Source organism: Catharus ustulatus, chromosome 6 (genome assembly GCF_009819885.2).
Source record: "Catharus ustulatus isolate bCatUst1 chromosome 6, bCatUst1.pri.v2, whole genome shotgun sequence".
NCBI classification, from domain to species: Eukaryota; Metazoa; Chordata; class Aves; order Passeriformes; family Turdidae; genus Catharus; species Catharus ustulatus.
In genome coordinates, this window is record NC_046226.1 from 55,140,379 (window position 1) to 55,262,274 (window position 121,896).

Consider the following 121,896-nt stretch of genomic DNA (forward strand, 5'->3'; position numbering starts at 1 on the left):
GATGGTTATGGGAATGTCCAGCCCGAAGAAGGGAAGGCTTCAGGGAAACCTTAGAGACCCTTCCAGTGACAAAAAGGGCTCAGGGAGAGCTGGAGAAGGACTTTGGGCATGGGCCTGGAGTGCCAGGACAAGTGAGAACGGCTTCAAACTGACAGAAACTGCGTTTTGATGGAATATTGGAGGAAAAAAGTCTTCCCTGTGAGGGTGGTGTGGCACTGGAATGGATTTCCATGGGAAGCTGTGGCTGCCCCATCCCTGGGAGTGTCCAAGACCAGGCTGGATGGGACTTGGAGCAACCTGGGATAGTGGTGTTATAAATGCATGACATATTGTTGGCTTTTTGGAAATATTAAGATAAATGTTATATGTATAATGTTAAATAACTTTTCTGTATGAATACAGGGGTTTTTTCTTGTCTTCTAATAGCAGAAGTTAGACATAAGTTGGTTTTTTTTAAATAGTGTGCTTAAACTACCCACTTAGTTAAAATAACAGCCCATAAACGTGTAATAAAAACTCTACAGCTGACACGACAATTATCAACTACAAAAGGCCAGGAGCACCACCCAAATTAAAAGGTAATAACAAAAAAAAAAATCAAAACCACAAGCTAAAAAAGATGCATGCTCTAAAAAGGCAGTTTAACTATACATAAAAAACTATGAATATGCCACATGCATTATAAAACATATTTTAAAAAGCCTTCCCAAAACAGCCACGTGCTCTTGGCAACTTGCCAAGCACCCGGCCGTTTTAACCCTTTACTTTATGTTTGTCTCCTATTGTCTTTTTATTAAACCTTTTAAAATTCTACCAACACTAAAACGTGCTTTTCACAGTGGGAAGTGTCTCTGCCCGTGGGATGTGATGTTTTTCAGGTCCCTTCCAACCCAAACCAGTCTGTGAATCTGTGATAATCAGGACTTTTATAAACACTGGAAACGCTGATTTCTCAGAACCAAATGCTGTGGGGACGCCAGTTCCGTACAAAACTTAAGATGCAATGTGACTCTTCTGTTGCAACATCTTGTGTTTAGCACAATTCCCCTGGGATTATCTCATTGTGTGCTCCCCTTTACACGCCCCGGGTACCGCCGTCCCTCATTCCCCCGCCTGAGGGGGTTTGTAAGGAAGCGACTCCGCCACGGCCATGACACTCGCCCGCGCTTCCCGTGACGTCATCACCACGCGACACCGATGCCGCATGCCCGCGGCGCTGCATCCCGGCAGGGCTGCGGAACGGCGGAAACCACCCTGCAGGTCCCCGAGTGTCCCTGAGGAGACAGCAGTGATGGAGCGGCCTCCGCCGAACCGCGCAGGAGCCGCTGGTAGGCACCGCTCCGCCGTCGCGCCGCGCCGCGGGGACTACAACTCCCGGCGTGCCCCGGGGCAGCGGCGCACGGAGCGCGCTGATTGGGCCGCGGGGGGTGCAGCGCAGCGCGAGCGCCCCCACGTGGCTGCTCGGCCGGGCCGAGATCAGCCCCCCCGCCCCCGGGACAAACCGGAATAATCCGGGATAATCCAGCTGCTCCACACTCCCGTGCCACGGGCCTCGCCAGGGCTACCTGGAGGGACCCCGTGCAGAGTCTGGTGGCTGGGAACGGGGCCAGGTGCTGCGGTCCCTTCCCTTCCCTTCCCTTCCCTTCCCTTCCCTTCCCTTCCCTTCCCTTCCCTTCCCTTCCCTCCCCTGAAACTTCCCTGAAGTTTCCCTGAAACTTCCCTTCCCTGAAACTTTCCCTGAAACTTACTTGAAACTTCCCTGAAACTTCCTTTCCCTTCCCTGAAACTTCCCTGAAACTTCCCTTCCCAGTTCTGATGTTCCCTGCCTGGAAAGGCAAATGGCTCCAGATGCTTTTCCTTTCTCCCTCCACGCCTCTTCCAGCTCTCTGCCTGTCTCCTGACACCCAGGGCCCAGGATTTTCCCTCGTATCCCTATTCCTCTTGGTCGCTTCCCTCCCCTCTCCCCTTCCTTTTCCTCCCCCTTCCCAGATCACAGGAGGAGCTCTGGGACACAGCAGGGAGATTCCCCCCTTCCCAGGCAGCCTCTGGCAGGCAGGTGAGGTGGAAGTGTCACTTGGAATGGTGCTGGGAGTTGTGACCAGCCTCTCAGTGCCCCGTTTGTTGACTGTAATCTTAGTGCTGGAACACGATGGGAATGTTAACAAAGTTCCTGGAATCTTCATGGAGAGAGCTGTAAAGGACAGCATCCCTCACAAACCAACTGAACTGAAATTACAGCTAATTAACCTTTATTATTCCATTTATTTATGGTATAGCACAAGTTTTTGCAGGTAAAATAAAGATGCTTTTAAAATTAATCACGATGCTCTTCATTCGGTTCTTGTGGATACCAGACAAAGCGCTTTTGTCTGAAAATGGAATGTTACTTCATTCCCGAGGAGGATGAATCAAAGTCATGTGATGGTTGGGAAGAAATCCCACCCACTTCCCAATTCCTCACCCTCGAGCTTTGGTTGTTTTTGGAGGTGCTGTTGCTCAACCCTGATCCTCCCACTTGACAGGAAAGCAGGAACTGCTTGGAACAGAGAGATCTGCCTGGTTTTGGCAGAGGGTGACATGGGAAAAGGGGTAGAACTGTCTTCTCCCGGTTACTTCTCAAAAAAGCCAATTCTGAAGGACCTGGAACAAGAAGAGAAAATTTCCAGCTGATGTAAAGTAATGGTGGAGCCACTTTCTCTTCCTGTTCCTCAGCCTCTCTGTGCACTGGTGCTTCCCATGCTGGATGTGGCTGTAAAAATAGAGATTCTCAGTCCCCCTCCTCCTTCTTTTCCAATCCCTGCAATTCCCAGCTGTGTTCCCATCCTTGTCACTGTAGGCCTGTGAAGCGGCTGTGTGACAGTTTAGGTTGAAATAAGTTTGGGAAGTGCTCCTTTCTCTGGACTGAGCTGCTTTCCTGGCCTCTGGAATACACCAAGAAGGGATTGAACCCTTCCCACCTGAGGAATTTTGTGGTGACAAAATTTTTCACCACAGCAAGGCTGGTGATTCAAAGGAAATGATTTCCAGCAGAAAACTCTGGAAGTTTTCTCCTGTCCAAGGCTGACAACCTCCCTGTTCCTCTTGAAATGCTTATATTTATATGGAGAGGAGTAGGGAGGGCCTGGTGACTTCAGCATAAATCAGAGTAAACACAGACAGGGAATAAAGTGGGAGTTGCCTTTTCCAACCAGAGTCCACTGCTGGCTAAACCCAGCTGAGGCAGGGATACAGGCACTCAGGAATTCCAGTAAAAGCCTCGCAGCTTTTTTTGTGTGGTCATGCTGAGCCTGCTGCTCTTGATTGAACAAAGTTCCCTGGATTAAGTAACAATGCTGCAATTCTGGCTCCTTTTTTTCTTCAGAGACTCTGTTTTCCTTGGTGACCTCAGAGATATCCTCGTGGTTTTGCATCCCTCTGTTTCCTCCCAGGCTGTTGTTTCAGCTGGTGTCAGCCCGTTGCTCAACCTGCACCTCCTGACTGGAGAAATGCTTTGTCAGAGAACTCTTTCTTCCCTTCTGGGCCTGACTGAACATCCTCCCTGCTCCTCGGGGTCTTGGCATCTTGGTGAGATCCTCTGTGATCACCCTTTGCCCTCGAGTCGCTGAGCTCCTCCGTGTGTCTCCGAACTCTGGAGCTTTCCAACCCATCCACTGGCAAGGCCAGCCCTCAAAACTGGTCAAAAATGCTATTTTCTGCTAAGTTCACTGCCTGCAGAGACACTCTGAGGGGTCAGCAGGGTGACTGGGGACAGGGAAAAGAGACAAACAAGGCATAGGGGTGTTTGTGTTGGCTGTAGGGGTGTTTCATCTTCTTTCCTCTCAAAGGCTTTCAGAAGGAACCAAGAGTGCCAGACACCAGGCAAGGAAGGGCCTGGCCCATGCTGAGTACGTGTGGAACGGAAATACTTTTATTTTTTTTTTACTTGTCAGACTGGAAAGTTCCTGATTTGAGTTTCAGCCTTGGTCATCACTGCCTATTTAGACAGGTTTGTGACCATGCATGACTGAGCAAGCTACTCACAGAGCAACTGGGTGGAAGATTCCTCAGGCCAGGCAGAGCATTGCTCAGGCTGCTGTCTGAGAGGAGTCTGAGGGCTTTTCCTCCACAGCTTTTAGCGAGGGCATCCTCCCAGGACACTGATCACCAGCCCAGAATGCCAAGGTCTGCCTGGGGCTTAGGGCTCTGCCCAGTCCAGCAGAGCATCTGAACCAGCCACATGGGATGGCTGAGGGGCTCCTGTGGCTGTCCTTGCCTCTTATCTCCCTGTCCCACCGAGTGGGTGGCCTCTCTGTCACTGCTTTATTGCCTGCTGGAATGCTGATATCCGAGGGCATGGCCCCACATCTGCTGAGCTGAACAAAACGACTGCAATGCGGTCCCGAAGTCCAACCCGATTTAAAGTGTCACAGCCATTTCTCACCTCAACAGAGATGATTTTCCCTGTTTTATTTCTCTCTCTGTGCAATTTCCTTGCTTTTTTTTGCCCCCCACTTTGATCAGTGTGCAGGGAAAGCACCACTGGATCGCTTCCCCACCTTGAGGAGGGGCTGTGTCCAGCTCTTCCAGAGGTGACTTTGCAGGCAGCTCTTCACACCTCAGCACAACGAGGATTAGACCCAACTTGACCCTTGAGCTGCTTTTCAGTATTTTTACTTGGATGCCAAGGGCCTGAACGTGGCTTAGGAGGAAGTTACACCCAGCAGGAAAGGTGGATGTGGGTGTGGAACCTGTGGAGTTGTGGCTGCACCTCTGCATGAACCACAGGAGTGATTTCAGTGTCCCAGCAGAGAACCAGCTTTTCCCAGAGAAAACTCTCCCTGTGCCTCACCTCTGCTGAGAACATCCCTCTACATTGATTTAATCCCTTCACTTCTTCTGAATAAGCCTTGGAACGGGTTCCTGGAGAGATCTGCTCAGCAGTTTGGGGGTGCTCCCCACCCATCCTGCCCAACAGAGATCAGCCATGGGCCACTGCTTGTTTTTGTGGTGTTTTATCAGGCTGCTGCATGTCCTTTAACTGCCAACTCCTTGTAAAAGCTTGTTTCTTCTCCTCATGCTTGAAAGCATTTGCTGCTCGTCCCTTTTTGGGTGGCTGAGTATAAAAGCAGCCTCCTCTGAGAAATTTAGTGTCTGCTCAAACTCAGTGCTGCAGTAAATCCAAGGAACACCTTTGTGCATCCCCACAAAATTACCTGATGGCCTTAGAGGGGAAAAACCTGTTTATCTCTTTGATTCCCAAGTAAAACTTCTTTAAAAAAAAAATGTCACCAGTGTATCTAGAATCAAAGCTGCCTGGTGATCCATGAGGGCTTGAACACTCACCAGTGTTTTCCAGGGGAATTCATGCTCAGAAAGAGGTGGTTTTTGTGGGGTATTGAGAAATTCCCCTGTATTTGTTTACTTTAGATGGGTGGTCTGTTTGCAATTTTTGTACAGTATTTGAAGAAAAAGTTCAATACAACAGAAACAGGGGACAGGAATGATCCCCACCCCCTTGTTTTTAACACTCTGTTAATCTGAGAGAGGGGAAAAAATTGTGGATGGCACCACGGGGGGGATGATGACAGTAGAGAAAATGTTGTGGATTATGGCATGTGGTGGAGTGTCAACATAAAACTTTTTGTGGCTTTTGCAGCTTGGCAAATCCGTGTTGTGAAAGCTCCTGTACGTGCACTTGGGGCACAGGCTGCCTTTGGAATCAGGGATGGAGCTTTCCCTTACAGATAGTGGAGTCAGTCTGGAAAATAGTTTAAAAAGGGGTGATACCTCCCAGTAAATTCACCAGATCCTGCTTCTGGCTATGCTGACAGAATTACTGCACTATTAACAGTGTTCTTCCTCACTCTCTTGGCTCTAAGTGTATTTTTACAAGGCTTGTAAAAGAGATAAAAATAAATTAAAGGGTATTCTGGGCAAAGTGGAGAATTGCAATCCCCTACAGCATTTTGTTTAGATTGTGTGTAAAAATATTCCAGAGAGAAAAAATCCTGTGACACAACTTAGAAGAAGTTTGTCTGTCTAAAGAGGGTTTTATACTCCTTGTCTACAAAATCTTGTAGTACAAAGCTACGGATTATTCTGTTTGGGACTTTTTTCCCTGTATAAAAACAGCTTCGTGTTCGGTCTCCAAAGCAAATTTCCCGGCAGAACTTCAAACATCCTTTGTCTGTCTCCCTTTGGACAGCGTTTCCAGGAACCAGCAGCTCTGTGTGCCCCAGTCATTTGCATTCTGTGCTGTAAGTACCCAGTGTTTAGTGTTGCCTAAATCCCAGGTTTCCCACTTGGAAAAATCCAGGCATCTCAAAGAAACAAACTGAAAAGTTTGCACCGAGTGTTTTGCCCAAGGAGTGACGAGAAGGAGTTTTCAGTTAAACTCCTGGAGCAAGTGGAGCCCAGATGTTTTTAGTAAACAGCTTTCAAAACTCACAGTTGAGACCAGTGTCAAATTTCCAGACACATGATCACCCTTGGAGCCAAGTTTAGAGTTGCTTTTGTGTTTATATAAGGGCTAGAAGCCGAATGATACTGAAGTTTGTGGATGCAGTGGAGGTTCTCCATAACAAATATTTGACTGGATGCAATTTCTCTTATTTACAGGACTTTGAGCTTTGGGAAGAAAAAAAAAAAAAAAAAAAAAGAAAAGGTTACTGTACTTTTATTGATTCCACATTTGAGGCGTACTCAGCAGTTTCTTGCTCACTGGAATTGGAACAGTTGTTGATTTTTAACTGGGCTCTGTTATTATTCTGGCCATTACAGCATGGAAAAATTAAGAGTTTTAAAGCTAGAGGTGAAGCATTTCTATAGATGAGAAATGAAATTTGTGCATTCCTGGGTGTTCTGACTCCCTGCTCCCTCACACCAAGGGAGCCCTCTCTCCAAAGGCCTAACTGGGTACCTAAGCCACGTGCCAAGGTTTTTGCTCAGGGATTGTATCAACAAAAATCTGTCTCAGAATTTACTTTGGGCAAATACCGTCCATTATTTGTTTAGGAGTCCTGTTTTCTGCCCCTTTGGAAAGGTTGTGCTTGAGATGTGCATGGGGAGAGTTGAGATAAATGATATTAAAGTGGGGGTAAGAGTCAAGGAAACTTTCCCTTTGGGTGTATCTTGATCTCTGACCTAATAACCTTCTGTATCATATGCAGACACTCACCAAAGAAGCTCTGATTATTTCTGCATGCTTAAAACTCAGCTTTACTATCCCTAAATTGGCAGATTTTGGGGTCTGTGCCCTGTGTACAGTAGCTAAGCTGTAAACAACAAGAGAGCTTGCTCCATTGTTCCTGATGGGACATCATCCAAGGGAAAACAGGGATTGTCTTCAACAATTTGAAGCTTGTGAGGGCAGACAATACCCTGTTTTTGCCTGTGGGCAGCATGAACATGCCTCTACTTCAGCCCAAGAAAGCAGCTGAGAGGGACATGAATTCAAAATCCACACATGCTGCCACTGCCAAGAGGATGGGACAGGCCCTGGGCAGCCGGGAATGCTGAGAGGTAAAAAAGTACTAAAATAAGGGAAGAATCTCTCCCTAAGCAGTACGGAATTTTTTTCTTAAGAACTTTACAGGCATTTTTGGAAAAAAAAAAAAAAAAAAAAAAAAAAAAAAGGCAACCCCTTACTCAGGCTGGGCTTTCCATCAAGTGACTTTCATATTTAGGAGGGAATTCTTCCCTGTGAGGGTGCTGAGGCCCTGGCACAGCTTTCCCAGAGAAGCTGTGGCTGCCCCTGGATCCCTGGAAATGTCCAAGGCCAGGTTGGACAGGGCTTGGAGCCACCTGGGATAGTGGAAGGTGTCCCTGCACATGGCAAGGGTGGAACAGGATGATGTTTAAGATCCCTTCCAACTCAAATCATTCAGGGATTTTATTTTAAATTTATTTTCACAAAGAGCAGCACAAGATAAAAGGGGGCCTGAACCAAGCCATGAGGAAACAACATGAAGTAATAATTGGAGACAGGAAAGATCTGGGAATGGCTGAACCTAATCCATGTGAGAGCAGAGTGGGGATTTCTTCACCTTGGTTACCAAGACATGACCCCCATGGCTGTGCAACCCCATGTTTCCTCTCCTGCCCACGTAAATCTGCTGTCATCAAACACAAAGTGCATTGTGCAACTCCAGAAAGCAGAATTTGGGACTTCCCTAATATCCTACTGACGTGGGATCACGGGTGGCACGGACTGTCCGAGCTGAGAGGAAACATTCCTGTTATAGACTCTGCACTTATGGAGGTTTGTTTGATGTTCCTGGTGTGAAGACACTCCACCGTGAGCACAGTAATAAAGAAAAAAAAAATTAAAAAGAGTCAGCCCAGCAGCTACTTCTTTTTTTTTTTTTTTTTACATAAGCCTTTATGTGGGAGGAGAACAGGAGATTTGAAATGTACCTGGCAGCCTGCTGAAGCATAGGTATGACCCGCGTTATCTTATAGATCTTAATTACTTGTGATGGTTAACCGACAGGAGCAGCAGAAAAGCCTGAAACAAAGGGAGGCCGAGGCTCCCTGTTCCCTCCAGGGCATTTGGAGTGTCTGGAAAAGTGCTCTGGTGCTGTCCTTTACCCACACACGGGCACTTGTGCAGTCACACGTGGGACATCCCACAGTGCCGGGAAGAGTAAAAATGTGTAGGAAGAACTGGTGAGAGCAAAACAATTATTTAATCCGAGTTTATGTTCTGAGTACATACAGGAAAAATATTTAATCTGAGTTTGCAGGCTCAGTACCTAGAGGAAAAACTATTCTGAGTTTACAGGCTCAGTAAATCATATTTCTGATGGATTTCAGCAGGAACACTGGCTTGGGAAAAACCAGGGTTGGGGCATTCAGTGCTATGAGATGATCTCAGTTTAAGCAGTTTCCATTCCCTTGTAATCTGGTTAAAATTTAAGCAAGCAGAAACGAAAAGCCTCCAGTGCTTTTTGTAAATGAATGACTGAACTGAATGACTCAAGAACCCGATGTTCAAGAACCCGAAAGTAAATGATGGCACACAGCGAGTGACTGAGATAGCACTAAAAGCAGCTGAAATAGTCATCTCATTACCAACACGATCAGTTTCCGATATTTGGCCTTCAATTTCTGCATTTAACTTGGATTTTAGGAACTTTTTCTTCTCACGGAGAGGGCACTGGCACCAAGCGACCCGGGCAGCGGCGGGGCCCCCGTCCCCGGAGGGATGTGGGATGTGGGACGTGGTACATGGCTCGGCGGCAGGCTGGGCAGCGTGCCCGAGGGACAATGGCCGCATTCGGTGATTTTGGGGGGATTTCCCAACACCGGCCATTCCCTGCTGGACGGCGCGCGCGCGGCGGGAAACGGCGGCAGCCGGGAGCCCCGCCCCGAAATGGGCGTGGCCTGGGCGGGTGCTGAGTCACGCCGGGCCAGCAGAAGGGCGCCGGGAGCCACGCCCCTTTGAGGGCGTGGCTTGCGCGCGCAGTATAAAAGGCGGGGCGGCCGGCGGGCGGACCTTACAGAGCGTCGGCGGCGGAGCGAAGCGGGTTCCTGCGTCAACAGTGCTTGGACGGAACCGGCTGCGCTCGGGCTCGCCGCCACCCCCCTGTCACCACAGCCTATACAGTCACCGCAACACCCACCGGAGCACCTCAGCCATGGCAGCGCCCCCCTCTCAAGTGCGCCAGAACTACCACCAGGACTGCGAGGCCGCCGTCAACCGCCAGATCAACCTGGAGCTCTACGCGTCCTACGTGTACCTCAGCATGGTGAGGGCAGCGGGCGCGGCGGGGTGAGGGAAGGGTCCGACGGGAGATAAAGGTGGGGGGGTTCCTGGGTGGCGGGCGGTGCCTGCGGGCCCGGCTCCTCCTCCTCCTTTCTCCCCACCTCCTCCTCCCCCCTCAGCCCTCGGGCCGTGTGTCGGGGCCGTCCCTTGGGTGTAGGTGAGGCCCTTTTATCTGGCGGGCCCCGCGGCCGTTGTCCTTGGCGGCCCCGTTATCAGCGGCGCCTCTGCCCTTGGGGCCGGGCGAGCGGGAGGTGCCCCACCAGGCGCTTGGCACCTTTCCCGCAAGCGTGCTCGCCTCCCAGGCACGGCTTTTCCTCCAGGAATCGGTAGGGATCCGTGGTTTCCTTGGGCCTTGTGTTTACATGTCTCCTTCGGCCCGAGGCGCCCGTTTCAGCCATTCCCTGCTCTGTGCAGCGATCCTGGTGCTTTGGGCGAGCTGGGACATTCAGCCTTCCTAGTGACACTGTGCTGTGTCGTGGCACATATTTGGTAGCTTTTTTTCTGCGTTAATTTTTTTCTGAACCTTGTTTTGAGCTTCTGTTGGTGGGTGGTACCCAAGCACTGCGCTTTGCCTTGCACCTCCAGGCCGCTGGTTTAGGAGCAGGGAATTCTGTGGTAGGTTGATAAATAATTGGGAGTTGATACAGAACTTTCCATTGAATCCTGGTTATGGCTCTGACCAAGGAATAAACAAGCTGTATGATGGCTTCTAACTGCTGTTACAGTTTATTTTTACTTTCAGAAAAGTATTTGCTGTTGAATTTATATTGTGTTTCGGTTAATCTCTTATATTTTAAATGTCACTTCCCCCACCCAAAAAAAAAAAAAAAAAAAAAAAACCGCAGTAGAAAGTGTATTCCTTAGTCTAATCCTGGGAAAGCCCAGGGAAGCAAGAGAGCTTCGTTGCAGAAGTACCTAAAAGTTCTTGGCTCACCCCTACCTGGTGTTGCAAGTCATGACCCTGACTAGCAATGCGATCATTGTAAACAAGCTCAGGCAAACAAAGGGAAGGTTTCTCCTTGGAAAAGGCTTTTCAAGGCTGCAGTTTAGTGGTGTTCAGGACAGGTACCTGCGGGGTGTCAGGGTTTGTTTTTTGTGTTTTCAGAACTGAGCCAAGGACACAAACACCGTTTATTTGTGCCCTTGGTAGGGATACAGGTTAAAATTTAATCCCAGCTGGAGAAAAGGGGAGAGTTGTTCCACACTGCCTTGCTGGCCTGGGCTTGGACTGCAGCCATCCTGAAGCAGAGGTTGAGAGCCTGTGAACTCTTTTTATTTTTCAGTCCTACTATTTTGACCGGGATGATGTGGCCCTGAAAAACTTTGCCAAGTACTTCCTGCATCAGTCCCACGAGGAGCGGGAGCACGCTGAGAAGCTGATGAAGCTGCAGAACCAGAGGGGCGGGCGCATCTTCCTGCAGGACATCAAGGTGAGCTGGGGGCTCTCCCTAGCTGGAAGGGGATGAATTTTCCTCTGGGTCCTCCCCAGAAGGAGCAGCAGCTGACACTGGAGAGGCAGAGTAATTTGAGATGTGGAGCAATTTGATTATTTGTGCTGATTGACTAATATATAAAAACACTTCTTGTGTAAGAAGAGGGTGCTGAGCCCCAGGCTGTTTGCTGTGGGGTGAGGGCAGAGCCAGAAGGCAACTGGTTCATGACCATCATTAAATTTAACACAGAGCAGATGTGCTCTGTGCACTGTTTTGAGAAGTGGGACTTTGAGGGTTCGCTCAGTTCTGTTCTGAGGGTGCACTTCAAATTTGTGACTTTGCTGGTCTAAACAGCGTGAACAGAATGATCTAAAGACGCCACCCTGCTGGTCTGTGGGTTCTCACAGAAAACATGTCCTGTGCTTTCCCCTTGCAGAAGCCAGACCGTGATGACTGGGAGAATGGCCTGACTGCCATGGAGTGTGCCCTGCACCTGGAGAAAAACGTGAACCAGTCACTGCTAGAGCTGCACAAATTGGCAACCGAAAAGAATGACCCACACGTGAGTGCATGCTGAGGATCACTGTGGCTGTCCAAGGATATCTTTTAATTGTGTGGCTTTAGGGCAGAGCTGTGTGTCTCTGGTGTTACAGGTGAAGAAAAGTGTGAACCAGGGGCGTAGCCCTTCCAGAATCCTTTGTCAGGGTTATCACTGTCCTTCCAGGAGCATTTTTAAGGTGGTAGGGACCAGCTTTATTCCCTCTGAAGTGTGTCTGTGAACAGTCTCTATGGAGACCATTTCTGAGGGGGTTGAGTTCCATCTTTTTAAGGCTTTTTGTCACAAGGCTTCTTTACCACAAAATTCCAGAGTTGCTTTGGAATATTAAAAGCCTTGATGTTTCAGAACAGTGTCTAAAAACACTGAATTCTTCTAAAATGGAAGTTTTTGGCAAGGCTGGATTGAGGTTGCTCAATATCAGGAAAAGATTAATATACTTGAGAATCCAAGCACTCTTTGGGAGTGTCCTGCCTGAGATAGAGGGACTCTTTAAAACACAACCAGAGGTGTAAATCCTCACTGCTGAGAGTTTGCTGTGCAGTGAGGATGTCTCAAATCTGTTCAGGAGTTTCGCTAATGCTTCCTGCTGTGACAAAGAGGAGAGGCTTCCTGAGCTGCCTGGCTCTGCAGGGTTCTGAAGCAAGTGAGCCTACGTAAGCCTGGCTCACTTTGATCTTGTTCTGCAACAAAACTCTAGAGGCTGCTTCCTCTCAGCTTGAACATTCTGCGTCCTTAGAGAGCCTGGTAGGATTTCAGGCCTGAATCTAAAGCTCTGGTCTCCCTTGCAGCTGTGTGACTTCATTGAGACCCATTACCTGGATGAGCAGGTGAAAGCCATCAAGGAGCTGGGCGACCACGTGACCAACCTGCGGAAGATGGGGGCTCCCAAGTACGGCATGGCGGAGTATCTGTTCGACAAGCACACCCTCGGCGACTCTGACAGCTGAAGCCTTGCCAAGAGCCACGCTGAGGGTTTCAGTGGGACTCCTACTTACTGTCCAGCCGTGCATGCAGCTTCAGCTACCTAGATAAACAGTTCCATTCTCTGTACCAAATATCCCCCCCTCTCTTTGTGTTTTATGTACTGCCCTCCAGCCAATAAAGTGACTTGGTTCCAGCTGGCTTTTCCTGTTTAGTTTGGAGGGAGAGCAGGCAGCTGTAGTGAAGGCAGTGGGAGGTTAATTTGTTGTGTGATATGGGGGATTTGCAGCTGCTGCTGAAGGCAGAAGTAGGAAAATTTGTGGTTTCTTTAAATTCCTTTCAGGGAACTAAAATGAGGAAGCGAAACCAAGGTCCTGGGCTTGCGCCTCACTTTTTATTTTCTGAGGGTGGGCAGTAAAAATCAGCTGAGTGGTGTCTGCTGCCATCCAGCTCTCTCTGAGCACTGTCAAATCCGTGGTGGGGGATGTGGAACTTAAGAAGGAAGCAATGTGCTGGGCAGATGCTGCAGCTGCCTGTACTGGCAGGCCTTTACCCCAGTACTTTCCCAGTACTGGAAAACACTAGCTGGAACAGAACTAGAAGAGGCACTGTGGGTCTGCATCACAAATGATGGGACTTTGTTCAGTCCCTTACTTTTCCCTGGAGTATCTTGTTGGTAGTGCAGGTGCTGCCTTGAGGAAGGACTCAAGTTCTCATTCTTACTGTGAGAAGGAGGGAAGTATCCACATTAACTGTGCTCCTGTTCTGGGCTACACCTGGCAGGTGAGGCTGATACCTGCAGTATTAACACTCAAAGTCTTGTTTTGCTACAAATTGGGTTTTTTTGTGCTTTTGTTCTTGTTGCCACATGAGTTGTGCCTGCTGCTGTAGCTGAGGTCAGGAGCAGTGTGTCCTTAGTGCTGGCTTCAGCCCAGGCTGGGCTCCAGCTGCAGGTCCAGCACGCCTGGGTGACTGCCAAGAGAAGGCAGGTATCCCATGGCTCCATGGATTCCCCTTTAGCTGTACTGATCCATCTGCTCCTCCCCTGGGCTTTCACTGGTCTCTAGGATCACCTCCATCAGCCCCACGTAGTCACCCTCTGCTAGGGAGATTCCAGAGTCGTTGGGGGATGGACTCTCTGCTCTCCTGGTCTCTTTGGGAGCTGGGGGGTTAGGGTTTCCATTCCCAGTGTCTCTCATGTTCCTGGAAACCTCTGGGTGCTGGTCTGGAGCGCTGGCTGCATCTTCCAAACTCAGGCTGCGAGCCTCAGGGCCCAGGTTGCCCTTACGGGACCTTTCCAGCACTGGAGAGGTGACGGGAGTGAAGGAGAAGCAGAAGGCGGCACCGCCTCCAGGGGTTTTGTTACTGGGAGTGGGAAGGGCAGTGGAATGTTCTGAACTGGGAGTGGCCGAGGCTGTGCTCTCCAGGTTTAGCCAGGGGGGGCGTGAGGCTTTGGAGCTCTTCAGGCTCCTGAAGTTGCCTTGCTTCTCGTGCTCGGGGGGCTCTGGCAGGAAGGGGAATTTAGGGCTGTTGGATGCTGTGGACTGTGCTCCTGGGCTTCCCGTGGCGGCAGCTTCCCTGGAGCTGCTCTTTCCTTCTTCTACTGTCACAGCCATGGACTCGGGCCCTTTGCTCCGCTCTGTTGGCCAAACGAAGGTTTCCTTTGCAGCAGAGCCTAGGGAGCTCTGGCTCTTGTCCACATCGCTGGCCCTGGAAGGGGAGGCGTTGACAATGACATCCCGAAGGGAAGTGGAGCACGCAGCGATGCTGGAGAGCGCCGGTGGCTTCTTGCGCCCTTGGCGTCGGGAAGGGAAGATCATGGGGATGGAGCTGATGGGCGTCTGCGGAGCGCTGTAGAACCCAGGCCTCTCGTAAAAAGGGGTGGACATGAACGCATCAAACTCCCGTAGTTTTCCCTCTTCGCTGTCCCACTGCTCCTGGGAGTCTCCCCTTGGCTGATTGATGCCACAAGGGCTTCCAGCCTTCCCCATGTCCTGGTAGGTATAATGGGAGAAGGGCGACGCGGGATCTCCTCGCCGGCGCAGCAGGTTCATCCGGGAAGAGGACCTGGAGAAGTTCGGGGACTGGACCCCCAGGAGGCGGCCCAGGTGTCCCAGCAGGGGAGTGGAATGGTTGGCTTCCTCGTTCTCTTTAATCTGCTCCAGGGGCTGGAACTCCATCTCTTCCTTCTGCATGCTGGGAAAGGCAAAGTGGATTGTTATACAGCCACAGAGGGAGGGATCTCCTGGAGAGGCTGGCAGCACTGGGAATGCTGCTGCCAGTGGCAAGCCTCTCCCTGTATTGCTATTAGCCCTCCAAAACAGAGATACTCATCATATAGGTGAGTAAAAGAGGTTAGGTTTATCCTTTTCCAGGGAGAATGTTGGTTGTTGTAGATGAGCCTAAAAGCTCCTCAGGTGTAATGTCCTACAAAACACCTGATCCAGGTATTGTGCCACCCTGTCCCTGCACTCACCTGATGTCAAAAGTGGAGCCCAGGAAGGACGGGCGCTTGTACTCGGCGGTGGCTGCGGTGTAGGGTGGCTGGGGATCGGGCTCATTCCAGTACAGGTCCTTCTCCAGAATGGGTAAATCCTGGTGCATCTCATCCACAGCCATGAGAGAGACCTGTGGGGGACAGCAGGAATGTCACATGGAGTGAGCAGCCTTTTGTGTGCCTGTTATCGAGGGACAAAGGAACACAGAGTTGGCGGAAGTGGTGCAAGCACGGAAGCCAGGCAAGTGGCTGGGGTTGTTGTGGTTTCCTGTAATTTGGGTTGTTTCTCACACAGAGATGTGATTAATTGGAAGGAAAATGGTGCTGAAGGAGGCAGGAAGGCAACAGGCTCACTAGGACAGAAGGGTGGGAAGTGTGGAGTTATTGCATGGCAGAAAGCAGAGGATGCAGTTTTAGATGGACACAGAGTAGGAAAGCCCAGGAGAGACAGGAATGATGTGTCATTCAAAGGCAGCTGAGGCCTGAAAGGAGCAGCCTGGATCCATCCCATGTGCCAGAGCATGGACTGAAGCTGCAGTCAAACAAAGATATGCCAGAAGCCCCATATTCCCTCATGTGGACTGGGGGGAATCTCTCCCATCGCAGGCATGGAGGTGGGGGCAGAGGTGAGGCAGGAGAATTTGGTCACTGTCCTGCCTTGGTGTTCCTCTTCAGGTGAGGCTCACCGAGCACATCTTCCTCCCCTTTACCTGCAGGTTCCTGTCAATGAGCCAGTTGGCCTCAAAGTCGTCATCGTCCTCCCCAAAAGGGTTGATGAGCTGCTCGGCCACCTGCATGGGGAGAGCACACAGCAAAGGTCACCACTGTCATCCCTGCCCCTTTCCCTGCAGAGACAAGGCAGGTGTGATGTCCCTTGAATTCCAAGCCCTGTTTTCCCTCCCAAAAGGGGGTGGGTTAAAAGTGGAGGCATCCCAGGGGCTGGGAGACACTGGAATTTGTAATAACTTCTCCCTGCTCACACTGGAACTTCAAGAGCTCCTTCTTCTCCTCTAGTAAGGACCAAAGCCTAGGAAAAGTACAGCTGGTGTCCAGAATGAGACAGTTGGAAAATTAGAAAGTCCTGGCAGTTCCCTCAGCCCCTATTGGCTGGATTCCTGGTGAGCTCACACTGGGAAAAACCTTTGGCTGGGTCAGATTCCAGCTCCAGCCATGTTTTCTTGGACTTACCTTTAACCAGCCAGCATAGAAGAAGAATTGCAGAAATGTGAAGACGGGCACAAAGAGATCCAGCTCATGGCCAGGATATGCTTTCTCTGGATCCAGGAATTGCCTCCCGATCAGGCAGGCCAGGAAGAAGCTGTAAACAGCCACGGTCACCACCTGGGAAGGATGCCAAGGGACACACCAGGGCAGCGTGAGTTCCCAGCACCTCCCTTCAGTTCCACCCCACACAGCTCCAAAGCCAGGCTCTGTAGCCTCTGGAAAGCCTTGGATTCAGTTCTGTCAGGCTTTTTGCAGCAGGATGCATTTCCCTGCAGAAAGCTACAGACGTTCCCTTTTCCCTTCAGGTTTTGCCTACACTGTGTGCTGTCCCTGGAATGATATCTGTGCAGGTGTCACAGGCCAGTGGCAGCAGCAAGCACATGACATCCTGGATGGGCTGGAAGATGTCTCATGGCTCAGTCCGTGCTGGCAGGCTGCTTCCAAGTCCAGGAAGGGAACCCTGGCACTGCTATTTGTTCCTTCCTTCCTGTTTCTCATGCTGAGCTTTTATTAATATTTGCCAGCTTAGATTTCAGGCTGTGCTGAGCTTTGTGCTTTTCCCTGTCACCACAGGACTGGAAACTTCCCCTTTTCAAGTTTAAAAGTAACCAAGAATCTCACGGGGTCCCTTGACACAACCAAGGAGTTTAAAACCAGGACAGACTGTCCCAACGTGTTCCCCATTAACCTCTGGTGCTGCCAGAGCAGAGCAGCAGCTCCTGTTTCATGGTGAAGGGCATCCCTGTTATCTGAGCAGCTGGATTGCAGGAGACAAAGGAGCAAGGTGGTGCCAAGGTGTCTGCCTGGGCTGAGAAACAGCTGAGTACACGCCTGGCACAACCTTCCTGGGATGTGATCCCTGCAAGGTGGAGCAGGGAATGTGTCTATGTGCTCCTGTGTTTTCCATGGATCTGTATGGATTTGTTACCCCTGGGCAGAGGTTATTTCTGGAGAGGTGGATGTGTCTGAGTTAGGGAAAAGAGGCTGGGCTGGGTGTGTGCTGAGGTATCAATGGAAGAGAGATGATGTGTGCAGGTGGGAATGAGGGATTCAAGAGTATCCTGCAGTTTTCATTGGAGGGTTAGGTATGAAGCACTTCTACAAAGACAAGGTGAGAGAGGTGGGGTTGTTCAGCCTGGAGATGAGAAGGTTTTGGGGAGGCTCTGGCCTTCCAGTATCTTAAAGGAGCTTATGCAAAGGAGGGAGGGGGACTTTTTACACAGACAGATAGTGACAACACAAGGAGCAAGGTTTTAAACGGATAGAGGGCAGGTTTAGATTAGATATGAGGAAGGAATTCTTTACTAAGAGGATGTGAGTCCCTGGCATAGGTTTCCCAGAGAAGCTAAGTTTCCCAGATGGCTGCCACATCCCTGGAAGTGCCCAAGGCCAGTCTGGACAGGGCTAGGAGCAGCCTGGTCTACTGGAAGGTGTCCCTGGATGAGCTTTATGATCCCTTCCAACTCAAACCATTCCAGGGTTCCAGGTGTGGGTGTAAGTGGGGATGTGCATGGGCAGTGGTGGAGCAATGGGTGTGGGGATTCTCTTCTCACCTGGGTGTAGACCAGAGGGATGCTGATCCAGTCATATCCATAGAGTTTCCCGCACTGGCTGCGCAAGGTGTTGAGCTCCTGCAGTGGGGAAAAGGGAATGACATGTTGGGATAACTTCCCATCTCCTTGCAGAGCCTCTCCAGCACCACTGTCCTCCATTGCTCCAGCCCTTTCCCTTCTGCTTATACCTTCTCTGGAAGGGGGTCTCAGTATCAGCCTCAGAGGAATTCCCTGCTGCCTGGCTGTTCCCCCTGAGCCCAAGATTCCTTCCCAGCTCACTTCCTAGAAGAGTTTCTCCTCACAAAATGAGCAGCCAACAGGTGAGGCAAAGAATGCCTCCAGGACCATCCATTTCTCTCTCCTGGCTATAAATATCCCAGAGGGAGGTTTCTCTCTCTGTGGGCAGATGAATCGTGCTCCAGGCAACAGAAACCACACGTGCATTTCTCTACACATGAATACCAAGAAGGATGAGCTGCTCCAGAGCCTTTTTCTGTGCAGCTGGGCAGGGATTGTTGCCAGGTCTTGCCTGTGCAGCATGGCCTGTTGCCCAAAACTATCTAAGAGTAAAGTTTTCTACAGGACTTCAGCTGTTGAGGATGTTTTTGACCTCTCCTAGACTTCCAGATGCATTCTTCCTTCTGGCTTTTCATCTGGATCCTAGAAACCTCCACTGGCATTGGCTGTTCTGGGATGTGTCAAGACCTGCTTCACAGGTGCCTCCCATTCCCAGGATCTCCGAGACCTGCCTGTCCCTCTACCACTCACATTCAGGATGCCTTGGAGCAGCACGCTGTCTCGGATCCTCCCGTCATTCCTCGCCTTCACAGCCAGGTTGGAGAACCACACACACGGGATCCAGAACTTGTTGTGGGGGGAATTCAAGCTCTCAAACTTCTTGTGCTCTTCTGGTGTCATGAGGCCTGGATGGGAAAGAACAGATGGGAGAGGGATGGACATAGAGGGCAGAAGGAACTGATCTGGTCTGAAATGAAAACACCTGAATCCCAGGTGGGTGCCCTAAAAATCCCAGTAAAGACTCAGAACTTGGGGAGACGTGCAGAAGGACAAGTCTCCTTGTTGAAATATCGAGTCATGGAAGTGGGATAATGGGATTTCACTCTGCATGTCTGCAGCACATCAGATCAGAGCCATCAGGGAGATAAAGCACTGCTGAGGGCGCAGCTGCCTGGTGTCCATAGATACCTGTTGAGAATGGGATCATTTGTGTCCCTGAAGTGCCTTTTCTTTTTAGGAGGCCAACAATATCACATCTCTGTGGATTGCCAAGGGAACCCAGACAATGTGGACAGACTGGGAACTGCTGCACCTTGAGGAGCATCTCCCAAGAAGATACAGGGTGCCCAGCAGTTAAACTCAGAGTGCTCAAATTCCCACCTGCCCTGAGAGAACAGCACCACCCCGTTTCCAAAGAACCTTTCCCAGGGCACCTGCCCCTAGAGGAGCAGCAGGAGCAGTGCTGACCTGCCCTCACGACGTGCTCCATGCTGGGGAAGCGCTTGTAGACGGCGGTGCTGACGGAGCGCAGGATCAACACGCTGACCAGGTTGCTGTAGCGCATCAGGGTGCGGCGCAGGAGCCTCCCGTACTCGTCCTCCCCATCCACGTTGCAGGACACCAGGTTCATGATCCGGTCTGGCCATGGGATGCTCTCGTACTGGGCCCACCAGCGGGACACCACCAGGGCCACATAGAAACCTGGAGGGCAGCTGAGAGAGTCAGGGATCTGAAAAGAGCTTCCTCCCACTCTGTCTGCTCTTCTCCTGCTCACACAGGGATGGGTGCAGGAACGTCTGGAGGGGAATTCAGTCCTCCATGCTAAAAGGAGTCTGGATTTCCTACTTTGCTTCACAGAATCACAGCAGTTTAAGTTGGAGGGACCTTTTAAAGATGATCTCATTCCAACCCCTTACTGTGGACAGGGATTTATTCCACTAGACCACGTTGCTCAGAGCTCCACCCAAAGTGGCCTTGAAAACTTCCAGGAATGAGGCAGCCACAGATTCCCTCAGCATATCTGGTGCCACAGCTTGCCCCCCTGTGCTGGGGGATGCTCACAGCTGTGACAATAAGGGATATATCCCACTTGAGGAGTTTTACAAAGGCAGAGGGAGGGAGCTGCTCTGCCAGCACAGCTCTGCTGACCCAAGGAGCAGAAATGCTGTCCCATTCCCCTCCCTGCTGGATTCCAGACAGCTCCTTACCCAGCACGAAGGACACAGGGATTAGCTCAGCGTAGCTGTTGCAGTACAACGCCAACTTCTCAAACATCAGCCTTTGGCTCTCGCTCAGGATCAGCCTAAAAGGGACAAACAGAAGCAGTTCTCCCTCTCCCTTCTTTCTTCCCTCTCCTTCCCTCCTGTGAGCAGAGTGCCTGTCCAGCAGGATCCCTGCCCCAATCCTGGGTTTCTCCTGTGTCCTGCCCCAGGCTGTGGGGGTGAAGTTGCTCACCTGTAGACAAGGCTGATGGTGAAGTAGAGCGAGATGAAGATGAGGAACTCGGAGTAGAGCAGTTTGTAGATGCTGCCTTTCCACTGGAGCAGGAGCTGGGAGAAGGTGCCCAGGCGGGCATCAGCCACGCGGTTGGTGTAGGTCACTGTCATCACAGCTCCTGTGCAGGCACACAACAAGCAGGGCTTGGAGCTGGGGCAGGAGGACACAGGGACATCCCAAGTGTCCCACCAAACAAGATGGAAAGGAAGGAGAAAACAGAATGAGCTGAGATCAAAAGCCAGGTAAGATGGAGGCAGCAGCACAGAGAAGCAGGAGGCAATTGACAGCAGGCAATTGATTTGATGAGTTTGCCATCTTTTCTCTGTTCTTGAGCTGGTTACAGTGACCAAGGATGTATTTTCTGGTGAATTCTTTTGTTTTTAGTGTTTGTTTTTGTCAGTATTCAAGTGGGGCTGGTTGGCTAGAGAGGACAAAGCCCATGTGCCACGCCCTTCCACAGAACACTTATAGTAGGATTAATCTCAGGGTCACAAACTCCAAAGTTTATGCTTATCCCAGTAATTTTCTTAATATAGTTTTTGTTGCAAATACATTTCTGTAAACCTACTAGCTGGGAAATATCTTTCTGGAACACTGCTGGAAAAAAAATAGCCAACCCAAAGGAAAGGAAAAACCCCAGAAAGACTTCTTGGGCCTGATCCAGATGAAGGCATCCCAGGAAGGATAGCTGTCTGCACTCTGCTGGTCCTAGTCCTGCAGGCAGAGCAGCCTTCCCTGTGGGAGATCTGTGTGATGGAGTTGGGCCAGGCTCACAGGGCCCAAATTCCAGGAGCTCCACCTCCCCTCTCCTTCAACCATATGTTGCACAATAAATCACAGTGGCTGAAAAATAGGCTCTCAGGCTCCTGAAATGCTCCCCAGACATGCAGCATCCCCATTTCCCTTCTTGTCTAACTTGCATAAATAATTCTTTATAATCAATTAATAATCAGACTCATAGTTGCATAAACCTGAATTTATTTTAAAAATACCCCAACAAATAACAAGACACCAGTGTTATCCATGCCAGGCAGATTGATGAATGACTTCTTGGGTTAGAAATAATTATCCAGTGTCAAACTATTGGTATTTCTGAATCCTAATATGTCACCAGGCATTGCTATTCAACAGAGGCAATAATCTTAATGATTATGGGGCCTTGGGTTCTTCTCTGAATGATGGGGAGAATGAAGAAGCTGGATGAAGAAGCACTTCAAGGGACAGTTCACCCCCGAAGCAGCTGAAGGCAGGTAGATTTGGGCCCATGTTCCTCATTTGTTTCTTATTTAAGCATCCCAGTGAAAGATACACACTTAGGTGGGGACAACTCAGGTCCCAGTGAGCTGCTGCTGTGACAAAAAACTGCAAAGTCTGGATTTTTGGCTATTTCAACCAAGCAGCATCTTTGCCCTGGGTGCTGCTCCTCCTTTGGGTTTCCCTGCCATAAGTCAGGTCCCTGAGTCCCCTCTTAAGGGTGATGGAGAGGAGCTGTCCCTGTCCCCAGCCGCACAAATGCCCATTTCAGTAAATCCTCATGTCCATTCCATATGGATTCTGGGCACAGAATTTGGAAGAGTGGGTTTTAACTGCCCCAGAGGTTGCACACATGGGCTGTCCAGAAGAGAAAAGCATGCCCAAAACCCCATGCATTTTTGGGGCCCCTAACTAAAAGTTGTATCTATTCTCTGGGCTTTGGGGCCCGAAAGCACTCAGGGAGATTTTTTGTTGCGTAATTCAAATACAGATTCCCTTTTTTACCAAAGAAGGAAAACTCCAGCTCTTGTCCATGCAAATAATGGATGTCACCCACCTCTACTCCCTTCTGCTCCCATGTGGGATATGGGGCTTTTCCCAGTCCTTTCCCCTCCAGCCCTGAATGGTTAAGGCACCTCCCTGCCCACCTGCCAGCCTGTGCTGGGCTGCCCTGGGATGTCACTGGGCAGCTGGCACGTTCCATTTGTGGCTGAGCTCCGTGGTTGGAAGCGGCTCACTGGCACTCCAGAGTCAGGCTGGGCAGGAAGAGCCCACCCTGGGAATTTCTGCCTGCCACTGCCTGCATCCCCTGCTCATCCCTCTGGACTAACCAACACACCTGGGAGTCGACTGACCTGCAATTCAGTTCTGTGAGCCCCCAGCAAGCAGGATTCTGGAACATCAGGTGCATCACCCACCGCAAACAGACCCAAGCAGGACAACAAGCAGACAGAGCAGAGGGATGGAGCAAGAGGAGGTCACGGATAGGCAGGAAGATGGATCTCTGCAGGAGAGTGATCCTCCTGCTGCTGTTCGGAGGATCAGATACTCACAGTCATGGGCTCCTGAGCCGTGCTGGAGGCTGGGGAGGTTTGGTCCTGCACGTGTCCCTGCTGGGTCCTTTGTGGCCCGGGCCACCGCCCGCCTCCTCGTGCCCCCTTGGCTCATAGGGGGATTGGACCTGCCCCACACAGTGTGCTAAGGAGCCTGACACCCACTTGGGAGCTGCAGCCGGTCACTTGATGCAGTAATCCCTCCTCATTACAAAAGAGACTCTGTTGTCTTTTGCCCTGTTCCCTCCTAATCTTCTGAGTAAGCCCTGCGTGTTTATAGAGGCGGCCGGAGGAGGGGGAGGCAGGGCTGGCTGCTCTGCTGCTGCTAACTCCTGGCACAGCCATGGTGGCTGCCAGAAGAGAGGCATTTTTCCTCTAATTCTTTCCTGTTTGGTCCCTCTCTCCGTGTCACAATCTTACAGGAACCCCAGGAGATTATGCAGGGCTGGAATTTTCCACCAAGGCTGTGAAACACTGCACGCTTGGGGGCTGCCCTCTCTTCCCTAGGTCAGTGAAACACCTGGTCCGTGCTCTGCCTGGCTCTCATAGGATGTTTCTCCGTCATCACTTGCTGTCCCTGGATAAGTTTGCCACCTCTTCCAGCTGTGGCTTGGATGCTGGGGATTTCCACTCTGCCACTGGCTCTCCAAGACTCTTTCCCTGTATTCACTTCCTTTTGCTCTTGTTTTTCCAGCAGTGCTTGAGAGTTGTCACTGTGCTTGCTTGCATGACATCCTGGGAAACATGGGTCCTTGCCTTGCCCTCAAACTTCCACCAAGCCAGGAGACTCCTTCCCTCTGTCTTCCCAGGGTCCTTACTCCCTTTTCTGCTCCTTCCCAGCTGTGATCATCCTTCCCTGCTACCACCTCCTCAATGCCTCTGGTTAGGTCTTTAGGACATTCCCCTTCTATGAGGGTCTGAATTTTTTCTTAATGAACTGGTCTTCCATCCTTTAGGGAGCTTTGGGATACTGTGGAGAGGGAGCACAGGTCTGATCCTTGCAGGTAAGAGCAGCTGGAGACCCAGGCTCCTGTAATAACCAATTTTCTCTTGTGCTTTGACACTTACTTAACATCAGTAGTTGGGATCAATTTCTCTCGGCTGTGGCTGATCCTTGAGAAGGGAAGTGGGTTGTTTCCCTACTCCTCTGGAGCAGGTGCTGCCTGGCATCTGACTGATGTGGGACTTCTGGTGCAGTCCTGGGAATTGCTGCCAGGGAGATCATAGTTTAAAACGTGGGATTCAGTGCTCTGTGAAAGGAGATGAGAGCAGGGGGACCCTCTCTGAGGGGAATGTGGTCCACTTCCAGGGATGGAATTAGTGAGCAGGCAGGCTGAGATAGATTTTGAGGGTCTTAATGCCTGAATCCTCATCCCTACACACAGCAGGGAGACCAGAATGCTTCATGTGAGACATCTGCTGCAGCTGTTGGGAGCAGTTTGGCTGCTCCTGGGGACATGGAACACAGCCCCATGAGTGTCCTGCTGTTAGTGGAGGGATGAGCTGAGCTGGCATCTGGGGGCCTCTGCTGCCCTCCTCTGAGAGCAGCTCCACTGGCAGCTCGTGTGCTCCACAGCTGCCCTTGGGACAGCAGGAAATATGTGTGGAATTTAATATTAAAGTAAATAACTGAGGGGCTACTACCGTGGCAGAGCTGCTTGGATCTCTCTCCTGAGGCCCTGTGGCCTCAGACCCTGAGGAAGAGGATGGTCTGAAAGCCTGCCTTGCTCAGCAGAGCAGGAAGCAAAGAGGTGCTGACATCCATCCTCAGCCTCAGAGCCCTGGAATCATCCTCTCTTTCTCCATGCTAAAGATGTAGAGATTGAATTGCTGTGCTGGGAGTTGAATCCCTGTTTTGGGAATGCCAAAGGGCCACTCAATGCTGAGTTGGCAGCAGCTGGCTGAGAAAGGCACAGTGCCCTCCTTGCTCTCTTCCAGAGAATAGAATAGTTTTTAGGGACAGCCGGTCCCAAAGTTTGGTGAAATACTTTTCCCTTCTCCAGTTTCAGCACTGGGATAGACATAGAGGCAGCTGGCATCAGAGCTGTCTCTCCAAATTACATTCTTCCTTGGAATCTGATGTAATTATTTTTTCAAAATGGAGTGGGAAATGTCTGGGGAGATGCTGTTTTTTATGGACAGGGTTTACTCAGAGGTTTGACCTGGACAGAAATGTTTGAAGAGGATGCAGTGACCCTGTAGTGCTTCTGTGAGCATTCCCAGCCTTATGTTGCAGAATTCCTCACTAATTCTGTGCCACCCTGGGCCGTCCTGGGAGCTGGGGGTGCCTGTCCCTGTGCCAAGCTCCATCTCACCCTTCACATTTTGCTTTTAGGGCTTGGATGGTGACAAATCTCTCACTTTCTCTCTGAAGCTGCACAGTTCAGTGCATACAGCACGAAAATGAGGGAAGGGTCCTTAGTGAGGTCCCTTTTGTCTTACCTTAGGAATTGTGGTGGGGATTAGGTGCCAAAGAGAGGATCAAAAGTGCTGGTGCTGGAAATCAGAGACCCCACAGGAGCCTTGCAGCCAGCTGAGCTAACATGTGGCACGGCCAAGGAGCCAGCCAGGAGGGGGTGGATGGAGCCTGGAGTTTTAGGCCATTTGTTCTCCTTTCCATGGCAATAACATCCGGTTGGAGTTTGCTGGGTGAGCGGGTCAGATCCGGCTTTCCAAACCCAAAGATAATCCCTGTTCTTCCTTCCCTTCCTAGCCTCTGGCTGGCTGGCTTTTTCCTCTCCTTCCTTCTTCCCCCTTTCCTTTCCCTTTTCCTTTCTCCTTTTCTTTCTAGTAATTTCCCTTCCTTTTCTTTTCCTTTCTTTCTTCAATTCTTTCCTCTTCTTCCTTTCCCCTTGTTCCTTTCCTGTTTCTGTTCTGGGAAGAAGAGCAGAGCACATGCCACTCTCCCCCTTGTGACAAGCTACTTTTTCACGTGGCTGGGATTCAGCATCTCCAGCACATCCCTCTCAAAGCTTCCTGTCAGCACTACCAGTTCTCATCCTTCCTGCCTTTGTTGCCTCCTGGAAGCACTTCTACCTTTCTAATCCGAGGACCCTCTGTGGCTGCCAGCCACGCCTTGGGAGTTAATAATTACAAAGACTAATTACTTCTGGTGCTGCTTTGCAGAGCTGAAGATCTTTCCCCTACTCCGAAAAGCTCCCTGAAGATAGCAAAGGTTGCAGGCAGAGACACAAACATCCCAGACACTCTGTTCCAGACTTCAGAGCATGGGCTTGGCCCATACTGTCCCCGTGGATCCCGGCCATGAGGCAGGGCAGGGCTGCAGGTGACACTGACACCCTGGAAATGTGGGGACAGAGAATTGCTCCCTGTGTAGTATCCACGGCAAAATCCTGCAGTGGGCACGAGGATCACCATGTCTGATTGTCCTGCCTCCGGCGCTGGCTCTGTCCCAGAGGCAGAGGATGGACAAGCTGAGAGCTTGGGAGCTGGGGCTGTGTGTGGAGGCTCCAAAGGCGTGCGGCTGCCTGGAGGGAAGCCCAGGGCAATGGCAAGGTAGGATGTGATGGGAAATGTCCTCTGAGGCCAGGAGCAGTTTTTGGTTCAAAATCCCAGTGCTGTCAATCCCCAGGTGGCAATGGGATCCGCTGTGGGACAGGGGTGACAGCAGGAGTGGTTCGCTTGTTGGGTTCCGAGCCAGTGCTCTCCTTGAAGTGTAAAAACCCTGGACAATCGGCAGCTTTTTTCCCCCACAGCCAGATTTCCCCCATCCTTCCACCTCCCTGCGCTTACATCCCAGTTTCCCCTCTGTATTGGCTTTGTGCGGCACGGTTTTGGTAGCAGGGGGCTCCAGGGCAGCAGAGATCCACCTGGAGCCCGTGGAGCAGCCCACGCTGGAGCAGGGCCATGCCCGAAGGAGGCTGTGACCCCACAGTGAGCCTGTGCTCCCGGCAGGACGTGGGGAGGACAAGCTCCAGCCTGATCCTGTGGAAAAGACCCACGCTGGGGCAGTGCATGAAGAACTTGGGGAAGGAGGGCTTCTCTCGTGGGAGGAACCCCACGCTGGAGCAGGGGCGGAGTGTGAGGCATCCTCCTCCTGAGGGAGAGGGAGCAGCGCAGACAGCAGCCCCCATTCCCCATCCCGCTGCCGGGAAGGAGGCGGAGGAAGCCAGGAGGCGATTCCCAGCTGGGGACGAGCAGCGGAGCGCAGGGACCTTGTTGGACACTTCCTCAGTGCCCTGCGCTGAGTCGGTGGGTGACAATTCCCAGCTAATTCCTAGCTAATTCCCAGATCCCGCCCGTCCCGGTGTCTCCGGAGCGAGCCCTCAGGGCCGGCGGCGCTCAGGGCGCAGCCGCGCCGGCATCACGTGAGGCGGGGCCGGGATCGGCTCGGGATCGGCTGGGATCCTCCGGGAACCGCGCCGGTCCGATCCCTCCGGGCACGGATCCGCCGGGAGCCGCGCCGGCTCTCATCCCTCCGGGCACGGATCCGGCTCCGGTTCGGTCCCTCTGGGCGCCGCTCCTGCTCCGGCTCCTCCGGGCGCTCTCGGTGTCTCGCTGCGGTTTCTCCCGGGCACGGCTCCCGCTCCCGGCTGGCTGCCCCGGCCATGGGGGCGGCGGGCGCTCCTCCGCCCTGAGCAGCGGCCGGACCAGCGATGTTGCGGGGGTACGTGCGGGGCTGCGGGGGAGGGACTGGCGGCCGTGTACCGCGGCTCTGTGTGTGTCTGCCTGGAATGCGGGCATGGTTTGTGTTGGGAAAAGTTCGTCTTCTGCCGCGGGCAGGGATGCCTTCTACGCGACCGGCTTGCTCCAAGCCTTGTCCGACGTGGCGTGGGCCAGCCGCGGCTTCTCTGGGAAGTGCATTCCATCACCCTCGCAGGGAAGAAGTTGCGTGGAAGCCAAGTAAGGGGATGGGATAAGGAGGCGGCAGCATCCCCAAACACAGGACTTGGCGTTTCATAGCTGAGGAAAGACAGGAAACACCAGTGTGTGTTCTGCTGTAATATAATAACATATAAACATAATGCTGGATGCTTTGCCAAGCATTTGAGGGATGATGCTGAGCACACACGGGATGGTGCTGGTCCATAGCGGTGCTGGTCCATAGGGTCCATCCCGCTGGGGATGGAAAAGCCAGCCCTGCTCCCAAACCTGCGGTAAGAGTTCGACCTGGAGAGAGCCAGAGGCTGCTTGCACGGGAAACTGCCCCGTCAGATCAGCGCCGCAGGAAGCATGTGGGGCCCGCTGGAAAAAGTGCAGATCCTGCACATTTTTTTGCTTTTTCTACAGAAACCAACTTTAGAAGGTTGTGGGGTATTGGGGATTTTTTTTTTTTTTGTGTAGGTTTGCATTTCTTGTGTCAGTGCGTGACTCTTAGGGTATGATCCATTTTTCCTGGAATGGCAGCAAGCTGCCAGTCAGCAAGAGAGGCAGTGTTGGTGGTGGTCCTTTAGTCTCTGGGATTGGATTTCAGAGCCCCACCTGGACACTGAGCAGAATCCAGCAAAGCCAAAGCTTCCATTGGGATTCTGTTTGCACGGCGTGGAGAAAGAATGAGCTATTCTATCATAGATGATTTTCCAGGATATGTTTTTGGCATTACAGAGTGTGGGTGGGACTGTTTAATTCCTCCATATCCTCCAGTTTTCTTCCGTAGTGTGTGGAAATACGCTGAAATATCTGTCTCCTGAGGCAACTTTCAGCTGAGAATTACAGTCATAAAAGAACAACATTATTTTTTCTTCCTGTGGGTTAGATTAAGTGTATTTGTGTCAGCAGACTGGTGAAATGTCCCTTTTCTTTGCTGTTTCTTTTTAACATTACTTTTGTCCTCTGTGCTCTGGTTTCCTTGCTCCTTTCTGGTATGATTTCTTCCCAGTGTTCTGAGAGTTCTCCACATGTGCTTTTCCACGTGCTTTCCTATGATACCTGAGCTGATTTAGCTGGGAGCTGCTGCTTTGTTCCCTCTTTGGAAGGTGGCTGTGGACAGCTGTTGGTATTGGACAGCTTGGGAGGCACAGAAAGGGAGGAATTGGAGTGGAAAAGGTGATAGGACACTCTGGGACTGAGGAGATAAGCTCAGCCTGTGTGGAGTCAGAGCAAGGGGAATGAGCATGGCCTGGTTGGAATGCCAGAGAGGGGAGCACAGAGATGGGGCAAAGGGGAGAGGAAAAAGTGAACCTGAGCAAAAAGGGATGATGGCTGCTCTGAGGAGGAGGTGGTGGGTGAGCAGCAGTGTCCAGGAGCGTGGGAGGAGGTGCATGAAAAGAAGGGCACCAGAGCTCAGCCAGGGCTTGTGAGCCAGAGATAAGCAGCAGCAGGTTAATCTGCAGGGCACTGTCTGTGTCTGGGTAGGATAGAAAAACTTCCACGTGGGGAAGGCTTGGACATGCTGCCCCTGCCTTCAAATGGAGAGAGATTCCATAGGGAGATTCAGTGAGCAAGAGGAGGAATGCAAACACCTCAATGAGAGCAGTGCCCTGCACACAGGCACTCAAAATTATATTTTCCATTCCTAAAACTTCTCCAGCATCTGTGTTAATTTGGGAGTTGACAGAGCCCTACTGAGGACTGGGGTGCAGTGTCCTGGGTCACTCTTTTTTCTTCTTTCTAGGACATCTCTGCTTACTGGCCACTGAAACTAAGAAACAGGGCTTCAACCCAGCTTGGGGAAAGTGCACTGGTTTAGACAGCTCTGTGAAGGATTTTGGGGGGAAATAGGTGGGAAAATACGTTAAAAATTGGTTAAAAATAGATCTTTTCCCTCTGAAGCAGGTGCAGAGGGGTAGAGGAAGGCGGGGTTGGCAGTGGGGAGGGATTGGGGTCTTCATAATAGCAATGGGAAAGCTGTATTCCTTTTTTTTTGCTACTTCAGTAGGAAAGTCTGACCTCAGGTCTACCAGGTGTATCCTGGAATCCTAAAAATCCACCTGCAGGATGTTTCTCTTGGACAGCAGGTGAGTATGGAGGAGCTGTCCTTAGTTCTCCTGCCTTATCCTGAGTTAATAAGGACACTCTACCAAAAGGGTAAAGCACTTCCATAGGGATGCAGGGCAAAGGAACTGGTGCAGCTGTTGCTGCCCAGATTTTTCCCCTTCACCCTCCCTGCCTCATTCCCACTGTCTGTGCCTGGGGCTGGATGTGTTGTGAGTGTTGGAGGAAGGCTCTGGGTCACCCCAGTGCTCATTTCCCTGTGCTGCTGCCCCACAGCCAGGTCAGCTTTGAGGAAGAGAGCCAGAATCCACCTGCTGTGGGACACTGGAAGCCCCTGATGCCATCCAAAGGCGACAAGGAGGAGCCAGAGGGTGGATGCCAGGATGCTGGAGGTGTGCATGAGCCCCAGTCCACGGAGCAGCTCAACGTGTCCCGGCTGCGCAGCTCCTCAGTGGAGATCCGGGAAAAGGGCTCTGAGTTCCTGAGGGATGAGCTGCACAAAGCACAGAAGGTGAGCCCCAGAGTTTTGGGGAACTCCCGGGGAGGATGACACAGGTTGGAGCAGGGGGGGCTTTCCTAGAGGTGGTGACAGGAATCTTGGGTCAGGGATCAGGTGCTGGAGTGGGTAGGAAGGGCTGTGTTTGACAAACTGGGCAGGACATCAGCATTCCTGTCCCTCTCCATTTCCTCAACAGGAGCTGAAGCTCAAGGACAAAGAATGTGAGAGATTGTCAAAAGTCAGGGAACAGCTGGAGCAGGAGCTGGAGGAGTTAACAGCCAGCCTGTTTGAGGTACCACCCTCTTCCTTTTCCCATCATTTTTTAAGCTAAGCTTACATCCAGCTCCTTTAAGACAGGCTTTCCCTTGGACTTCCAGCCATCCCCTCCTACAATTTCCTCCTCTCCCCTGTTCTTTCCCACTTGGAGAAGCAGAGCTGGCCAGTGCTGCAGGTGAAGCTTTACCTGGATTTCTTTCCCCTTCTAGCGGCTGTGGGGTATGGTTCCAAAATGTGGGAATGCCTGGAGCTGGAGCCAAGCACACTCCCTGTCCGTCTCCGTGCCTGCTCTGTAGTCTGGGCAGCTGCTGTGTAATAGAGATGATTCCCTGGCTCATCCCAGCCCTTGCTGGGGATGGGAACATGCTGGATGTCCTCATATACTCTGCTCCAATGAGTGTCCAGAAGGCCTGTCTTATTGGTTTGGTCTTGTTTTGTTTTGGTGGGGGTTTTTTTTTGTTGTAATGTGATTCTTGCCAAGCTGTATCCTGGCAAAATCCCATTTACCAGCAGCTCTAAAGTCTGGATCTGTCTGGATAATGAGGAAAGCTAGAGCCCATCTGTGCCTTTGAAACACAGAGCTGTGAGAGCCAAGGGAGCACCCCCGCCCAAAATTTTGGCTGCCTGAGCACAGGGTGATCTTGGAGAGCATGCAGCCAAGGGCTGTCCCCTTCCTTTCTTTGGTGTCCTTGGCCAGACACTGTTTCCAGACTGCAGGGAGGCCCCAGCTGGGCTTCATCCCACTTCCCTCTTCCTGTGGGAGAAGCTTCTAAGGCAGTTTCCACCATTTGGCCCCCAGGTGAGCCCCAGCTCCTGCTGTGTCACAGCCATGCCTGGGGCAGTGGGGACCAGCTGCTCCCAAAGGCAGGCAGGAGCGAAGTGCGATAACAAGGCAGGAGCAGTGCCCTCTCCAAGATGTGGAGCAGCGAGTCTGGATCAGGATCAGAGCCACAGGCAGCAGGCAGGGTCAGGAACCAGAGCAGGGATCACCCAGCAAGGCTGCAGTGACTGCAGGAACCAGGCTGAGCTGAGGTTGGAGTTGCAGAGCTGTTGGAATAGGGGCAGGCACCGCTCTGGGGTGGAACAGGTGGATTCTAATGTTAAAGCAATTCCCAAGGGCAAGGAAAGGCAGGTCCTTGCTTCTGGCATTCTTCTCAGAAGCCCCTATCAGTAAGAGATGACCTTGGCCAGCTAAACTCCTTAAAGGGGACACACTCCAGGCTCTGGCACTGGGAGCCTTCTCTAGGAAATTCTGAGGGAAGGCACAGCTGATGGAGCAAACCCCCTGGATGTGGCAGGGATGTCTGTCCCCTTGTCTGGAACGTGTGTTGTGGCAGATGTGTCACCTGCCTTGTTGGCTGTGTGAGCTGGGGTGCAGCAAGTGGATTAAAACTCTCTCTGGTGCAGGAAGCCCACAAGATGGTGAGAGAAGCCAACACCAAACAGGCTGCAGCAGAGAAACAGCTCAGGGAGGCCCGGGGCAAGGTGAGTGAGTGACTCTCTGTGACTTCATTTTTGGGGTTGGTGTGGTGGCATCTCTGCCCAGCCTGGCCACAGGGCTGGTTTTTGGCTGACCAGAGTGAAGTGCAGCTGCTTCTCTCTGAGATGCTGTGGTCCCTTTCCAGCAGACACTTGAGTGAGAGGAAGAAGGCCTCACAGACATCTTTGCAGTCTCCTGCTGATCCAGCTCTCACTTGGGAAATGGATCCACGGAGAAATAATGGGTTTGTCACTGCTCTGGGATGGAAGGATAGAGCAGGGACCCGGGGAGCTGGAATTTCCTGGCACAGCTGCACCACAGGGCTGCTCAAATGGCTCCATCTTGAGGAGAGAGAAATTTCTTTGGAGTTATTGGTTCTGAAAATAAGCCTGGGGCGAAGGGGTAGATTCCCAAACAGCTGCTGTTTAGAATTCTGGATGATGGGGAGAGACTTCATGGCTGGGCTTGTAGCTGCTTCCCTGTGGTTTCAGTGTTTGATGGGGTGCACAGACTGGAGCCCAGCAGGTGCTGAGGGTGACTCTTGCCTGTGTGCCCAGATTGACATGCTGCAGGCAGAGGTGACAGCCCTGAAGACGCTGGTGATCACGTCCACCCCGTCCTCCCCGAACCGGGAGCTGCACCCGCAGCTGCAGAGCCCTTCCAAAGCTGGCTTCAGGAAGGGCCACGGGCGGAACAAGAGCACCAGCAGTGCCATGGTGTCAGCTGCCAGCCAGAACGTGGCTCCAGAGCCTGCCAGCCGGGAATGCAAAGAGGTGGGTGAGGGACATTGGCTGCATCAGCCTCGGAGTCGCCGCTCTGGGAGCTCCGGGCTCGCACTTCCCACAGAGCTCTGTGGTCTCACTGAGCAGCTGTTCGTGCCTTGTTCCCTAAATTTGTGCTGAGGCAAGCGCTGGAGGGTTTCCTTTTGTGGGGATTTCCTCTTTGTCGGGGCAGGAAGCAGCTGGGGGATAACTGAGGGGCAGATCCGGGGGGTCCCAGTTCTGTGAACGGATATCAAGAGCTGCTGAGCAGAAGCCAGTTCCACTAGCCAGATGTGGACACAGCTGTCCTGGGAAGCAAATAGGAGGCACTTGGTCAGGAAAAATGAAACTGAAGAAGAATGTGGTGGGGGAATATGTCTCACTAGTGATTTTTAGGAAACTGCAGCCTGTGTTGTGAAGAATTGTTGAGGAAACACAAAGGCTTGTTAAAGGTTTGGAGCTGTCATTTTTTCCTGGAGACAGCTTCCACAGGATGCAGATATCCTGGGATTTCAAATCTCAGGACTCAGCCTCCAGAGTGCCTAATGTTATGTATCAAGGATGGGATGTATTTTTGTCCCTCAGAATCCCAATGTGAGAGGTGATAAAAGGGAACCTGGCATTCAGAGAGTTGGTACTCTATGGGAAAGATCTTAAATTGAGCCTAAAAATGGTAATTTCTGTTCCCTTTTTGCACCACAAGCTGAAGTCTAAAGATGTTGTGGTGCCTTGAGGACTATGCTCAGTTCCTGCAGGGGAGGACTTGAGCCTTTCTCTGATCTCATGGTTTTTACCTCCCTCTTTGCCTGTCTCTCTAAACCTCTTCCTTCACTATCTGTCTCTCCCTCTGCCCTCCAAGTCTGGTTTCCCTGCTCTCCTCTCCCTGCTCCTTTGCATCCTCCCTGGGAAGGCTATCCACATCACCTATGAGCCAGGCTGGCAGGCCTTGGGAGCAGATGCTTCCTCCTCCTCCTCCTCACGGCAGGTAACCAACCTCTGGGGACGGGTGGGACCCACCTGCCTCACGCTTCCAGCCTTTCAGTTCCAGCTTCCTTTTGTGCTAATCTCGATTTCTTTTCTTTCATTTTTTCTCCATTTGTTTTGTCCATCCTGTGTCTCTGAAGCTGTTGCTGGTCCCAGGTGAGCAGTCTCCATGGCACAGAGGGAATGTGCTGGAATCTGGACTTCTCCAGCTGCATTCACTCATGTTCTTTGTGTTGCTCAGCTTAGTTTTATTTTTTTCCTTTCAGAAGCTTTTGTTGGGCTTGTAGGAGCTGCTTTATCAGTCCAGTGATCCATCTGGGAATCAAATGCCAGATCCCACAGTGTCTCCTATTGCCCCTCAGCTGCTCCCATCATTCCTGCCACGGGCTGAGCATGCACTTTGTCTATATGGAGGCAAATGGGACAGAGAGGTGTCTGCAGGCTTCTGGCACACACAGCCCAGGGTGGCTGTGTCACTCTGGCACAGAGCTGCTGCTGGGTGGGAAACGAGAGATCCTTGGAGCCTTGAGCTTCCCTCAGATACTGCAGTGATGGCTGAGCCTCTTCAGATGCCAGAGCAGATGTTTCATGGGTTTCCTGCATAGTAACAGGTACCTTCTGATATGGCATTCCTCCTTCTTCCCCCTCCTCTTGGACACTGCAGGTCGACTCCATTTTATTTGCTGAGTTCCAAGCCTGGAAGGAATCTCCAACTTTGGACAAATCCTGCTCCTTCCTGGACAGAATTTACCGGGAAGATGTAGGACCTTGTCTGGACTTCACCAAGCAGGAGGTGAGTGCTGGGGAAGCAGGAGCTGCTGGCAGCTCTGGAGCATTACCTTGCTGGAATTCATTCCTGCTCTCCCCTGTCTTGCTGCAGCTGTCGGAGCTGGTGCGAGTGGCTGTGGAGCAGAACACCCTCACCATCGAGCCAGTGGCTTCCCAGACTCTCCCTGTGGGCAAGGTGGCAGCAGAGGAGTGTGGTGGCCCCAAGTAAGGACCCTGTGTCTCCCTGCCTTGTCCCCTCCCTGCTGCTGGTTTCTTCCCCTGTCATGGAGTGGTGTGACAGGCAGCTCGGGGCCACCTCACACTAGCAGGAGTGATGTGATATTCCAAACAAAGAGGAGGGAATTTTATTCAATTTAAGTCCTTTCTTACCCTCCAAGATGTCCCTGTGACAGAAGGGACGTGCAGGTTTCCTACCACTCCTGCAAATTATTCCCCAAATGACCCATCCTGTGTTTATCCTTATCAGTTTCCTTTTGATTTTTTTAAATTTTTTTTTTTGTCTTCCCAGTGGCTTCCGGTCACAAATCATAACGTAAGTGAAATATTTATTATTTAGCCAGTGATCAAAGGTCTCTGGAGCATTAACAAGTCACTAACTCAGCACCATGTGGCAGCTTGGAGGCTTTTGCTGAGCTGACCTAACTCTTTAACCCTGTTTAAATTCCACCCAGGCAGGATGGGAAGAAACCCATTAGCAATAAAAGACCCAAAAGGAATTTGTTCCCTTGTTTCCCAGATGCAAAACACTGATTTTTATGGCAACTGTGGTTAGTTTGGTTGTGATAGCTGTGGTTTTACACCAAGTGGTACCAATCAAGCAAGAGTCACTCTTTTCCAGGATTTTGCAATGCTTAAATATGTGGCTCCTTACAGGTATCTTGTTTACAAAAGTTTTGGTCACCCTGCACCTCCTGGGAATTTATTCTCCTTAAGTTGTGTTAATATTTGGTCAATGATTGCTTCTCCTTGCATCTGGACTCTTGGAACCCGTGCTTCCACTCTTGGCTAATGTTTGCCTTGAGAGCAGTGGAAAACAAGCCCAGGGACATGCTCAAGAGCTCTCTGAAATGTCTGCTCCCCTCTGCTGTCACCTCCTGTGGCTCCCCAGAGAGGCTTTTTTGCAATTTGGGCGTGATGTTCCTCTTCCTGCTGTGTCCCTGAGGAATGTGGTGATAACTGTGCACTAGAAAATTCTGCTTTATTGCTTGGAGTGGTGATGGGAATCATCTGCCTTGCAAACAGCAGAAGAAAAGGGAAGAAAATAAAGGAATGCTGCACCCCTTGCTGATGACTGTTTGGAAAAGGCTGTTTTCACCCTCTGAAATCTTAAAATTGGGAAGCCAAGCTCCTTTCCTGTCTGCCTGAGGAGGGGTTGGCTTGTTTTGAGTTCTTGGTATGTGCAAATCCTGCTCAAATGCTGGATTTACCTGTTTTGAGGCCAGCTTTGGTGCTCAGCCGGCATGTTTACATCTGACTGATACACCTGAACCTGCCCTGGAATGTGGGGGACATGTGCAGAGACCAGGGGACATTGGTTGTGCTCTGCTCCAGCCTCACCTCTTTAATATTTCCTGTGATTTCCTCTGGGGCTGTGTGTCAGGGAAAAGGTGCTTTCACCTAAAGTCTCCAAAACTTCCCATTTATGGAATATTTCCAGGAGCAAAAGAATATCAGACAAGGGATTTTTTTTTCCCTTCTTCACACTGCCTGACCCAGAGGTGGCTTCTGATCTCCCACCTCTCCAGGTGACTGAATTGCTGGATCTGTGCTGTGCCACTGGATTGCTGAGGTGCTTTTTCTTTTCCCTGCAGGAAATGTGCTCTGAGCGGGCTCCCCAGGACCTGCAAGCACCGGATCATGCTGGGGGACTCTGGGAATTATTACTACATTTCCCCTTCCTGCAGGGCCAGGGTGAGTTCTTCACCTCCCCAGGATGCCTTGACCTTCCAAAATTATCTGTAGTGGATGAGTTCCTGAGGGTCAACCCTGGAATTGAGGAAAAACTGTGAAATTGGAGGTCGTTCCCAAGGTTGAGGTGGCTCTTAGTTGATGATTAGGGGGCAGATCCAGCTCTTCCTTCTGCTTTCAGATAACCTTCAGTGTGTTCTCTTGCCATGATTTCATTCAGTACAGAGCTTTGATTGTTTGGCTTTATTGTTATTATTTAATTCCCCTTTGTAAAACACAACAATTTTCTGCTCTTTAGAGGCTGTTGCTGTTCCAGCCAGATCTGTGCCTGGCTGTGGGAACAAACTGTCCTTTCTCTGGAGGGGAGGGAGAAGGTAGATCATTTGTTAATGTTGCTGCTGGGACTCTTGTTCAGTGGAGGATTTTAGAAGTTAATTCCTTCCTGAGCTGCACTTTTGAAGAGCTGATCCCACAAAAAGTTGTTTTTTCTGCATGGGTTTGACTCATTTTCATCACTTGCACTGAAGTAATGTCTCAAATCTTTGTTCCTTTTTTCCTCCCCCCTCTTTCCCTCTGTCTCTCAGATCACAGCAGTGTGCAACTTCTTCACCTACATCCGCTACATCCAGCAAGGCCTGGTGAGGCAGGATGGTAAGAGATGGCTCCAGGGGGATGCTTTCTGTGGAGACAATTGGGAGGAGCTCTTTGGAGTGACATGAGTGGGGCCAGCTGGGACTGTCTGTGAGAAGCAGATAAATGACAAAAGAAAGGCATGAGGGGAGGAGTGGAGCATCTCTTCCTTATCAGCTTCCTGGGAGCTTTGCTCTGGGGTGAAGCTGGTAAGGGGTGACCTGATGGGCCTGTCCTGCTTCCCTCCCCTTTGGGAATGCTGGGAGCACTGCAGAGCTGGGGCTTGTGGCCAGCTGTGCCCTCCTTGCTGATTTGTTGGTGTTTTTTCCCCCTTCTGTGCCCCCGTTGTGCTTTGCAGTGGAGCTGATGTTCTGGGAGGTCATGCGGCTCCGCAGGGAGATGTCTCTGGCCAAACTTGGATTTTATCCCAGCGAGATGTGAGCAGAACCCTGAGCGTGGAAGGAAACTGCTCCTGGAGGAAGGGCTTGGAGTGCAGTGCCTGTCCTGCTCCCTCCCACCTTCCCTCTGCCTGGAGCAAGGAGCAAGAGGCACAAGTTCCACCTTCAGCTGTCCCACTCGCCCAAGTGTGACTGGAATGCAGCTGCCACGCTGCCCCTGGAGCTGGGCTGGCCCTGGCTGCTCCAGGATGGCCATCCGTGGACTCTGGAGTCTCTTATATGCAGTGTATATCCATTTTTTTTAAACCTTTTTTTTTATATGCAGCCTGCTTTGGCATAACCCGAGGCCAGGCCTGTGCAGGGTGGGAATTCTGGACCTTCCTTGTGAGCCAGTCTGTCAGGACAGATGCTGGCTGTCTGTTCCACTCGTTTTTCTGGGATGGAGGGTGCTGTCCTCGAGGTCCTGCTGACCACAGCAGCCCTGAAAATGCCAGCAGAGCACAGTAATCTTGAACAGTTTGTTTCCAAGTACTTCCTTGTTCCTTTTCAAGGAGCCTGCAAGAGAAGCTTGTTGCCAGCGGGGTCACAAAGAGGGATTTGTTCCTGTTTTTAGCTGGGTGTTTGGCTCTGGGTTATGCAGGCTGGGGAATGGCTGGAGCTGTGCACCTGGGGCCTCCAGCAGAAGAAAGGGAGCAGGGAAATTTCCTAACTCCCAGCTGGCTGCAGGATTTTTCCCCCTGGACTAGGGAATCTGCTGCAGGTGTCAGAGGCAGATGCAGGACCCTGTGACAGTCCCTGGTGTGAAGTCCCCCATGACGCTCCTAAACACAAACCTCACCCACAAACAAGCCTTGGAGCTGTTCCTGCTCTTGAGGGAGCTTTGGGCAGTCCTGTTCCACTCTTCAGGCAGAGCCCATGTTCCCAGGCTGGGTTCTTTGTGTCTCCTGGGCAGTCCTAAAGCCCAGAGATTCCTTCCCAGTATTACATCAGACCTGGAGATGCCTGTCCACTGGGAATCGCAACTTTTCCAGGGCTGCTACTCCCTGGTGAGGGAATGAGACCTTTGTGTGCACGTGGGGAATGTGGCTGAGGTTCCTGCCTGCCCCAAAATGTGCTGGGAGGGAGGGATGTCACTGGAGCTGTAGGAATGCACAGGCCAGACACGTCCTGAGCTCAGACCCAGGTTTATTAAAGCCATTACAGTATTTTGTAGCTATTAGCCTTTTTTTCAGTGAGTCTGGAATCAGCTCAGCCATCACTCACTCTGGGGTTTTCACGGCTGACAGGGTTGTCACCCTGTCCCTCTGCCACCCTCAGCAAGCTGGTGCCCATCCTCAGCTCTATAATTCTGTCCTCTCCTGAAGGATATTACAGCAGGAACTCAATTTGCTTCCACTGAGCTGCTGGAGAGCAATAACACAGCTTTGGTTTCCCCAGCTGTGGATTTCAGCTCAGGTGAATTCCACCCCTGGAACTCCTCCCTGCATCTCTTCCCCCTGTCCTTTTGATATCTCCATGTCTTCCTGTGCTGTGAGCTGCTCCACTGCACAAACCTTGCAGCACTGGGAATGAGATGATCTCTCTGGGTAGGAGATGATTTGGTTTGTGGGATATTTTTCCCCCTCAGTGTCACATCAAAAAGCCGTTTGAGACAGCAGGAACTGGAGCAATGCCGTGTCTGGTGTTGTCTTGCATTTCCAACGAAGCAGAGAGCACAATTTGTGAAATTTGGAAAGGAAAATGAAGTCACTCCATTAGCAGCGGGATGGTTACACCCTGCTCTTTATAAAGGAAAATAAACATTTGCTATTAACCTCTACAAGCCTGGTTGGAGTTGGAGGGTTGGGGTGCTTGGGGTGCAAGAGAAAATCCTAGAGGATGGGGTTTGGGATCCTTTTATTCATCAGGTACCTGATCTTCCTGAGGGAAGCTGAGGCTTCTCCTGCTCGGTTGTGTCTCCTTTAATTTGCTGGCTTGAAGCCCTGCATGGGTGCTGGGATTGGAGGATCTTCCTTCCTCTTTCCTCTGAGCAGCCAGAGGTTTTGGGTCGCTCTGGTTTCACTAAAACCACTTGCTCGGCTCTGCCCATTAACATGGAATATCTCCTCATCCGCTCAGGGAGATGACAGTGGCAGAGCTGTGTACAGAAAGGGGTTTAAATTTCATTTTCGCTTAAAAAGCCACGCGAGAATCTGGTTGTGCAGCACAGTCGGGCTGCCACGAGAGGGCACAGGCAGCCCAGGCAGGGACTGTCCTCTCATTCCCTCCCTCATTCCCTCCCTGTATTCCCTGGGAGAACGGAGCATCTCCAGGTCCCACCTGCTCCTCACCCTCCCTGCAGCCTCTTGACAGGGAAACATTCCTGCAGCTTCCCTGCGCTGCTGGGAAAGGGAATTGGACAGCTGGAGAGGGGAAAGGAAGGATTTGGATTTCTCTAAGGGATGGTCAGGTAAAAGACTGGGAATGTTTTGCTGTGTCTGGGTCTTTCAGTGTAATGTCAGCAGGGATTGCTGTCAGAAACTTCCCTGTGACATTGGCTCCTGAACTTCTAAGGCATGAGAAGATGTCATTTTCCTCCAGAACTTCCCTGCTGTGTTTCCCCTCACAAATAAACCAGAGCTTGAGCAGAGTCTCTGGGTCCTCTGGTACCTCCTGCAATCTTCCTTGCACCTATTTGCTCCCACAAAGGGTCTTCCAGCCTGTCCTGGACCAAAATAAAGAGCTTCAAAGGGATGGGAGTCCAAAAATCTGTTTTTATAGATGTGTTTGGCTTGCTTGATTTTGTTTTCATCCCTGTTTCCCTTGAGTTTGGGAGAGAAAAGGGATATTTGGATATTTGGATGGTGCTGGAGGTTAGTGTTGTGCACAATTAGGTGCTTTTAAGCATTTGGATATTACTTTTTGAGAAACTGGGATTTAGACCAGAGATATCTGGTTGCTCCTGGCAGTTCCTTGTGTCTGCTGGCTGTGTCCTTTCCCTGCCTGTGGAATTACTCCAGGTTTGCTCAGGGCTGTAAATCAGGCTGTCTTTGCACAGCTGGTCAGGCTGTCCCCACACACCCACAAAGATGGGTAATTCCTGTTCCCAGGAACCAACAAATAAAAGGGAATTTTTAAAAAAAATTATTTTCTCCAGGTGCAATCACAGAAAAGAGAGAAGATAAACAGCTGGCCTCAGAAAAGTCAGGACTCCCCAAGCTTTCCCAGCCTTCCTGTAGGATCAAAGCAATGGGGATCCCTGCAGAACTGGGCCAGCCATGGGGAAATTCCAGTTGTTTTGGACATTCAGGGAGCGTGGCCCTGCCAGAAAAAAGTCAGATGTCCTGGCACAGCTCTCAGTGTGCACGTGGCACCCAGGGCTGGGGCTGGCCAGCTCTGCCAAGGCAGCCCGTTCCTAATAGGAGCAAATCCCTGTGGTGCCACCAGTGCTGGGAGCCAAGAGGGTGGGATTTGCTGTTTATCATGTCAATATTCCCATGTTTGTGCAAGGCTCACTGGGATGAACTGGAAGGTTGGCTTTAGCCAGGCTGAGAAGGCAGCTGGACTTTGTGCTGGTTTATATAATTTCCAGAGAATGTTTTGTCTCCTTTGGGAGTGGATTAGGAAGGAAAGGGAATGTAGAAAAAATGAGATCCAGCCTAATTGTGGGGCTGGATGTGAGGGGAAGAAGGTGAAAATGGCTTTGGAATGGCCTTAAGAGGAAAGAGGGTAGATTTGGATGTGATACTGGGAAGAAATCCTTCCCTGCAAGGGTGGGGAGGCCCTGGCACAGGTTACACAGAAAAGCTGTGGCTGCCCCTGGATCCCTGGAAGTGTCCAAGGCCAGGCTGGATTGGGCTTGGAGCAGCCTGGGATAGTGGAAGATGTCCTGGTTTGGAATGAGATAAGCTTTGAGATCCCTTTAAACCCAAACCTTTCTGGGAATCTGTGATAGATCTGAGCTGCCAGTGGTGTCCTGGCTCCAATGAAACAGCACTGGCTGGAATGATGGAGCAGAGGGACAGCAGGGAAAGTTTAGGAAGGGAAAGGCAGTCCTTAGCTTTTGTTTGGCTTAATCTTGAAATTATTCCCCTTGTAGGAGAAGACATCATCTGCACAGGAAAAGCTGAGTCATTGGTACAAATCTGGTTACTTATAAGTGACTCCAGTGATGGAAAAGCCATTTGTGCAGGAGTAGAAGTCCCAAAACAGCTCCCTATGGGACTGTGCTAGAGAGGGCAGCTAGGAGAAGGGAGCTGAAGGTGCAGGTGTTCCCCAGGAAGCTCTGCAGTGCTTTTGCAGTGCACTCAGTCCTGTGCTGCTCACAGAGATTCCAGGGATATCCCTGTGGGCACACAGAGCATCCTGAGCTTTTAACTGTGCTAATGCTTCCAGTGTCTGCTCCCTCTCTGGTTCTGGGGCTGCAGGCTTCCCTCTGGCAGATGTAGCCATGGAACTGGCTCAAGGGCAGCTCCCTGCCCTTAATTCCCCTGGCTCACTGAGCTAATTCTGCTCTCTTGATCACCTTAGAGTCAATTTAAGGTGCTTTATGCCAATGGACACTTAAGTGGGTCACAGCTCAGTGACACCTTTGCTCTTTCTGCATCAGCACTGAGCAGAGGTGACTTGTCTCTTGTCTTTGGTGACCTTCCCCTTTGTCAGGCCACCAGTGTCATCTGGCAAGGTCGGGAGGAAGGAGGGAAGCACCAATCCAGCTTTCCGTGGAACTGAGGGCAGTGATAAATCACGTCTCAGGAGAGCTGGAGTAGTGTCTGATGGTCCCACGAAGGGAAGTTTTGCAACCCCAAAATCTTGGCAGCTCTGGCAGACACTAGTCCTTAATAGGAGAGGGAAACTGGGTTCTAAATCTATTCATTTCACACTGGAATGATGTGTATGTGGAGGAGACCTCCTGGGCTGTGTTTGAGTAGTGCCTGAACCGACTGAGTTGGGAAAACCCAAAAAAAATTCTTCTCTTGTCAGCAGTTGGGCGTCGCTGCTTTCTCCTCACCCTGCTGGTTTGAAAAGCCTGGCTTTACACATTCAAAATACACAAATGACTTAAACCCTCTCTCTTACTGCACACGTGGGACTCATCCCTGTCCCAACACCACCACATCCAGGAGAGCTTCTCTGAAACCCTTCACTAAATATTTCAACAGAGACCTTAAAAACTGTTCCTCTCCATTTAGAGACATTGCAGAAAGGAAATTGCTTCTTAATCTCTGTCTTCTGCTTTGTCTTTGATTCATTTGTGCATCACAGGGCAGAGCAGGCTCAACATCTCTTTGCTTTTAATTCTTTATTTTATTTTATGCAGACAGAAACGTTCCCAGGAAATGCTTTGGGCTGGAAGGGATCTCTAAAGATCATCCAGCTCCTGACTTGCCCAGAAGCTCCTGCTGCTTCAAGCCCAGACATTCTGTTACTGAGGAGCTGTTGATTTTCTGCAGGGATGTGGAAGGAGTCATGGTGCTGGAATGCTGCAGGAACACTGTGGCTTCACCATTCCTTGCCCTCTAGTGCTGTTGGATTCCATTTCCCTCGCATAACTTCACCAAATCAGGTGTTCAGTTTTAGCGCTCTGTGAGCTCCAGCGTGATGGGGAGACAAGAATGAGCAAGGCATGGAATTGGTATTGGCAGCAGCACTTTGATTTCTGTTCACACTTTATTTCCCCCTCCCCAGGGTGATGGTGAGGCACAGGCTGTGCTGCTTTGCTCCATTTGGGGTTGTGAGCGTGGCCTAAAGGTTTGTGGACTTGCAAAGGGTGATAACTTCAACTCCGAATTATTTACCTAGAGATGCCTGACCAGGAACTGATTACAACGGAGAAACCAATAGCATCTTCAGCTCAGAACCCAAACTTCCAGATTTTATCAGGCATGTGAGCAATAAGGGAACAAAACACACAGAGAAAGTACAATATGGCTCCTCTATTTTATAAAAAAAAAATAACTGCTGCTTAAAGAAGGCCAGGCTAATTGAGGCCAATTAAATTAATCAGGCAAGTGAACCAGCCACACCCATTCCAAGGAGGATGGGTGCAATCACAGGCAATTAGTGTGATTAATCCTCTCATTGTCATCCCCACAGCCAGCACCTGGCCAAGAAGTTGGGGAGTTACCTAACTGTGCCCAGGAGGATGCTGCAGGCAAAGGTGGTGCTTCCAGGTGAGGATCCTTCTTCTTGGCCTTTTCTCACCCTTTTCTCAAACTTCTACTGAGCCTCCCTTGACCTGAGCTGCCTGGGCTTGGCCTTCAAACCTCAGGGGTTGGCAGAAGGTAGAAAAGCTCTGACACAGGATATTTTAGAGCAGATCATCATTCACCCCAGTGAAGCTTACATTTGTACCCTCCAGCCTCTGTGAGGGGTAGATAACACTTTATTTTCTATTATTATTTATTTATATAATTTATATTTATTATATTTTACATTCTGCTATGGAGAAATTATTCCTGGAATTCTGGATTGTTCCCTTTATACTCTTTACAACATGGTTTTCAAATGGATAAGAAGTGTGTGGCTGGAAATGTGAATGGAATATTCACATTACAGCAGCTCCAACAATGCCCTGTTCTGTAGAATGTCCAGGACAGAGGGATGGTCTAGGGAGTATTCAGTATGGAAGTATTTCTATGTGATATTTGAGGAATTTAGGCTAATTTTTCAATAAAATTTATATGATACCATGATATAACCCAGCACAAACACTGGGAAAAAATTGAGGGTTTTTCAGAGGTTGAGCTTGCTATTGTTGTTTGGTTTGGTTTATTGTTCGTTTTTTTAGCAGAGTTTAAAAACCTGTTGCAAGAAAGAAGCTCACGTTTGTGGCTACCCCATCCCTGGAACTGTTCAAGACCAGCTTGGAGGGGATAAAAACTACATCTGAACACCATGTGAAGCATTTCTCCCCATGCTGATGCCGCACACAAATTATTTTGTGAAGAAATTCCCTGAAGCCTCTAGAGCTGGGCTCTTGCAGAGTAAGTAAAACATTATTTTTTTAAAAAGCAGTATTGCTCGTGCATGAAGCTCTCGATTTGTAGCAGTTCATTTTTGTGTAAGAGCCCCCTGTGTTTGCATTGGGGGCACCTGTTTATTCTGGGATTAAATGAAAGCCCTAAAAACGGGGTCATTTTCTGCTTTGAGTTCTGTGACACCTCGTGGCACCTGCGGATGAGTTTGCCTATGGAGCAATTCCTGTGGACTTTGGCAAGCTCCAGTGTTGGTTTTAGGGGACAGATAAGGATAATCCAGACATCACTTGGTCTCCTGACCCTGCCTGTGAGTTTCCTCTGTCTGCCCCTCCACCTGATGGGACTGGTTTCAGTGGGTTTGGCAGAACCAGCTCTGTTAAACCCTCTGGGCTGACCTCGAGACAGTTTTGACCTAAAATCCACTGCTGGTGTCAACCCCAAACCCACCAAAGCATCGGATGGAGCTGTGGGTTGGAAAAGCTGCTGCAAGGTGCCTGTCACACCCCAGGAAGAGCCATGAAGGAGCACAAAATGGACTTCAACAAAATGGTAAAATCCTTCTATGGAGTTTTCACAACAATTTGGTTCTCAGCTGTCTCCTTAGACAGTCTGGAAGCTGACTGAGTGGCAATTTCTGACAGGGAGATCTCCTTTCCTTTGGTGTTTGTTCCCAGGATGAGGGGAAGCAGCAGCATTGATCCTGAGATTGTGAAGGCTAATAAAGAAATTCATCCGTGCTACTAAAGTCAATGGTATCAAAGTAATTCCACTCATTTCACCATGCAAAGTGGGAAAAGGACTTTTCACACTCACTGGCTAACAGCTCCTCCATAAAAAGTCCCAGGAACACCAGGGAAGCCACAATGAGCTACTCTGATCCCAGATCCTTTTTCAGTTTGCTTCCACAGTGTCCCTGGCTTGGGATCTGATTTTGAACTGCTAAAAAAACCAGTTACAAGACTAAATCCAAAATTGGAGCTTGAATGACCCTTTATGTCAAATCCTACCTTGGCTCTTTACAATTCTGAATCTGAACATGTTTTTGATCTCAGAGCAAAACTTGGATGGTGACATTCCCACCCTAGAAATGTCCTGACTTATTTAGTTGGCATTTCCCTGCCACCTCCTTGTGGGTTTGTATGGCAAAAGGCACTCCAAGAGGAACAAATTCCTGAGCACCAGTGACTCTGGAAAAAACCACATAAAGCATTTGTATGGTCAACAAATAGTTATGATTTTATTGAGTGGTAGAATACACAAGGAAAAAAAAGTTGTTCTTTTTGAGTTACTGGATTTTTTTTTTTTTTAAGAATTAAAAAAAGCAGGAGCTGTCCTATAAGGAATGTGGGTTGGCTATTTTAACATTGGAAATGTTAGGGCTTTGTTAGGAAGGCTTTCTTGGGAAAGCATCTACTAAGGAAAAGGATGTCTTTGCCCTAATGAAGACCTCAAATCCAGCCAGAGAGCTCAGCCCCTGCAGTAGGGAATGATGGTGCCTGGACACAGGTCCTGATGAGCCTCCCAAGCCCTATTTCAGTGAGCAGTTGGGATTTAGACTCCTCAAATCCATGCTTAGAGGGAAAACTCCAAGGAAAGTCCCCTAACTCCCACTGTGCCTGTCCCTGGGAACTGTGGGCAGTGAGTCCCTGCTCCCAGAGCTGTGGGAGGGGGGGCTCAGTGTGAGATCCAGCTCACTCTGAGGTGCCTGTGGATGTCACCAGCCCCTGCCACCCCCTCTGAGCCCCAGCTCTGCCCTGTCTTGCCCTGTGTCTCCAGCACAGCCCTCCAGGCAATTCCAGCCATGCTGGGAGATCATGGAACACCTGATTCCAAATTTCTCCTCCTTCACCTCTCAGTATTTTTTCTCCCCCTCTCATGCATCCCTCCCCAAGCCATGACCTTCCCAAGCTTCTCCCATCTCTCATTCTCCTCCTGAAGCACACCCAGAGGCTTTTCTTTGCTGCAGTTTGTGCTTTTCCTGGCATCCTCCATCATCCTGGTCCTCCAGCTCCTACTCCAGTCCCCCACAGTGAGTGGGGAGAACAAATCCAGTCCTTCCCTGGCTGTTGTTTGATTCTCTGCCCTGAAACCAGCTCTCCCCATTGCCATGTGGTGTAGCTGGGTTCAGTAAACCCTGGCAGGCTCCCAGCACCTCTTACTGGCTTTGGGGTTTTTTTCATGTTTGTGTCTCACTACAGTGCAAATGAATGACCTTTATCAAGGCAGAAAGTGGGGCAAGATTTCACCTCATTATTTTCAGAGAACCTCGCTAGTTAAGAGTCCTCAGAAAGCTGGGCAAAGCTCTGCTGAAAATTCTGCTTTTTCAGATTTTAACCTGCTCGTGTCTCACTCATTGCAGCTTGTTGGAGACAAAGCTCATGGGAAGTTTATATCCATCTACATTTCCAGTCTTACTGAAACCTCTGGAATATCTCCAGGTAAATGTAATTTTACTTGGAGAACAATGACAACAAAGCAGATTGATCCAGACTTCCAGGGCTCTTTGTCAGGGATCTCTTTGACCTGCTCCAGTTAAAGAGTGGAGAGCTTGTAAAATCCTGGAATGGTTGGGGTTGGAAGGGACAATAAAGATCATCCAATTCCACACTCCTGCCATGGACAGGGACACCTCTAGACCAGGTTGCTCCAAACCTCATCCAGTCTGGCCTGTAACACTTGCAGGGATGAGGTGTCAACAAGGAATCAAGGCAAGTAGAAAACAGCTCAAATTGCAAGATAGAAAGCTGAGATTTTTTTGGAAGCAGAGTAAAAAGCTATATGAGCCTTGCCTGAAAAAATAATAAGGTTTTTTTGGGGAAAAAAATGCCCATTTGCCTAAGAGCTGATCTTTCCCCAAGATCAACCCAAACAGTTTCCCAAGAAGAAAGGTGAGAAGAGAAGAAGGGGACAAGGCTAAGGAGAAAAACATTTGCTCTGGAAATAAGACCAAAAAATCCCAAGGGCTGTCAGAAGAATAAGCTGGATATTTAAAAGCTTGCAGTGCTGATGCCACTGTGCTCGTGTCATCCTTGCTGGAGCACAGTGAGGCACATTCAAGGAAATTAAGGCAGTCCTGGTGAGGTTAGCCAAATTCCAGGCTAGCTCCTTACTACCTGCCTGAGAAATCACAGCATCCAGAGGATGTTATTTATGTAGCTTTTCACCGTGAACATTCCTGGTGGCACTTGGGTGAGCAAGACCCCCAGAACAAGCCCTTTACAAACCAGAAGTGCTGCTTGCTGAAGTTGCAAGATGCTGAATTCCCCATCTGTAAGCAAAGATAAAATCTCATTCTCCAAAGAAGCTGGGGAGGGAATGCATTTATTTTTTCTTTGAATGCTGGCCGTGGTCCCAGAGTCGTTTCTGTTCATGATGAAGCACCTTTGCTGATTCAGTGGGATGCTGCTAGGATTCAGGGATTTGACAGAGAAGGTCCAGTTTCAGAGCTGAGGGAAGTAATGAGGCGTGCAAAGTAACCAGAGTCTCCCTCCTGGAGTTTCCAGGGAGCAGATGCTGGAGCTGGAGGCTGCTTTTGGAACCATGGCCCTTTGTCCTAAACCAAATATCTCTTCTGTTGTGTTGCAGCTGAACCTGACCCCCTGGGTTTATCTGGGGTCAGGTTACCTGTTCCAGAAGCACCTGGAAGCTGTTCAGCCATATCTCCCAATAAGCCAATAGTGAATTTTGGTAATTAGGTGCTGGGCAGAAAATTGAGTTTTACACAACTTGTAGGAGTCTCCAAAGGTCTCACATCAGCAGCACAGCCTGGGCAGGGCTGATTCCAGCTGGGATCGACTGTTTGACAGCTCCTTGTGCAGGGAGAACTCCTTTTCTCCTGTGATGGTTCCCAAGGGAAGGGTGAGCAGGGGCCTGGGGCAGGCAGGAGGAGGCTTGGTTCCTGCCAGGCATGTGCAGACAGGCAGAACTCTGGGTTTCTGCAGGGCAGGATGGTGAAAAGGCCATTTGTGGTTCCCCTGGAGCACCGAGGAGCAATTAGCACGTTTTGCTTGCATGATTGTTTTGGTCTTTTGTGCGATTTGCTGGCAATTCGCTGTGCCAGACCTGCTGCTCATTAGAGAGAAAACAAACCCTCTCCTAAAGGAGACATTTTGCTGTTTAAACCCAGAAATCTTCTAGAGCCCCCTGGGAAGAGAGGCTGATCCTAAAAGGCGGCTGTGTTAACCCTGCTGTGGTTTGGGGTTGGCAGGACCAGGGTCCCAGCTGGCACTGAAGGGATGCTCTGATTAGAGAAGGGGAGGAGGCAAAGGAGGGAGCTGGGAGCTGGACAGGGCTGGGAGCACATCCAGCAGCTGCCCATCCCCTGGGATGTGATTCCTCTTCCACACAAACATGGGAAAGAGGCATGAGCTGGCTGGGGTGTCCTTGGATCGCAAACACCTAAAAATCAGGGTTTGTGTGGTTTAGGCAGAATAATGAGAATGAATCTTGTGAAAAGAGGGTCAAGGTCAAATATTAATGCCCCTTTTTTTAAACATTCCTCAACATCCTCTCCCAACCTTCCCTTCCTTGCACTGCTGGCCTTGCTTTCCACCCTCTGGAGCACATTTTAAATCTGCCTGGATTAAACAGGTTGCCTGGGCCTGCACCAGAAGCAGCTGACAAGACAGGAAACTCCCCTCCAACCATGGATTTAGACAGATCTGAGAGTAAAACACACAAGTGTGATCCCCCCCCACACCCCCCCATCCCTCCCGGTCACTCACACCTCCCCAGAAAGATTCATGATCACTTATGGAGATAAGCATCCAGCCAGAGATCTCCAGATTTCTTTAGGGACCTGTGGGAAGAAAAGGAGAAGTTTGGGAATCTTGCTTCTGTCGTGTTTTTCCCTCAATGAGGCTGTTACCAACCACAGAATCACACTCACAGAGCCCACCCTCTGTCAGCTGAAGCCATTCCCCCTTGTCCTCTCACTCCAGATCTGTGTCCAAAGTCCCTTTCCATCTCTTTGGAGCTCTTTTAGGCACTGGAAGGGGCTGTAAGTTCTCCTGGGAGCCTCCAGCTTCGCTCTGCTGTGCCTGGGTGCTGCATGGCCCTGTCCTAACTGGATTTGAGCACAAGAGCAGGTTTGGAACCTGCTCTGCTGCCCATTGTGGCCACCCCACTTTAACCTGCAGGAGGTGCCTGGGCTGCAGAGCTTTCTCATGTTCCCTGCCATGAATTATTCCCCTCGGAGTAACTGAGACAGCAGCATTAACACCGAGGCTGCTGCCAAGGGCTGTTAGACTCGACTCCAGCTCTGCCTGTAGGGAATTGCCTGTTGCTGATGGCAGAGCTCTCAGGGGACACAGCAGGGGCTGAAACCTGACCTGTTTCCCTTTGATTCATCTCTCTTTGCAGCAGGAGATCCACTGGCAGCTCCCAACAGCAGGAGCCACCAGCTGTCAGAGCAGGGTGGTACAAAAATCACAAATCATTATTGGAAAAGCCCTCTGATATCAACCCCAGCACTGCTGAGCCACAGTGTCCCCAAATGCCACCATCAGGTTTGCACCCATCTAAAGGTCAAGTGTTTGGGACTTTGACAGCAGCAACACAAATTTCTGAAGGTTGTTGCTCTGTGCTAGAAGATCCCAGGTGTCCCTGGAAAAATGAGCTGCAGGTGGGATCAGGGGGCCTTACCCAACAATGTCTACGAATGCTTTCCCGAGAGGCTTCTCCTCATACTGGACTCCATACTTGGCACATAATGACTTCACCAGAGGCTTCACCTTCCAGAAGTTGTGCCGTGGCATTGTTGGAAACAGGCTGGAGAGGAGAGAGCGAAAACAAAGCTGAGAAAACTCTCGAGACAGGCGACAAGGCATGGGCATTAGGGTTTGCATCCTCAGGGGCTCATCCTTGGTGCCTCTTCCTCAAGCTGCACAAACAAAGGGAGGGAGGCACAGAGACACCCCTGCTTTACACTCCTCTGTCTCAAGGAGAGTGAAAATTGATTTTCCTGTCATGCCTCAAAGCAAAGCCCCGCTCAGGACACACTGAAAGCCAGGGACACAACTGCAATGAGAGGGCAGCAGAGTGAGGGAACAGCCTCAAGGATGGCCACCCATTCCTCTGGGAATAATTGTTTCTTGCTGAACTGAAATCCCAGTGACCTGCTTTTTCACTCCTGGGAGCAGGCAAAGAAGGATTCTGGGGGCACCTTTACCCTATGCTCTTCCATGGAGATTTCCTAAGCTAGCTCCCAAACCAGCCAGCTTCACCCTAAAAGCCATTTCTTCTACATTTGCTGTTGCCATTGGCAACAGACTGTCCATATGGCCCTGTTTTCCATATTTTTTCTGGAATCTGGTACCCAGCATCCTACACAGTCCCACACTCTATAAAACACTGGAATGCTTTAGGGGAGGGGAGTTTTCTGAGGTGGGTGCTTGGGATTTGAGCCCACAGCCTTCACAACTGGTGGATGCATAATGACGACTCCAAATTAAACCCCAACTTAAGGCTGTGAGGGTGGAAGCTTTGAAGCAAGAGAGGCAAATGTCATGGCTGTAAGAGAAGCAGACTATCATGGAATGGTTTGGGTGGGGAGAGATAAAGCTCATTCAGTTCCCGCCCCACCATGAACTGGGACATTTCCCACTAATGCAGATTGCTCCAAGCCCCATCCAGCCTGGGCTTGAGCACTTCCAGGGATGGGGCAGCCACAGCTTCCACACCTGTGTAGTCTGAGACTCTGTTTGCTTGGCATACAATCCTGCCCCACATCATAATTCCCTGCCCTGGGCTGTGCCAAGCTGGCAGTGCCCCTGTGATCCCGGCTCTGCACTCACTGGTGCTCGATCTGGAAGTTCAGGTGCCCGGTGAACCAGTCGTTGAAAAAGGACTGCTCAATGTTGCAGGTCGCTGCCATCTGCCAGGAGAGAGAAAGCTGTGAGGATTAGGGATGGCTCATCCCAAAGTCAGGGTGAAATTCCTCTTCCCTGAGCTCTGGGAGTGCAGCAAGGGGAGCTTTAATCCTCCCTCAGGGCCCCAGGTAATCAAACTCTCACTGGTGGTGAAGTGATGTAGCAGCCTGAGCCCAGATTCCTAAATCTCAGTCTCTCCCACTGGAGATCAGAGGGCTGACAGTAGTACCAAGGTGGAAAACAGCAGGAAAATGCATGGGCACAAAGCTTCCCCATCCCTGTGTAGTTATTGCCCAGTTTGCTTTGAGAGAATATTCTAAAAATATTTCTTAGGTATTCTTGCCACTGATAATCATAAAATTAGATATTTTTTCTTAAAATTCAACCAGATTTTTGATTGGGTTCCTCCCTCACACATTTTACTTGGATTTGCAGAGAGACAGAACTGCCAAAATATCAGTTCTAGAATAAAGAAGAGGAAAGGGAGCTCAATCAGTCATCTTCCAGAACAGAAGGATAAAGGTAAATTTGAGTAAATCTCATTTAGGGGTGAGTCAGGGGTGTTTACCTGGGAGCTAAGCCAGTCTCTGTGCTTCTCAGAATCGATTTCCATTGGAATGTGATTCATCTGGGTGACCCACACGAACCAGTGACTCTCCAGAAACCTGCAAAACCAGGAAAAATCATGACAATTTCTATCACACGTGGGGACATCAGGTAATTAGAGTGGAGTTTGCAGGGAGCAGCAGAGACTTGGATGGATGTTGACAAGGAATTGCCTGGAATCATCCTTATTCCAGGCTTGTTTTCTGCAAGAGCAGATGATCCAATTTTGCAATTTTGCTTTTTTTTTTTTTTTTCCTTGCACTTTAAGTTTCATCAAAAACTTTGGGAATAATGGGCTGATTGTGATAAGTTTTCCAGCTTGGCTTGGAGCATGCACAGAATTATGTCCACAGACAGCTGGGAAGAGGGTGGGATGAGGCACTCAGTGTGAGAACAGGGAATGAGGAAAGGGGAGAATCCTGGACCATCAATGGGCCAGGGGAAGATGCAGAAGAGTGCCAGGGGAGCTGGAACTCGGAGATGCTGACAAGGAAGTGAAGCAGTGGGACACAGCAGAGCTGAGGCCAGGCTCAAACAGCTCTGGAGGGATGGGAGAGCAGCAGGGATGCCCTTGATCCCCTACCTGACAAACGTGAGGAGACACAGGGAGCCCAGGACGCCGTAGAACGGGATGTAGGTGATGAAGTAGCGCAGGTAGTAGCTGATGGCCCAGGCCAGGTCCTGGGGGGACAGAGAAAACACCAGGCATCCCTTTGCCCATCCTGTGTCCTTGCTGGTGATGTTGGGAACACTGGGTGATTCCTGCCTGCCCCCTGGCCTCCCTCTCTGCTCCAGTTTCCAGCTGGACCCCGCAAGGATGGAGGGAATGTTTCACTCACCGCCCAGAACCTGCGCCTGATCATGGTCGAGATGATTTGGATTTGGAAATACACAGGGATGAGCAGAGGCGGGAAGACTGCAAGGCAAAGGGAAATGGTTTGGCCATCAGAGGGGTGGGAAGGTGTGTGACATGAGGGACTGCTTCCATGGAGCTGGGAATGTGCAGTTTTTCCATGGAGCCTCTCACATGGAGGTTATTCCCAGCCTCAGCTGTTTTACATTCCCTTGCTCTACAGGGCAATGTTCCAGGTGTTTGGATATCCCTGAGCTGATTTTGGGACTGCACAGGGTCCTGAGGAAGGGTGGGATGAGCTGGGATTTGAGGAGTTGCTCTGGTCACACAGTGAGGGTTGGAAAGGACAAGTGGCATTCCAGCAAAAAGGAAGAGGAGGGTGGATACTCACTGAGGAAGAAGTACTCGTGCTGGTGGTTGTAAGGCAGGTACTTCAGCTTCTTCTTGCCGTACTGCAGGACACAAAGAGACAGCTCAGCCTGGGATTGGGACACTCCCAGGTAAAAGCAGATTCTCTGCAATAATTCGTAATTTATTGACCAGGGAGTTTTGATTCAATCCCCACCAGTGGGTAAGAAGAGATTTGGTGTGATTAAATGTCCTAACTTTGTCATTGTGTCAATTTTTAAAGATCATTTCTATTTTCTTGATGGAATCTTGATGCACTTCACTCTGCCATCCCTGTATCTATGAGAAGAGCTGCCAGCACTCCCACCTTTACTAGTATGAATGTGATAGGCATAAAGTCTGGTTTTTTGGAAAGGAAGGCTTGTAACACCAATTAATCAGGCACAATATTCCCTCTGGGCTGAGCTCTGCAAGGCTGTGTGCTTGGCATCATTTGGAAAAGGATTTTATACCAATGTGAGAATATTTGGATAGACTGATTCTGGCCTAATATCAGATATCTTGAGGCAGAAATCCAGTTTTCCTTGTCATCACAAATGGTCTGCTTTCTCAATAATATGAAATCTGGCTGAGAAACCATTTTTAATGTTGTATTTCCCTGTGCTGTCTTTGCTGCTTGTCCATTTTCTTGGGGTTTTGTTTATAGAAATCCTTGTTCCATTGTGAAGAACACCACGATTTAAGTGCTTTGGATAGGTTTTTATAAGCAGGCAGTAAATGCTTTGGCTCTGGAGGACTGAAGTTAAAATCACTTGATGAGGGAAGATATTTGCTATGGAAATGGAAGGTCAGTTTCTAAATGCTCTTGCTGGAATAATGACGAACACTGTACTTCCCCCTCACAATGGTACTTCAAGCCAGCAGGATGAAGTGGCCTTTTGTGGCTTTTTGCTTTTTTTTCCAATCTCATCCGCATTATTTTTCCCGACTTAACCCAGGACACTTTCTCCTGTGGTCAGCACAGGAAATGGATTGGGAATTAGTAGTCAATGCTGCTCCTCAGCCCAAGGGTTGGCTCCAAACTCCTGTCAGACAGACGAAATCCCTGGATTAAGCATTTCCTTTCCAGCATTCCTGGAAGTCCTGCCTGTGTAAGTCATGTCTAACAATGGGAGCCAACTCCTGGATTTGTGCAACCACTCTCCCAGGCCCTCTCAGACAGTAGTTTTCCATGTTTCCCCCATTTTTCCTTACCTCAACGGGCTGTGTGTCTCCCAGGACAAAAATGTGCAGCATGTTCACATCTGGGTCCTTCTTGAAGATGTTGGGCTTGGCGTGGTGCTGGAAGTGGCGGTGGTTCCACCAGTTTGCAGAGGCACCCTGGGCAAGGAGATCAAGGAGTTTTCATCCACAGAGAGCTGCTCCCAAGGTGGGATTACCCCATCATTTATAGGAACTAAAGGAACAAAGGTTCCTTTCGGCCCAGATCGTGGCCAAAGTGGGATTTGGTTTGGAAAGAGCAGCAAGCAGGGAGTGGTGGAGTTGTTGGTTGCTATGAGACTGCTGCTCCCAGAGGGATCCCGAAGGATCATCCGTGTTGAAAGAACACAGAATAAATACACTCTGAGTGAGTTACAGGTCACTGTGCCTTCCCAGAAAATCCTGAGATGGTTTGGGTTGGAGGGGACTTTAAAGCTCCTCCAACCTCCTGCTATGGGCAGGGACACCTTCCACTAGCCCAGGCTGCTCCATGGGCAGTGGTCACCAACTTTTTTGTGCCTCTGCTCACTCTGGGAAGGTTGAGAGCCTCCCTTTCCTACTTTGCCACAGCCAAAGTGATGCATTCCCAGAAATCCCTGGCTCCATAATTCTTACCTTCAGATGTCCAATGACAAACTTGTGGACGATGTGGTTCCAGGAAGACTTCTTGAAGACAGAGAGGTGTCCAAAATCATGTTGCAGCCACCCTGCCTGGGCCTGGGATGAGGGAAAATCAAATAGTTAGGAAGCCATTGGGAATCAGAGCTAAGCAGGGATGGGGTGTGAGGAAGATCTCTGTCACCTGGGAAGTTGTAAGGATGCAGGCAAGGATGAGGGTTGCAATCCAGCCAGTCCCGAAGTAGGAAACCATGAGCCAAGCCAAGACTTCCATGGCAATGATGTGGCCCAGGTAAAGGGAGAAGAACAAGGGGCTGGCTCGGAACAGGTTCATGTCCTCCGCTGTCTTCCGCAGGGTCCGGAAATCCTCCACCAGCTGGGACTGCAACAGGACAGGCAAGAGCAGGGTGAGGCTTGGAAGTGAGCCTGACTGAGTTGTGGGATGGATGGAGGAAGGATGAGCTCCATGCTAAGGACCCTGGCTCCATATTCCAGCTTTTTGCCCTGTACTCCCATGAATAAACATCCTGGCCGGTCTGAGCCCACATCCTGACCTTTTGGACCTGGAGCCAGGAGAGTAATCCAAGCTCTGTTGAGTGTCACATCACCTGATGGCTCTTGTCTGAATGAGCTTCCTAAGCACTAAGGAGAGGCTGGAGCAAGAGGGAATTCAGTGCTATTGTGCCTAATTCCAGAGCTCTGACAATGTTGCCCATCATCCATTCAATCCATGGGCCAGCTCCTGTGCAGCCATCCATGAGGAGCATCCCTGGGTCACTGGGGGCCAGCGTTGTCCCCTCCATTGTGAGTGACTCAGATCTATCACAATCATGGCCAGCCACAAACAACAGGGCAGGATTGAGTTTCCTGGCCAGAGCCAGTTGTGCCACGCTCTGGGCCTGAATAATGGATGAGCAGGGATACAGAGCTGTCCTGAGGATGGGCAGTGGCTGCTGCTCCTTAGTGAGGCCACCAAGATGAGACATCTCATTTGGGGACTTGTGTTCTGGTGCTTGGTCACCAGCAAAGGAGCAGCAGAAGGGACCACAGTCACCAGAGGCTGGTGCACATTTCCCATTCCACATGTCTCTGTTCCCATTTCCCTTCAGGATGGGCTCAGTCCAGCCTAGGTGCCTGGAATGGGCCGACGGAAATGGGCTGTTGGTGGCTCTGTGGGAAAGAAAAGGTTTGTACAGCCAAACGTGTCACTTCCTTTCCACACATTTGAATCCATGACAGGATGCAAATAGGGCTACATGGAGATGTTCAGTCACTGAGAACTTCTCTCCCTCTCTGGAGAGCATCCCAAGAGGGAGAAAATGGTGGGAATAGCCACCCTAAACCCCAGCTGAGGAATAAATACTCACATTTTTGTCTCGGTCCTGGCTGGGCTCCCCTGGAGCGAGTTCTCCAATAAGCAGCGGCTTGAGAAACTTCTGCACCAAGGTGGGATTGATATGGAAGGCCTGGAATGCATCCTGGAGTGGAAACAGGAGGAACTGTGTAAGATCCAGGAGTAAGATGCACCTCCTATTCACTGTGTCATTCCCACCCACCTCCAGCAGTTGTGGAGCCTGTGGAAGAGGGGGGCCAGGTGACCTCCAGCTCTGTGATCACTTTTTGGGACATTAATTCCACTAAATCTTGATGAATTTGCTGTCCTGAGACCTGGGATGGCATCCAGCCATATGGTGAAAGGCACCTCATGAAATTCTTTCTAAGCAACTAAACACTTAAATCCTGTTAATTGCCTTAGAAGGTAGGCAGAGGGGAATTTGTGCAAATCCCTCATAGGATATAAATACCCTTGGAAAGTCTGCTCCTCGAGGCAAGTCAAGAGAGGGGGTGACTGTGGTGACTGAAGCTGGATGTGACTGCAAACACAAAAAATGTTCCTGGGTGTTTTGGCCAGGCCTGGAGATCCCAGCAGTAGAACAGCTGTGGTGACTTTTCAGAGGAATAATGCTTTGTCTGTGATCCCAGCATTCATGGGTTTATCTGGCTCTTCTTTTTCTCTATTCCTTCCCCTTTCCACATATTTCTGTCTACCTGTATCCCACAGGTGCCTGATGCTCGTAGTGAGATCTTGGCCAGATCCTTTCACATGGCACAGCTGGAATTTTAACCCCAAGCACAGCTGCAGGGACAGAAGGCTGACCCAGATCAGAAACCCTCACTCTGCCCTTGCCCTTTCCTCACTGCACAGAAATGGAGTCAGCTCTTGGAATTCACCTGGGAGAACAGGAAAGATTGGTTCCATGAAGTGCTAAGAGAGTAGGGGGAAAAAAAATCATTAAAAACAAGAGTCAGGAGAACCATGCTCCACCTTTGTCCCATTGCCTAACAATTGTAGGGACCAGCTAATATCTCCCTCCTGGCTCTAAAGAGAAAGAGCAGACTGGAAAGTGCTCCCTGTGTCCAGCTGACCCTTCTGGGAGCTGCCCTCCATCAAAAGTCTGGAGTTCAAAAATGCCAGGCAGTGACCTCAGGCCCAAAGTCCACCAAAATCAATAGAGACTTGGACTCAGAAATGTGTCACTGAAATGTTGACTCTGGTTCCTTGCTCTCCTCCCTGGAACAATTTGCAGATGTGAAAGAGGAAGGAAAAGCAAAATGAGGGGGCAAGCTGATTGTGCCTAGTGCAAGGCTCTGCAGTTTTGGGGGGGAAAAAAAGGAAGGGTGGGAAGAAAGGGAAAGACAGAAAGGGTGGTACATATGAAGCATGTTGATTCCATATTATTTTAACTGCTGGGAATAAAAAAGTCTTTGGAGGTCTGACTGAGTGCTCACTGCCTGGAGATCCCGCAAATGATGGAAGGATTGGATTTTTGTTATGTATAACTCATGAAGCTTCTGTACTAATTGGTCTTAAATATAAGATAGCACCTGAATTTTGGAGTTGTTCTCAGTTCTGTACTGCAGGAGATAAAAAGCTTAAGGGAAAAGATAATCCCTGGGAAATGCTGTGTGATATTGGCACTTGACCTCCCAACTTCGTGATCTACTGACCAAATAAGCCGAAGTGTTTTATGGGATGTGGGAATTATTCCAGCTGCTTTTGGTGAGAAAAAAAAGCTCTGTATAATTGAGATGTGAGCTGTACTTGAGCAGTGGGAGTGCTTAGAGCAGTCAGCTCAAGGATTTTCTTTTACATCCCTCAACAGCTCTGGGACAGAGACACTGCAAAGTGTCCCTGCCTTTGTGCTCTGTGCAGGAGGTGACACCAGAGCAGGTTGGCCCAGACTCGGGTGTTGTGTTTGAAAAAATCAGAGGCCCATGGAATGGTTTGGGTTGGAAGGGACTTAAAAAATCATCTCATTCCACTGCCTTGCTATGGGCAAGGACACCTTCCACAGACCAGGTTACTCCAAACCCCATCCAGCCTGACCCTGGACACTTCCAGGGATGGGGCAGCCACAGCTTCTCTGGGCAACCTGTGCCAGGGCCTCACCACCCTCACAGGGAAGAATTTCCTCCTAAAATGCAATCCACACCCAACAGGGTCAAGGCTAAGCCTTTCTCCCCCGGAATGAGAGGGTTTTCTGGCTGTAAGTGGTTGTTCACCACAGGGGAGCTGCAGAACTGATGCCAGTCCTGGTTTAGTGCTCAGAGCAGTGATTTAACAATTCCAGAGCATTTTTAAGGCCGTGCCTTCATGGAGTGTGGGGAGGTGGGAGGAGAACCAGCAATCCTGGAATCACCAACCAAGTGTTTCAGTCTCCCTTTCAAGGATTCCAGACAACTGCAGTAGCAGATGCTTTTTGGTTGCTAATGGAGATGCTGGAGTTAAATTCTTGGGGATGGGAGTCAAACTGCTCCTGTGTTTAAGCAGCTGAAAGCAAAGCAGGCCCACCTTTTTGAGGGAGAATGCTGTTCATTCAGGGGATTTACTGAAAAGGGAAAGAAGGGCCAAAATGCAGCTCAGTGCTTCAAGGAAAAAAATGGAAAATAACCACAGGACACCGGGAAGTGGGGCTGATGGAAAGGGAAGGTTCTGCCAAATAATTTTGTCACACATGGAGCCTCCTCCTTGCTAAGGTGTCAGGAGCCGTGGGAGACCAGCAGTTCCTGCTCCTGCTTGGTTTCTTGGTTTGGGATTTCATTAACACGCCCTGAAGGGAGAACATGCTCTCTGGATGCACTTCTGAGGAAGGCGGTTTTGCGGGGAACTCCAGACAACAAACAATTTATTTCGAATTTGTTCCTGTTTCAGGGTTGGGGGTTTTTCCTGTTGTTGTTTGGTTTCTTATCTTTTACGGTGCTGAAACCTGAGAGGTGGCTGAACCCAGCGAAGGAGCAGCAGCAAATGGTTTGCTGCTTTTTTTTTTTTTTTTTCTCTGTAGCAACCTGTAACCAAATTCTCCAGAGAATTTTCTCCTGGAGGGGAAAAAAAAAAAAAAGCTAAAAAGCTCCTTGTTTTAAAGCCTCCTCACAGAAGCAACTTTGAGATACAACCTGGCCTCTGTTTAACCCTCCCTGTGCCTGGCTGCGTGACTCTGCATGTCACCGGCTCCACGCTGGAAAAGGGAAGATTTGGGACACTTCGGCTCCCGAATTCAGGGCTCGAGGCACGGCACAAGCAGGAGACAAAGGCAAACCAGCAGGATTTAAGCCGAGCAATCCCTACCAACCCATCTTCCAGACACCACAGCTCCCGGGGGGGGAAAACCTGCATCCGCTTGGGCAGCCAAGGGGCAGAGCCGGGTGTCCAGCAGCGCTGGGGAGATGGGGACAGGGGACAGCCGGCTCCCTGCAGGGAGGGAAGGAGCTGTCAGAGGATGCTGCCGGAGCCGGGAGAGCCGCGGGGGTCGGTCCTTACCGTGGCATCCTCGCCGGCGCAGTGGCTGATGACCCGCTGGCCCCCCGGGTGCCTGCTGGCCCACTTGGTGACATTGTAAACCTTGCGCTCTATCACCAGCCACTTGTCCGTCCGCAGGTTGTGCTTCTGGATCTCCTCCCAGGTGTAGAAGCGGATCTGCGCCGCCGGCTCCCCCGAATCCCCCCCTTGCTCACCCCCTTTCCCCATGGGGCCACTCGGTTTCCTTTGTCTTCTCGGCCGGAGGGGGAGAGGAGGGGGGAAATGCTGTGCCTGCCCTTCTCGGGGAAGAGCTCTCCTGGCGGGATTGAACTCAGCTGATCCCCTGCTCCCTCCCTTCGCCTGCGCTCATGTCCTCCCTTCTCTTTGTTTCTGCCTGCTCTCGCCTGCTCGGAAGTGCCCCCTAGGCTGGCTGTCCCCGCACTGATGCACTTTATCCTCGCACATAGCCCAGTGCTCCGAGGGAAGCTCGGCCCCTTCCACCCACAGCCCCCCTCTCGGGCATCCCCCGCGGGCATTCTCCTCCCTCCCACCCCTCCCTCTCCCAGGACCATCCTTTCTGCCAGGCATCCTCCTCCCTCCCGCCCCCCGAACTCGGCATCCTCCTCCCCGCGGGCATCCCCCCCATTGCCCGCCATCCCGCCCCCTTTGCCCGGCCTGCCCGGGGCTCTCCCGCCGGGATCAGCCGAGCTCCAGCGCCAATCCCGGCTGTCCCGCCGCCCTCCCGCTCCCGCCCATTGGCCCGTCCCGATCTTTCGAAGCGGGACCGCCGGGGGACGGAGCCCCTCGCCTCCTCCTCCTCCTCCCGCTCCGAGCTTCGTGTCCTCCACATTTTTTGGCTCCCCCGCCTTTTTTTTTTTTTTTTTTTTTCCGCGTTATTTTTCTTCCCCCCCCTCCTTATTTTCCCTGTTTTCTTTCTTCTTTTTTTTTTTCTTCATTTCCTTTCCGCCTTCCTCTCTTTTCTCTCCCTCCCCACCTTTCCCACTTTCCGTCCTTTCCCTTTTTTTTCTCCCTTTACCCCCCTTTTCCTCCTTCTCCTCTTTCCCACTTTTCCTCTTTTTCTGACTTTTCCTCTTTTCCCCCTTTCCTCTTTTTCCTCCTTTCCTCGTTTCCCCTTCTTCCCTCTTTCGCCCTTTTCTTATCTCCTTCCTCTTTTCTTCCCCCTTCCCACTTTTTCCTCCCTACTCCTCTTCCCTTCTTCTCCCCTTCCTGCCTTTTCCCCTTTCACTCCTTTCCCTTCTTTTTTCCCGTCACCCCTGCTCCTGCTTCCCCTCTTTCCACCCCCTTCTCCTCCCTCCCCTCTCCTTTTACTCTTTCTTACCATTTCTACTATTTTTTAAAACTTTTTTACTATTTTTACGTTCTTATCTTTTTTTTTTCTTTCCCCCCTCTTATTCATACCTTTTTCTGCTTTTCTTTCCTTTTCCTGCCTTTTTTCCTCCCAGACTTCTCACCCCACTCCTCACTGCTGAGCCCAGAAAGGAGCTGTTGCTGCTCTGCCCGAAATCTGCATTGTTTTGCCCTCTCTATTTTTGCCAGGCTGCACTGGTGGCTGCCAACCTTCCCATCTTTCCTGTGGCACGAGCTGAGCTGGTTGAGCTCTCTGCCCGAGGCCATGTTTTTACTGACAGGTGGGATAATGCCATCTTTGCTATCTTTTCCTTGCCGTGGGGCACCTTATTGTACACAACTCCTGGCTTAGGTTACGCAAGGTGTGGTGTTGCAAGGACAAAAACAACACAAACAACACCACTTCCCCCCCTGGCAGCACCTGTGGCCACTTCCAGGTGTGATCCCCAGCTTTCCTGGCAATAGGATTCTTTTCCTGCGGTTATTCTGCATGAATAGCTGTGAGGATTATTAATCCTTTCTGTAGTGGCAGAGGCTGGGCCTAAGCAAGGGAAGGAACACATGGGGTTATCCATAGAATCACAGAAGGATTTGGGTTGGAAAGAACCTTAAAGATCATCCAGTTCCAGTCCATTGCTATGGACAATCTTCCACTATGCCAGGTTGCTCCAAGCCCCATCCAATCTGACCTTGGACACTTCCAGGGATCCAGGGGCAGCCACAGCTCCTCTGGGCAACCTGTGCCAGGACCTCAGCACCCTCACAGGGAAGGATTTCTTCCCAAAATCCCATCTAAATCTCTCTTTAGCTTTTTGCCAAGCCATGCTAGAGCTCTCCTCTCTTTCTGCCTGGTGTTAATGCTGCAGGATGGCTTCAGCCTGTTAATCTTTGCCTGTGGTGTGGGGTGAGGAAAGTCAGAAATGACAGGAATGTTTTGCTAAGACTTGCTAGTTTTTATTTAGTTTGGTTCAAAATAGCCCTGTGACAAGGATCAGACTAAATTACAGCCAGACACCACATTAAGGTGGACTTGAAACTTGTTGCTTGTGATGAGGGAAAACTTTGCTGAGTTCTTTGAATTTGGGGGTTTTAATCCTGTGGGTGCGCCTGGGTATGTGCAACTCAGGAAGAAATCCTTCCCTGTGTGAGGCCCTGACATGGTTTCCCAGAGAAGCTGTGGGTGTCTCTGGATCCCTGAAAATGTCCCAGGCCAGGCTGGATGGGGTTTGGAGCAACCTGGGATAGTGGAAGGTGTCCCTGCCCAGGGCAGGGGGCTGGAATGGGATGAGCTTTAAGATCCTTCCCAACCCAAACCATTCCTGGATTCCATGCTGATTCTACAAAAAGAGGCTGGTCCATTTTGGAATTTACCTGTAGATGGACAAAGAAGCAAAATCAGTGCCCAGAGCTCCCCACCTGGATATCTCCTATGGAAAATTGCACCATAACTTAATGACAACTCATTGAAAGATACCTCTAAAACAATCCCTGCTGCTCTCAGCCTCCAGCAGCACAGCCAGCCAGGCTGTCAGGCTTCAGGCAGTGCTTGTTCCGAGTTTTCTTTGGCTCCTGGGACACAAACCAGCCCCGGCAAAGAGAGGAGAACAGGCTCTGCTCTATGGCCAAGTGGGTGAAAGGCTGCGGTCGCTGCCCGGTGTAGCTTTAGCAGCACAAAGAGCTTGTGTGAGGGACAGAAAAGCCCCGAGTTTAACCAAAGAGTCACGAGATGTGGGCAGAAAAGGTGAGGAACATGAAAGGGAACAAAGTATGGGCAGGGGGGATGTAAAAGTGGCAGAGTTTTTGCAGGGAGCACACGTAGAAGTGGCATGTCTGCTTTTCATCTGAGGATATCTTACTGGGACAGACTGGAATGGTGGAAAAGCAGGGAAAATTGGTAGCTCGTGTGCCTTTACACTGTCTCATGCACTGGTTTAATCTAAAAGAAGCTCCTTTTCCCTGAGGAAAGTGCTTTAAAAATGTAGCAAAACCCCAGCATTTTCTGCGTTTGTTATCTCTTCCCTTTGTTGAGTTTTATGTAGGAGGCAAGGTCTGATAAGATTTTTTTGGCAAGGTCTGGTAAGTTTGTTTTAATTTGGTTTTACACAGGACTAGACTTTGACAGCAGCATGCACTGCTGGCACCAGCATGTGGAAATGCCCTCATGGATGCAGGGAAAATCCTCCTTTTCACCCAGTTTATAGTGTGAGATCCATCACTTGGTATGACCAGATGGTTCCAATGCATGTGGTGGGAAAATCAGGAAAGCACAGTGCACAAGGGAAAGACATGGAGCAGCTTTTTGAAGGGGAAAAAGGCAGGAACTGAGGATTTGGGGAGAAAAATAGAGTGAAAATCAGCTTTAGCTGCACCTTTAAACTTTTTGATAGTCTTTTGGATGCCTTTTTTCTTTCTGCCAAAGAAAAATAGATGTAAGGAGAGATAGGTTTTCCCTGTCTTTCACAAGAGGGAAAGGCAGAGGACCTCTGAACATAAAAATAAATAATAAATTGAATAATAAATTCAAACATAGTGGGAAACAGCTAAGCTGGGAATGGGGACTGGATCCTGAGGTGAGGGAACCCAGTGATTAGATGGGAATGCTGGAGCAGTCTACATATTTAGAACAAAGATTTCCTTGATATTTTTTACACTGGATATTTTTTTTACTCTGACATATTCCACTCTTTTTCCTAGTCCTGGGAGAGTGGCTGAGAGCTGAGGAACTTCACGAGGGAAACAACCAACAAAGGAACAGAAATCCCCATTGTGTGGCCACGGCTGGCAGCGATTCCACATTCTGCAGTGGATCTTGGGCTGCCCGTGGGATTATCAGGGTCAGGGCACAAAGTGCCAGGGGAGCAGAGGAGGGGATCACACTCAGAAAGCTGCAGACTCTGCAGCAGGGCAGGAGTAAGGGGAGAAATGTCCTGTTCTGATGCTGCTTTGTAACGATTTCTAGTGAAAATCCTACTGGTATTCCCATGTTATCACCAGATCCTTTCCTCTTTTTTTCCTTAGTCAGGTTTTGCTTTCAAAAGTGTAAAACTCTAAACAATCACTCCCTCAGTTGCTAATCTGAATTTATGACTCCTAAAAGACAAAAAATAAGCTTATTTTTATCTCCTCCCTTACACAGAGTAATTCCTGGCTGCTTTTCCTGCCAAGCTGCAAAATCCTCCCAAATCTCAGTCTTTTTTTGCATCTAAATTTTAACAGTCAGTTGAGTTATTAGAGCGTAGCACTGAGCAAATATTCCATGAAGTCACACTGTTTGTATGGAAAATCAAGAATTTATTGTGGGAATGAAGTGTTAGCAACCCAGACAAAGAGTTCTGGTACAACACTAACTCATCTGGGCCACGTTGTTCCAGTACTCCAGCTTGTTCCCAATAACTCAACAAGAATAAAGGGAATATTTCCAGTTTCTCCCCCTTCTGCTGGTGTTACACAGATCCTTGCAGTGGATCCTAAGCCTGGTGTGGAAATGGTGTTACAGGGAGTTGTCAGGAGCTTCAGGCTCTTCCCTGGTAGTAGCACAGTGATTAAATTAGAGGTTTCCTGCTGCATTTGCTTCATCAGTGTGGCTGTTTTAATTGCACTGATGACAGAAGCTTGTAAATCACGCCACCACAATTCCCCTGTGCCTGAAATCTTCAGCTTTCCTTAGGCTGAATCAAAGCCAGGAGTTGAGCCTTCTTTTAGACTCTACCCTTTTAAACTGTTTCTCAGCATTTGTTAGTTTCCCCTTTTTTTCTTTTTCTCTGTGTGTGTGTGTGTGGTTTCAGACCTCACCATCCATTATTGTAACTCATTGGCTCTAAAAGGAGAAAAGAAATGCTGCAATCCTTTCAACCCATCTCCCTCTTTCCCTGATTACTAGTTTGATCACCAGATGCCCAAATATTTAGTGATCCCTCACTACCCAGGTCACTTGGGTATTTTAAAGCACGTTCCAGCCAAATCATGGAAGGGAAATTAGGAATTTTAATATATTTTCTCCAAATCCTGGTGACCCCTAGTCACCAGATTTGCAGGCAGATCAGAGGAGTGAACCAAAGAGCATCTCTTTCCTCCCCTTGGATTTTTGGTGGTTCTTGGTGGTCTGGAGAGCTGGGTCACAGCAGATATGGAGGTGGAAGCAGAGAAGGTAAAACAAGGACTAATTTTACCTGGTTAATTGTGTTCCAGCAGGGATTGATGCCAGGAATCCCAGCTGGATGCAGGATGCTGGTGAGTCTATGACAGCAGCTGGCTTTTTTCCCTGGCAGTTTTTATGACAAAGGTCCCGTTCTTGTCTCTGAGACACCCATTGAGATCCTGAGTGGGACAAGGGCAGGGGAAACGAGCACTGCTGGAACTGGCAGGGCACAGAAACCTTCTCTGCTTAGGGCCGGGTTATTCCAGGAGCCTCCGTGGCTTGTGGTGAATCATCTGCTGAGAGGAAAACAATCCCAGCCAGGGATTGAGGAGCTTGGAAGAGAATTCCAAGGGCGTTTTTATAATTTGTGTGGGAAAATGTGATAATAAGGCATTAACAGCCTGGGAACAAGAGTGGATTTTATCAAGTTTAGTGATGCTTTTTGCACGTTAACATCCCTCAAAACAAGGATCCAAAGGTTTAACTTATGTGGGAAGATGGAACTGATTTGCTTTTAACAAATATAGGAAAAAGAAATCTGATCTCTGTGTGTCCCCCATATTCATGATAAAAGGTCATAAATAGCAACTAAATTTCAGATAAATATTCTGCTGTGCAATTGATGATGGGGGGAAAATGGAATGTGAAATAATAACTGCACTGTTCTGAATATAATTGTCACACTTAAAAAGATGCTAAACGTCTTTATTAATGTTTATTAACACGAATTGCTGAAAGGAAGGTGATAAAAATGTTCGATCCAGTGTTTTGCAGGCACAGAATTCCAAGATGTGATGTAGCCATCAGGTGATGCTCGGAATGCGAGGGGATGCAGCCTGGTGGCTCTTTGTTTCTATGGTTACCTTCAACTGGAATTGCTGTAACTAGGTCAGATTGGAAGGTGTGAATGGAAACAAAGAAATCCAGGATCAATAGTGAGAGTTCAGGGAGAAGGCTGGTGCTGCTATGGAAAGGGAGATGAGTGTGGGGAGTGCAATTTTAATTTGTAACTCGTATGGATGAGGTCCCACACAGAGGGATGGGTCTGTTTTAGCATCATCCACTCTTCCAGCGTTATTCTGCTGTCTGAAGAATCATCTGCAGGGTTTTGATGTGATTTACCTGTGGCAACACCTTCCCTCCCTCTGGCTGCATATCCAGGCATGAGCAGCCAAAAGGAGCCTTAGGAACAGGAAAGGCTGAGGCAGCTGGAAGGGAGAAGCAGAACAGATGGAAATGAGGGAGAGATCTGTTGGAAAGGGGAAGCAAAATCAAGGGTGGGGAAGATAAGTCATAATCAGCCCAGAAATAAGGAGAAACAGGTTGCAAGTGTGGTTCAAAAGAAGCAACTTGAGTGTGAGGAAGGGAAACTCCCTGGAAGGACAGTGGAGACAGGCTGGGATCGGTCTCTGCCAAGGCAACAAGTGACAGGACAAGAGGAAACAGCCTCAAGTTGTGCCAGAGAAGGTTTAAGTTGGATATATGTTTTCAAGGGTTGGCAAGCCCTGTAACAAACTGTCTGGGGCAGTGGTGGAATCAGCTGGGGAGGATTTAAAAGCTGCGTGTATGCGGCATTTGGAGACGCGTTTCCGTGGTGCCCAACAATAGGACGAGGAGCAGAGGCTGTGAACTAAAACTCCACAAGCTTCACCTCAACGTGAGGAAGAACTGCTACATTGAGGATGGCAGGGCACTGGGACAGGCTGCTCAGGAGCCGCAGGAAGGATGTGGAATCCGTGTCTCTGGGTCTCCAAACCCAGGTGGATACGACCCTGTGCCACCTGCTCCAGGTGCAGGAGGTTGAGCTGAAGGATCTCCAGAGATCCCGTGGGATCATGGGCTTGGCAGCGCTGCTCTCAGTCGGCTTTTCTCAACAAACTGATTCCGGCAGCCATCCCAGCCCGGCCAGCCCGCGGTGCCCACCCCGCATCCCTGCTCCCGCATCCTCCCCTCCCCGCTCCCATCCCCGCTCCCCTCCGCGGCCCCGGGGCGGGCTCCCGGCGAGCGCAGCCCAGTGGGCGGGGGGACCCGGGGAGGCGGGGCCGGGCCGGGCCGAGCCGAGCCGAGCCCGGGAGAGCCGATCCCGGCCATGGAGGGCTCGGAGCCCGGCCGGGGGGAGATGCGGCGCTTCACCTGGGAGGAGATCGGGCAGCGGAGCGGGCGGGGGCCGGCGGGGCAGGAGCGCTGGCTGGTGATCGACAGGAAGGTGTACGACATCAGCCACTTCTGCCGGAGACACCCGGGGGGCTCCCGGGTCATCAGCCACTACGCCGGGCAGGACGCCACGGTGAGCGGGGGGGATGGAGGAGGGATGGAGCAGCATCCCTGGGGACGCGGGGAGCCGTGTCGGGGTGGGCGCTGGGAGCTGTGTGCGAGGGAATACGTGGGGTTGTTCGGGATTGTTGCTACAAGGAAGCGTGGCTGAAGGAATGGCTAAAACCCGCAGCCTGTAGAATCCAGCCCGAATCCCCTGGTGCAGATTTTTGCACGCCCGGGAGAACGGGGTGCTGCCGCCCGTGTGGCACACGCGGGGACTGAGTTGTTGTTGTTGTTTGCCTTCGCTCCCCTCGAACTTCCCGGACCCGAGAGACGGCACCAGAGCAGACTATCACCGAAAGTCGTATTTCAGTCACAAAGACAAAGAATGAATCAATCATTCCTGAGTGCCAGCGGCTGTGGCAGAGCGGAGTAAATGCTGCTGGAGTTGCGTGTGCGGGGGCTTTGCCAGTGCTGCTTCCTTCCTTTGTCTGCTTGTGCCTTTTCCACGGATTTCTCCAAATGCGTGTGCTTGGACCCAAGGGTGGATACGGGGTGGGAATCTACCTGTAGGATGGTGTTGATGGACTGTGTTTCAGTCAGGATGGAGCCTGAGATCTCCACGTGAAGATCCCATCCTAGGAATATAATTTAGAGCCAAAAATAATAAGCGAATTTGCAACATTTCGTCAGGGCAGGGCACACATGTGCGTTTTCAAAGCCCTTCCACTGGCACAGGTTGCCCAGAGAAGTGGTGGAGCCCCATCCCTGGAAGTGTTCCAGGCCTGGCTGGGTGGAGCTTGGAGCAAACCTGGAAGGTGTCCCTGGCAGAGGGGGTGAGATGAGCCTTGAAGAGCCTTTCCCACCTGAACATTCGGTGTTTCTGTGAGCAGGAAAGGGTCAGCCCATGGAGTGAGCAGGGCTGGATGGTGGGATTGCAGCCAGCTGCATTCTTTAGGTGATGATATCAGTGCCACTGCCGGGTGCAGTTGAACTGCTGACCGCTCAGAAACCCCTGCCAAGTTTTATTTTCCAGTGGTTTTGTCCCTGGGGATCAACAGAACGAGACTCCACAAAACCAGGCAAAAATGGGAAGTAAAGGAAGAACTCCTCTGGTTTCCTGTTCTGATTTCTAGAAGGTGCAGTCAGCCGTCCCCTAACCCCCAGCTGGGATTGCACTCCGGGTTTTACAGCCTCCATGGAAAGGATTGGTCTAAATGTGTGGTACCATCCTGCCCTGCTCTGCCCACATACTCCTCCCCATTTCCCCCCACTTTTCCAATGAGAAAATGCAAATGTTGGTTCACTTCTCTTTTTCCCTTATTTATTCTGTCACCCTGAACAGGGAGGATGCTACAGCTGACCCAGAGCTGGCAACACCAGCCAGTTTTTTTAACCCCTTTCCTGACTAGATGGGATCTATCTTTGAAAAGGGCATTTTATTTTAAAAGCACACAATGATGGCCTAGTAATTCTAGTGATAAACAATACACGGTGCAGGAATCTTACAAAGTGATGCCCAGCAAGCAAGCATTGTCCCAGAAAATAAAAAAACCCCACATCCTTAGGTTGAGGGAGATTGTAAAAATATGCTAATTTGAGGATCAGGAGAGAAATGTCGAAAAGGAGGTAAATGGGAGATCAGGAATTAGGTGCCAAAGTGCCACGTGTGTCTACAGGATTTGTAATTTAGATACAGGGACAGAATCTGTAGTGATAACAGCCACTAGTGGATTTTTTTTTCACCTGGTTGCCATGGAGATTGACACCACATTTAAATTATAAAAGTAACTGGTTTCCCCAATAGGAATTTTTTGAATAGTCCAGCATATCAGGGAATAGATTTCTTTTGCTGCCACCTGAATGATGGGGGTTTTTTTTCATCCTGTTCCTCTGTCTGCATTTCAGGATCCCTTCATTGCCTTTCATCTTGACAAGGCGCTGGTAAGGAAGTACATGAACCCTCTCCTGATTGGGGAACTGGCACCAGATCAGCCCAGCTTTGAGCCCAGCAAGAACGTGAGTGTCATGAGAACTTGGTTTTGGGGTTGAAATTGTTCTGTTTAACTTCTCTGACTGGCAGGCAGAACTCCTGCACATAAGATCATAGGATCTCCTGGAATCACTGTTGGCTGAAGCTTCATTTCACACCATTATTTGTAGTTTTAGCAAAGATTTGTCCCCAGGTGACCCTCAGCTTTCCCCCTTTTCATCCCTGAGAGGGAAAACTATTTTTTTTATCATGTTCCTGAGCATTTTCTGACCAGTGGTTGCTTTTGGGTCTCCCCACAGAAAAAGCTGGTGGAAGATTTCCGTGAGCTCCGTGCCACCGTGGAGAAGATGGGGCTTCTCCAGCCCAACCATGCTTTTTTCATCCTCTGTCTCTGCCACATCTTGGTGCTGGATGTTGCAGCCTGGCTCATCATCTGGTATTTTGGAGCATCCTTGGTGCCTTTCCTCTTCTCTGCAGTGCTCCTGGGCACTGTCCAGGTGAGCAACTACACCAAATAAGCCCCAAAAAAGCCAAATTTGGGACTTGGGTGCTTGTTGCCATAAGCAGGGGACAAATCTTATCATCATGGACTTCCCCAGATCCCTGCTTCTCCCTGGATTCCACTGAAAGGGCAAAACTACACATGCTGCTGTGGTGGGCCAGGCTTTGCCTCGCTCTTCCCTCCCCATATTCCATCAAAGCCTTCCTTATTCCAGTCTTGCCCACGACATGGAAGCCATACCCCTCTCCTGAGCTCCACGGTGCCAGAGCTCCAAGGCAGTGTGCGGGGCCAAGCCACTGTGTTCCCATGGGAACTTGCAGGGAGTTAGAGGACAGGGCAGAGCAGCTCTCAAAGCCCCAGCTATTCCTCCCGTGGCCAGCTGATCCCCTTGGAATTACAAGTACTTGGAGGAGGCAGCAGCAAGCTGCTCCTTAAAGGAGACTTTGTTGCCGATTTCAGAGAAGTTTTGTGAGGGAATAAATGCTGGTTCTCAGCTCTGTGCCTGTTTTTTTTTCCCATGACTTTTTTTCCCTTCCTCATGGAAACAACTGTCCAGGACTAAGAGTCATTAGGCAGAGTCTGGAGTGCACTGGTGTGTAATGAAAAACGAGAGTTGGGATTGGGCCCTGGCAGGGGAAGCGCTTTTGCTATCCAGGGATACGCTGTGAGGAGCGTGGGAGTGGGAGAAGAAAGCCTTTTCCAGACCCTCCTGACAGCTCCTTTTCCCCAGCACCACTGTTGCTTTCTTAATTCCAGGCCCAGGCTGGCTGGCTCCAGCATGATTTTGGACACCTGTCAGTCTTCAGCAAGTCCAGGTGGAACCACTGGGTGCACAAGTTCGTCATCGGGCACCTCAAGGTGAGCACCCGGTGTGGGGAGGGGCTGCCAGAGCCCTGCCACAACAATCCCAGGATCAGGAGGGAGCCAAGGGCAGAGGATCCACCTTCTTTAGGGCACTTCCCTCTCACCCATTCCCACAGGGAGCCCCGGCCAGCTGGTGGAACCACCTGCACTTCCAGCACCACGCCAAGCCCAACTGCTTCCGCAAGGATCCCGATGTCAACATGCACCCCTTGTTCTTTGCCTTGGGGAAAACCCTCTCTGTGGAGGTGAGACCTGAGGGAAGCTGGGGGGTGACAGCAGCAGGATTCAAATTTGGGAAGCTGCAGAGAGCTTGGAGACTGGACACTAATTAGTTTGATTTTATATAGTGCTACTTGACCTTCCACTAATCCCGAATATTCCTCAGTAATATTCCAGCAATTCTGAGATCTTTATATTCTTAAAACTTCACTCAAAGCTATTCTTGCTGGGTTGGAAGATAAGAATGAGATATTTGCCATGATTACAAGTTCCTATTTCTTTGATGAGAGACTTTCAGTTTTATGAAGAGCAGAATTACAAGCTGTTCTCTTTTATCAAGATCAGTGTGACCAATTCTAGTGATCTGAGGATGGAAGCAGCAGATGACAAGCCAGGGGTATCTGGAACCTTTACAGTTCCTGATCAAAGAAGCTGTTTTGGTGGTGTCAGCCTGGCAGTGGGTGTCACAGTGGTTCCCATCTGGAGTCCAGCTCTGTTTCTGGTACAGCTCTGCAGTTAGTTGAGTGTCTTTAGCATTTACTGTCCTTTAAAGAAAAAGCTATGTAAATCCATAGTGTCACTTTAAATGCTCTGATATGCAGTGAAGTTAAGGGGTGGGCTATTGGGAATTAGTTTGAACACGTACAGGGATATCATGGCATTCCTCAAGGAAGACAGTGGCTTGATCTGTTATATTTGTACAGCAAACATTGAAAAATGAGCAGCCTCAGAGGGAAGATAATCTGTTCACCCTCATTCCTGTGGACACAGTTCCATGCCTAGATGCTCATTTCTCAGTTTTCCAGACTAATTGCAAGGAGGTGGGAGTTCCACACACTGCCATCTTCATCAGCAGTATCATAACAGTACCATAGCTTGGGGGTTTTTTTTTTGTTTTTTTTTTTTTTAATTCTGAAGCTCTGCTTTGTCAGCAAACTGCTTGTGTGGGTTTCTATTTCAGCATTTTGAGGCAGCTTGTGCCCTCTGTAGGAGCAGAGCTTCCCGTGCAGGTCACTGAGTGCAAGGCACTGCCCAGCCCCTTCTGCACCCAGGGCAGGGTGAAAACACATCCAGGCCGAGCTTCCAGGGGATGTTGGATGCTGGCTTGGTTGTACAGGACATCTCCTGGAAGTTTAGGAGTGTGTGCACAGGTGTCTTCATGGCCTAAGTAATTTGTGTATTTTAACAGCTTGGTGTGCAAAAGAAGAAATTCATGCCTTACAACCACCAGCACAAGTACTTCTTCATCAGTGAGTAACTTCCCCCTCTGCAGTTGCATGACCAGCAGTCACTCTGCCCCTTGTTTTCCCATTCCATCCCACCCTGTTGGGATAATTCGTGGCTCTGTTTGTCCCTGCAGTCGGTCCCCCAGCGCTGGTGCCCCTTTACTTCCAGTGGTACATCTTCTACTTCGCCGTGCAGCGGAAGCAGTGGGTGGTGAGTCACTCCACGGGGGCTTCTCCTGGGTTTAGGGATGAATTCCAGTGCCAGATTTCCTGGGAGTTGTGTGTCTCTGCAGCAGAGGATGTGGGCATAGATTTGGGAATGGTGTTTGCCAAAGGGGGATCTTCCACAGCTTTTCTCTGTGAAAGATCCGCTGGGTAACAAAAGGTGTTCTCTGGTGTTCTGGGTTTTGGTTTTCTCACTGCTCGGTTCCTCTTTAGATCCAGAGGAAAACGTGGTGCTATAGAGCTTGTCCTGTGTGGTGTTTGCCCTCTGCTGGGCTCATGGAATCAGGATAATTCCTGAGCACAGGGAATGGCTGGTGTCAGGTTGCTTGGTGATGAGGCTGGGGAGGAAAAATCGAGTAGAAGATGTTATGGGAGGTTTTAAAGGGAGTGATGGTAAATTTAGAAGCCAGAAATTCTTCCTTTTAATGAAGTTTTCCCTGTCCGCTGTGCTACAGGACCTGGCCTGGATGCTGTCCTTCTACATCCGATTCTTCCTCACCTACTTCCCCTTCCTGGGGGTGAAGGGTACCCTGGGGCTCCACCTGTTAGTCAGGTATCATCCAACTCACAATTCCAATATTTTCTCTGCCCAGTTGGTATCAATCCTTTGTGTCAGCTTTTGTCCAGCCCCTGATTATTTTTCTCATCACTCCCTGTTCTTCTCTCTCCTGATCCTTTCAGTGGGACAGGGTGGTTTCCTGTCAGGCTGCAGGAGGTGGAAGGTGTGTGTAGGTCTGATCTGAGCAGATGTTTGGGGTTCCTGGTGTTCATTTTGTCAGCCAACAACCAGCTGGTTTGTGCACAAGTGTTCTGTACCGACTTGTCACATCGTGGGTGTGTGATCTGTGATGGTGTTTTGTGTTTGCACAGGTTTATAGAAAGCAACTGGTTTGTCTGGGTCACACAAATGAATCACATCCCCATGCACATTGATTATGACAAGAATGTGGACTGGTTCTCTACCCAGGTGAGACCTTTTTTATGGGGATCTGTGACAGTTTCTGAGTGTATAAAGTCTGTCTATCTCAGCCTGGCCACCTCATTGGCTGGAAATATCTCCTGGAGCTGTTGTGTCCGGCCAGAATTCCTGTGGGGATGAGAAACCTGTGTTTGAAAAGGGGCATTGCTAAAATAATACTTTTTTTTTTTTCTCTCAGCTCCAGGCCACCTGCAACGTTCATCAGTCCTGGTTCAATGACTGGTTCAGTGGCCACCTGAACTTCCAGATCGAGCACCAGTGAGTGGAAACAGGGCTTGGGAATAGTTCCAAGGAGGGAGTGCTTAGTTACACCAGGGCTGAAGAGCCTCCGAGGTCCCTCTATCAGCTGAGACAAGAACAAAAGATAATGTGGGTGTATTTTGTGCTCTTTGTGTGGGGGCAGAAAAGGAACTGCGAAAAGAAAATTTCTGGAGCGCCATTGTGCACCAGCACCACTTCAGATCTAAGCTGCATGGCACAGTGGGAGATTTCCCAGCACAGACACTGAAGGGACACAGGAGGGACCATTGCAGAGCAGCCATGGCTGTGGCACAAGGGGTGCTCGGGGCCCTTCCAGAACTGGGCACAGCGGAGGGGCTGGGATTCCGTGTGGTGGTGAGGGATGCCATTGAATCAGCACCTCCTTTTCCCACAGCCTGTTCCCTACAATGCCACGGCACAACTACTGGAAGGTGGCCCCTCTGGTGAAGTCCCTGTGTGCCAAGCACGGCATTGAGTACCAGTGCAAGCCTCTGCTCACAGCCTTCGCCGACATTGTGCAGTGAGTACTGACCCGCTGTGTTCCCAGTGCTGTGGAGGGCAGGGGCAGCCTCTAAAGGTCTGACCCAAATCACTCCATGATCTCCTTTGCTTCATCTCTAGATGGGAATTCTCCCCACGAGGCTCTGGATGGAGCATGGGGTTCATTCCCTTGTTTCTCTCTTGGCAGCTCTTTGAAGGATTCAGGGGAGCTCTGGCTCGATGCTTATCTACATAAATAGGCAGCAGTGGATCCCTGCAGAGGAATTCCCCAGCCTTGTTGCCTCCTGTGGTGGTCACCCTGAAGATCCTGCACTGAGGAGAGCTGGCTAAGCCAGAGGTGGGGAGGTGGTGCTGCTTAATTCCATGGGTGAATGTAATTAATATGATTTTACCTTTTTTTTTTTTTTTTTTAAATATGTGCTCTTAATTTTTTCTTGTGTTTTTCTCATTCCTCCTCTCTGGTGTTAAGTTCTGGGGAAAAGCTGGGTGGAAGAGGTGTCCCACCAAGCTGGGTGCAGCTTTGGGACTTGGAACAGATTCCTTTCCATCTGCTGATCCTTCATTTGCTGAGTATTTTGGAGGGAAGCTTCTTATCTAACATAGGCTTTTTGGACTGGCTCTCATTGTGAGTGTAGTAAGGAGGTTGGGACAGCATGAAATCAAGGAATGTGGCAATTAGAGAAATGTGGGAAGCTCTAGGGACTGGGGTAGGTTCAGTATTTTCAAATCCCTGTTTGTAGCAGGGAGCTCCCAGACCAGTCTGTACATATGTGGGTGGGGAGGTGCAGGCAGCAGTTCTCTAGGAATGGGATGTAATTAGAGCCCTAACTGAGGTAGGGAAACAGAGGAGTGGAAGTTTTTCCATGTGCCATATGCTGTGGGAATGCTGCCCTCCACGTCTCCTCTGCAAGCCTCTGGTGACGTTCCAGAGGATCTGTAAGGGGTTTCCACCATGCCAGACTCTGGAGTGTTACAAAGCGATTACTGAGAGTCAGGAAAGAGAGAAACCTGTCCCATCCATACCCAGGATCCTTACATGAGCGACTGAGGAAGCAAAAGCATTCCAGGCCACGTTGGACAGGGCTTGGAGCAGCCTGGTTTAGTGGAATACAATAAACCATGGTGGGAGATGGAATGAGCTGAGCTTTAAGGTCCCTTCCAACCCAAACCATTCTGCAGTGATTCTGTGTGAAGGGTGATCATCATCACTCTGTGACTGCCTGAAGCTTTGAGCTTTTTTTAACCTCTGGGTGGTTTGTTAAAAGGAGAGAATTCCTGAGTCCTGGCCCATGGAGAGTGAGGCATTGCTGCAAATCTAAAGAAGTTAGAAAGGTGGGGGGGTCAGATTGCTGTTTGAAAGTGTTTAACTTTTCATTCAGCTGCATCTCCACAGGCACACCTCAGCCAAAACATTGCTGGTCTCCCTGTCTTGGGTGATGTGCCTCCCAAACACAGCCCAGTCCTGTGGGATTTACTGAATAGCCTTACTGCCTTTTCTGGGGTCTTTTATTTACTGCCCCAACATGACAGGATGTAGCACCTGCCACATCACTAAGGAAGATGCTCCATCACCCTGGTCCCCCAGGGACTGGTGGGTTAGAATCCAGGAGGGATGGGTTGATTTTGAGGAATTTTTTACCCAAGCAACATCCAAAATGAGGATGAGGTGTTGAGGGAATGGAAGAAATGCATCTTCTCAGGCTGAGAATGTTGTTAAACACAGGATAAAATTGTAATGGGAATAATAATACAGTCATTAAATACCTGTTGATTAAGACCATAAAGAAAGTGGGCCTTAGTTACTGTTTTACCTTGGTTTTTTCCTGCTCCATTTCTTTCCCTCTTATTACAACTGTGGATGGAGGAAAGTCTATTAATAAAATTCCTTATCTTACCAACTTTTGCTGTCATCAGAGTAAAATACATCTGTGCAAGAGTCTTCATGCTGTAAAAGGTGGAACAAATGCCTGTCCACAGCACAGAGAGAAAACTGTCATAAACCTCTTTCTCTAGAGTGTGCTTCTGCTGTGTTTTCTCTGCCACAATAAGGAGGAAACATCTGCAATACAATAAACCAAATGCCTGGAGGACCAGGAAAAGTAACACAGATGAGCAGATTGACATCCTGAAGGGTAAGACTGAAAGGGGACCTGACCCAGCATAACCAGATATGAATGTGCTGAGTTTCCTGGAAGTTTTCCAGGCTTGAGAAGAGTTCTCCAGAGAGTTTTCCAGGTTCAAGAAATACACTGAAATACACAACCTTGGAAGAACATCAGCCCTGACTTTGCCATCTAGTGGAAAGCATTCAGCCTTAGAAATGGAACCTAAACATTGTGGAATAGCCACAGGGTGGCAGTCAGACATCAGAAGGGGAGGAGGACACCCCAAAGGATGAGAAGAGAAGGATCAGCTCAAGATAGAGGCTTGGCAAAGGGCATGGAGTGACAGAACAAGGGGGAATGGCTTCAGACTGAAAGAAGGCAAGGTTAGATGGGATATTGGGAAGAAATTCTTCCTTGTGGGGGTGGTGAGGCCCTGGCACAGGTTACCCAGAGAGGCTGTGGCTATCCCTAGATCCCTGGAAGTGTCCGAGGCCGGGTTGAACTGGGCTTGGAGCAACCTGGGATAGTGGAAGGTGTCCCTGCCCATGGCAGGGAGAAGATGTTGTTCCTGAAGATGTCAGAGGTTCATAAAGCTTTGAAGGTTATCCAGTTAAGTGGAATATAATTGGACAAAGAGATGGCTCCAACCTGGAATAAATCACTTTTTCCAAATCAGGGAGGAACATCTTCAGCAATGGAGCAACTGGAATTATAAAAATGTCAGGATGTTAAGGGTGATGGGGCAGCTGAAAGAGGAAAACGCTGTAGTTTTCCCCTTCCCAATACCCACTCATTTGGATTTGTTACTAGTGTGGATTTCCAGTCCTTGCCCAACTTGTGGATGTGTTTCCATCCATTATCCCAAATTCCTGAAGAGGGGAATGGTGCTCTTTATGGAATTCTCCCCACCTTTATAAAAGTAGGGGAAATCAAGCTGACTGTAGAGCCCCACGGGATGGATGATGAATGCAGCTGAGTCTCTCCTAAATGGGAGGATTTGCTGCTTCCCAAGATTGTTTTCTAAGGAATTTAAAGAGATTTCCTAACAGGTGTAGAGGACAAGTTCAGTAATGCAACACTGCTCATGGGTGGGAAAGGAAGAGGGTTGCCCTGGAAGAGGTTTCTCCGGGATTTGCATCTCCTGCAGGGACTGGTATTAAAGGTTCAGAAAGTGGGGAGGAATTTCCACCAAGAATAGTTTTGTGACAGCAACAAGACAGGATACACCCATGGCAACTTCTATGAAATGCTGGTTATGATGGTGCCCCTTAGGCAAAATTTCCAAAGATCTGGCTGATCCATAGTAATCTCCTTTGGCTTTGCTCGCAAGAACCAGCCTGGCTTTTTGGTTTTTGCAGCTCATCATTTAGGCTTTTGTCAGTTTGAAGATTTTTTTTGTGAGAGGATAGAATTATCAGCGTTCCCTGAGCCAAATAAAAGAAGAGGCAGTGACTTGATCATAAAATGAGAAGTTCTAGAGCAGAAACTACTTCAATCTGTCAGTAATAAAGAAATATTCAGCAGCTGAAGTGTGAATCAATACCAGTTCAAGACACAGTGTAAGTGCAAATTCTTAGTATCAAGGTTAATTAGCCCAATTAGCAGGAGCAGTGCTAGATTGTCCTCTAGGGGTAATATAAAAATTCAAGAATAATTCAATTTTATAGCTGATAATTCCTTGTATAAAGTTTGGTTTGACTCAGGAAGAGATCAGGGCAGGCCTGTGGGCAGTATTATCCTAATTAGGTCACCTTCTGCATAATAGACCTTTCCAGATGAGCACTAACCCATCATTTAGCTGCAGACCAAGATAGAATGATAACTTCTCCTGGCAAGAAGGGATGCCAATGTTCTAACAAATGAGCCTGAAATCCTTTCCAGGATCATCTCCCAGTTGGTTAGGAAAAAGAAACAAGGTGAGGTAAGAAATGCTGGGTGTTGCCCAAGGAAAATAAAAGGTGAATGGAGATGCTGCAATGAGCTCAGGTTTTGACATTTTCTTTGTTTTGTCCCCTCTTCTCCCCTCACCCAAGAGGAAGATCAGAAACATGTGAGGTTAGAAAGCCACGAGTGTTTCTGTCTTCAGCAAATACTCCAAAGTTACCAAAATAAAGGAGTAAGTATAAAATTATGGGACTTAGTTCCCTAGCAAAGAGAAACAAACTCAGGAGAGCATTTTTGAGGGATGAGGGACAACCTGTGAAGCAGATTGGGAATAAAGGGAATAATGAAAAGGTCATGGAACTACAAGTAGGAGTTGCTACTTTTAGCAACTTTAGCAATTGCTAAAGCATCAAAGAAAAATTAAATTTTGCAGAAGAAGCAGCAAAATACAAAAACTATGAGCAGTACCCTTGGGGGCAGGGTAGGATGTCGGAGTTTAAGGATGAGGGACATCTCTGAGGGAAAATGTTTATGTTGCCCTAAGAACATTTCCCAAAATACATGGCTGAGGAAGGACAGAGGCAGATGGGGAAGGCCAGGGAAGGAATTATGGCCAAATTTTGTCAGTGCCACGTTTGTTGCAGGGGTTGGAAGGCAGCCCAAGGTCCATGGGAAGGCCAGACACAGGAGGAAAGTGCTCTGTGTGTACCCATGAAACCACCGTGGGTGTTTTAATCCTGGCTTAGGCCACTTTGTTCCTAATTAAGGTTGCACAAACCACTAAAACAAACTTTCGAGCATGGGCACCCTTTGTGGAGTTTTTCTTGTGTGGATGCCCTGCACTGGGCACAGAAAATGCACCAAAAATGCTGCCTGGTCTGAAAAAAACAACCCCCAAATATGCAACAGTGAGAAAAAGAAATGGGTTTGTTAGAGGCATTCAACAATTTTGTCTTGGATCATGTTGGGTCTTATTTGTAACAATTTAGAGCACTTGAGAGAGGAGAATTACCAAATTTATAACTTTAGATCAGCTTAATTTGGGTCTTAAAGTCACAGAAGAGCCCCTGGGATTCTGACTTTCATGAAGCTGAAGGGTGCAAAGGGTTTATTTCATAGGAATTGCAAAAAAAATATTATGTAATATGTGTTTTAATGCAACTTATTGTTCTGTGGGGAGATTTAGATGAAAAGGTTCACAGGGCTTACTACAGAGCCTGATTTTAGCCCTCAGTCTGATTCAAATCTTGGAGTTTTATTGTTTACTCAATGTACCCAAAAGCTAGGAGGGAAAGCATGGCTTTTCACAGGTGTTTTGTTTTTCCTCTTTTGCAAAGGGTGTGAAGGTTGTTTTCACAGAGAAAAAAACCCCTGTGTTAATTTACTATTAATATCTGGAATAAGGAATGAAACAAAATTAATAGAAATCTAAAATATCTGAGTAAATGAAACCCCTCAAGGCAGGGTCACCATAACAAACTTGACTCTGTCTATTTAAAAAAACCCTTGGTTTTGCTTTAGGTTTCTCTTTCCATTTCATGGGACATGGTATTCCTGGTAAGTAGCTCCATCTGAGATGCAGGATGATGTTTCATTGACATAGAATATACTAAAAAAGGGAAAACTTGGTCCTTTTCTCCTTCTGACTGACATGGTGGCTTTTAATGTTTTTATCAAAAGCAGTAAATTACTGGATTCCTTTTTCCTTTCCAAAACAAAATTTTGCCAACTGCAAAGGTTTTTGTCACTTAGAAAGATCTTTGCAATCTTTCCGAGTGGAGCTTTTTCCTGAATTATGGATTCCCCATTAAGTTTTGTGCTGGAGATATAATAATTTTAATTATTTCTACTTCCTGGCTGTGTTTGGAAAGAGGCACATAATAGTGACAGAAGAGGGAATCTTGAAGGAGATGAAATCCAGGAAGAAAGACAGACTGTGCACAGGAATGTGTGTGCTGACTGTGGATGGATGCAGGCAATTTCCTTGGAGCCACTCTAGGGCAAAGCACTCCTGAAGCCTCTACAAAGGGCTCAGGATCCTGTGTGAGTTCCACTCACTTAGTAGAGATTCTCCACCCAGTTTTGCCCAGGAGCCCCATGTCCCCACTTGAAAGGCTCCATGAAAAGGCTCCAAGTAAGACAATATTACTCAGAACCTAAAGATCCTCGCAGAAAAGATTTTCTTAGAAACAAGATCACAGGATCATTAATGCTGGAAAAACCTCTAAGATCACCAACCAGTTCCAAATGCTCCAGGGTATCTCAGTACCAGATTTATTTCTGGACCATTCGTCTCCAGTGGATTTAAGGGAAAGCTGCAAACATTTGAGTGACAGAGGATAAAAGGGCTGGAGCAGCAACTGCCAGCTAAGCAGTCACGTCGTGTCCTTCTGGAAATCTGGGAAACTCTGTCAAGTGCCTGTGCAAGGAGCTCTGAGTCACAGGAGCAGGGCTGTGGAGCAGCTCTGGGCACGTGTCCCAGCTCCCGGGACACGCATTTTGGCAGCTGTGTGGGCAGGGGTTGCAGAACACCCAGTGTGGTGTAAATTCACTCTAACAGGTTTCTCAATAGTTTCTCTGGGTGAGCAGGACTGTGGCTTTCACTGTCTGAGCTTTTCCATGCACCTCTGATCTGTTTGGTGACCTGGATAATGCAGACAGGCAGCTTCTGTTTTCACACTGGGAAGGGATTTTAATTTAAAAGAATGTCAGTGGGCATTTCAGGCCCCTCTGGATGGGATCTGATGCTAAAGAAATTCAGAGGACAATCATCTTAGAGTTCCCAAATTTAATTCCACCAGTTTGGTGGATGCTGGCACCCTCAGAGTTAACAGTGAAAGTCACAATTAGTGACTGTGGGTACAGAGACATCCCATATTTGTTCACTCCAATGGATTCCTGGCTCTTTATCCTGCATCTCCTTGTAGGCCGAAACCAAACCCCACATTTTTATCTCCTCCTTTTCAAGTAGCTGCTACATGTACAAGTCTGAATATAGGGCCATGGGAAGGTTTTTCTGTACTTTCAGCCAACTATGGAGTAACTTGATATTTTCACATGTGCACAAAACCCCACATCTGCGGGAAATTGCGCAAACTGTTGCATATTTTATTGCCACCACCTCAAGTGCTGAACATTGATTTAGGTAAGACTCTGAACATATACATAGAACATGAACACATCATTAATGTGGACACTCTCAGCTTTTATTTAGAGCAAGATAAAGAGTTACAAAATACAGTGTGACAGCAGGGTAGAAATTATTCCTCCCATTTTTTTTTATCGCTGTCTTCTGATGAATACCAGCAGTCACATTTCTCTTTTACTTTGGGTGGTTCACCAATTGCCACATGTCAGGCACTTTTAAATGGCAGTTTGGGGCTTGACTGATTAATTTGCAAGATGCTACATGATTTGAAGAATTAGAATTGCATAATTTGGAGTTCTGTCAGCCAGAAAACTGCCCACTCCGTGCCTGGGAGATGGGGAAAATGCCTCACTCTGCTGAGGTGCCTTGGTCAAGAAAGCAGTTTGGCTTTTTTATCTGCCTTTATCTTTCTTTATCTTTCTGTCCTACCTGAAGCCTGCAGCTTCAGTCCTTCTCAGAACTGGGTGCTCACACAACAACCAGTTTTCTTGGAATCCCAGTGTGTAAATTGTCTGGGAAACTCTTTGTCATGGGAGATACTTGAGACCTGCAGCTGGTCAGGCTTCAGACAGGCACTGGGCATCACTGCAGGCCACATCTGGGGTTGGAGACCTAAGAAATTCAGAAGCATAAATAGAAAGTTTGGAGCAAGGGGGAAAACTCATGATTTGACTCAGTATTGCATTACTGCATTACAGAAGGAAATACCCCATCTGTACCACATCTGCCTGCTGCTTGTACCTTCCTCAGAAGCATCCAGGGCTTGGAATTTTGGATTTAAAAAAATCAACCCAGATTAACACACTGCTAGATCTCAAGTAGGCAATATTTCATTGATATTGCTTAAAATTTTCTGCAAAATTTATGTGAGTTCATAGAAAACCTGTCATTGCCTTGTTGCTGCATTTTATTACAGCTGAGAACTCTTTACCTCTTTATTGCACAGCAGACCTTCACAATATCAGAGATGCTTAGACTTGGTTTCTGCAGGGTCAGTTTTTAAGTTAATTATGGCAACACTGCCTTTAAACACAGGTTTCTGAATCTGCAGCCAAACTTGGTGTTAACAGTTATCGCTATTGTTATTATTATTGCTATTATTATTACTGTTATTTTTATCACTATTATTACTATAACTGCTATTACCACAAAATATTTTAATATTATAGACCATGAATAAATTGCTTGAACAATTTGGTGGTTACATAGCTCAAGAAGCTCTGAAACCAACTGCATGCAAAGTATTATCAATATAGAAGCCAAATTTACTGGAAATAGAGAATGCTTTCTTAATGTGCTCCTTCTTTACTCTGATCTGGTGGTATTTTAATCAATTATTTGCTTAAGAAAGGCACATTAATTTAGCATGCCAAGGTCAACACAGAAAATTTCAAAGCCTGAGGACAACCTGAATGTTTTGGGTGGTGATGAGGCCAAGTCAAGGTAACAACTGTCTTCCCAAATTTCTGTCTTTATCCCTGTTTGTGTTCAGTGAAGCACTCAGACCTTGCAAAGGCAGCTCAGGAAGGACAAGAAGGAGCAGGGCTTCTCCTTGGGTGTGTCCCAGGGAGAGGAGGGAGCTTGGGCAGGGTGTGTTTGGGCGAGGAGAGCCAACCAGCCCTTGGAAGCGCAGGGAGTGGCTTGGAGTGGGGCTGTATAACGGGCAGGCCAGCATGGGCCACCCTCAGCCTGGACACGGATTCCAGCACGGATGGCTCCCCAGACCGGCCCCAGCGAGAAGGGCACGGGAGCTGTTCCAGCCTTCCCACAGCTTTTCACCTGGGAAGAGATCGGGATCCGCAACGGGCGCGGGCAAGGCCGGGAGCAGTGGCTGGTGATCGACAGGAAGGTTTACGATGTCAGCGAGTTTTCCAAGAGACATCCCGGGGGCAGACGGGTTATCAGCCACTATGCTGGGCAGGATGCCACGGTAAGAGCTGGGCAGGAAGGTGGTTCCAGGGGCAGGGAAGGAGGACGTGGTGGGGAACCCTGCCTGGTGGTGGTCATCACCGACCTTGGGCTGCAGGATGCAAGGAAAAGTCTGACAAATACATCTGAACACATATCTTCCAGGGATTCCTGCTAAAATCTTTTATCTAAAATCATTTGGTGCTTGTTGGCAGGAATAATAAATTCTAAGCAGATCTCCCAGACTATGCTGAAAGGAGACGCTGAATTTCCAAATAGGGCAGAAATCTGAGCATTGGAAACATGGGCATAGACTTGTGATGTGGGAGATTTAATTCTTGTCACGACTTGAAGAAAGTTGCTTGCCCTGTATTAATCCCTCATGTTTCAGCGTGTGGAATGGGATAGCACTTCCTAACTCCCGGCCCAAAGTGGATCAGATCAGTTACCTTTCACATTTCATCCCTTGCACCCTGCTTGAAACAGGGGCAGAAATATTCCTGGTGATCTCAGAGGAAGAAAAAGGAGAGGTTTGAGTCTTGTTTGGTTTCTCCCAAGTTCACTGATCATCAGAGCATAGGCCGGCCCAGAGATCCTGTTTCCATCTCCTGCACTTTCTGCCACTGGACTTTTACAGAAGGAGTCAAGGAATGCAGAATGCATGGAATGATTTGTCCCCAAGCTATGTCCTCCCAGCTCCTGCAAGGACCTTCAATTTACATCATTGTATTTATAGACACCCAGGGGCTTTAACTGCAGTGAATGTGATTAAAAAATTACCTTTGATCTTACTTGCTTTTATTGTTGCAACAATTACAATCTGATTTTACTTGGTCTTAAAGGTATTTTCAAACTTCTAGGTGTGCTATATCCCTTTGAAGACAGGACCACAACCAATAGCCAAAACTGTGGGTTCAGTGTGGATTTGTGTTGCATCCTAACATCTTCTGTCTTGCCCTTGCTAGTCCTAATCATTCTTTTTGCCTTTAAAGTGCTGCTTGCTCATATATTCTAAGAAATCCACATAGAAAAACAGGACTGGAAGGTATCTCAAAAAATTACTGCTGCAGGACTTTATCTAAAACCAGGATTTTTTTTCCAACAACTCTTTACTACTCCAGAGCTCATAACAGTGTAGACATTGTGAGAATTTTCTTCCTCTGTGGGGATTATTTTGAACTTACAAGGCAAGAGCATTGCAGAACATTTAATTGATGTCAAATGTTATGAGTTAAGTGTGTTGTAGGTGATAGTTCTTAATCTCAGAAGTAAATCTTAAAGTTAGTAAAATGCTAATCAGGGCCTAAGACCAGGGAGGAGAAAGAACAGGCAGGACTGAGAGGCTTTCAGTGATAAAAATCTGTGATACTGATCTCATGGATAGGAGTTTCTGCTTGAAAGGATTCTGGTTCCTATTTCCAAACTGCAGCACAGATACTTACAGATTAAATCAGAATTCCTGGCATGATGGAGGGATATAAAAATGAATAAAGACCTGGAGGATGAGGGGCACAAAATCATGATGGAAGGATTTCCCCAATCCTCTGGATCTGGACAGAGTTGTCTCATTTGCCAGTGTGACAAAGGGTCACTAGATGTCTGTAGAAAAGCTCAAATGTCCAAAAAGTCATCCTGTTCTGACTTTTTCTAGACTAAAGTACTCAGAGACTGTCTCCAGCCAAGAGGCTCCAAGGAAGTCCTCTGTCCTCTTCCAGGGATTTGATCCTGACCAGACCTGTGCAGAATATTTGGGTTGTGCTCATCCCTGCTGATTTTCAGAGCCAAAATCAGCAAAACCAGACTGTTCAAAATGAGGATTTTGTTCTATCCGCTCTTTCTGGAAGAAAAAAAGGGTATGGCCAACCTCTTCACCTTTCCTCTGGAAAATCCACTGAGGACATGAGCTGAAGAAGAGTTTTGATTTATCTGGAATCTCATCCTTTGTTTACATTTGATTTGAAACTGGGATTTTCTTGGACAGGCACTTTTGTATTCCCACTTCCCCAAAACACCAACCAGTCTGGAAATTTGGAGGGAACTACAGGAGACACCCAGTTTGTGCTGCTGAGTATGAGGCTTCAGTATCTGTTCTCTATGGCCTTAGTGTTACACAGACAGGATCTCAAAGCCTCATCCCAAGCATGGCAAAGACACACCTCATTCCCTGCTCCTGGGTCCCATCCATAGGGCAGGGCTGCTGGCCGGAGCCTTCTAGGGACAGACTGTGCTGAAACAAGCAGAAGAAAGAACAGGTTTCCCTCTGCAAAGGGTTTTTCATCAAACCCTTTCATGTTTATTACCAGCCTCGCCCAGGGGCTTTTATGAAATCTGGGCTCTTGAAACTCCTCCAGCTTCCTTGGGCCAAGCTCCAGTCAATGGGAAAGAGTGACAGCAGAGATGAAAATGGACAAGGGGAGCAGGATTTTGTGTTATAATCCAGACCTTGGGAATGAGAGGCTCAGCTCTGGTATTTGGTGACATTGCCTCACTCACTCCCTCCCTTTGTGTTCCTCAGGATGCCTTTGTGGCATTTCACAACGACAAGTCCCTGGTGAAGAAGTACCTGAAATCTCTACTGATTGGGGAGCTGGCACCAGATCAGCCCAGCTTTGAGACTAATAAAAAAGTAAGTGCCCTAGATTCCAGTGGTGGGAATGGCTTGGGGTTCAGCATAGGAGGAGAAGGAAAACAGGAGAGGTAGCAGGAATCGCCTCTGAGGGAGCACACCTGATGCTGTGGGTGGGCAGGAGGTGGTGATGGGCAGGCATGGAAACACGACTGTCCCAGCATCACTAAATCCACTCCTGGGAGCGAGGAATGAGCTCGAGTGCCCCAAATCCTGCTCAGTTCTCCTCACTGGGATATCTCAGAATCAAAGCTCTGTTTTGGCACAGAGCCCCTACTGACAGAATATCTCCTCCAACTTGTGTGGCTGTTTTGGGGTTCCTGGCTCTGCTCTATAACATTCTCAAAGTAAATAGTGCATTGGTATTCACTTCACCCACAGACATCCCTTTTCTTTACCCACAGAAATCCCTCTTGGAGGATTTTCGTGAGCTGCGCTGCACCATTGAGAAGATGGGACTTCTGAGGCCCAATTATTTCTTCTTCTTCCTGATTTTCCTTCACCTCCTGGTGCTGGACGCTGCGTCCTGGCTCGTGGTCTGGTACTTTGGCGTATCCCTGGTGCCTTTTGTGGTTGGCATGGCGTTCTTCACCACTGCCCAGGTAAACTGCTGACGGGTGCTCAGTGCTGCAGACGCCCTTGGCATCTTCCAGGTGGAGAGGATTAATGGAATGCTCCCGTCCCAGGCACTGCCTCTCCTTAGATCCCATTATCTGGCTGAAGATGACGAGCACGTTCTACGTCACAATTTTTTGTTGCCTGCAGCAGATCTCGTTTTGCTGACAGGCTGCTCCCTCACCACGGTGGGGTTCTTGTGGAACTGGCTCTTTCACAAGATGGGATGAGCTGATCTAATCACATACCCCAGCAAAAAAAAAGGAATATTGCATTCTCACCTGCATTTCTGGCTCTCTGTTTCTTCTGTCAGATGGCTCTGGTATTTTTTGAGTCCTTTATGAGTCCCTACTAGCCCTGAATAGTTTTCTGCTGGATTAATAAATTCAGCCATATAAGCAAAGGATCCATTTCAGGGTGGGTGTAGGGAAGCAGCAGGGAATAGGGATTTGTAGCACTTAGATGGGAGAAATTGAAAGGTGTGGCAGAGGAAGGAAAACAAGATTTTATTAGCACTGAATGCTTAAGTTTGCTCAGATCCCCCTGGAGCAGGTGCAAATGAGCTAATTTATTTAATTAATCTATTTTATTTGCCTAAGAACTACTAAGGCAGATATGTCTCAAAGAGCAGTCTTGTATTTCCATGGAAACATGGAATGCAGCAAAGCCACAGACTTGGAAACCATTCCACCTCCTACCTCGTTATTTGGAAATTAATTATTTGTGATGGCAGCAACAGAATTCCGTGCTGTGAAGTTAATTGCAGTGATGTTTTGCTGCTTTCCCTATATTCCAAATGAAACTAATATCTGGAATTGAGCAGTTCTAGTGGAGAGTGGCCTGGATGGAAGTTCCCAGCCCTGAGAGTATCTCTTCCACGCATCAGAAGGAGGATGGAACTCAGACTATGAAGTTACAGAGACTCACAAGGCAAATCATTGCAATAAAGCAGTTCTCTTTCCTCAGTGATCCTTTTGTCTCCCAGATCCAGATGGGCTGGTTCCAGCATGATCTGGGGCACTGCTCTGTCTTCAGGAGGCCCAGGTGGAATCATCTCATGCAGATCGTGGTGATAAACATGCTGAAGGTGAGAATGTTATCTGGGCTAATCGGGACTAAGCAATGGATGGGAGTGTCCCTAAATCCGGGCAAAGTCGCCTGTGAGGGGATTGCAGTAAATAGAGATGTGATCCTTGATAGTGCTCCAGTTTGAATCCCCGGTATCGCCCTTTTCCCCACGCAGGGGTTGCCTGCCAGCTGGTGGAACCACCTGCACAACCAGCACCACGCCAAGCCCAACTGCTTCCGCAAGGACCCCGACCTCAACATGCACCCTCTGCTCTTCAGCCTGGGCAAGACCCTCTCCGTGGAGGTCTGGAAAAGCAGGCTTCACCACAGAAAGCTAGGATGGGATAGATATCTAATGTATAATAATAACAGCCCAGTTTGTGCCTTGAAACAGGGTCACTTCCAACCCAGACTTTTCTAGGATTTTATGGCAAATCTCAAAGTGTTCCAAGATCTGAGAGTCTGGTGTTATTGCAGTGCTGAGGGATCTCCACTCCTGAGAAGCAAAGGCTTAAAATCAGTGCTTAAGTAAGGCAAGCACCTTGAAGGCAGCTCCAGGGATGAGTCAGCCCACTTGCATTAGAGAGTATCAGTGAGTCAGATGTTCCCTCTGGATCCTCCAGGCTGGTGGAGATGTTTGGCACCCAAATCCTTCAGGAGCTGCCACGCACTGAACACCAACACCGCGAATGATTTCCTAATCCTGAATTTTACGGCTTTCATAAAAAGAGAAACTATGAATAGATCCTCCCTGCTCCCATTGTGGTTTCTGATAGCATCAGGATAAGCAAGGGCTCGTTTGCCTGTTCTTTTCCTTGTAATTCCTTTTATTCTTGGGGTGATGAAATGGCCTCATTGTGAGATGCACCAGCCTCTTAAAATAATTCCTCTCTTTTACCTGCTGAAGGAACTCTCCAAGGCACATGGAAAATTCCAGCTCTGCTGTCCCAGAAAGATTCCTGCAATGGGAGATACAAAATGCTTATTGATAGAAAACCATTGGGAAGGATTTTGTCAGGGATTTTGGGAAAGACTTCTCATGTGGGAGCATGAGCATCCAGAGTAGGCTCACTGTGCTCCAGTGGATTTGATGGAGTGAAAATGTAGGAAATCAGTTCTTATGTCTTCCTGCTTTTTAGCAGGGTCAGATTTAGGCACACTATGGATGGGCAAAGTGGATTTTGGGGGCTTGGTTTATCCAGTTTATTTGTTGCTTCAGTGTTGATCCAGTGCAGACTGGAGCTCTGGAAGTAGTTTGCTTTAGCTCCTTATTATTTTGTCTTGTGAAGAATTATATTTGCAAAAGTTTGGGGTGATGTTAAGAAACTTTTTGTGCAATTGGTGAAAAATTACAAGGTGAAGAAATAAACTTAATTGCGCTTTTTGTAAATATTTCAATATCTTTTCATTTTTCAGCTTGGAAAGCAGAAGAAGAAGTTCATGCCTTACAATTACCAGCACAAGTATTTCATCTGTGAGTCTCCCCTCAAACCATCTCCTCTCCCACAAAATAAGGGGTTTTAAAGATATTCACATTGAAGTGAGAGCTTCAGGAAGCTTCCTTCATATTAAAGAAAGTCCCCATGAAGATGAATTGCCCCTTAAGTCTCTGTTTGGGTTATGAGATGTGGATGGGGGTGTATCAGAGGCAAGAAAGGGATGGGGAAAAAATGGAGAAGTGATGAGAAGAAAAGAGGAAGAGATTATGTAGGTGCATGGAGGTTAATATGAGTGGAAGACAGCAATTTTTCTTCCATTGGAAAGAAGAATAATTTTAATGATGCAGTGAAATTACAAATGTCTCTCTCTCCATTCTGTCCTTCAGTGCTGGCTCCGCTCGCCCTCATTCCTTTCTTCCAGCTGTCAATATTATACTTTGCAATCAGGAGGAAAAAGTGGTTGGTAAGCACTGCTTCTCTGTCTGGAAAACTCCAAAAATGTCACTGTATTCACCTTCACCTCCTATTGGTCAGGTAATTGGGGGTAGGAAAGAAAAAGGATAGAAAAGACTGATTCCAGGCTTGCTGCAGCAAGAGAAAATTGCTTAGAAGAAGTTTTTTAGCCTTTTAGCAGATAAATAAAATGCCAGGAAATTCCCAGACCCAGAGTGTGATGGCAGGCCTGTTGTCTGCAGTTATTGTTGGTTAAGTGGGAATATTTCAGGGACACACCCACCTTGGTGCAGAGTGGACCTTACTCCTGATAAATTTGCTTATCAGAACATTTTTTATGCTGCAGTTCAAGTAAAAGGGAGAGGATGGAGTGGAGGCATTTCATCAACAAAGTCTGATTTTCATCCTGATTTTTTGGGGGGTTTTTTGTTTGTTTTTTTTACAGGAACTGATATTGATTGTGGCTTTCAACATCCGAGTCTGCCTCATGTACGTTCCTTTAATGGGATTTAAAAACTTCATGATATACTACTGGCTGTCCAGGTAACTCAGAGCACCCACAGAGCCCCCATAATTAATATTTGCAATCAATATTGTGCTTCAAAAGAAAGAAATGAAAACTAATACTATGATTTTCTCAGACTTAAAAAGTGCAGGAGAAACAGTTTAACTTCAGAGGGATGGTGGCTGCTCAGGGACATCTGCAGCTACAACTTGAGTGGTTCTTAAACTCCAGCTTTACCTGAGAAGAGACTTAGCCAAGTGTTTTAGTGTTAAATTTGGATGGCATTAGAGATATGGCAAGAGCTTCTGTGTTTATCTGCCCAGGTATCTTGAGAGTACCTGGTTTATTTGGGTGTCCCAGATGAATCACATCCCAATGAACATTGATTATGACAAGAACAAAGACTGGGTGTCTACTCAGGTGAGAAACTCCTTTCTTCTGGAATACTGGGTCTGCTGGTCTTAATTATAGAAGAAAGACAATGTTGTTATTCCCTTAGATTTACTGTTAATGAGGTTTGCCCTTTCATTCATTAAATAAACATTTCTGTGTTATTCAACCATTTAAATTTTTAGTTGGAAAACAGGAAATCTAGATTTTAAAAATCCAGTTTTTTCACTGAAAGGCCTTGAATATTTTTCACAACCCTTTCCCCTCTCTCTTACAGAAAAGTGCTGGTGGTATAGCAGCCAATCTCATTTTTAGGCCAACTAAAGGGAAGTAAAGTGGGATACCTTTATTTTTACCCCTGCAGGCTGCAGATTTACTGCAGATCAGATAAATCTGACAAAACTGCCTGATAAAAATGAATATGTAAATAGAGCTTTGCTCACATCTATCCTGCCTCCAGCAGTATAATCCCACATAGTGGTTTTGCAGCAGTTTCCTGTTTTATCAAGGATGAAAAACTCAGCCTAGCTAGTCTAGACTTTGTGGAATTCCTCAGGGCAGTAATGGCTGTAATCCCTGACTTTGCCTTGATTTTTATGCTAAATAAGGGTGGGCAGTGATTGCTGGGGGTTCAATTGTTGGACTTGCAGGAAAATAAAATCTAAATCATCTGGGGGTTTTGGTGTTTTTCTCTCCCAGCTCCACGCGACCTGCAACGTGAACCAGTCTGTGTTCAATGACTGGTTCACTGGGCACCTGAACTTCCAAATTGAGCACCAGTGAGTATCATCCTGGGGGGAAAAATGGGAATGATCTGGGGCAGGGGGATATTTTGAACAGGGAGAAAGCCAAGTCTTGCAATAACTCTGCCTCATCCCATTCTGCAGCCTGTTCCCCACGATGCCTCGGCACAACTACTGGAAAGTGGCTCCCCTGGTGAAAAGCCTCTGTGACAAGCACGGCATTGAGTACAAAAGCAAGACTTTGCTGACAGCCTTTGTAGATATTTTGCAGTAAGTATCAATTAACAAGATGATTTTGCTCTGTGGTGGTGGGTAAGAGACACCAAGTCTGGCATTTCGAATCAATGTCCACAGAGAGATCAAACCTATAGTTTATTTAGACTTTTCTAAAGTTTTAAAGTTTCAAAGCTTGTTTTTCTCTTCCTTAAATACTCTCAGCTCATTGCCTGCAGTCAGACTTTGCTGTGAGGTGTCCAGATGTAAAATCCCTTTTTTCCCTTTTATTTCTTTAACTACAGTTGGTTTCCCACAAAGTTGAACTCTGTCCCCTCCTAAGTGATTTTTTCCGTTCTGCTCCTGCAGTTCCCTGAAGGATTCTGGGGAGCACTGGCTGGAAGCATATCTGCATGGATAGAAACTGGCAATTCTCCAAGGGAATCCCTTCACCACACAACTACTGCCAAGAGTCAGGACACATCATCCCTGTGCGTGTCCTCAGGCACAGGAACTCAGGAGCTGGGCAAAGTTAATTTCAGTAAGAATGAAATGGGAAAGTGGCTTCAAGATACATTTTTTTCCTTGTTCCCAACCATGAACCTCTGTTTTTTCCTGCTCTCAATTTCAGAATTCAGAGATGGGCTTTTAAACTTGGGGAGAAGTAGCTCTTGAATCAGCTTGATCAGTTTAACTTTATTGGAAGTGCCAGCTCCTTGCTTATGGAAGAGGTTTGAAAGGAAATTCTTCTTCGAGTCATAGAATCCTGGAATGGTTTGGGTTGGAAGGGACCTTAAAGATCATCTTGCTCCACTCCTTGCCATGGGCAGGGACACCTTCTACCAGGCCAAATTGCTCCAAGCTCTGTCCAGCCTGGCCTTGAACAGTTCCAGGGATGGGACATGCACAGCTTCCTTGTGAAACCTGTTCCAGTGCCTTACAATAAAGAATTTCTTCCTAATATCCAATTTACATCCACCCTCTGTCAGTTCAAAACTGTTGTCCCTCATCCTGTCCCTACAAGTCCAGATAAAAACTCTCCATCTTCCTCACAAACCTCTTTCAGTATTAAGGCCTCTTTTGTGTTCTTGGTTCAGTGGATCAGTGAAAAAATGCAGGAAAAGTGCGGGAAGTCAGGAGACATTGGCCAGGGGGAATTTTGAAGGGATCTTCTAGAACAGATCAAATAAATGTTGAAAGAATAAGGTGGCTTCTGGGGCATGTCCCCATCGCTTCTGGTCACCTTGCTGTAGCTATTAAGGGTTGTAGCAGGTTCTGTTCCTGGATTGCATGGGCAGGCAGACCAGCTGGGGGCTGCTGACACCTGCAGCCAGTGTGAACACAGTTTGTATGGCATGTGGTGTGCATGGGCATAAATACGTGTCTGGGGTTTAACTGAGTGCTGACTGTGCTGTCAGATTGGATTTCTGGTGTAGACCAGCTTTGAATCAGGCTGAGAAGACAAAGCACTGAGGAGTAGGTCCAGATTTCAAGGATATTTAGGGTACTCTTGCTTTTAAATATACATTACATTTTATCTAGTAGTTTACCTCTTGGTGGTTTAGTACAATTAGTTTTACAAGAGAACTATGAATAAAGTTCTTGATCATGATTTTTAGATTGAAGTCAAAGCCTGTTTTAGAAGGAGCTCTTCTGATTTATCTTGCTGATTTTGAAAAGCAATCATGATTCAATGACACTTCCTAATGCCACTTAGAGCAAACACATTCCATTATGGGTCTGGCAGAACCCGTGTGGTACTGTACCCACCTCACTGACCCAAACCCAAAAAGATTTTTGTGGCAAGAACCTGAGGTGGCAAATAAAGAGACAATTTGCCCATAGTAGCAAAGGTCACATTGTTGTTCTCCTCTGCCTTCACACCTAGAACTTTCAGTGGATAAATCACCCACAAGAGGAAGATGTGGGAGATTTAAAGCCAGCTCACTTGTGTTGCAATTTACAGACACCAGCACCCCTCTTCTGGGTAACAAGATCAAGCCCAACAAACAAAGCAGAAGGAGTTTGGACTTTTTTTATTTTTGCATTTTTTTTTCCCCAGAACATCTCTGTTTTTTCTTTTTATTTATATTTTTGTGTGGAGGTGGAGGTATCAATAACACTGTCCTGGTTATATCATAATAATGGCTGACAGATGTCTTTGAAAAGGACCCTGTTTAAAGAAGTAGTTATTTAAAAAGTGTTCAAAATGTAGTTTGGAAATCCCTGCTAGTTGGTCCCTACAGCAATTAAGTGTTCCCAAATCCAGGGCTGGTTATAATGGTGATACCCATAATTATTTGCAAAAGCAGAAACATTTTATAATTATTTAAGGGATAATACTGTCTTAAGATGAATGCAGGGATTTCATGGTACTACATAAAGGCATTTTAAAATTGCTGCCCTGCTGAAGGTAATAGAAATATTAAGGATTCCTCCTTCTTTTTTACCAGACAGACTTGAAAGCTCTGCTGATCCTGTGTCCCACTGAAATCAATACAAGGCTGAATCAAAAGGGTTTTTGTGGTGTCAGTCTCATAAATTAAACTGATCATTTGTAATGTTTAATTAGAATTCTGCTTATTTGAATTCCATTATTTATTGATTCTTTTTTTTTCAATCTGGTTTTAATTAAAACATTTCTGTCTCTATTTGTCTCAACAGGCTACTCTGTGTCGATAACAATTTCTTTATCTTTTTAATAAAGGTTATTAACAGTGGAGCTGGTTTGCCTTGGTTAAATTCTAGCATGGTTTACAAACCCCAAGGGGTCAGGTGTAATATTCCCTGAAAGACAATATTTGCCATCTGGAATACCTGGAAGAGACAAGGAAATTAGGGAGATGCTTTGCAGAATCCTTCTGGCTGCTGGAGTTTGTGCTGAGATGCTGCTGGAAGTGGCTTCCTTTATCCAGGTAGAGCAAAAGCTCTTTTGTATCTTTTTGTTGTTCCTTCAGGTCCCAGATTTAGGGATGCAATTGGATAAGATGCTTTGGGTGGACTCTGATGAAGAGGATTTAGAAATGGGTAGAACAACTCCCTTTTCTGCTGTTGTCCTGCTCTGTGTGACAGCACCTCAGCCTAGCACCTCTTTCCTGAGTGTCAAATGAGTCACTTATGCACTGATTCCTCTTACCAGCCACCCCTGCAAAAAAATTGCTTCAGTCTTATTGCATAAAAACTTCAATGATTGTTTGGAGGGCAACTTGTAGCCTGACTTGAAGGAAATTGCAGTTTTTGTGTCCATAAAGAGAGCGCCAGCCTGAAACACAGGCTGTATTTACACTGAACTCCAAAAAACCAGGAGGCTTAATTCCAGTTTACCACATAAAATGCCTTTTCCTCAGGTGCTGCCCAGAGAAGGTGTGTGCTGCTATTACTCCAAAGCCCTTGAAGTGCTGAGCTGTGCTCCCCTGCAAGTACAGAGCTGCCTCTGTCTGAGCAATTTTCCTCTTATCACCCACCCCGGGGTGGGGTGTGCTTGGTTTTCCTGGCTGCCACCATGCTTGGATCACACTCTTAAAGGCAGGACTGGTCTTTCCACAGGATATTTATGGCTGTTTTCTCTCAAAAATGGAGCTGGGAGAAGCAGTCCTGCATCCTTTGTAATTAAACTTACAAGAGCAATGTGGTACCTGAGGTTTCATCTTAGGCTGTGGCCCTTCAGGAGGAAATTTCCTCATCTCCTCCATGGATTGTGGCAGGTTTGCATCAAAATATTAATTCTTTCATTCTACTTCAAGTCTTCTTAACTGGTGAGTTGTGAGGATGTTCCTCACTTAAACTCTTGGCCTTTCAAGGATATTTTTTTATTTTCTCAGAAAAATATAAATACATCTCCCTTATATCCTCTTATTCCTGGTGATAGATGAGGAAAAATCAAGTGAAATAATATTAACTGATTTGTCTGGTCACTAAACTCAATCTAGTCTGAAAAAATTATTTTTCCCTAAAAGATCTACATTCCCTCTTGGAAGTAACACCTGAAAACACATAAAAAATGGATAGAAAAATAGAAAATACATCTTTTAAAGATGGTTTAGGTTCTGGAAATGGTCTAGAAGTCCCCATAATGACTGTTCCATCCTTACAAATATTTACCACTCAAGTCTTATTTACCCTACCTGTGTATATTTTATCTGCAGGGTGGTTATGCTTAGAAGGGTAAATATGTTTCTATTTGAGATTTTGATTTTGTGGGGGGTTTTTTCCATTCTAAAAAAAGTCATGCTCAACCACCATACTATCTTTTTGTGCCAATTAATCCAGTTTATTGATTGAAGGTGTTGACACAAAGGTACCTACTGGGGCTGTTATTCCAATCTGTGATAGGTTAGAGGAGATTCAGATTAAATTTATTCATGAAATAAAAACAAAGGCAATTCTTTAAAGCACTATCCCTTGCCTTTTGGGGATTTTAATAGCATATAACACCTGAAAAATCCAGCAGGACCATCCAGAATCCAACCCTGTGAGGAGATTATTGAGCAAGAACAAGCTAATTATGCAAATAAAGCCCATATTCCCTGCAAGAACTGCTGCACACAGCGATCTGTATGACCTTCATCTTCACTCTGACTCATAATTCCACTGTTGGGAGCAGAACTGTGCACACCAGCTGGATCCCAGTCGGTGAAAGGCTGGGGTTTGCTGACATGGGCTTTTCTACTTGTTTATAACCTGTTGGATCAGTGTCAGCTTTGATTCATGGTCTGTGGGGCATCCAGAACAACAAACAGGAAGGAGAGGGCAAAAAAGAGGGACCACATCAGATCAGTGTGGTATTCCAGTGCCCAAAAGTGGAGGCCTGAAGATGGAAATAAACCCAGCTTCAATAGGGATTAATTACAATGTTTGTTATTCTACATAGATTGAATCCACAGGGATTTATCCCATGTGGGAAGAGGCAGCTCTGACCACAGTGATTTGAAGGGTAGCTCTTCTCAGAAACTACTCATTCCACTTCCACTGATTTATTAGGAATTGTATCCTCATGCCCAAATATGCATTTAACCCTTCTTCTGTTCCTCTGGAATGATGAAATAGCCTAAAACTCTTTGACCTGTTGCAACATGGGATTTACCAGTGGCTCCTCATGAAGCTGAAAGAGGATTTGCCTTTTTTATTTTTTGTCTTTATTTTCTTGTTGAAGTGGGTGTTAGATCTACACATACCATGACCAAACAAAAAACTCCAAACCAAACTCAAACCCCACATAAAAATTGCATATTAAAGTATCTATCCCATTAAAAAAACCTGACCCAACCCAAACCAAACCTAAAAACTTCAAACTAAGATTTCCTGCATTCTTTGTGTTATGTCAGGGAGAGAGAAGCAAATCAATTTTGGAATGTTCTACCTGGGCTTTCTTTCAGGGAAATAGATGGGATACAAACTCCAGCCAAGATTTTCTGATGCGTATTTCAACCCCCCATTATGAAGCTCCAGTTTGCTGAATCAGAAATCCATCAACTGTGCACAGCAATGAGCAAAGCTAAGCAGGCAGGAACTACCCAGCAAAATGCTCATTAAAATTATTTAAATATCAGCTGTGGGACATGAGCTAAAAGTGTGATATTGCAGCACACAAAATTTGCTCAATATAAGTGGTGATGATGTAAGATTTTTAACCTAGGGTTGAAGTTGCAGGCTTTGGGTGTGTGAAAATGAAAGAGGTGCTCTCAGGATAGTTTTAAATCCTCTTTTATTGACTCACTTCTCCTTTTTATTGCTCCTACCAACTCTTAAATGAAAAATCCCCTGAGTAAGAAGATGAGACGTGCTTATAGCCGGTGAAGTGAGGGAAAACTCTGCCAGTGTGACCATCCACCCAACAGTCCTGAATTCTGTGGTCTCTGGAATGAGGTAAAATCCAGTAGTGCCTAAGAATGTGGTAGAAAAAGTACTGAAGAAACTTTTCCCTGACTCAAACAAGGTAATCCTGGGGCTGAAATTTACAGTTTGAGCACCTCTCTGAAATGTGTGCCCTCCAATGAAAAATCTCAATTCCTTTTTGTCCCTTTAATCCTTTTAAATCCCTGCGGCACAGCCCTGAGTTCCTCATTTTGACTGCTTACATTTAAAAACAGTGGATGATGAAAGGCCCTGTGTTATATCTTTAACTAACATTCTCTTTTTTTTCAGTATAAACTCTTAATTTTGCATCCTTGCTACGCTCCCCAGTCCAAATTCTGAACATCCCTGGATAGTTTCACTGCCAGTGTGAGTTATCTTGCCACCTCCATCTTTCCCTAATAACACCTTGGGAAGGGATTTACCTTTGGGCTACTCTCTCCAGTTTTGTTACTCCTGGGATTCTGCCACTCTTTCTTCCCTCCCAAAGCTGATTTGAAATAAATGTTGGGAGGGGTATCCAGAGCAATACCTGGATTAGGCAGCTGGGCTGAATAAAATCTCCTGGTATTTCTTATCACAAGTACGCTCAGTGACTTAAAGAGCAGAGGAGGAGAGATCCCAGCTCATATCCTTTGAATTTTTTAACAGTGTGCCAAGATCACAGGTGTAATGCCAACGAATCCAAGCAGCTGGCTTTTCCAGGGAGCTGCACAAGATCCCAGTCCCCCTCCTTGTTTGTATTCCTTGTGTTATTGTGCCTTTTCAGGCCTTGATCAGCACCAACTGCAGTCCCTTTATGCTGCCAGGGCCTCACTGCCCTCACAGGGAAGAATTTCATCCCAATATCCAATTCAAACCTACCCTCTGGCAGTTTGAAGGCATTCCCAAGTGTCCCAGGAAATAAAAACCTTCCATTTTTCTCCTAGTGAAAACATGGCTTTTGAAAAAATCAATGGAATATAATTCGCTTTGGTGCTGCCTCTTCAGCACTGCAATCCCTGTGGAACAGAAGATTCCTGGAAAAGGAATTCTCTCTTGACTAACGAGCTCTTAAATATGACCTCAGATATTAAAAGCAAGTTTGAGGCACAACTGCCTTGTTCATGCAGTGTTTTATTGTCTGTTGTCACTCTTCATTGCATGAACCAGGGTGTGCCTGGTGTTCTTGTCTGAATCTGTTGACAGCAGGATAATCCCTCTTGTCTCTGCAAGGAAAATCTCTTAACACCTTTCCCACTCAGAGAGCTGGGACCTGGCAAGCCCAGAACGCATCTCCCAGCTCAGCTTGGCCCTGGGTCACTGCTTGATGCTTTCAGCATCATTCCCACCTGGAACTGGGAGTAAACCTTGCCTGCTCCAGGTGTGCTGGTGCTTACTAGAGTTGAGTATTGGCTGCGGCTTCCCCCTGCTGGTAAATGCATTCAGGTGACCATGGAATGCATGTCAGGATTACACCTGACATCTTTTAAACTCAAAATGTGAAATCACCTGATTTTGAAGTGTAATCCTCGACTACTGAATTCCGGGGTCAGCAGTACCCCTTATGACTTGATATCAAATAAAAACTTCTTAAAATTTAGTTTCCCAGGCAATTTCAAAGGAGTGTTTGAACGTGGATCTGGAGAAAACCACTCTGTTTTTCTTCACTCTCTGTGGAGAGGTAGCAGAGTTTCTAATTGATTGATATTTGGACAGCTAAGGAGAGGGAGGTTAGAGCGCCTCGAGAATTTGATCAGCTGGAGGGGTTCTCAAGGAGAAAACCGAGAAAGGATGAGGAAAAATGATCCAAGTTCGCCTCCCTGTAGCAGAATCCTGCTGTTGCACCTGGAAATGGGCCAGTTTTCCTTTTTCCTTGGATGAATTCCTCCCTGGAACAGCTGCTGTGAATAGCACAGAAATGTTATCCAAATTACTGTAACAAATAATCACATTTTCTTAAAAAAAAAAATCTTTCTCCAGGGTTACATTTGTATTAGGTGCATTTGATAATGAAAAGGTGGTGCAATTGTAACAATTAATTTATAGCAGCTTTGCAGCTGGAGCTATTCAATTAAAGTTCTGCTCTGGGAGTAAAAGAACCCAAATTATCTCCAGACAAAAAATTCCAACTTTTAAGTAGCTCATGAAAGAGAGAAAAAAATTGAAGAGAATAAAAAAAAAAAAAAGAGATGAAAATTCTAATATTTTTGGGCGGGTTATTTTGAAATAATGGTGGATTTAGAAGCTAGGACTTAAAATTCATAAATTTCATCTCAAACCTATATATTTTAGAGACAACATTCCATTTCCTGAGCAAGAAGGATCACTGACCACATGAAGTTTCACAGCGTGACCATTTGGTTCACTTGTTTTTCCACCAAACCATGAGGGTTTATCCATAAAGCAGAGGCCTTGTCTGCCTGCAGGCCGCGGCGAGGAGGTTCAGCTTCTCTCCTCACATTTTTAATGCTGCTTTTCCACAGGATATGGAGGCCTGTTCCTCAAAACCTGCTTTTTGGGACGCTGTGAGGGGTTTGCCAGTGTCCAGGAGGACAAATGTCACTTTGGAGCTGATTTTCTACCAGAGGAAGTGTTTGCTACCAATTTTTTGGCGCCTCATTTTCTGAGGGGGAGAACTCCGAGTTTGGATGACAGGTCAGGATCCTCGAGTTTCCTTCTCATTCAAAACCTCTTCTCCAAGGAAAGGGCATGGGAATAGCTGCATGGCCTCTCATATCAGCAGCTTTTTCTTTCAATCCATTTTATAAAAAACAGATGGGGATGTGGTGTTTTCATTGCTTGCTCTGTGTGATATCCCATGAGAGACCAGCAGTGGCTGGGCCTGACTCGGCCTTGGATGCTTAAACTCATTCCTCTGCTTCCCTCTGCAGCTCCCAAAACCCTGTTATGCCTCTTCCAATGGGAAATTGGATTTCCTTGTGTCCCTGGTATAATCCCTGATATTGCAAATTAATTACTGGGCCTGTTGTCCCAGGACACTGGGTGATCCTGCTGTGGTAAAGGTTGTGTTTCCAGATCCATGTTATCCTGGGATAATCCCACTATGGTAAAGGTTGTATTTCCAGATCCATGTCACTTTAGGATGATGGTAAAGGTCGTTATTTCCAGATCCATGTTACCCTGGGATAATTAATCCCAGCTTCTGTTCTCTGCCCGAAGGACAGGATTTGGAGTGTTTGGTGTCTGGCATCACGGCCACCTCCTCAGGTTGGCAATCTGTGAGCAATCAGGACATTAAAAAGGTTTTATGGGTTTAGCTGCTCAGGGCTAAAATTATCCAATTAGTACTTCAGAAGTATCCCACAGGCCCAGCCCAAGGCCTCTGTTTGTCTCATCAAGGATTTGGAGCAATTATGAGAAGTCAAATGTGATACTGGCACAATATTCACTAATGTCCATCATGCTGGGCTGAAGCAAAAGGATTTATCATGCAATTTCCTTTCAAGGATAAGCCTCCAGATGGCTCATAGAACACCTAAAGAAGATACCATACTAGAACAAAGCATTCCAGCCATTTAACCTATGGAATGGTAATCCATGAATCCACATAAAGAGCTACTCCCTTAATGGACTTGTCTCAGTTAGGATCCCTCAGTTCAAGGATATAGAAAATGGTGAGGAAAAGGACTGCACATGAAAATTCACCTTAAATCTACACCATTTGCCTGCTTTTATTCTCCCCAGGCATTATAATTTCCCCAGTTAATTTCTGAGTCTTTGCTTCTCTCAGAAGCTGCTTTGTCTGCCTCAGTTCTAACATTTCATTTTATTTTAAAAATGCCTTTTTCTCCCTAAAACTTTTAACCTTCTGTTTTGCTTAGGTAATTTTTAATGGTGCATACTCTGATAAATTCCTGTGAACATTTACTCTTTGTTTGCTGACTCATAATTAGAAAAAGATTAAGTAAAAGACAGCTGGGAATAGTTAAACTGTACTTTTACCAATATTTCTTTCAATAATACAGGTTAGTTTTGATTGAAGAGCATAAAATAATACTAAAAAAAAAAAAAACAACCTCAAAAAACCCCAAAAAAACCCAAAAAGGAGCATTAAATAATCTGGTCAGCGTTAATAATCATTAGTGTTGGTAGGTTTTTAGACTTTGAACAATTGATTATCTACAGCAAATAATAAGAGTTTTGAGATAACTTATCTAATGACATTGGAAAAGGATAATGATAAACCATTGCTGATCCATGGAAGCTCTGCAGGGATTGCACAAGGAAATATTTAAGTATTTGTTATACTTTATGAATGCTTTTATTCTACTGATGGAGACCAGTCAATCTTTTCCTTAACATGCATTCCATAACACTTTTAACCTTATCGATTCTTTAAATGGGTTTTTTTAGAAGATAATTAAAGCTTCCGCCTGAAAAATGAGACATTCTGATTATAGGTAAGAAGAATAAAGAAAACTTTTAACTGAACTGCTGGTTTTGTCCCTGAGCAGGAGCAATGATGCATTTGCCCTGTATGAAGATGTTTATGATTTAAAACCCTCCTAAAGGAGGCACTGCAATGCAGTACTCACTTGTCTGTGCTTTAACACCCCTTCTATTGATTGATTGTATTATCTGCTCTTTACACGTTGGATACTACTATGAAAAGAATATTTAATTATTTTTAGGGTTCCTAATCGACAGGTAAGAAGTTTCCAACAGATATTCTTATTACACATATGCAAAGGCACTGGTTTTGTCCGAGTTGTAGCCTTTATTTTTCAACACTGAAGTTGCAGTTAATAAATCCCTGTGGTTTCCAGAGTGAGCTGCCCTTGTGCACCCGGGGATGAGAAGTTGGTGTGTCCTGTGCCTAGGTCACCTATGCAAATTCATGTTTCCAAATGCAACTGCAAGCCAAAATACAGATAAACTAGATAGTTTATAGATTGTTTTAGATAAATTCTTTGACAAGAAAGAATTGTGAGGTTTAGGTAGCATTAACTTCCCACTTATGCTGCTTTGCCCTTCAGAGGGATGCAAGAAGGAAGAATACCCCAAAAGAAAGGATGGGTTGGCATGAAATGTGGATGCAGCCACTCCAGGTGAAACAAAGCAGTTAGGTAACCCAGGTGGTGCTGTGCACAGGTTGAGCAAGGAACAGGTCCAGCTACAAATACAGTTCCTCCCTTTTGATCTTGATAATGGCTCCTGAGTGACAGGATTAATTACATCCCTCCCCCTCTTTTCCCTCCAGTAAAAGTGACAAGATTGTCCTCATGGAGTGAGTGGGTGTCTGGGATTTTGTAAAACAATTCTAAGTGTGAAAAACACCAGCTCTCACTTGAGATTGGCTGAATAACTTGACTGGGTTTTTAATGTTCTGACTCCCCTGGGGAGAATAAAGGAGAATCATTTAGGCTTATTCTTAAAGGTGAGGAAGTTGTAAAAGCTAATTTTAAGAGTGTGATTCTGCACAGGGATATTTTAATTCTTTGGTTTTCTATTTCAACTGCTTCTGCAGACTTTTTCTGAAACCACATTTCCTTAAAGAACTCCATTATTTCACTTAGGAAAGAGAAGATGGAGAGCTAAGCTGGTCCCTGTCCATAACAAAGGGAAGGAATATAAAGAAATTCTGATTAGAAATTCTGATTAGATCTCAAGTATTTCAGTTTTTAAATCTAAAACCTGTGCTCCCTGAGCAATGACTTTTTAAAAAAACAACTTTTTAAACTGAAGGATGCATTAAATCAGATTCATCTTGTCCATCTTTAAGGGGTCAAGCATCTTGTCTAAGCTGCTGCCTGGGTTTTCTTGTCAATGGAGAGAGATAATTATCTCTGGATCTAATTCATGCTGTCCATTTCCTTACATGATTATAGAGCAAGAACACATAAATCATTTACACTGAGCATTTTAAGACAGCTAAAGCTAAGTGATTAAATTCATTTCCTTTATTTGAAATATTCTGGTGCTCTCCAAAAAATAGGAAATCATCCTGTTCAGAGACAGGGAGCACTTTCTGTACCTGTGCTACCACACAGCATAAACCTTAAACATGTGGTTGATAAAAGGGGGTGAGATTGTTAAAGGACATCATATTCTTCATGGAATGGTTTGGGTTGGAAGGGACTTTAAAGCCCATCCAGGACAGAGACACCTTCCACTAGAACAGCTCACTCCAGCCTGGTCTGGAGCACTTCCCACAAACAGCAAAGAGGGGAAAAGAGAAAGAAACAAATAGGAAAGGACCAACCGCATTTTCAGGTGATGCTTGCAGCATTTTTCTCCAAATGAAAAGTCATTGCAATTTATATTTGTGTGTTTAAAATTTGCAGAATAACGTGATTTCCAGCTGGGTTTTGTTAGTGCAAAGAACTGCAAAGGAAATGCTTCTTAGGAGGTGCAGTGAAAGACACTCAAGTTGTGTCCAAATATTACAGAAGCTGCTTCTCAAGAAGGTAATTTAGAGGGTTGTGCAATGTGTTTTCACCCTGATGGCTGATGGGGCCTGCCTGTACCTGCTGACACACCTCAGGTGGGAAGGTTGGGTGGATCTTTACTCAGGAGCTGGAATGAGTTTGAAGTTTTCCCCAAACACTAAACCAGACAAAGCTTCCTACAAATGGGTCTGTGAGTCTGTGGAGGATGTGGACATAGATAGTAATGTGCAGAAAATCCTTGCTGGCTCCTTGCTCTTCTTTATCTCCTCGTGCTTCCTCAGCTCTTGAAATGCACAGTTCCTCTTTTATAAGAAAAGGAAAGGATGCAGTGGCACAAACTTAAGGAGTGCCCCTCTCTGCCTTCTCTTCCAGGAGAAAATGTGTATTTACTGTAGACATTGTCACAAATTTCTTTCCAGATTTACTCTAAGAACACGACTGTAAAAGGTCTTTCCCAACCAAAATAGTTCCAGCTTCTTTCTGCATTTCCCCATCCTTGCCAGTAGTGTGATGGCAACATAATCATCATCCTTATGAAATCTCTCTGCTGACTTTTCACCATGAGTGAGAACCATGTTCCACCTTCCATACCAGCTAATTGTGGATGGGTTTTGTTCCTTTCCTTTCCTAATTCTTGACTTTACACTTTGAGATTGATTTTGTTCCTTTTCCTTCTTAATTCCAATGTATTTAGAGTTGTTAGGCTGTTCCTTTGGCCTTTTCCAAACACTCTCTTCATCAGGACATCACCTTCTGGAGATTAGGAAAGGAAGTAATTATGGTTCTGATATACAGGACTAAGAAATTAGGAATTAAGCAACATTAATCCCTCTCTCCCCCACAGATTGGCAATGTGAAGTGGAAATTGGCTTAGAATATTCCAGGTACACCTAAGAGTGAAAGGCCACTTTAGCAATTCTGTAATATAAGATTATTTGGAAGACCCAAGGATTTCTGAGGGATTTCTGACTCCCTCTGACACTTATTTTAAAATAAAGTGTCTGTGTTTGCAGGAGGAGAGGGAAGAAGAGAGGGACTGGTAGATTTGGACATCACTGAAATAATGTATAGAACTGGGCATAAGCTTAACTCAGTTTTCACTTTGCAGGACCAAGTTTGAAATACTCTGAAATAGTGCAGTTGTGAAATGCTTTCACTGATTTTCTGCTGTTGCTAGGACTAAAGTAATTAATTAAATTTAATTAATTAATTTTTCTAAATTAATCAGGATAACAAGAGGGAAAGTCATGTGGACTGATAAAGCTGTCAGTTGCTTTATTTATTACTTCTTGCTCTAACAACAGAGTAGTTCCTCCTGTGGGAGTGTGATCATACAACTGATTTTATGTGTAATTTTTATGTAGAGCTGGTCTGTCCTTTATTCTAGCTCCCCTTTCTGGCCTCTCTTGTAGGTAATTGCTGTCATGGTGAAGTCTGAGGTGTGAGAAACAAGTCTGATGAGAGAAATCACTTCCCCAGAGGTTACAAAATCCCTTGTACTATGCAGCACCTTCAGCATGTGCCACCTCCATCACTCCTGTACCCAGCATTTTCCTCAGCTTATTTCCCACCTATCCCACAAACAGCCCTAGAAGATATCCCATGCTAACATTCCCCAGCCACATTTTTTGTAGTTTTTGTTCAGGTTCTTCTCTTCCCTGTTTTTGTGCCATAGCTTGGCTCAAACAACTCTCAAATATGTTTTGAGTTCCCGTGGAAGCTTCTCCTTCGTGTTGACATCCTTGCCTGCCTTGTTCAGACATGCAGAGCCACATATTTAGTACCTCCTCAGCCCTGAATTTGGGACTGGAAACTTCTGATTTGATTTGGGTAGAAGTATGCTAATCTGGTACTTGGAAAACAAGTTGGAATGAAGAAAATAGGAATAATTCAGGGCTTTCCTTAGAATATAAGTGATTAAAAGTGAGGGAAAGTTGGTAGAAGGCTTCCACATGTTTCCAGAATTTCTTCAAGGGCTTAAGGACCTGCAGTTCACAGAATCACACAGAATGACTGGGTTGGAAGAGACCTCCAAGATCGAGTCCAACCCATGCCCTAACACCTCAACTAGACCATGGCACCAAGTGCCACATCCAGTCTTTTTTTAAATTCATCCAGGGATGGTGACTCCACCACCTTCCTGGGCAGACCATTGCAGTACTTTATCACTCTTTCTGTGGAAAACTGTTTCCTAATATCCAACCAGTATTTCCCTTGGTGCAGCTTAAGGCTGTGTCCTCTGGTTCTGTCAGTGCTGCCTGGAGAAAGAGCCAACCCCACCTGAGCACAGCCACCTTTCAGGGAGCTGTAGAGAGTGATGAGGTCACCCCTGAGTCTCTTTTTCTCCAGGCTGAACAAGCCCAGCTCCCTCAGCCGTTCCTCACAGGGTTTGTGTTCCCAGCCCCTCCCCAGCCTCGGTGCCTCCTCTGGACGCGCTCAAGTGACTCAAGGTCCTCCCTGAGCTGAGGGGCCAGAACTGGACACAGCACTCGAGGTGTGGCCTCACCAGTGCTGAGCAGAGGGGCAGAGTGACCTCCCTGCTCCTGCTGGCCACACCATTCCTGACACAGGCCAGGGGCCATTGGCCTTCTTGGCCCCCAGGGCACACTGCTGGTTCATGTCCATCCTGCTGCTGAGCAGCACCCCCAGGTCCCTTTCTGCCTGGGCACTGTCCAGCCACACTGTCCCCAGCCTGTAACACTGCAGGGGGTATTGTGGTCAAAATGCAGGACTAAGCATTATTAAACTTGATTCCATTGGACTCTGCCCATCCATCCAACATTCCAGGTCTCTCTGCAGAGCCCTCCTCCCTTCCAACAGATTGACACACTCTCCCAGCTGAGCGTTGTCTACAAATTTACTAATGAAGGCTCAGTACCCTCACACATGTCATCAATGAAAATATTGAACAGAACAGGGACCACACAGACCCCTGGGGGACACCACTGGTGACTGATTCCCAGCTGGATGCAGCTCCATTCACCATCACTCTCTGTTCTTAACCCAGCACAGAGTGCTCCTGTCCAAGCCAGGGCTGCAGCTTTTCCAGGAGTTTGCTGTGGGAGACAGTGCCAAAGGCCGTGCTGAAGTCCAGGTACACAACATCCACAGCCTTTCCTGCATCCACCAGGCAGGTGAGCTGGTTATAAAAGGAGACCAGGTTGGTCAAACATGACCTACCCCTCCTAAACCCATGCTGGCTGGGTCTGATACCCTGGCCATCCTGTAAGTGCTGTGTGATGGCACTCACTATAAACTGCTCCATAACCTTACCTGGCACTGAGGTCAGGCTGACTGGTCTATAATTACCAGGATCCTCCTTCCCACCCTTTTTACAAATGGATGTCACACTGGCCAGCTTCCAGTCATCTGGAACTTCCCCAGTGAGCCAGGACTGCTGGTAAATGATGGAGAGAGGCTTCACAAGCTCATCTGCCAGCTCCCTCATCAGCCTGGGGTGGATCCCATCTGGGCCCATGGATTTATGAACATCTGAGCTGCTCAGCAGTTCTCTGACTGCTTCCTCCTGGATATCAGGGGGACCATTCTGCTCCCTGACACCATTTACCATCCCAGGAGGAGAGGTGTCCTGAGGACAAGCTCTCTTCCCACTAAAGACTGAAGCAAATAAGATGTTAAGCACTTCCACCTTCTCCTTATCTGCATTTACTAAGTTCCCTCCCTCATCCAACAGAGAACAAAGACTGGTCTTACCCTTCCTTTTCCATTAACATTTTTTATTATCTTTTACAAAAGTTGCCAAATTAAGTTCAAACTGAGCTTCGGGGTCCCTAATTTTTTTTCCTACATGCCCTAGCAACCCCTTTAAATATTTCCTGAGAGACCTGACCCTCCTTCGTAAGATGATACATCCTCTTTTTATTCCCAAGTTCCTCCAAAACCTTGTTGCCCATCCAGGCTGGATGTTTGCTTCATCAATTCACCTTTTGGCACACAGAGACAGTCTGTTCTGTGCCCTCAAGATCTCTGTTTTGAAGAACACCCACCTTTCCTGAACTCCTTTGTTTTTAAGGGCTGCTTCCCAAGGAACTCTCTGATTAAGTCTTCTAAATAGGGCAAAGTTTGCCCTCTGGAAGTCCAATGTAAAAATCTTACTGATGTTCCTCCTGATATCCCCAAATATCGAGAACTCTATAATTTCATGATCACTGTGCCCCCAGCAGCCTCCAACCACCACATCTCCCTCCAGCCCATCTCTATTTGCGAACAACAGGTCTAACATAGGCCATCCCCCACCAGCTGTGACAAAAAGTTGTCCTCCACACACTCTAAAACCTTCCTGGACTGCCACTTTTCTGCTGAATTAAGTTCCCAGCAGATGTCTGGCAGGTTGAAGTCACCTACAAGAACAAGGGTGGCAATCCTGAAACATTCTCCAGATGCTCATAGAATAAATTGCCCACCTCTTCTTCCTGGCTGGGTGGATGGTAACAGACTCCCAGTAGGATGTCAGCCTGGTTGGCCTTGCCCTTAATTCTTACCCATAAGCATTCAACCCCATATAAAGGGCCACCCCTCCACCTCATCTCCCTTACCTGTCTCTTCTAAAGGGCTTGTGGCCATCCAGTGCAGCACCCCAGCTGTGTGAGTCATCCCACCACGTGTCTGTGATGGCAGCTACATCACAGCTCTGCTGTGGCCCCATGGCTTCCAGCTTTTCTTGTTTGTTACCCCTGCTGTGTGCATTGGTGTACAGGCACCTCAGCTGGGCTACTGATTTCACCCCTAACTCAGGTTTATCCCCCTTGGGCCTGCTTTCAGAGAGCCCAACTGCATCCCCTTCCCCCTTCAAACCTAGTTCAAAGCCCTCTCAAGAAATTCTGCCAGTTCATGAGCTAAAATTCTTCTATCCTTAACAGAGAGATGAAGCCCTTCTAGTTCCAGCAGGCCAGGTACCGAAAAAATTGCCCCATGATCAAAGAACCCAAAATTCTGCTGATGATACCAACCCTTGAGCCTCTTCTTGACAATGTGGGCTCTCCTATTCCTTTCATCATTTTTCTCAGCCACCAAAGGGACTGAACAGAATGCTACCTGTGCTCCTACCCTATCAACCACTTGACCTACTGTCCTAAGGTCCTTTTTTATTGCCCTGACACTCCTCTTTTCAATCTCATCACTGCCAGCCTAGAGCATCAGCAGTGGGAGGCTGGGGAATCCTCTGCTCTTGTTGGATCTCCCTCAAGGATGGAAGGGCAGAACTCCACCAGTCTATTTCCCTTTCACTTTCCCTGATACTCCTTAGTCTTTCAATTCCTCCCTAAGCTCAGCCACCAGTGAAAGATCATTCACCTGTTCACACCGCAGGGAGGCTTCTTCTGCAACACCCTGTGGTACCACTGATAAACAGTCCCCACAGGAATGGGTCAGGACAGACACATCCTTTCTGGAGGGCTCTACTTGGTTACATACACTTGTACTAACTGCAGATTTTGATTGTGTAAAAACCATTACTAATAAAAAACCCCCAAACCAACCGTGCAACAGAAACACAACAAACAACAAGCTAAAATCCCCACTAGCAGGAGGAAACCTGCAACCCTGCCTGTGTGAGCTGCTGTGCCCCACTCCTGTTTGTCTGCTGTGCTCCCTAGAGCCCTCTTAGTGCCTGCATGGCCAAGTTATCACGAAACAGGGCATAATCAGCTCTGTCAGGCTGTGACGTGGTGTGACAGGAGAGAGATGCTATCATTTTCCATTCAACAAGTCGGTGCTGCAAACCCTGAGTCACAGCTGCTGCTTTTTGGGGGCAACAAGGTCTCCTCTTGTGAAAGATCACATTACATCACACAAAGCTGCCAGGGTTCAGCTCTGCTGCTGAAAGCCTGGGGAGCACACCCAGAGGATGGGGTACCATACCCAAAAAACAGAGTTACCAGCAGCTCTGGGCCGTGCCAGCTGCTCCACTAAAATACAGTCGATCAGATCCTTACCCACCTGAACCTTTTCTACACCAGCCTTCAGGATCAGGAACAAAAGGCAGTGACAAATTTCCGTGGAAAGCACAGTGTGTTACCCATAGCACCAGTTTGGCTGAACGCATCTAAACTCCTCAGCAGAACATCAGGACCCTCAAAAGTCCCTACCATGATGTCCCTTCCAGTTTGATGCTGTAAACTCCAAGGACTTGCTCAGATCCTGCTAGGAATGAGGAATGAATAGAGAACATTCCTCTAAGGAGTTGCACCATATAAAAGAGTAAGAAAAGAAAAAGATGGAACAGGGGTTACAGGCTGCAAATAATAACTCACAGATACAACTTGCATTCTTCTATAAATTACATTTTTATGACTAAGTCGTTTAATTATTTATATTTAATAATTATTTTTATTTATTTATTTATATTTTCATTTCTGTTGTGCTCTGAGTTACTCAGCTTGAATAGTGCTCCGAGTTACTCAGCTTGAATAGTGCTCCATTTACTTTTTCCCTTTTTCCTCAAGAGGTGGGTGATGCTCCAAGCCTGGCAGTGTTTAAGAAGCATTTGAACAATGACAGAGGCTTTAACTTTTGGCCAGCCATGAAGTGGTCAGGCATGATATTTATAGTGATCTAAATGATCTGAGTTATTAAATGATAGTCCCTTGCAACAATTCTACTGAAATATTCTGTTGTATTCCATTCTGTTCTATTTTCTCTTGCCTCTAAGAGAGAGGAGATTCCTGCTTGTACATTTATGAAGGTGCTTGACCTCCTCATGCCTTTGGTGCTAATCATCTAATCCACGTTTCTCTCCAGAATCTGCCATTCATGACATGCAGAAAGGGTACTAATGGAGCTCCTTTGGCAGACAGCAAATATATTAATCAAATATTCATTTTTTCAGGCTTGATGACATATGTATTAAGACAAAAATTCCAGAAAGGACCATCATGCAGTTTGGTACACTGCAAGGAAAGGAAGACTGGATTACAGGAGGATAAAAATGTGGGATGTGTGAAAGAACAATGGTTATCAGGTAGCTATAGAGCCTAATTTGATGCTTATCTTTTTAGCAGGTAATTTGATGTTTATCTTTTTAGCAGCTGAAATCTTCATTGTGAAAAGACAGGTTGCAAAACGAATCAGTGCTGCTTAATGCGAAAAGACAGGTTGCAAAACGAATTAGTGCTGCTTAATGTGGGTGAAAAGCTGAGGAGCTGGAAGGGCGGTGGTGCAGACTGATGGAGGGCTTGATCCCATATGGATTGTCCCATTGTAAGGACCTGCAGCTACAATGGTGCTGGGTGCTGTTATCAGTATTCCTATCAGAGCAGTGTCTGACGCGGTGATAATGCCATAAGTGTCCTGCAGATGACAGGCAGATCTTTCTCTCAGCAGGTTACTCGGCTCATCCTGAGGAAATGAAAGCTTCAGTTATCCATGGCATGACACAAAGCCATGTAAGGTCTTAAAACCTCACTACCATTTTGGGTGCTTGAGGGCAATTTTAAAAAAATCTAAAGCTCCAGCTAAGCTCTTGCTTGTCTCCTGAAATCCCCAGGTTGAAGCCTTGTCCAACCTGGCTTGAAACACTCCCAGGGATGGGGCAGCCACAGCCTCTCTGGCAACTTATACCAGGGCCTCAGCACCTTCACAGGGAGGGATTTCTTCTCAATATGCCAAATAACCTGCCCTCTGACGTTTGAAGCCATTCCCCCTTGTCCTGTCACTGTTAAAAGTCCAACTCCAGCTCTCTTGGAGCCCCTTTAGGTTCTGGAATTTTGCACAGAAGTCATGGTGTTTGGGGTCTTTCTGTGAGCTCCATACACTAAAAATCCTTTGGAGAGGAAGCTTTTCCCTGCTTGTCTTACTGACTCAGTGGGAGCAATTTAACCTTGTGCAGGATTTTAGGGTCAGAGAAAGGTTGGGCTGATGACCTTGAAGGTTGGACTTGATGATCTTGGAAGTCTTTTCCCACCTTAATTATTCCATAAAGCATCTAAGGAGGTGTGAACATGGGACAAGGAGGGCTCCTTTTCTGCTGAATATACATTATTGAGTATTCAGTGTGAGAGGGGAAGCTAAAAGGAACAAGTTGTGCTGCAATCCTGAGGGTGTGTGCTGGTGTGCCAGAAGTGGTTTATCCCAAATGTTACAAAAACAGGTTCTGCAAAAAGCACCAAATGTGAGCCTAAAGAGACATCAAAGCCCAGGAATCAGGAGGATAAGGTGCCTACTGTGAACAGGGACAAGCAAAGAAACAGGTTGATGGTAACAACTATCAAACTTCTTTTTAAGGCACTTTATTGCACTGACTGTCTATGGGAGCTGGGCTGAGAAATCAGCTTTAGGATTTTCACACCCTCCTATAAAGGAGAAGAACCAGAAATATTGTGTAAACAACTTCCTTGAGATAAGTAGATGAGATTTCGTCTTTTGCATCAATTTTTTTTTTGAAATCTAGACTGCAGAATCATTATCAAGTGTGAGCTTTACCAGCACAAGTAGACTCAACGACAAGCAAGCACTGAAAAAAAAAAAAAGCAAGTAGTTGCATGAGAAATGTTAATTCATGTTAATTAATCATCAAAAGACGGTATCTCAGTAAATTAATTAATTAATTAATTAATGTACTTTGAAAAGCCTGTCCTAATTGTGGGCTCCTTCATCTGGGTTGTTGCTGATGTGGGTTTTAACAGGTGGTTTTCTATAGGACAAAGAAAACATTCGGTCAATCACAGTTTTAAATTTTCAAGATTGGGTCTGTTTTGACAAGAGAAAATTACGTGGATGCTGTGACTGTTCAGAGGAAAAGTGGCACCAAGTGCTGTTCTGCAATTAATGCTTATTTCCTGGAGTCCCAAGTTTAATTAATAATTTTACAAACACGAAGGGGACAGTGGGAGGGGAAGAAACAGCAGTTTCACAACCTGCCATCAGGACCTGGTACAACATTCTCTGTGTGCCATCTCAGGTTTATCCCAGGTGACAGAAGCAGCCAGGGCAGAGCTTCGAGGATTCTTCTTGCTATGGGCTCTGTGGGAGCTCCCTGCTCACTGAGTGTTGGAAATCTGGGCTGAAATACGGGGTTTTTACCAGGTGCTAAATATTATACTGAGTGTTCTGGAGATTGGTGTGGTTCGGCTGCTGGGTTTTTTTTAGTAGGACATTAGGATATGCTTAATTCATATTTCATCCAAGGGGTTTGTGGACTGTAACATCAAAAGCAAAGCTGCAGAGTGATATTCTTTTTTTCTGGTTAATCAGAGGATATTTTAAGGGAAGTTTTCCCTGCCTGAGCCTGTCCTGGGAACAGAATGGACTTGCTGAGGACCTCCTAAGCAGCCAGGCACCCACACTTTGGGCACTGGGGATGCAGAACCAGGGCAGGAAAGGGGCAATTCTTGGCGGGGGGCAAACCCAACCCCGAGGGGCTGGAGCGGAGGGAGGAGGCGGGGAGCGGCGCCGGGGCGGGTCCCCCCTTAAATGCCACGGCGGAGCGGGATGCGGGGCTGGAGCTACGGGAGGGAGGGGGGCAGGATGGCACCGCCGGAGGGTGGCGGGGAGGTGCGGGATGGGGACAGCGATGGGGACACGGACGGAGCCCCCGCAGCGGGGATGCGGCGCTTCACCTGGGAGGAGATCGGGCAGCGGAGCGGGCGGGGGCCGGCGGGGCAGGAGCGCTGGCTGGTGATCCACAGGAAGGTGTACGACATCAGCCACTTCTGCCGGAGACACCCGGGGGGGGCCCGGCTCCTCGTCAGCCACGCCGGGCAGGACGCCACGGTGAGCGGGGATGCGGGAGAGGGATGGAACCCGGGAAAAGCCGTGCGGAGAGGGCTTGGGAGCGACCTCAGAGGGAACTGGGCTGTGGGACAGGGTCAGGGAGGCGAAGTGTGACCGCCCTGTGCGAGCCTTGCCATCCCCATGCCATGGGAAAGGGCAAATGAGGAGAGGCAGCCCACGGGAATGGGACCGGAGCTGTTGCCTCAGATAAATCAGAGCAACAGCTGGAGCGAGACCAGGGGAGCACATGGGGATGCTCAGAGAACTGGAGCACTTCTGCCAGCTGACAGTGCTCAGCCTGGGGAAGAGAAGGCTCTAGGAAGACCTCAGAGCCCCTTCCAGTACCTAAAGGGCTCCAAGAGAATTGGAGAGCGACTTTGGACAAGGGCCCGGAGGGACAGGACAAAGGAGAATAGCTTTAAACTAAAAGAGCATCGATTTAGACTAGATATAAAACAAAGATTTTGTTGATGAGGATGGCAAAACACTAGCACAGGTTACTCAGAGATGCCCCATCCCTGGACACACTCAAGGCCAGACTGAATGAAGCAACCTGATGTAGTTGAAGATGTCCCTGCTCATTGCAGAGGGATTGGATCAGAGGAACTTTAAAGGTCCCTTCCAACCCAAAATATTCTGTGATTCTTAAGTCTTCAGGATTCCTCTTATGTCCTGGTCTTGCTTGTGCAGCAAGCTGTGAGCAGCAGCAATTTTTTCCATATATAAGGGATATTTGAGGCTCATGGAAATCAAGATAATTTTCAGTCTATCAGGTTTAAAGGCATTTCAAATTGTGTTGTAGTTGAACTTTGCATTCTGTAATTTCATCACTCATTTCTCAAGTTACTACTGCCAAATTTCTTTCATTTTAGCATGCTGGAAAATCCCAGACAATGGATGAACCAGATATTTAGTTTCTGGGGTCTGGGCTGCTGCTTGTTGATTGGTTCCATGTGCAAGTCATTAAGCCCTGCAGGATCTGAGCCACTTTGCATCTTGCATCAGCTCCTTTTTTAAAAATTAAGAATTTATCTTAATCGAGCTGGAAGATTTTAACCAAAAGCAAAAAGCCAAGAAAGGTGGCGGCTCAGAAGGCTCTCAATGAGCAAAGAAACCTGAGGAATGAAAAAACTTAGCATAATTGATGCCACCATTTTAGAAAGGGTGACACTGCCCACTGAAACTGTGGAATCCTCTTGGTGCTGCTTTTTGTTGTGGTGTTCTCTCACAAAGGATAAAAAAGGGAGGATGCCTTCCACCAGACCAGGTTGCTTCAACCTGGACTTGGACACTTCCAGAAGTGGAGTGATTCAAAAGGCAATTTTTTTTTTTTTTAAACAAAATCTGGATTTCTTTTCCTGTATTCCTGTGCCTTTGCAGGATGCCTTTGTGGCATTTCACGTTGACAAGATGCTGGTGAGCAAATACTTGAAGCCACTGCAGATTGGGGAGCTGGCACCAGACCAACCCAGCATTGAGCCCACTAAAAATGTAAGTCTGTCCTCACAAAACAGATCAATGGAGACTAAAGGGAAATATTCTGAGATTACACCTTGTTCTTGTCTATCAGCATAGCTCCTGGAGCAACGAGATCCAGGTTCCTCACATTTTTTGGGCTGCTACTTTGAATATGAGTCTAAATCTACATTATGTGGTTGAGAATGAGATTCCTGAAGATGAATTTTTCCTATCACAGCTACTCTACCTATATAGCAGAGTTATCACCTCTTCTTTCTCTTGCTTTGAGGAAGAACTAACCAAAAGGAAAAGGAATAGTCTTGGAGAATAAATATTTTCCTTCAGCTGTAGGTGCATTTGACCCTCCCCTGTAAATCCTGGGAGGGGAAAAGTGAAGACAAATACAAGGAATACTTTCATTCAAAGACCTACCACAAGGTGGCATGCAAAGTTCATGCACACAAAGTACAACTTCCATTAAACACAACTTCCAGCTGAGCCCTCTGCCGTCTGCCAAGGATTTGATGGAAGAAGCACCAAGGATTTGTTTTAGGGATTGGGATGCAGACATTGTGATGGCTGCTCCTGGCTCCTCAACAAAAAGCTGTAGCAGAGCAATGATAATGTTTATTAAACCCAGCTCTTGCCCTTTTAGCCAGATCCTTTGCTCTTTCTCCCCCCCATTGAAGTGGTTTTTGGGTTTTGAGCAGCTGTGCTCTCTGAAACCAGAGAATTGTAACCCTGGTGCTTCCCCCAGGAAATGCTGGTGAAAGATTTCCGGGAATTGCGTGCTACAGTCGAGAGAATGGGACTCCTGGAGCCAAACCAACTCTTCTTCTTCCTGCTCCTGGCTCACATCCTGCTCTTGGATATAGCTGCCTGGCTCATGCTCTTCTACTTCGGGACATCCTTACTGCCCTTCGTTTTCTCCCTGCTGCTGCTGACCATTTCCCAGGTGAGCAATGAGTTCCACGGCATGGACTGGCATCAACCTACACACACACACACGTGAGCAGTTTCTTGTCCTTTTTCTCCTCATCTGGTGCAGTTTCACTTTGTCATAAAAACACAGCCACTGTCTGGGTACCAAGAAGAAATTCTGCATGTGGGGAGCTCACACTAAACTTAATTTGGCATTCTTTCAGCAAGATGTATTATGGGGGAAGCCTTGAGACTGTCAGCATTCCACAGTCCCTTTCTGCTGGTGACTTTAGAGCACTGTCTGAGAATTAAATCTTGGTATTTCAAAGCAAAGGATGAGTGTGGCACCATCCTGGCCTCAATTCCTGTTTTCCTCCCATTCAAAATCTTTTTTTCCTCCTCCAGGTCCAGGCTTCCTGGTTGCAGCATGATTTAGGACACCTCTCAGTATTCAGGAAAACCAAATGGAACCACTTGCTACACAAGTTTGTGATGTGCCATTTGATTGTGAGTCCCTGGAAAACTTGTGAGGGTTTTTCTATAAAAAATTGTGCTCTGAAGACTCTGTGGAGCACTGTGGGGAAAATTAGGGTCAGGAACCGAGGGGATTCTGGCTTTGAAAGTGCTTTTCATGCTTTGTTCTTCCCTGGAACAGGGGGCCTCGGCCAAGTGGTGGACTCTCCTACACTCCCAGCACCACGCCAAACCCAACTGCTTCAACAAGGATCCCGACATTGACATGCACCCTTTCCTCTTCACTTTGGGGAAGAAATTCTCTGTGGAGGTCAGTGAGTGGGTGTGGGGAGTCTGAAACTGAGGTGTGATGGCAGTTTCTGTGAAGAGATTTATTTCTCCACAGTTCACACTAAGTCCCTTTAAGGACATCTTGAACAGCTGATACATTGATGTCAATAAATTAGACGTGATGTAAGGGCACTGTATATGGGCTGAAAAATCCACCAGCACATTAATGGCTGGAGAAACTTCATGACCCAGAACAACAACTCAGTAATTAATGATCATTAGATAACTTGTAAACATCAATGGAAGGCATGGCTGCAGTCAGCCTAGGTTTATTATTTTAATATTAATGCATGAGGCTCAGTCAGACGCGTGGCTTTGGTGTGTCCATGTCTTCTAGGAGAGTTTGTGTGACAGGAGCAGCAGGACTGAAAAACCTGGGACTGTTCCTGGAACTCCAGTTGGGCACAATTTGTTGGACCATGTAGGATATTCCCAGTTTGTCCTGCTTGGACACTTCCAGGAGTGACAACCTAAGAGAGCTTTTTCTGTAGATCACATCACAGCAGTGAAATATTTTTCTCCATGCCATTTAAGTTTAGAGAATCAGAGAAGAAATAAGGGGGGAAAATGAGAGAAAATATACATTTCTCACCACTAACTTAACTTAGCCTTGATATACCCAATTCTTCAGAAAATTAATCATGAAACAGGGAATGAGGGTTGTGGGAAGTATGCAAGAAGAGTCCCTCTGGAAAATAAATGGAAAAAAGCAAGTTACCTGTGCAAATTGCTTGGTCTCCACTCTATTTTTTTCTTTTTTTTTTTTCCACAGCTTGGCATCAAAAAGAAAAAATACATGCCCTACAACCACCAACACAAATACTTCTTCATCAGTGAGTATCTCCATCCTCCTGCAATTCCCTGAGAGGTATTAAAGGGGCTAGGAGATGCTACTTTTGACCTGGAGAACTTGAGAAAAAACAAAGGTTCCTGAGTCAAAGAACATGATAAAAAGCCAAAATAATAACACCCAGATTTCTGGAAGAGTTGAAGACCTGACATCTTATCCCAGATCTCTCATATCTCCACAGAGGCTCTAGGTTATGATGTCATACCACATCTCTCAGTAGTATCAAAGTCTGTGGGTTTGGGGTTTTTTTGGTTTGCTTTGCTTCAGTTTCTTGGGGTTGTTTAAAGTGCAAGTGAGATGTCCTTTTGGAAGGTTGAGTTTGAGTTCTTCAACCCCAAATCCCTGATAGAAAAGGGATTTCATATGCATTCCTTTTTCCCCTGCTTTGCACCAAAGAATAAGGAGTCAGATAAGCTTTGGGCTGTGGAAGCCACTCCTCAGAACAATCATTTGTGGCTGTCCCTCAGCCAAGAGCATAAGATGAAATCTGAGGTTTGTAAGAACTCTCAGATTAATGGACAGACCTATAAATGTTTCAAGGCACTAAACCAACACCCTAACCTGGAATGTTCCCCAGATTGAGCAGGAATTCAGGACCCTTCCCTCCCAGGCTGATGATATCACTCAGTCTATGATGTCACCAGTGACAAATTTTTCTTTCCAGCTCTTCCTCCGCTCCTGTTCCCCACCTACTTCCACTACCACACATTCTACATTGCCTACACAAAGAAGTACTGGGTGGTGAGTACGGCTGCTTGTGTGACCAAAAGGGGTCAGAATGGACATCTTCAACCTTGGAGCCAACTCCTTGCTGGGCAAGAATGCTCAGATTCACCTCTTACAGGAAACTGTGAGAAAGTATCATTAGTTTGGGTTGGATTTCCTTACATTATTCCATTCAGAAAAAACCTGTCAAAGCTGAAAGTAAACTGTTGTCTTATACCTATGCTATGAAGCTTTAAAAAAAATAAGCAAATGTAATTTATAAAGTAAAGACCTGCTTTTCTTGTTGCCTCTGGTTTTGGTAGGACTTGGCCTGGATGCTGACCTTCTACATCAGATTCTTTTATACGTATGGATCTTTGTTAGGAACAAAGAGTCTCCTGGCATATTATTTTATATTCAGGTGATGTCTCTTTAGCAGGCTCTTCAGCCTTTTCTCTATGCATTCTTTCCATCTGTACCTCCCTGCCTTTCTCTATGTTTATATTTCCACATTCTCCTTTACCACCCCATTTTTTGCCTACTTTTTAATTCCTAAATTATTTTCTTCAATTGCCAGTGCAAGTTTTATGTTGCCCCATTAGCTGTGGCAGCAAAGAGAGTTCACTGAGTGCTGACCAAATTGAGAAATATTTACCTCATATAACATTCAGTGCTTTGGGTGTTGGATCTGCTGCTGCTTAAAGAGAACATTTAACCAAAATAGCTTAGCCTGGGCTTGCAAATGCCCAGGTATTATCCAGCAGCACTGACTTGGATGGACAGCACCCTCTCCCCTTGGATCATTTCACTGATTCTAATCAGTTTGGTCCTTGGCTACCGATAAAATAAGCTGAACACCAGTCAGTGTTCTAACAAAATACATGAAATAATAATGAGTTTCATAAGGAAATATGAAACTTCCAGGGTTTGGAAATCCTTCCAGGTACTCTCTTAGCAAGACTAGTGTTCAGCCATGTCTTTGAGTCTGGCTCTGCTGTTATTTCAACGGCTCCTCACTGACCTGCTCACTCAGCACTGAATTCTCTCATCTCACTGCACAGGATGCTGGAGAGCAGCTGGTTTGTCTGGGTCTCACAGATGAACCATATCCCAATGGATATCGACTATGACAAGAATTTGGACTGGATGTCTACTCAGGTAAAAGGTTTTTCCCTTCCCTAAGAATTGTGGCCATACAGTGACAAATTTTAACCATAAGCAAGTCTCCTGTTGCCAAAAGGGTGAAATCTGTTGGTGGCTGGGAGGTGAAGGTTAATAGGCTGATGGATTCAGTCATGGAAAAGGTAAAGGAGGACAGCAGTCCTCTCATGGGCAATCCAAAATGAATCCAGGTCGAGCTCTAAACATACTCTGACCTGTCTCTGACTTTGCTTTCCTCTCCCTTCCTCTAGCTCCAGGCAACCTGCAATGTGGAACAGTCGCTGTTCAATGACTGGTTCACGGGCCACCTCAACTTCCAGATTGAGCACCAGTGAGTACTCACCCCAAGAGTGAATTTTCTTTCCCCTCCTCCTTTTTAAAAATATTTTTCCTTATCTCTCTTTTTTTCCCCTTCCTTTTGTTTTTTTTTCCTCTGAGTTCTACAAATAGTTGTGGAGCACCAATGAGTTTGTCTTTAAAACTTTAAACTCTTAAAGAGAATCATGTAATTCAAAACTTTCACTGGACTCACAGGATGACAAGAAAAAATGGAACAGGGGCAGGAGCCATGCAAGCAATAGAGTCAATCCCAAGTAGGAGGTTTTAAATATCAGTGGAAATATCCTGGTTAAAGCAGCTGTTTTTAGCTTGCCACAGGAGCTTAAAGCCACCTCTGCTGATTTTTTAATGCTGTTACTCCACAGAGTGAGATGTGCAAGGATGAAGGATGGACTTCTCTTCTACTGCTGGAAGAAGGGAGGGAGGGGAAAGTAGTTTCTTCCATAAACATAATTTATTTTGGAGACAAACTTTGGAAAATAACAGAGGGGAAAGCAGAAAATTCCTAGGAGATCCTTGTGCTGAAAGCACAGCAGGGGAAAAGAGGAGCTGGGAACAGCTACAGCCCCTGCTCCTTGTGAGCTGGGTGATTCCTGGGAAGTACTAATGACTAGGATTTCTTAGGAAGCTTGCCTGTCTCTTCTTCCCAGCCTGTTCCCTACAATGCCACGGCACAACTACTGGAAGGTGGCCCCTCTGGTGAAGTCCCTGTGTGCCAAGCATGGCCTCGAGTACCAGTGCAAGCCTCTGCTCACAGCCTTCGCCGACATTGTGCAGTGAGTAAAAATAAACCCCCCAAAATTGCAGGGGGATGCAGGAGAGACTGGAATCCTAAGAGCAAGAGTTGTTTTGCTCTCCTTTTACCCTCTTGGGCAGGTGGTGACTCTTGGGGATGGTGCTATGCAGTGCTGAGTTGGACTCTATCCTTGTGGGTCTCTCCCAACTCAGCTTATTGTGGGACTCTGGGAAGTGAGCACAGACAAAAACTCATTCCCTTGTCCCAGCAACACACCCCTGAGCAGCCCTGTGATGTGTCCTCTCTGTCTCTCTCTCCCAGCTCCCTGAAGAGCTCAGGAGAGCTCTGGCACGATGCCTACCTGCACAAATAAAGGAGAAGGCTTGGTGCTACCATTCACAGCCTGCCACCACTGCATTGCCAGCAAGCTGAGGGGCAGGAACCACAACGGACTCTGGCAGAAGACAGTGAGTAAGGACTGAGGGATAAAATTCCAATAGAGATGAAGCTGCCTGAATTTTTCTTCTGTTTTTTCCTGGGGTTATGGTTCAGATATGTTACGAGTGGGCAGGGCAAAGCAGAAGGTGAATTGTTAGGAGAGGGAGGAGCTCTCTGCTGACTGAGTGAGCATTTCTGAGCCTGGGCATGGGCTCAAATCAGATCATGGACTGGTGCAGCTGCACACACTGAACTTCATGTCAGAGGCCTCTGACCATAGTTTTTTGTTTGTTTTGTTTTATTGTTTTCCTCAGGCAGAGGGTTTAATGCTTAATACAGCATTTGCTTACTTTAATTTGAAACCACAAAGGATTTTGGATTAACATGGTGTTCCAGCAGTGTGCTTAAACCACAATAAATTAGGATAAACTACAAACAACACTTAAACTGTAGCAAGTGCACATGCAGTGACTAAAAACATAAATGTGTTTTCATTACTGTTCTCCAGAGCATCCTCATTGTCACAAGGCCAAGAAACACATGGGTTAAAACCAGCTCAAGGCCTCTGCTCTCTTCAAAATTTATCTGGTTTTAGGGGGGTTCTTTGTACTTTGAGTAGGGCTGAGAAATGTCCACTCCCCACCTATACAGGACTAAGATTATACTACAGAAAGGTAAACTAAAAGTAAAATAAATCCCTATGGACATTTGGTTAAATCCAAAAGTTGCTGTTGCAGCTAAACCAAGATTAGATCAGAGTTTGGCTGTGCCAGGCAGAAGGTGAATCAGTGGAAGAGGCTGGTCCAGGTACTTTGTCACCTCTCAAGGGTGATTCAATATCTTTCCATTAATTAGTAAGAATGCCTGTTCTTGGTCTCAAGTGAGTACTACAGTGAGTATATACTCAGACCCTGAAATAAAAGACCAGCTTTTGGAAAGGAGAGTATGGGAACAACAAACTTTATTTGAATATTAGCAGTTGCCACACTTTTTTTCAATAATTCAAGGTTAATAAATAGAATTCTCAGAAGGCTAAAAGATGTTAAAAAGTCTCTAATGATGCAACAAATGGACTCTGTACTACTTGTGCAATGATTGGCTGAATTACTTAAAAACCTTTAACCTCATACAGTCAGCCAGAACAAGGGAAAGATTTGCTATTAAACCATTTTTTCTGCCTTGGAAAAAGTGCAATTATG

General features: G+C 47.6%; 7 protein-coding genes and 1 long non-coding RNA gene across 15 annotated transcripts; 6 read left to right on the forward strand and 2 right to left on the reverse strand.

Moving 5' to 3' along the window:
- Positions 1-9,461: 9,461 nt before the first annotated feature.
- On the forward strand, positions 9,462-12,854 carry FTH1 (ferritin heavy chain 1). The gene is made up of 4 exons (XM_033061798.1): positions 9,462-9,728; positions 11,029-11,175; positions 11,615-11,740; positions 12,526-12,854. Exons 1-4 carry the CDS (start codon positions 9,618-9,620, stop codon positions 12,682-12,684), a joined length of 543 nt encoding a protein of 180 aa, XP_032917689.1. The 5' UTR covers positions 9,462-9,617; the 3' UTR covers positions 12,685-12,854.
- A 178-nt stretch (positions 12,855-13,032) lies between these two features.
- Positions 13,033-22,939, reverse strand: LOC116997296 (bestrophin-1-like). 2 transcript variants are annotated; one of them, XM_033061796.1, is made up of 10 exons: positions 22,753-22,939; positions 20,405-20,564; positions 20,158-20,252; positions 19,418-19,651; positions 18,701-18,855; positions 17,933-18,010; positions 16,344-16,496; positions 15,866-15,946; positions 15,135-15,286; positions 13,033-14,854 (listed from the first exon to the last, which is right to left on the reverse strand). In XM_033061796.1, exons 2-10 carry the CDS (start codon positions 20,554-20,556, stop codon positions 13,675-13,677), a joined length of 2,280 nt encoding a protein of 759 aa, XP_032917687.1. In that variant the 5' UTR covers positions 20,557-20,564; positions 22,753-22,939; the 3' UTR covers positions 13,033-13,674. The 2 variants fall into 2 exon arrangements, with proteins under 2 accessions (XP_032917687.1, XP_032917688.1); XM_033061797.1 differs by having other exon boundaries at positions 20,405-20,596.
- A 3,842-nt stretch (positions 22,940-26,781) lies between these two features.
- RAB3IL1 (RAB3A interacting protein like 1) lies at positions 26,782-39,190 on the forward strand. 6 transcript variants are annotated; one of them, XM_033063523.2, is made up of 12 exons: positions 26,782-26,964; positions 29,923-30,157; positions 30,342-30,437; positions 31,829-31,906; positions 32,459-32,674; positions 33,522-33,647; positions 34,311-34,439; positions 34,527-34,639; positions 34,944-34,967; positions 36,247-36,346; positions 36,928-36,994; positions 37,332-39,190. In XM_033063523.2, exons 2-12 carry the CDS (start codon positions 29,984-29,986, stop codon positions 37,412-37,414), a joined length of 1,206 nt encoding a protein of 401 aa, XP_032919414.1. In that variant the 5' UTR covers positions 26,782-26,964; positions 29,923-29,983; the 3' UTR covers positions 37,415-39,190. The 6 variants fall into 6 exon arrangements, with proteins under 6 accessions (XP_032919414.1, XP_032919412.1, XP_032919413.1 ...); XM_033063521.2 differs by lacking the exon at positions 26,782-26,964 and adding an exon at positions 27,098-27,379; XM_033063522.2 differs by lacking the exons at positions 26,782-26,964; positions 34,944-34,967 and adding an exon at positions 27,098-27,379.
- A 3,967-nt stretch (positions 39,191-43,157) lies between these two features.
- On the forward strand, positions 43,158-47,604 carry LOC116998116. Of its 2 annotated transcripts, none has more exons than XR_004418312.2 (2): positions 43,158-43,523; positions 44,141-47,604. It is a non-coding gene; the product is annotated as an uncharacterized LOC116998116 (long non-coding RNA). The 2 variants fall into 2 exon arrangements; XR_004418311.2 differs by having other exon boundaries at positions 44,144-47,604.
- FADS2 (fatty acid desaturase 2) lies at positions 45,544-60,173 on the reverse strand. Its single transcript, XM_033063519.2, has 12 exons — positions 59,704-60,173; positions 56,252-56,362; positions 55,069-55,266; positions 54,882-54,983; positions 54,261-54,386; positions 53,050-53,110; positions 52,645-52,721; positions 52,389-52,486; positions 51,768-51,864; positions 51,125-51,204; positions 49,974-50,099; positions 45,544-49,128 (listed from the first exon to the last, which is right to left on the reverse strand). Exons 1-12 carry the CDS (start codon positions 59,908-59,910, stop codon positions 49,077-49,079), a joined length of 1,335 nt encoding a protein of 444 aa, XP_032919410.1. The 5' UTR covers positions 59,911-60,173; the 3' UTR covers positions 45,544-49,076.
- A 7,042-nt stretch (positions 60,174-67,215) lies between these two features.
- On the forward strand, positions 67,216-76,112 carry FADS1 (fatty acid desaturase 1). The gene is made up of 12 exons (XM_033063520.2): positions 67,216-67,475; positions 69,353-69,463; positions 69,737-69,934; positions 70,696-70,797; positions 70,920-71,048; positions 72,212-72,272; positions 72,383-72,459; positions 72,929-73,026; positions 73,344-73,440; positions 73,631-73,710; positions 74,108-74,233; positions 74,402-76,112. The coding sequence occupies exons 1-12, from the start codon at positions 67,278-67,280 to the stop codon at positions 74,451-74,453; spliced, it is 1,329 nt and encodes a 442-aa protein (XP_032919411.1). The 5' UTR covers positions 67,216-67,277; the 3' UTR covers positions 74,454-76,112.
- A 5,942-nt stretch (positions 76,113-82,054) lies between these two features.
- Positions 82,055-92,123, forward strand: LOC116998166 (acyl-CoA (8-3)-desaturase-like). The gene is made up of 12 exons (XM_033063617.1): positions 82,055-83,281; positions 85,775-85,885; positions 86,290-86,487; positions 87,486-87,587; positions 87,744-87,872; positions 88,985-89,042; positions 89,394-89,470; positions 89,906-90,003; positions 90,289-90,385; positions 91,055-91,134; positions 91,243-91,368; positions 91,681-92,123. The coding sequence occupies exons 1-12, from the start codon at positions 83,063-83,065 to the stop codon at positions 91,730-91,732; spliced, it is 1,347 nt and encodes a 448-aa protein (XP_032919508.1). The 5' UTR covers positions 82,055-83,062; the 3' UTR covers positions 91,733-92,123.
- A 4,465-nt stretch (positions 92,124-96,588) lies between these two features.
- On the forward strand, positions 96,589-121,334 carry LOC116997747 (acyl-CoA (8-3)-desaturase-like). Its single transcript, XM_033062827.1, has 14 exons — positions 96,589-97,176; positions 97,456-97,533; positions 110,404-110,535; positions 114,666-114,776; positions 115,501-115,698; positions 116,070-116,171; positions 116,320-116,448; positions 117,241-117,301; positions 117,983-118,059; positions 118,347-118,444; positions 119,085-119,181; positions 119,436-119,515; positions 120,174-120,299; positions 120,581-121,334. Exons 4-14 carry the CDS (start codon positions 114,696-114,698, stop codon positions 120,630-120,632), a joined length of 1,101 nt encoding a protein of 366 aa, XP_032918718.1. The 5' UTR covers positions 96,589-97,176; positions 97,456-97,533; positions 110,404-110,535; positions 114,666-114,695; the 3' UTR covers positions 120,633-121,334.
- The last annotated feature ends 562 nt before the right edge of the window (positions 121,335-121,896 follow it).

Excerpts from the sequence above, each read along its gene's own strand:
- FTH1 (XM_033061798.1), top strand. The coding sequence starts at position 9,618 with ATGGCAGCGCCCCCCTCTCAAGTGCGCCAGAACTACCACCAGGACTGC. Across the intron at positions 9,729-11,028 it reads CCTACGTGTACCTCAGCATG|TCCTACTATTTTGACCGGGA; the intron begins GTGAGGGCAGCG and ends TTTATTTTTCAG. Across the intron at positions 11,741-12,525 it reads CCGAAAAGAATGACCCACAC|CTGTGTGACTTCATTGAGAC; the intron begins GTGAGTGCATGC and ends TCTCCCTTGCAG.
- LOC116997296 (XM_033061796.1), bottom strand. The coding sequence starts at position 20,556 with ATGACAGTGACCTACACCAACCGCGTGGCTGATGCCCGCCTGGGCACC. Across the intron at positions 15,287-15,865 it reads TCATTGACAGGAACCTGCAG|GTCTCTCTCATGGCTGTGGA; the intron begins GTAAAGGGGAGG and ends TGTCCCCCACAG. Across the intron at positions 14,855-15,134 it reads GGCTCCACTTTTGACATCAG|CATGCAGAAGGAAGAGATGG; the intron begins GTGAGTGCAGGG and ends TGCCTTTCCCAG.
- RAB3IL1 (XM_033063521.2), top strand. Across the intron at positions 31,907-32,458 it reads TCAGGGAGGCCCGGGGCAAG|ATTGACATGCTGCAGGCAGA; the intron begins GTGAGTGAGTGA and ends CTGTGTGCCCAG. Across the intron at positions 32,675-33,521 it reads CCAGCCGGGAATGCAAAGAG|TCTGGTTTCCCTGCTCTCCT; the intron begins GTGGGTGAGGGA and ends CTGCCCTCCAAG.
- FADS2 (XM_033063519.2), bottom strand. The coding sequence starts at position 59,910 with ATGGGGAAAGGGGGTGAGCAAGGGGGGGATTCGGGGGAGCCGGCGGCG. Across the intron at positions 53,111-54,260 it reads GAGACACACAGCCCGTTGAG|TACGGCAAGAAGAAGCTGAA; the intron begins GTAAGGAAAAAT and ends TGTGTCCTGCAG. Across the intron at positions 52,722-53,049 it reads GCACGAGTACTTCTTCCTCA|TCTTCCCGCCTCTGCTCATC; the intron begins GTGAGTATCCAC and ends TTTGCCTTGCAG.
- FADS1 (XM_033063520.2), top strand. The coding sequence starts at position 67,278 with ATGGAGGGCTCGGAGCCCGGCCGGGGGGAGATGCGGCGCTTCACCTGG. Across the intron at positions 73,441-73,630 it reads TGGACTGGTTCTCTACCCAG|CTCCAGGCCACCTGCAACGT; the intron begins GTGAGACCTTTT and ends TTTTTCTCTCAG. Across the intron at positions 73,711-74,107 it reads AACTTCCAGATCGAGCACCA|CCTGTTCCCTACAATGCCAC; the intron begins GTGAGTGGAAAC and ends CTTTTCCCACAG.
- LOC116998166 (XM_033063617.1), top strand. The coding sequence starts at position 83,063 with ATGGCTCCCCAGACCGGCCCCAGCGAGAAGGGCACGGGAGCTGTTCCA. Across the intron at positions 91,135-91,242 it reads AACTTCCAAATTGAGCACCA|CCTGTTCCCCACGATGCCTC; the intron begins GTGAGTATCATC and ends CCCATTCTGCAG. Across the intron at positions 91,369-91,680 it reads GCCTTTGTAGATATTTTGCA|TTCCCTGAAGGATTCTGGGG; the intron begins GTAAGTATCAAT and ends CTGCTCCTGCAG.
- LOC116997747 (XM_033062827.1), top strand. The coding sequence starts at position 114,696 with ATGCTGGTGAGCAAATACTTGAAGCCACTGCAGATTGGGGAGCTGGCA. Across the intron at positions 114,777-115,500 it reads GCATTGAGCCCACTAAAAAT|GAAATGCTGGTGAAAGATTT; the intron begins GTAAGTCTGTCC and ends TGCTTCCCCCAG. Across the intron at positions 119,516-120,173 it reads AACTTCCAGATTGAGCACCA|CCTGTTCCCTACAATGCCAC; the intron begins GTGAGTACTCAC and ends TCTTCTTCCCAG.